The sequence below is a fragment of the Metopolophium dirhodum genome, chromosome 1 (assembly GCF_019925205.1).
Source record: "Metopolophium dirhodum isolate CAU chromosome 1, ASM1992520v1, whole genome shotgun sequence".
In the NCBI taxonomy this organism is placed as follows: domain Eukaryota; kingdom Metazoa; phylum Arthropoda; class Insecta; order Hemiptera; family Aphididae; genus Metopolophium; species Metopolophium dirhodum.
In genome coordinates, this window is record NC_083560.1 from 86,963,060 (window position 1) to 87,084,441 (window position 121,382).

The 121,382-nt window shown below is 30.7% G+C and overlaps 16 protein-coding genes and 2 pseudogenes across 16 annotated transcripts; 13 read left to right on the forward strand and 5 right to left on the reverse strand.

Moving 5' to 3' along the window:
- The first annotated feature begins 4,336 nt into the window (after positions 1-4,336).
- On the forward strand, positions 4,337-4,762 carry LOC132943471 (uncharacterized). The gene has a single exon (XM_061012487.1). It carries the CDS (start codon positions 4,337-4,339, stop codon positions 4,760-4,762), a length of 426 nt encoding a protein of 141 aa, XP_060868470.1.
- Positions 4,763-14,564: 9,802 nt separating this feature from the next.
- Positions 14,565-16,682, forward strand: LOC132943488 (uncharacterized). The gene has a single exon (XM_061012506.1). The coding sequence runs from the start codon at positions 14,565-14,567 to the stop codon at positions 16,680-16,682; it is 2,118 nt and encodes a 705-aa protein (XP_060868489.1).
- Positions 16,683-28,538: 11,856 nt separating this feature from the next.
- Positions 28,539-29,012, reverse strand: LOC132943497 (uncharacterized). The gene has a single exon (XM_061012519.1). The coding sequence runs from the start codon at positions 29,010-29,012 to the stop codon at positions 28,539-28,541; it is 474 nt and encodes a 157-aa protein (XP_060868502.1).
- Positions 29,013-29,745: 733 nt separating this feature from the next.
- LOC132943503 (zinc finger MYM-type protein 1-like) lies at positions 29,746-31,779 on the reverse strand. Its single transcript, XM_061012531.1, has one exon. The coding sequence runs from the start codon at positions 31,777-31,779 to the stop codon at positions 29,746-29,748; it is 2,034 nt and encodes a 677-aa protein (XP_060868514.1).
- Positions 31,780-38,641: 6,862 nt separating this feature from the next.
- On the forward strand, positions 38,642-40,564 carry LOC132943512 (uncharacterized). Its single transcript, XM_061012543.1, has 2 exons — positions 38,642-38,669; positions 40,217-40,564. The coding sequence occupies exon 2, from the start codon at positions 40,250-40,252 to the stop codon at positions 40,562-40,564; it is 315 nt and encodes a 104-aa protein (XP_060868526.1). The 5' UTR covers positions 38,642-38,669; positions 40,217-40,249.
- Positions 40,565-42,236: 1,672 nt separating this feature from the next.
- On the forward strand, positions 42,237-42,776 carry LOC132943521 (SCAN domain-containing protein 3-like). Its single transcript, XM_061012556.1, has one exon. It carries the CDS (start codon positions 42,237-42,239, stop codon positions 42,774-42,776), a length of 540 nt encoding a protein of 179 aa, XP_060868539.1.
- A 5,679-nt stretch (positions 42,777-48,455) lies between these two features.
- Positions 48,456-50,511, forward strand: LOC132943527 (uncharacterized). The gene is made up of 2 exons (XM_061012568.1): positions 48,456-48,958; positions 49,818-50,511. The coding sequence occupies exons 1-2, from the start codon at positions 48,456-48,458 to the stop codon at positions 50,509-50,511; spliced, it is 1,197 nt and encodes a 398-aa protein (XP_060868551.1).
- Positions 50,512-55,958: 5,447 nt separating this feature from the next.
- LOC132943536 (uncharacterized) lies at positions 55,959-57,003 on the forward strand. Its single transcript, XM_061012580.1, has 2 exons — positions 55,959-55,993; positions 56,244-57,003. The coding sequence occupies exons 1-2, from the start codon at positions 55,959-55,961 to the stop codon at positions 57,001-57,003; spliced, it is 795 nt and encodes a 264-aa protein (XP_060868563.1).
- A 1,711-nt stretch (positions 57,004-58,714) lies between these two features.
- Positions 58,715-60,192, forward strand: LOC132943545 (uncharacterized). Its single transcript, XM_061012588.1, has 4 exons — positions 58,715-58,759; positions 58,823-59,023; positions 59,115-59,276; positions 60,124-60,192. The coding sequence occupies exons 1-4, from the start codon at positions 58,715-58,717 to the stop codon at positions 60,190-60,192; spliced, it is 477 nt and encodes a 158-aa protein (XP_060868571.1).
- Positions 60,193-60,276: 84 nt separating this feature from the next.
- On the forward strand, positions 60,277-65,039 carry LOC132943553 (zinc finger MYM-type protein 1-like). Its single transcript, XM_061012593.1, has 7 exons — positions 60,277-60,323; positions 60,391-60,567; positions 61,730-61,971; positions 62,138-62,236; positions 62,738-63,427; positions 63,512-63,958; positions 64,513-65,039. The coding sequence occupies exons 1-7, from the start codon at positions 60,277-60,279 to the stop codon at positions 65,037-65,039; spliced, it is 2,229 nt and encodes a 742-aa protein (XP_060868576.1).
- A 375-nt stretch (positions 65,040-65,414) lies between these two features.
- Positions 65,415-67,162, reverse strand: LOC132943564 (uncharacterized; annotated as a pseudogene).
- Positions 66,247-66,861, forward strand: LOC132936206 (uncharacterized). The gene has a single exon (XM_061002900.1). The coding sequence runs from the start codon at positions 66,247-66,249 to the stop codon at positions 66,859-66,861; it is 615 nt and encodes a 204-aa protein (XP_060858883.1).
- A 417-nt stretch (positions 67,163-67,579) lies between the features above and the next one.
- On the forward strand, positions 67,580-75,215 carry LOC132934468 (uncharacterized; annotated as a pseudogene).
- LOC132934104 (uncharacterized) lies at positions 73,181-74,150 on the reverse strand. The gene is made up of 2 exons (XM_061000379.1): positions 74,072-74,150; positions 73,181-73,905 (listed from the first exon to the last, which is right to left on the reverse strand). Exons 1-2 carry the CDS (start codon positions 74,148-74,150, stop codon positions 73,181-73,183), a joined length of 804 nt encoding a protein of 267 aa, XP_060856362.1.
- An 8,067-nt stretch (positions 75,216-83,282) lies between the features above and the next one.
- On the forward strand, positions 83,283-86,403 carry LOC132943573 (uncharacterized). Its single transcript, XM_061012611.1, has 3 exons — positions 83,283-83,439; positions 83,508-83,693; positions 84,227-86,403. Exons 1-3 carry the CDS (start codon positions 83,283-83,285, stop codon positions 86,401-86,403), a joined length of 2,520 nt encoding a protein of 839 aa, XP_060868594.1.
- A 120-nt stretch (positions 86,404-86,523) lies between these two features.
- LOC132943582 (uncharacterized) lies at positions 86,524-88,230 on the forward strand. Its single transcript, XM_061012620.1, has 3 exons — positions 86,524-86,650; positions 86,888-87,607; positions 87,713-88,230. Exons 1-3 carry the CDS (start codon positions 86,632-86,634, stop codon positions 88,228-88,230), a joined length of 1,257 nt encoding a protein of 418 aa, XP_060868603.1. The 5' UTR covers positions 86,524-86,631.
- A 1,389-nt stretch (positions 88,231-89,619) lies between these two features.
- LOC132943592 (uncharacterized) lies at positions 89,620-91,252 on the forward strand. The gene is made up of 7 exons (XM_061012627.1): positions 89,620-89,907; positions 89,970-90,102; positions 90,157-90,333; positions 90,381-90,483; positions 90,546-90,772; positions 90,803-91,070; positions 91,132-91,252. Exons 1-7 carry the CDS (start codon positions 89,620-89,622, stop codon positions 91,250-91,252), a joined length of 1,317 nt encoding a protein of 438 aa, XP_060868610.1.
- Positions 91,253-92,939: 1,687 nt separating this feature from the next.
- On the reverse strand, positions 92,940-93,842 carry LOC132943601 (uncharacterized). The gene is made up of 2 exons (XM_061012634.1): positions 93,203-93,842; positions 92,940-93,121 (listed from the first exon to the last, which is right to left on the reverse strand). Exons 1-2 carry the CDS (start codon positions 93,840-93,842, stop codon positions 92,940-92,942), a joined length of 822 nt encoding a protein of 273 aa, XP_060868617.1.
- Between the last annotated feature and the right edge of the window lie 27,540 nt (positions 93,843-121,382).

Genomic DNA, 121,382 nt, shown 5'->3' on the forward strand with positions numbered 1-121,382 from the left:
AATTTATTTTTAAAATATTATAAATTATATTTATTACTTGATTTATTTTGACTTTGTATTTATTAAAAATAATTATTTAAGGTTTTACAACTTCTTAACCTAAATAACAACAAATTATAAATAATATTAATTATTAATCAATATTGATGAATAGTATAAATATTAATCATCACAGTATACAATATTTATAAATATAAAATAAATGTTATAAAATATAATAAGTTTTATAAAATAAAATTGAGTATCCGTTTTAATAATTAAGTAACTGTTTAAGTTCAACATTTAGATAGGAACTAATTCTTGGTATAGAAGACAATATAAAATAAAAGTAAATAACCTTGATAAATAATAACAATATTATACAAATTAATAATATCAGAAACTAAAAATAATGAACAAATAAAACATTTTTTCCTCTTTAAATAAAATGTCTAAGTGAAATTATAACAAATTATAAATCATAAATCAATATCAATTGTTGTGCAAAATATCTTTTAATTTTTGGTATAGGAGATATAAAATAAAAGTAAATAACCTTGATAAATAATAACAATATTATACAAATTAATTAATATTAGAAACTAAAAATAATAAACAAATAAAACATTTTTTCCTCTTTAAATAAAATGACGTCTAAGTAAAATTATAACAAATTAAAAATTATAAATCATTATCAATTGTTGTGCAAAATAGCTTTACTCTTTAGGTAAATTATCAAAAAACGCATGATAGTCTTTTTCCATAGTTAATTTTAGTTGTTGAAGATGCTCAAATTTTTCTTTTTTTATCTTGAGTCTATCATTGTGTTTAACCTTTATTTAAACAGAATGATGTTGTAAACTGATAATATGGAGATACGCTGGTTTCTATAGAAATTATATTATTTGTTTATCGGAGTTACGACTAATGCGTATAAATTATCACCGGTTTCATGGAAAAAAACACACTTAAATATTATGATTATGATACCATTCGACGCGCATTTTTTTTTTCTATTGAATGATATGAAAAAATGAAATTTGAATTTTTTGGAGTTACACCGTTTGCTAAATAGGCTGACGATATAGTATATATAATCAATGGCTATTACAAATTAACTATTTATATTTTATAAGCTACATTTGGTCGTGCCATCGACAGTCTAATCTTGGTCACCTTATGACAGGATACGCTGTGCCGCTGTGGGATTACTACATACTTGTATACGTCTTGACTATGACTACATATTACAGTGGCGTGTTGACCGTGATTTTGAAGGGCAGATGCCCGATCATTTTTAACCCGGCGTTAGTCACACTATGGTCAAAATGACCGCACTTTTTTTACATGCTTAATAAAACATTTATATTTTATATTTCAACCATTGATACTCAGTATACCTTTCAATAATGTTATTAAAAATAATATAATAATATTCTAAGTACATTTAATTCCATATATATAAAATAAACTAAGATAAAAGTGAGATATCATAAATTGCGGTCATTTCGACCAAATCGCGACTAATGATGTTATTATCTTTATTATTACAACTAACATTGCCAGTCTGGTTATGAAGGTAGAAATAATTTCCGGGTTTTTATTTATCTTATCAAAAGTATCAGTTTTAGTTCATACACAGACATAGGGTTTATATTTTTCTTTTATGAGTTGGACGTGACACACGATACATGTGATTTTCTAGTGCGTATTACATATTTTTTTACATACTCAAAATATTTGTAATTTTTTATTGATTGTAATATGGATCAATAATTTATAATTGATGCTTTAGACGAGGAAATATTATCAGATGATGATTTTAGTAACAGTGACTTAGATTCTGATATTGTCGTGGAAAGTGAACATGATACATGTACCGAGGAGTCTGGATTATCGTGTGATGAAAATGAATCTAGTGATCAGAATTATTTAGTAAAGGATGGGACTAAGTGGAAAGCACAAATGCCGCCTTCAAATAGTAGAACTAGGTCACATAATTTGGTAACTCATTTACCAGGTGTCAAAGGTGTTGCAAAAAATTCAAAAACTATAATTGATTCTTGGCAGTTATTTTTTCCCGATGAGGAAATATCAGAAATAGTCAATTTTACAAACATAAAAATTCAAAAAATAAAAGAACATTATTCACGAGTTAGAGATGCTAAAGATACCGATATTATAGAGATGAAAGCAATAATAGGTTTACTATATTTATCTGGTTCTTTACGATCGTCCCATCAAAATTTATGTGATTTGTGGAGGACTGATGGATTAGGTGTCGATTATTTCCACGCGACTATGAATATAAGAAGATTTCGGTTTATATTACAATGTTTGAGATTTGATGACGTCAATTCTAGAAATACTCGGATAAAAACCGATAGATTAGCTCCTGTAAGAAACATTTTTGATGGCTTTGTTGATCGTTGTTAAAAATATTATACAGTTGGTGAATATGTAACAGTTGATGAAATGCTCGAGTCGTTCAGAGGAAAATGTAGGTTTCGTCAATATATTGCAAATAAACCAGCGAAATATGGTATAAAAATATTCTCGTTAGTTGATAGTCGTACTTTTTATACCCTAAATATGGAAATTTATTGTGGACAGCAGGAAGAAGGACCATATAAAGTTGTAAATAGTGGGAAAGAAATTGTATTGCGACTCATAAAACCAATTTCAAAAACAGGGAGAAATGTCACATGTGATAATTGGTTTACTTCAGTACCACTAGCTACTGAATTACTGAAAAAACACAGAATAACCATGGTAGGGACTATAAGAAAAAACAAAAGGGAAATACCTCCAAATTTTTGTAATACACGTGGTAAAATTATACAGTCGAATATGTTTGGATTTACTAAAGGCATGACACTAGTTTCCCACGTGCCCAAAAAAAGTAAAATTGTGTTATTGCTGTCTACGATGCACCATGATAATGCCATAGATTCCAATTTAAATAAACCGGAAATTATTACATTTTATAACATGAAAAAAGGTGGTGTAGATGTAGTTGATGAGCTAAAAGGAAACTATTCAGTTGCGAGAATAAGCCGTCGTTGGCCTCCTACAATTTTTTACAGTCTTTTGAATATCGCAGGAATTAATAGCCAACTTATATACAAAGCGAACAATAATTGTAATATAAATAGACGTGAGTTCTTACAAACACTTGGTAAGCAACTTACAATGGGCTACTTACAACAACGTACAAATATCAAGACATTACCAATAGAGGTAAAACGAAAAATTGCTTCAATTTTGGGTGAAAAATACATAGAACAACCTAACGCTGGACCAACTCGTGAAGGAAGATGTTACTACTGTGATCGAAAAAAAAAATAGAAAAACAAAAACGCAATGTAAAAACTGTGAAAATTATATTTGTAAGGAACATACCGTAACGTATTGCCAGAAATGTTGCGAAGATGCACAACATTCATCAGATAATTCGGAATATTAATACAATTATTATATTTTTCATTTATTTATGTTATTATTATTTATTTTATTTATTCATTTAAATAACTCATACATACATAGTATATAGTATATAAATTTAAATACAATTTGTACATTACTTTTTTAAAATTAGGTACCTAATTTATGTACAAGGAAATAACTTTCAGTTTCGATTTTTTTTTTATAAATAAAACCATAAGTTATTAAAGTTATATGAAAATTGATTTGTTTCAATAAAATTACTAAACATATACCTATGAAACAACGTTTTTTTATAATTATTTACTTGAAAATTATAACGCGGTCGAAAAGACCGCGGTGCGATTAACTACGCAATATACACTAGTGCGACTAACGCCGGGTTAAGGGGGTGGGTGCTGGGTTGGTGGGTACTAGATTTAGTAAGAAATATTATTATACAAGACTACCTGACTACATCATCTGAATTAATTTGTTATTTAATAAGAATAATAACTTCAATAGTTATAATTATGCTAAGAAAAGCTATCTAATAGTATACCTACATATTATTAATTACACATTATACTACAGTGTACATTCTACGAATAAACAATAAATTAAAATAAGAAATTATAGTATTATGCTAGTGACTATGAGGGCATCCAGCATAAGCATTTTGAGAATATTATATTATTGCGATATAATCTATTTTTCGAATCATAAACTCGGAAATATTCAGGTTTCAGCTGTTCGTTACCAATGAACGATGATATAGATTGTATTGTACTATTGTCGTCATTATCGACCGTCGTAGTCTCGTAGACGATTATCAATAGAGGCGCACGAACTTTGATCGGATATATCGGGAATGTCATTAAAGCCTTATCTGCATAATTGTTGTGAATTGTTCAGTACCGTATGGCAAATCACCATGAACGGTTATAGTGTAGAACAACGTGTGCGTATAATTAAATTTTATTACCAAAACCAGTGCTCCGTTAGAGAAACTTTCCGCGCATTACGCGATTTTTATCCTCGACACAACCATCCTGCTGAGTTGACTATTCGACGTTTGGTTGCCAAATTCGAGTCAACTGGTTCAATAAATTATCAGCCAACACCCATACGTCAACGAAATGCAAGATCCATTGAAAACATCGCTGCTGTGCGTGATAGTGTACGGGATAACCCAAGACAGTCAATTCCTCGTCGTTCACAAGAACTTGGTCTTTCTGCGACTTCAACTTGGCGAATTTTGCGTCGAGACTTGGGTCTGCACCCGTATAAAATCCAACTAACACAAGCACTTAAGGTAAACGACCATCACAACGCCGTGTATTCGCTGATTGGGTTCTAGGGCAGTTATCAGTTGATCCAAACTTCGCTAAAAAAATCATCTTTAGTGACGAGGCCTATTTTTGGATGAATGGATACGTCAACAAACAAAATTGTTATGGGATGATACCAATCCACACAAGATACACCAAAACAAAATGCAAAAGTCACTGTTTGGTGCGAGTTTTGGTCTGGCGGAATCATTGGTCCGTACTTCTTCCAAAACGAAACAGGCATTACCATAACTGTCAACGGTGAGCGCTACAGATCAATGATCAACAACTTCTTTTTACCAAAACTCGATGATATGGATACTGAGGACATGTGGTTCCAGCAAGATGGTGCTACGTGTCACACAGCGCGTGCAACGATGGACATTCTGCTTGAACGATTTGAGGGCATGGTGATATCACGCAATGGTGACATAAACTGGCCTCCGAGATCGTGCGATTTAACGCCTTTAGACTTTTTTCTCTGGGGCTATCTTAAATCGCATGTCTATGCAAATAAACTACAAACGATTGATGCCCTCAAAGCCAACATAACCAACGCCATCCAGCAAATGCAACCAGATTTATGCGACAAAGTGGTAGAAAATTGGACTTCCCGAATACGTGCCACCAAGAAAAGCCGAGGTAGACATTTGAACGTTGTTATATTCCATAAGTAATTGCCATATAACGTTCTTTAAAATAAAATAAAAATTAAGTAGATATCTCACACACAACTTGTTTTTTTCACTATGAAACATCGAGCGTCCTTATTGAAAAACCCTATATTTTACCTACTAAATTTTTGTTGTAAACATAGTGTCATAGTCTTAAATTATAGCAGTGAAAACTAAATAGTAAATAGTACATAACTAAAATTTTTTTTTCATAATAACTGTCGATTATATTTATTAAGTATGTCTGAAAGAGGTGTATGTCACTGTGGTAAAAATATTTTATTAATGAACAAACATAATCGTGATTTACATTTGCGTTCATGCAAGAAGAGAAAGAATTGTGTATCAAATGTTTCTATTCAAAAATTTTTTATCGTTAGTGGATCTAAGGATAATTTGACAAAAAAACCAGCACTGACCGAAAAATCTTTCATCAGTATTAATAACAGTAAGTATTTATTTTTGTATTTAATGTTTTATGGTTGTATCTTGTATAATATGTTTATATATTTTATTACATTGTTACAACTTACAATATAATAATAGTAATAACATTTTATAATAATATATTAATATGTATCAAATATCAATTATGTTTACCTACCTATTAATTTTTATATACTCAACTACATTATCCAAACATATTTATTTAAAATCTAAATATTTGTATGATTATTTATTAAAATATATTAATTATTTCTTCATATTCAATTTCAATAAATCAGGCAAGGATACCATAGAATTGGATACTATTAAAGCCTTACAGAATGTGGTAGATGACATACCTCCTTGCTCTTTTTCTACTGAAAGTGTTTTACCAGGTAATTATTTAAAATCTAAATATTTGTATGATGATTTATTAAAAATATATTTGGTAATTATTTCTTCATTTTCAATTTCAATAAATCAGGCATGGATACCATAGCATTAAATATTATGATAAGTTATAAGTTAATAACGCCTGCTATAATATAAAAATAAATGGTTCAGCATAAGCTGTAATAATATGCAAGTGTAAACTGTAAAATGTGTATCTGCATTGTCATATTGTCCTTAATAATTGTTTTTAATGGTCTTATTAATTATTATCTAGTATTTTATATTTATATTATTATTGAGATTACGATGAATTGAATTTGACCACTAAATAGTTTAAACTAATTTAAAGGTTTTTAATTTACTTCTTAGTAACAAACTACTCTATTACTATTATAATAACTTATCTATATTAGTAAATTATTAAATTATATAAATTAATTAATTTGAAAATCACATATTGATTTAAATGTGGCATGTGCAAAAAATGCAACAATTTTTGACTTTAAGGTGTATTTTATCAAGTTTGAATTAAATTTAAAATAATAAAAATAATTATAATACTTACTTAGTTTACTTTTATAACATTATATTTCAATTGATTATTTATCATTAGGTATTTTGTTTTTAAATTATTTTATTAAATTGTAGTTAGAAAAGATAGTTGTTAATCAATCTTATTATTATTCACTGAATTTTATTTATATAGGTGATTCTAATGGCTCATCAATAATAAACATACACAATGAAGTTACGGCTAATTTTGAAAGATACCCAAATGATCCAGCTTTGGTTAACAGTTCTGAAATAACCAGTGAATATTTATCATACATGATTTCTATTGGTCCATGCCAACCTTTAGCTTCAAATATTCCCGGTAAATCATTCCCTAAAAGGAAGCAAAACAATATTTTTCGATCATTTCATGATACTTATTATTACAAAATGTTACCTGATAAATCAACTGTTAAAAGAACTTGGGTCTCCTATTCACCTTCAATCGATAGAGTTTATTGTATTGTCTGTAAACTATTTGGAACAACTAAAGGAAAACTAATTCTTTATCAAGAGAAGGGACAAATGATTGGCAACATATTTCTACTAGACTTAATGAACATGAATCGTCTATAGATACCGCATGGGGTACCTTAATTGGTAACGGGCGTGACAAACCCGCGGATCCCAGTCATTGGCGTAGGGAAAGTTGCGCTCCCATCGCCCAATACACTGCAAAGTATATTGCAATAGCACCACGCTGACTTTAAGTAGTCGGCGCGGAACGGCCCTCCAATCTTGGGGGTTGAGCTTCGGGCCAACAACCCGTTCTCGCAAAAAACACTCAGTTAAGAAACCATCAAAAAAGCCTCGGAACTGGATTGAAAATGGCAAACAACTGGAATCGGAAAATGGGCTACGTATAGGAACTTGGAACGTCAGAACACTAAACAAACCTGGAGCATTGCAATATGTACTTGACGCTTATAATAACTATACAATTGACATATTAGCAGTACAAGAGATAAGGTGGCCAAATAGTGGAAACCTAAAGAAAGACAATATAACATTATTTTACAGTGGCACTACTAATGGAAGACATGAAAATGGAGTAGGTTTTATATTACACGACAAGATACTACCAAATGTTAAGACCTTCTCAGCCTTTAATGATAGAATTTGCTATATACGTATAGCGGGAAGGATATTTGACTTAATTATCATAAACTGCTATGCCCCAACAGAGGAAAAAGATGAAGACATAAAGGACAAATTCTATGAAGAACTAGAAAGGGTATATGACACTTTACCGTTGCACTGTATAAAGATAGTAGTAGGTGATATGAACGCGAAGGTTGGAAGGGAACATATATATAGACCGGTCATAAGACCTAACAGCTTACATGAAATTAGTAACGGAAATGGAACCAGACTGATAAATTTTGCACATTCAAAAAATTGTATAATAAGCAGTACATATTTCCCCAGAAAAAATATACACAAAGTCACTTGGAAATCCCCTGATGGAAGAACATTTAATCAAATTGACCACATACTTATCGACAGGAGATTTAGGGGATGCATAAGGAATGTAAGAACGTATAGAGGAGCTGACGCAGACTCAGATCACTACCTAGTGTATGCGAAATTTAACCTGAGACTGGCAACAAAATGGAACTTGGAAAAAAGGAAACCTACAATAAAGTACAACATTCAAAAATTAAATGATATTGAAATAAATCATAATTATATTGAGAGAATTGCACATGAATTACAAAATAATAATATAAATCAAATAAGCCATAGTACAGAAATTGATACGATTTGGAACAGAACAAAGGGAGCGGTGGTTAATAGTGCAACGGAGATTCTAGGAATGAAACCAAAAGAAAAGAATAAAAACTGGTTCAACGATCTGTGTAAGAATGCAGTTATCAGAAGAAACGAATTGAGGAAAAAAGCACTACAAAATACATCAGACGAGTGCATAAGAGAATATGAAGAACAAAGAAAGTTGACAAATAAAGCGTTAAGGAGAGAGAAACGTCTAAACGAAAAGAAGAAAATAGAAGAAATAGAAACCAATAGATACAACGCAAAAAAGTTTTTCAAAATGACCGGGGAAGTAAAAGTTGGCTTTAAACCACAAACAAGGATCTTAGTGGACGGTACGGGAACTATGATCACAGAAGAAAGACAAGTAATTAACCAATTCAAGGAACATTTTGAAGACCTCCTGAACCGACCCTCAATAGGGCAGGGTTTAAATCCAAGCGAGGACTGCCTAACAGCAGAAATAGATATAGACGCTCCCAAATACGAAGAAATTGATAATCTGATTAAGAGTTTTAAAAATAACAAAGCCCCAGGATAAAACAGCATAGTAGCGGAATTACTTAAAAAAGGTGGTACGATGTTGGTGAGCAAAATTACAGAAGTTATTAAAACAATATGGAAAACTGAGACAATTCCGGAAGAATGGAAAACTGCAATTATATGCCCAATATTTAAAAAAGGTAACCCTACTAAAACTGAGAACTATAGAGGAATTTCGCTACTGGACACATGCTATAAAATTCTGACAACACTGATATTAGAAAGGTTAAACCCGTATGTTGAAGAAATAGTTGGGAATTACCAATGTGGGTTTAGGAGAGGAAAATCCACAACAGACCATGTTTTCGCGCTAAGACAATTAATGTCAAAATACTATGAATTTGGGAAGGACCTGCATCTAGTCTTTGTGGATTACAAGCAGGCGTATGATAGTGTAGACAGAGAAGAGCTTTGGAAAGCATTGGTAATTTTAGGAATACCCAAAAAGTATGTGAACCTAATAAAAGCATGTTACGAAAAAACACTATGCAGAGTGTGTTATATGCAAGGCATCTCAGATCCTTTTGAAGTCAAATCTGGCCTTAAACAAGGGGACGCGTTGTCACCTGCTCTATTTAACCTAGCCCTCGAAAAAATAATTAGAGACACAAACGATGACAGAAGGATGGAGATAAGCAATGAACAAGTTAGGTTAGCCTATGCAGATGACATTGTGCTGATGGGTGAAACCAAAGAGGAAATCATCAACTCAACATCTAAACTCATAAATGCAAGTAAAGGAATAGGATTACATGTAAACGAGGGGAAAACTAAGTATATGGTCGTATCGAGAAGACCACCAAATATAGATTCTATAGTAGTGGATAATTATAAATTTGAAAAAGTTGATAATTTTAAGTATTTAGGCGTAAACATCAACTACAAAAATGATATGCATATAGAAATAAGTGAACGGATCACTAGTGGAAATAGATGTTACTTCAGTATTATCAAACTCCTGAGGTCTAAGCTGTTATCGAGAGGATCAAAGATACTACTATATCATAGCTACCTTAGACCTGTGATAACATACGCCTGTTAAACCTGGTCGTCAACTAAAGGTGATAGCAGAAGACTTATCACGTTCGAAAGGAAAGTGTTACGAACCATTTATGGACCAATCTTCAACCCAGAAACACAGACATACGAAAGAAGAAGCAACGAAAATATAAATTCTCTTTATAATAAGCCAGACATACTCTACTTTATTAGGAAAAAACGACTAGAATGGTTCGGACATGTATGGAGGGCAGATGGACAATTAATTAAAAATGTACTTATCAATAAAATAAATAAAACGAGACCCCTAGGACGACCCAAAACCCGATGGATTGACGTAGTTGCCAAAGATATAGAAATGATAGACCAGGACGCAACTTTAGAGACAGCATATCAGAGAGAGAGGTGGAGAGAAATTTTGATGGCAGCGATGGTCCTAAATGGACCGCTAAGCTGAAGAAGAAGAAAGAAAGAAGAATCGTCTATAGATCATTTAAACTCGTTAATAAGGTATTCCATGTATGTTAAGAATAATCGAGTAGATGTAAATTATCTTAGACTAACTTCAAACACAAAAGTAGCCGAAAATAGAGAAACAGTAAAAGTTATAATTGAAATAATTATTTATCTTGCAAGACAAAATATTCCATTCAGAGGACATGATGAAAGTGTTAATTCGTTGAACCGAGGAAACTTTTTGCAACTCGTTAAGTTATTATCCCAACAAAAGACCGTTGAGAATGAAAACATTTTCTACCACTCGCTGGACTTCACATCATCGGTCGCTGTTTGTAATAATTGAAAAGTTCAAGGCTATTGTTGCAACTCTCGAAGATTTCTCAGAATCAATTGATCGACTGTGTAGTTCAACTGCTAATAATTTACTAAAGAACATCACTTCTTTTAGTTTTGTTACCGTTATGTTTTAAATGAATAAAATATTTGATATTACTACTCCACTATCGACATATTTACAAACCACATCAAATGATTACATTCAAGCATTAACAATGGTCGATATTGCTGATCAAAGATTATCAAAATTGAGGACACAAGAGTCAGTTGATACTATTTTACAAGAATCAAAAGAGTTTTCAGTTAAAAATGAACTTGATGAAATTGAATTTCCTAAAATTAGGCAAAGGAAACGAAAAAGAATGGACGATGAGAATAATTCTGATGAAATCACAAATAGTCCAGTGGACTACTTTAGAACAAATTTTATTTTTTATGTATCGACAAAATTAAAGTTTCTTTAACAGTACAGTTTAAAGATGCTAGAAATATTATGAAAGATTTATCATTTTTATCATACGAGAGATTAATGAAAGTAAGCAATGGAGATGTAGTGCCAAAAGATACCTTTGATTCCCTTAAAACCTGAATTCCTGAAATAGATAAAGATTCAATTGGAATGGAATATAGAAATTTTGCTATGAGTTTTCAGAAATTACAATCAGGTATATGTCCAGAACAGTTACATGATGAATATGTCTTTGTCGCGTATCGGTTGAACTGTTATCGAGTAGGTAATAATCGGAATGATAATATTGTTATCGGCTAGTGCGGCCGACGGGTTTGCCCTCGATCAATTTGTATTGTACATAATAATTGAGTCGTCGTCGAAAAAGAGTAAACGTGACATGTCGGCTCCGCATTATAGTGAAAATAAAATAAAAGTATTTAATATTCTATTTTCTCAATTTCGTATAAATTATTAATTAAAATAATAGTCTAATCAACCTGAATATCCGAAGTAACCAGCAACGGAAACTTACAGTCCACTCCGCAACATTTGGTCCTTCGGGCCGGATGTTCAGTGTTGATTAGCAAAGCGTAGGGCGTATCGAGGTGTTAATCGAGTATAGTGCAAAAGTTAAAGTTACAAAGTAACTGCGGATTAAATAAAATTGTGCGTAGTAAAATTGTTACGTGGCTTTTGCGAGCAAAATAAATCGGATATTCGTATGTTTCGAAAATCGAGAAAACAATATACAATACATCCATAGTGCAGGCAGCTGGCAAGTACAGTACTACAGCTTAGATGGTGTATTGTGTATGACGAAAAAGGGGCAAATCAATAACCTCAGCGACGATCAAGTTTCCCAAGCAATAGCGGGGCCTCTCGAGAAAAATTGTCATTCAACGTCTGGCATAAAGGTAAGAGTCCCTGATTAAAAATAATTCCTGTGTAAAATTTCCTTAGGTTTCCCCCTAGTGAGTAAAAAAAAAAAGGTGTACATAGTATGTGAAGCAGGTCGAATGAACACAGATAACAGCCAACAGGTTTAACGTAATAAGCGAGGTATATAATATATTATATTAAGCCGAAATAGTAACGCGAGAATTGATATGACATGACGGCTGACGAGAGAAATCTCACGATAAGACGCGCCAATTAAAAGGCACGGTTACCGATAAAAGAGAGAATAAATAAAGTAACTGAATTAAAATTAAGTAAGATTTGTTTACGTCAGCACGAAAATAAAAAGTGCTTTGTGAAGTATTGCTTCAAGTGTTCGAAACCGCATAATACATTGTTGCATTTAGCGCAAATTAAAAATGCAAAACAAGGTAACAAAAATTCAACTGAAAATGCAGAAGAGAGCATGTCGGCGGCATCATCATCAATAAGTGCGCATACGCTGGTACAAAATGACGAACAGGTATTATTATCAACAGCGGTGGTGCATAAACACAATGCTAGCGGTGAAAACGTCGAATGCCGTATATTGTTGGATTCCGGCTCACAGTGTAATTTAATTACCGAAAATATGGTTCAAAATATAAGATTAAAAAGGTATCAAGTGCAGCACACAGTAAAGGGTATCGGTGGGATAACACAACCGGTTACGCGAGCTGTAAATGTTTCAATTACATCGCGATATAATAGTTTCAATTTAATATTGACCTGCCCTGTAGTACAAAAGATCACACATTGTATGCCTAATAATGAGGTGGAAAATTTCGTCGCTCCCAGTGATATAAATCTCGCGGACCCGTTATTTAGGCGTCCGCAAAAAATAGATTTGTTATTAGGGAACAAACATTTCTTCGAAATAATATATGCTGGCCAAATTAAACAGCACATTGCCGGACCGATATTTCAGGAAACACGTTTCGGCTGGGTGGTAGCTGGACCGGTCATAAGAAAGAGCTGTAAGGATATCAAGGACGTAAGTAGCGTAACACACACAGCGTGTGTGAACAATGACACGCATTTTGAAAATTTGATATCAAAATTTTTGGCGTATAGAAAAATTGGAGACGGACCCACCTTTAACATTAGAAGAAAAAATGTGTAGGAGTCATTTTGACAAAACAGTCCAACGAGACACAAACGGACGTTTTATTATCCGTTTGCCGTTTAAAAATACAAATAACGCGTCCGCATTAGGAAAATTTCGTATAAATTATTAATTAAAATAATAGTCTAATCAACCTGAATATCCGAAGTAACCAGCAACGGAAACTTACAGTCCACTCCGCAACAGTCTTAATTAGTGAGAACACAAGTAACGAAGATGATTCTATAATAAATAGCGAAGTGGATGACGAAGACATAGTACATAACAGTTAAAAAAAAATGGTATCTCCCACACAAATATTTGAACTTTTGAACTCATTTAAGTTAGCCTCAGCATTTCCTAACTTATATATTGCTTACAAATCACTATGCACAATACCAGCTACTTCAGTTTCCAGTGAACGTTCCTTTTCAAAAGTTAAACTCATTAAGACCCGTTTACGTTCAACTATTGGTCAAGGTAGATTGGAAGGTTTACTGCTTCTATCTTGTGAAAAAAGATCTTTCCGACAAAATTAATATTCAAGAAGTTATCGATACGTTAGAAAACAAATCAACTATATTAAAAAAAGCTTTGATGTTTAAATAATATTTGTTATATCTAATAATAAAAATAAGCAATTTTATATAAATACTATTCATAATTCATGTAAACATTTTCATCTTTTTATAATGTTATTTTTGTATAACTATTACAGTTAGAAACTAATATATTAAGTTTACAAAGTTGTTTATGATAAGTATTAAATTTATTTTTTAGTTACTTCTACATGAACTTAATATTAATTACTAAGTGTACGGTGGACTACATAGTAATTAATACTTCAATTATAGCATTCAAAATAAAGTGATAGGTACTTGTTTGTTGTATATAGTATGGCACATGGGTCATGGGTAGTGGGTACTGCGTAAGATTTAAGGGGTGGTAGGTTATTCAAAAAATTAATTGCCCGATAAAATATTTCACTTCGCCACGCCACTGACATATTACAATACTTCTCTAAGTTATACCTAATTGTAATTAATCAAGAAATTTGGATCAGAGGTATATACCCTGATCAATGGCACAATTCGATTATAATACCGATCCCTAAACCCAATAAAAACAAATTTGATATTATCAATTATAGACCTATTTCACTTATTAATACAATAACAAAAACCATGGAAAAAATGGTCAATAAACGACTAATTTGGCACTTAGAAACATCTAACCTAATAATTAAGGAACAATGCGGCTTTCGCAAAAACCACACTACCATTGACATACTCGCCACCCTCCACACGGATATCTGCAATGCTAAAAATAAAAAACATCACCTCATACTAATATCTTTAGATTTAGAAAAAGCATATGACATGGTATGGAGGAATAGAGTCCTCAAAATCATACAAAACAGTGGCATAAACGGCAAAATGTTTCTATTCTTACAAAATTTCCTAAAAAATCGCAAAATCCAAGTCAGAGCCCTATCAGAACTATCAAAAATCCACCAAACAGAAAATGGACTACCCCAAGGGTCTGTTATTAGCGTTACAATGTTTTTATTGGCCATCAATGACATTTTCAAAAACATACCGAAACCCACAAAACATCTACTATTCGCCGATGATTGTCACATCTACTGCAGCGGACAAAACACCAAAACAACTGTGGATATATTACAAGACGCACTAAATATACTCCAAGATTGGTCTCACAAAACTGGTTTCAAATTCTCTGCTGGTAAAAGCCAATGTATTACCTTCCATACTAACCCTAGAGCAAACATACAATTCCACCTTAAAAACTCCCCAATACCCATTTGTGAAAATCTCCGCGTACTTGGAATGATATTCGACAATAAACTAAGATGGGGCTCACACATAAAAAAGCTCAAAAGTACATGCAAAGTCCGAATGAACATCATAAAAACACTTTCCCACCATACATGGGGCGCCAAAACGAAATCACTTATAACAGTCTATAAATCCCTTATATTATCACAAATACAGTATGGTGCCCAAATTTATATTACAGCCAAAGAAAAGCTATTAAAAACATTGGATCCAATCCACAATGAGGGTATTCGTCTATCAATAGGAGCATTCAGAACCAGCCCCATTGACAGCATTCTATGCTATGCTGGAGAACTTCCCCTCAACCTACTTAGAGAAAAAGATCTCCTAAATTATGGAATAAAAAGAAAAAGCACTCCAAACCACATGGGATACAATAACTTTTTTAACGACAAAACCACAAATTTAATTTTTCCAATAAAAAACCCCGTATTATCTATACATGATATCTTCTTCCAACTAATCAATAAACACACCATACACACATCTGTCAAAAACAAAATCACATACCCAAACCATCCCACTTGGTTTTGGAAAATCAAAGTCAATACTGAGCTTCTACAACTTAACAAACACGACACAAATCCCAATATTATCACCTCGCAATTTTATGAAATTATCCAAGACAAATATTCACACTTCGAAAAAATATACACTGATGCTTCTAAATCCACTCAAGGTGTTGGATTTTCAATAATCCAAAAAAATATCACACTCCTTCACAAGCTCCCACCGGAAACTTGTATATTCTCGGCTGAATCTCAAGCCATTAATGAAGCTATCATATTAGCCAATACTATCAACTCAAACCACATTCTAATTTTAAGTGATTCACTCAGTGCTTTACTTGCCCTTCAAAACCCACTACCCTCAAACGAAACTACCCAAAATATCCAAATAATATTTAAATCGACCACCAAAAACATCGAATTTATGTGGGTTCCATCACACATTGGTATTACTGGCAATGAAATGGCTGACAAGGCAGCTGACCTTGCAACCAAAATTATCCTCCACCCAACAATTTCCGACCTACCGACTAATGACATTAAATCATCCATCAAACGCAAAATACATGCTAGATGGCAAAATCATTGGGATGCTATTCCGCCTACCAACAAGCTGAAATCAGTCAAGAAAGACACAAAAAAGTGGAACCCACCGTACTTCCTCAACAGACGCCAAGAAGTTGCCATCACAAGATGCAGAATCGGACATTCCTTCACAACCCACGCTTTTCTCATCAACAAAAACCCACCTCCCACCTGCGACGAATGCCATGCCGACCTCTCAATACAACATATCATCCAGGATTGCTCAAAGTACAGGGACGCAAGAAACAATCTAGCTATACCACCGAATATGGATGAAGCACTAAACGAAAATAATATTTTTAAAATTATCTCTTTTCTTACTCAAATCCACCTAATAAACAAACTTTAACAATGTAAAAACCCTTTCCGTAGTCATTAAGCTATACAATTTTTTTTTTTTGTCTTGTACTCTTAATTCAAGCTAGGCTAATGACCTGTGATGTCGAAGCCTTATTTTCCTAATAAAAAAAAAAAAAAAAAAATTAATCAAGATCAGAGTGGCCTTTTTACTTTATACATTGTACCTATTTAATTTGTACCTATTGTACCTATCTCTTTAGATTCTAAATGTTAAACTAGTTGTCAATTGTCAATGTACAATGTAGGTATAACGTTTAACGATTACAATATAACATTCGATAAGGCTTAACGGCCCTTCTATAAGGTCCGATACGGTATCGAATATTTTCGATAATAATTTGACATTTAACGATTAATTTCGTTATCAATTATTTAGAGAATCGCTCATTTCTGCTATTGTCGATAACGCTCACTATCGATGGCTTAACGAACCGAAATTATTCGATAAGGCCTCTTATCGAGTTACAGAATCGAGCTATTGAGTCATTGAAATATTATCGCGTCAACGAAGTAGTATAACTAATGCATTGTCCTATGTGCGTTTAGTTGTGTTTGTGATGCCAACGTTTATTGTAGTGCGAATTTATTATACGTATTGTTTATACGAACTTTATTGCGCTATAGCTAGCAAAAGAAAACGATTAACTTTCAAAGAAAAAATAGACATTCTGGAATTTCGAACATCAAATACAATGGGCGTTCGTGCATTAGCAGACAAATTTAGTGTTAATAAAACACAAATTGCTGATATTATAGCAAATAAAGACGCTCTTTACAAAATTTGGGCTGAAAATGGAGAAGAGAAACGGAAATATGTAAAAATAAAATAAAATTAAGGTAACTGTTTTTTTTTTCATAAATGTTAGTTTTATCGTGTATTCAATTAATGTAAAAATAATATAAAATAAAATTATTGAATTTATTTATTTGTTAAAAAAAATGTTTTCTTCTAAATAGCGGACAAAATTTCGGCGACCGAGAGTGTCCGCTATTTAGAGGTTTCACTGTATATAGAAAAGTCATTGCCAAAATTCAAAAACTTTGGAACAAACAAAATCAATCATGTGGCTGAAAAAATACATGAAAAATTTGGTGTTTACCTTAAGTCACCAAGTTAAACTCGTTGGAATGGACCATATGACGGAATTTCACAAATTAATAATTTGTTGAAAGTCCCTCTAGGATTAAATAAATTTCATAACGTTTTTGATTTTTGTTCAATACCTCGGTTTGGACTAGAAGAAATTGATTTCATTCAAGAATATGTTGATGTTATGAAACCACTAGCTAATTCTTTAGATTTTCTTCAAGGAGAAAAAAGTGTCTATATGGGTTTTTTGCTTCCAACTTTATATGCATTACAAAATAAGTATAATAAGCTTAAAGTCAAAAACTTTACGATATGTGGTTCTCTTGTAGAAATAATAGTTACAGGAATTGATAAAAGGTAATTTATTTAAATAATTAAATTTAATAATTACTATAGTAATATCAATATGATAAATAATAATGAATTTTTATAATAAATTCCAGGTTTAGTCCAATATGTGTGAAAAAATTTAATAATAGCTGCATGTCTTATACCGCAATTCAAATTGAAATGGTTAAATGCTACTGATATGTATAACACAGCCGAAGAATGGCTAAAAACTAAGTTTAATAAACTTAACCAAGAAGTACTAAATGACTCAAGTAGCAGTGATGAGAATGTTAGTGAGTCAGAAGACTTTTTCTGCATGTTAAAAGTAAACCTAATAACATCAAACCAGACCAACAACTTAGTGATTATTTAAAAAGTACTAATACCGAACTTACATCTTTATTGAAATATCCAAAGGTCGTAAAAACATTTATATATTTTAATGTAGGATTACCTTCTAGTGCTTCGGTCGAAAGACTGTTTAGTGCTGCTGGAGAAATTTTAGTGCCACAGAGGCAACGTTTATCTAATAGTTTATTTGAAAAACTATTATTATTAAAATGTAATACCTAAAGATACATTGAGATACATTTATCTTTATTATTTTAATATTAATGTGATTGGATACCATTTATAATCTCCCGGAAAATGATCATTAGGTGATTATTTCCTATCGATATGTTGGTAACGAAATTTGTAAGCGCAAACTACCGATAGAGTCATTTACAGAATCACTTAGTCGATAACTAAATTCGATACATTTTAGAATATGTCGATAGTGATCGTTATCTAATAAATTCGTTAACACAATATCGACTTACAGAATCGATCTACTGAACGGATAAGATAAGATTTTCATATACAGTATAATAATGTACACATAAGATAACTTAATAATTCAGGTTTTTATTCAGGTATTCCAAAATAATTCTAAATAACTAATATCAACGTCATAAAAATGTCCGTTATTTAGAGTGTCCTGTATTTAGAGGTTTTCCTAAACATAAATAGTGAAAATGTTCCCGTTTCCGAAAAAAACGTCCGCTATTTAGAGGTGTCCGTTAAGGGAGGTTTCACTGTACTTTCTTAAAGTGTAGTAATTTTTTTTCTCTTTCATTATAAATACATTTGTTATCAATATTACTTAAAGCTTTTTCTATATCATTTGTAGCAATGAGATTAATAGAATAATATGCACATCTTCTATGTAATGGTAAATTAATATTATCTAAATCATCTTTTTCTTCAGTGCCCTCATTGAGGATATCAAATAGGTCGATAAAACAAATTTGATTATCATCTTCATCGTCGTCCAATGGTAGTTCTTTACTAAATTCTTTGAAGTCAGTCAGCCATTTTATTTGAGGTACAGTAGGAAGTTAGTAATATTTTATTCCATCATGAAACGGTAGTAATATTCTTTATAAGCTACCGCGCATTTTCAAATGTTACTAAGAGTAGTATTATTTTTCAAGGTATTAGGTGCAATTAGAGTTTGAGATTTGGGGGGCTTATACTATATATATAAGTCTTATACTATGGCATGACCATAGGTTCAACCTCCCCCCCCCACCACCCATCATTACCAAAAAAATATAAATTGTGTTTTTGTAAATATATTACATATTTGTAATATATTATACATTAAAGGTGGGATAAAATACCTAATTTTCGGTTTTTTCTTGTTGTCGATAACATAGTTATATTTAAGTTTTTAATGGTATGAAATATTCTTAAACGGATATATAGTTTTTTGAGAAATTCAATATCAAAATTTGGACAAGGATGATTTAAAGGCACATTGTCTAGTAAATTTTTAAGTTTTTTCCCAACATTGTCTTCTACTGCTAATAAAGGAAAATTGTTAATAAATATATCATCCAAATTATTTATATAATTAAGAAACTGATCGGTTGGTACATTTAATTTTCCAAAAGTGGAATCAGTGGAATTAACTTCACTATTTGTATATGCTTTAAAATATATAAATAAAAGTGATTGGTCTTATTGGTTTTGATTTGCAATATAATTTAAACACATCTCACAACTATGTCTTTCACTACACTTTTTAATAAAATAGCCACAAACATAAGCAAGTGCATTTCTCTCTGGAAAGCATAACTCACGGTAGTCAACAGTACCAACTTTTAAATTTGAAAAGTTAAAAGGAGTTTTTTCTGGAAATAGTGCACGGCCATTATTTAAGGGGGGTGAAATATCTCCAATATTAGTCAATATGTTGTTCAAGTCATCCAAACAATTAGATCCACTTGAATGTTTAAAATAGTTCATAAAAAATATTTTTTTAAAACTGAAGAAAAATTGAATGGGGGTTGGGTTTACACAATTTCCATTCTGGTTGCGGAAAGTTCCAAAAAGATTCTCCAAGCAATCTTGATTTAAACGACCTGTATATAAAATATAGGGCTTACCTAATTCTTTGGTAATGTCATCCCATAATTGTAGAACAGAACTAATAGTTATCTTCCAGCCATTTAAAAATTTTACCCGTGATGTAACATCTACTTCAACCATTTTTCCATTTACAATTTGTTTTTGAATAATCTTCATGTTTGTAAATTCTTCTAACATGAATTGTAAATGTTTTCTCTGGTTATCAGCATTTCTGAATGGTTCATTAAATTCTTTATTCCCACAGTAAGGTTTTGAATTTAGTAGATCGAATAATTTGTCCATATTATTAATAAATTGAACAGTACCATTAGCTATACGAGGTAAAGTACCGCCTTCAATACAGGTTTTCATACCAGCTGCTACAGTAGCACTTAATGTATGGCTAGCATATCTAACTTTCATTTTCTGGAAGGCACCAGGATTAATGTGAATATCTGTTAATTTAGGGGCTAATCGATTTAAACCTTGGTCTGATTTGTAGAATTGAGTAAGGTATTTTTTTTTCTGTTGTGCTGTTTGAAAATGTTAAATTGTATTTGAAGAAATTATTTCGGGTAGACTTTAATAAATGGGGGACATCAAATATATAAAATATTTTTTTTCCGTTGACAAAAAAAAAAGGTCGTTTACTTGACACATTCATAGTATTTGCAAAACTGGTAAAATTGGATCCCTGGTCGGTTGTCACAGCCTTAATATTTATTGATATACTAGTAAGTTTTGTAATTACATCAAAGATATTTTGAAGATTAATTCCTGAACAACTATTGTTTATAAAATAGTAAGCGACAGGTTGTTTCCACTCATGATTCAAACTTCTCAACATAAAAAACAATACGTGTTTTGCTAGTTCGTAAGTCTTTGAGTTATTTGAGTTATTGAATCCTATTATATAATCCTGAGATAATTTATAAAATAAATGGGATTTAATAGACATTTCGTCAATACACAAAATGCAATCCTACGCATCATCCTTCATATTTTTAAATTTTAAGTCCATCGCTTCAAATAAAATATCATTTAATCCTGGCCTTAGGTCTATTTGTTCTGTAATTCTACGCAATGTTCTGGTACTAGGTAACTGTAAAAAAGTTTTTAACACCTTCGAGACGGTCCGTCATAATCTAAAAGTTACGTTTGAGACGAGTCACGTATCTGGCGCGTTACGATATTTTACTTATAAAAGACGAATCACGCGTCTCGCACGTTGTGTCTACTATCGAATTTTAAAAATCGATATAAAATCATATACTCACACCATTGTTTTCATATGACAATCTATCGATAGGTAATATCGTAAAGATTATTTATATAAAAAGAGTACATTATTTGCTCCACGTGGAGCGTCACTGGAATTTGATTCGAAGCGCCTATTGGCTGTTAATAATAGTTGTTTCAATTAATAATTTTATCAAAATAATTTTTCATTTTCTTGGACTGTCGTGTGTCGGCTTGACGAAGTTTGCTGACAGAGTTCGTTCCTAAATGGTAATACTATTTTATTTATATCATTTTATTTATATAGACACGCATATTACGTATTATACGTCATAATGTTGTCTTGTTATCGATATATTTCTAAAATAAAATAGACGCTTTATACATTTTATTTTTATACACAGCGTGATAAGTAAACGATTTACGTTTAATATTTTATTATTTTTAAAGGGAAAAATGTCTAAAAAAATTAACGACAAAGACATAAGTCGTATGTTAGATGAATTTATGGATGATAGTGGATCTGATAGAGAAGATGATGATGTTGATAATAATAGTTCTGACGAGGACACGTGTGAAGCTGTTTATACGAATTTGTTACCGGTTGCATTTGAAAATGAATGTGCAAATCTTTTTGAAAATCTTGTTGAGATGGTTGACAATATTGATAATGATTTAACTGTTCCAATTACTGATAATAGAAGGCAAAATATGAATGAAGTACCAATAAAAAATGTTGAAAGTAATTATAAAAATATAGCTGAGGAATGGGGTTTTGATGACACCATAGACGAAATTCAACATGGAAATTTTATACAAAATCGTGATAATAATGAACCTTTTTTGACAAATAGAGAAGTAGAAAGACGTTCAATTGAAAGTATAGCACCTGTTATATTTGAATGGGAAAGAGTAAATCCTGAACCCCAACCTTACGTATTTACGTCAATGTCAGGTGTCTCAGATGAAGTACTTGGTAAATCAGCTGAAATAGAGTTTTTTAGTATTTTTTTTCCAGATAGTTTAATTAAATTAATTAAAAAAGAAACTAATAGGTATGCATATTCAATTATTCGATCTCTTCGACGGTTAGGTCTAAAACTGGTGAACTTCTAAAGTTTAAACCTAATGCTATTATTGACTACAATATAAACAAAACAGGTGTTCATCACGGAGATCAAATGGTTTCATATTATCCATTTCATTGAAAAATTTTAAAATGGTGGAAAAAAATGTTCTTTCATTTATTTATGGTAACAGTCGTGAATAGTTACATATTGAAGACCAGAGTAAACCAACACAAAAAAATGACATTAAGGACATTTATAATTAATTTGGGCTTACAAATGGCAGAAAAAAGTGGTTATAATCAAGACAACTATAATGATACTGTTACAAATCGGCTGTCAGGACGACATTTTATTACACGTATACCATCAACAGCATCAAAACAAAACCCCAGAAGAGTCTGTAAAGTTTGTGCAGATAAAATAAAATATATAAGTGGCAAAAGAGGAAGAAAAGAAACTTCGTTTTATTGCAAACAGTGTGATACACCGTTATGTATTGAGGACTATTTTGAAAAATATCACACTATAAATAATTATTGGTTGTAAATTAAAAATCATTATTAGTATTAAGACATTTTATATAAGCATTTCCAGTAATTTTTTTTAACTTGTTTTATAATATACTACCCATGTAGCCTGAACTAGTATGAGTATTCAGATTATTTTTTATAAATTTGTTTTTATATTTAAGTTTTTTGGTAATAACTAAATTATGTTGTTTATTTTGAATTTGTAAATAAAGAAAAATGTTATTTTTGAAGTTTTATATTAAAAAAAAAATTGGTCGACTTTTTTTTTGTCATTTTTGATCATGTTTTGACCGATAAGAAAAATATGAAGTATTTAAGTTATGGAAATTATTATTTTTTTTTTTTAAACTACAACATTTCTACTATAATATTCTGAAAAAATCGTAAAAGTTGATTAAAATGCAAAAGCAAAATAATTATACGAAAAGTGGTAAAAACCGCTCGTTTCCAGGGGAAAAAAGGAGGGAAAATGTTCCGTCTCCATTGTACATAGTTGTATCACGCGCCTCGCGCGTGATTCGTCTCGAATGTGTTAAAAATCTTGCGATGTTCTATGGAAAGTGTTACAACCTTTGGAAATGACAGAACCAACAACAAATGACTGGCTGAATATATCAAAAGATTTTTACGAGAAAACGAACTTTCCAAATACTGTTGGAGCGGTATGTTTATTTATTTGTATATCCACCTACTTATTTCATTGATTTAACAAATAATTATAATATAATAATAGAGCACGGATTTTCATGCATAAAAAAAGTGTCAAAATATACCATATACCTACCTAATATGCAGTCAAGATCGTGAAAATATGCAACATATATGCAAGAAAAAAACTTTAAATTGTGTAATATGATAAAAAATTCACAATTTAATAGATTATACATTTATGACTCAAAAATAATTTAAAACAAATTAAATAACTTAAAATTATTGGTATCTACTTAATATAATGAACAAAAAATTTATAATTTAATATTATTAAAATAAATAATCACTTAGTGCTTACAAAATGTAGGTATTATAACATTTTATGCATGACAAAATATTATTAATTTAATATGCAATATTGCAATACCTAGTATGCAAAAAAAACTACTTCACCATCTTTTTTGGTAAAAAAGTGAATAAATAATTTCCAAAAGCCAAAAAAATGTACTTAATGTTTTCTACAATTTGTACGTAAATGTACGCAGTGAACAATTTTTCCTAGTTAATTTCACATTATCACTTCTCATATAATAAACTGTATAATATAATTATAGGTGGATGGAAAACACATAAGGCTCGAGTGTCCCAAGAATAGTGGCTCAATGTATTATAACTACAAAAACTTTTTTCTCTAATTCTTATGGCCATTTGTGATTCGAATTATTGTTCTATGGGAAAGAAAGCGACTGTAACGTGTTCAAAACTTCAACATTCGGTAAAAAGTTTTACTCGGGTAGTGTAAATTTTCCACCGGATCAATGTTTACCAGGTGATGATAATGGTGTGCCACAGCCGTTTATTTTAGTTGCTGACGAAGCTTTTGCACTTCACAAAAATTTGCTACGACCGTTTCCAGGCAGAACATTAAACAACAATAGGAGGACTTTCAACTATCGTTTATTGAGGGCCCGTCAATACATAGAATGTTCGTTTGGAATTTTGTCTAAAAAATGGAGAGTATTTCAAACAAGCATGTTAGTTTACCCAAATGTTGCAGTTAAAATAACAAAAGCCTGCTGCGTCTTACATAACTTTGTACGACGCCGAGACGGAGAAGACGGTGAAGGTATTTTTGAAGACAGTCAAAGCAATCCTATAGAAAGTATAACGGAGAGAAGAGGTGTTGGAAATTCACAGACCAACGCAAAAGATATTAGAGAATACTTCGTGACATATGTAAATGATCCAAATAACGCACTTAGCTGGCAGAATAAAATTATTGGTGAATAATATTGGGGATCTTAACATTATAAGTTAATATATAGCCTATAGGTGATCTTTTTTTTTATTATTAATATAAAACCGTATATTTTATTTGTTAAACTAAAACTAATATGTTAAATAATAAATATATTAATCTAAATTTTACTTTTTTCCGATTTTTGTTTATTATCCAGTTCATTAAAGTTATGAACGCAAGCATCCCACTAGTCAACACACTAGTCCATCCCACATGAATCGCCTGACTATCATGATGACTTCTTTCCTCTAAATACATTATAATACATAATTTTTATAATATAATAACTTCTATTCTAATATTAATTAAAAAACATTTCTTTCTAAAGTTGTCGTTAGTTATAACTTACATGTTGAAATATTATATAAATTAATAAATAAAATATAAATATTCAATGAAATACTTACGTTTGTTCCAGATACAATCGTTTTGTTGAATTTCAATTATAAATTGTTCAGTAGGTATCGATCATTTTAAAACTCAATTCTGAATAGATACGACTGTAAATTAAAAAAACTACTGTGACCTATGAATATCGGTAGTACACTGTCCCAAGACATTGCAAGAGTTTCCGTTGTCCGGTCGCAATAGTATTAATTTAGGACTTGCTTCAACGTGTCTACTACTCGCCTCGACTTGTTGACACTCGGCACTCGTTCGGTCCCACCATGTCTCCGTCTACACACATGAGTACACGACAACTGGTCGTTATCTTGTGGGCCACAATACATATAGTACTATATTATTACACTCGATCAATATCGAATAATTTCTAATTATTAATAAAATTTCCACTTGTAAATAAAAATGTAGGATTGAAACAATGAATTTACCAAGTTCACACTTCAATCATGATTTTTTAAATGTTTTTAAAAGACCACCGCTAGCGAACCACGGCGGTCAAACCGCTCCGTGTGTAACGCGGCGGCCAACGTGAGCGAATTCAACGCGAAGCGACGCGAAAATTTCAAACAATTGCCTTCGTCGAAAGTGGCCTACATGGTTAAACGCACTTTATTGCGAAGCGATGTGTTGCGGCGCGATACGAACGCGATCAAATAGTTTGATATTTTCGCGCGTATAGTCGGGTCTGAACGTGTTTGAACGAGTTAGTGACATATAATGACCTGATGTTATTTTATGTGACAACTTATTTCATTACATTATTATTATTTTATGGACCATCACGTACACTGGACATTTTCCACTTTCCATTGCTATTGAACATTACATTGCCTGAACATTTGATCAGTGCTGTCCAAGAACGCCCTGCATTGTGGGACAAGAGGTGTAAGAATTATCATAATAGATTATTAGCACACCGTGAATGGGAGGAAGTTGCCAAAATAATTAATAACACATGTAAGTACATAATACATATTTTATTCAATTATAATTAGGTACTTACAATCTTTGTATGCGATGTTGTTCAAAATACAATTTAAAATGTTCCCTCACTTGCATAGCTGCTCGTGATGAAGCATTAAGTCTCCTTTGTAAATCATACTGTAGAGTTCTTGGTGTATTTCGGTATGAATCCTGGAATACAGAGCCGAATTTAACGGGGGGCAAGGGGGGGCAATTGCCCCGGGGCGGCAATTTTAAGGTGATTTGAGGGGCGGCAGATTTTTAAAAAATATATCATATTATAATATTATACGTTCTCCGTTACGAATTTTGTATTAAATTTTTAAAATAATTATTATTATATTAAAAATATTAATACCAATAATAATTTTATCTATCAACGATTCAATAATAACTAAATGCATCACAGTTGTGTGTCTGTGTTATTTATAGCTTTTAATTTTCGGCGAGTGACTCAATCACATCGAAGAGCTGTCGCCTGTTTGCTGTTGCGGGCAATGCGAGCTGTATGATCTAATAATAATCGCGAAAAAACGTATTTGACGATCATTTTAGTAATCTTATCATCGACTGTCGTCTGTTGACGACCACAGTATCGACGCAATTTCGGTAGACAACAGTGTTGTGTTTGTTAAATGTATGTTATTGAATACTATACTATGTCTGGTAAGCGAATTAAATTAAGTGGTGCAGCTTACCAAAAAGCAGCAAAAGAAAAAAGGTGGATAAGTGGAAGTCGCTCTGCTGTACAGTAGGTTACAAATGGGTCACTGTAATGGATGGTGTTAAATTTGAATTCAATGATATAATATCATTGTATAAGAAAAACGATTCTGAGCGAAAACGGTCAGTCAGCCTATGATATTATCAAGTATATTTGATGATATTATTGTGAATAAAGTAATTTATATATAACCTATTTACGTGAAGCCTTGTTTTAAATTTTCAATCCTTAGCCATAAAAGTTAAACATTTTATACATTTTTAACTACAAAATAGTTAATAAATTATAAATTTGATAAATGTTGTCAAAATTTGAACTTTAAATGCTTATAAAAAAAATGTTGCCTATGTATTTTTAATATTTTTCAACTGCTATTATATATCAGGAGCTTTATATTAAATATTCACACTTTTTTACCCAACAAATAAAATTTTATTGATATTTATAGAAAAAAAAACTAAAAAAATTGAAAACTGACAATGTCCGTAAACAGCTCAAAAAGAGTCAAAATATTTTTAAAATTTTATGGTGTATAGAAAATGCTAATATAAACATTTAATGAATTTTTCAAGTATCTACAGTCATTCGTTTTTTAATTACAATAAAATAAGAAAATTGTTACATGAGAAATCGAGAAAATATCAAATGTTGTAAAAATATAAATTTCAGACGCTCATAAAAATTTAATTTAAGTTTCTTGTAGACATTTTTTTTTTGATAAAGGTAGACAAACTTATGAGTAATCTTATATTACATTTTCAAATCTTAGATTTAAAAAGAAAAATTTTTATGAATTCTCAACTCAAAATAATTTGCTTATTTTCGTGATTTTTCCGTATTTTGTCAAAATTTGAACTTTATATGCTTATAAATAAAAACTGTGACTAAAGATTTTTAATTTTTTTCTTCTGCCTTTGAAACAATAACCTAGGAGCCTTCTATTAAATTTTCAAGATTTTTTACTCAACAGATAAAATTGTATTGATATTTATAGAAAAAAAAACTAAAAATTATTTAAATATTTTTCACTTATAGTAGACTCGACTCCTGATGTAACAACACGAGATCAACTCACAGTGTTTATGATAGCGAAAAAAGAGAGGTGAAAATCATATGATATTTTTTTTAAATATATATAGGCGGCAAATTTTATATTGCCCCGGGGCGGCAATTTGGCTTAATGCGGCACTGCTGGAATATTACAACTTCAGTCTCATTTATTGATTCCAAATCACGTATGATGTTGTGTAATAATGTTATGGCTTTCACAATATGGACTGCGTTTTCTACATTGGTTTCGATAGATTTTTGCAGAATTCTGAATTTAGAGCTTATAGAACCAAATGAACATTCTACCACCATTCTTGCTCGAGATAACCGATAGTTGAAATTATCTTTAGCATCGCCTTTAGTTGTTGTTTTTTCCGGAAATGGTCTCATTAAATAATTCTTAAGAGGAAATGTTGCATCTCCTATGAGAAGATAAGGTGTCTTGATACTGGAGCCCGGCAATAATTCTTCCTTAGGTACTTTTAGTTTTCCCGTTTCTATAGCTTCCCTAAAGGGGCATTCATCAAAAACGCCTGCGTCATTTTCTTTACCATAAGAGCCCACGCTCACCATTACAAACTTATAATTTGCATCGGTTACAGCCAGGGCCGTCTTAAGCTTTGCAGGGGCCCATGGGCACTTGGAGCTAAAGGGGCCCTTTTAGTAGGCCTACAAAAGTTGAATAAAAATATCAAAAGTTTATTTTAATATGATTTATTTAATATTAATTAAAAACTATGTACATTTCACTGAATAAAAAAAACAATGAAACTTATATTTTATTTTTATGTGTTTATTATTATTATTTATGTTTATATGTTTATTGTTTATGTGTATCGTTAAGTAAGCAACGGCTTTTTTCGAGATTTCTGATGTGCAAAATCTTCAATTATATCTTCGAAGTCTAGTTTTTGAAGGAGATCACTTTCTATGCACATTATTGACAAATTGGTTAACCGTTCTTGAACATAGTTGTTCGTAATTCGTTTTTTATTCTTTTTAGTTGTGAAAATGAGCGCTCCCCACTGCAATTGGTGATCATGAGGCAAAGGAAAATCCTTGTGGCAACTTCCACGTTTGGGAATGTTTCTGCTAATTTGTCTGCTTTTATTAAAGAATGTATGTCTAAGATACTTAAGTCCATGGATTCATTTTTGAAGGTTTTCAAGTATTCCCTTAAATGAAAACATTCTGAATTTAACTCATTAGTGTTTATGTCTTCACAATAGAAATCTGCCAATTCTTTGCATTTTTTTTTCAAATGATTAGGTTCAATTGTTCGTAACTGAGTAAAAAAACTAAAACGTTAATTAATTTCTTTGTACGATTCCGATCGTTGCATTAAATGTGTATTTAGCGTGTCGATTATGGGAAGGAACGTTTCTACATAAAATTTTTCTTTACCACTCAACTGCACAGTCTCTGATGGATTTTCCAAAAAAGTAATACGTGTGCTTCGAATTCTTATTCTTTGAAATTTATCTTTATAGTCAGAATTTGGATTAATTTCTTTGGCGGCCGATTCATACTGATCAAAATTATTGCGTGCATTACTAATATACTCGCTAAGTGATGCAAACAGTTTTGTTGCAACGTCCATTGTTATAGTATTATTCTGTAAACTTAAGCTTGTTTTATTTATAGCTCCCAGAAGGTCATTCCATGTCTCAGTAAGGATAACGGTCTCCAATTTTTCCATTTTTTTGCCAAGACTTTGTGCCTCGTTTTTCGTTTCTGCTGATTGATCGGTGTTTTTAGCAATTAATAATAAAGCTTCAAAAATATGATTATAACCATTGTGCAAAGCATTAATAGCATCAGCTCGTGCCGACCATCTGGTTTCAGATAAGTTTTTCAGAACTTTTTGTCCGCCTAAACATCCTTTTAATATCGTCCATCGATTGGTTGAACTTGAAAAAAAATTGAACAATTTCTGGACTAATTGAAAGTATGATACTGCTTCTGAAACACATCCAACCGCTTGGACCCCTACCAGGTTCAATGAATGTGCTGCACACGGGACGAAAATTACAAATTTACATTGCTCTTTAATTCTTGCCTGTAGCCCAGAATACTTTCCTGCCATATTTGCTGCGTTGTCGTAACTCTGCCCACGACAATTTTTTATTGGAATTTTATGGTCTTCCAAAAAGTTTAAAACCGTATCTGCTATATATTGCGCTTTATGCTCTTCGATAGGCAAAAATTGCAAAAATCTCTCAATAGGCTTTCCGTCTTTAACAAACCGTAAAATAAAAGTGAGTTGGTCCACATGAGATAGATCTGGAGTGGAATTGACGCTTATTGAATAGTATTTTGATGCTTTTATTTCACTAATAATTGTTGTTAACACTTTTTCCCCCATTATATTAATAAATTCGTTGCAAATATTTGCAGACAAATATGATGTACTTCCTTTTCCACGACTTCCGTAGTTTTGTATATGATCAGCTAGAAAAGGGTCAAATTCGCTTATTAATTCTAAGCATCCCAAATAATTACCGTTATTTTGAGATCCCAACATTTCATTATCACCACGAAATCCAAGTCCCCTTGAAGCCAAAAACTTTACCACAGCAACAATCCTTTTGAGTACATTCTTCCAATAATTGATTTCAGCATTGTATTGAGAAATCAATCCATTATCCACTCGAGCAATAGTTTTGCTTCTTGAGACATACTTCATCATTGATTGCTTGTGTAGTGAACTATTCTCATGCTCCATTAAAAAGTTACTAATATGTTTCCAATCTTTGTATCCATTAGAAGAACTCAAACTGTTGCTTATAGTAATAGTATAATTAAAAATACGACAGCAATAACAATATACAGATTTCTTCAACGGCGAATATATGAGCCAACTTCTTTCTACACACTCTCCATTCGTCAATTTGCGGGTGAAAACATTTCTAGTCAAGCTTCTAGTTTTTGTTTTACCACTTACATCTGAAAAACTTGTAAAAGTTTCGGAGAAGTCACTATTTTTATTCTGGAAAAACTCTGGTCCTTTGAGTATCCAAATATCGCGTTTTTCTTCAGTTAAAATATCATCACAGTAAGTACCAGGGTCGTGAGATATATTTTCTATAATATGTGTATTTGTAGTAAAATTTGGAGTTGATGAACTCAAAACAATAGTTGTATCATTAAAAGTGGGTCCAATTTCTGGACTTTCAAATTTAGAGGTACCTTGATATAACGAGGTCGAAAACTCATTATGCCTGTTAGTTTCCTCGAGTGTAAAAAATGAAGTAAGCTTAGGCAATTTGTTAATTTTTTCTTTTTGGATCGCAAGTCTTTTTCTTTTGTCTGAACCACTCAAATATGTCCTTTTTGACATAATTAAATGAGACTTCAGACTACAACTCTATTACAGACACTAATAAAATGTTATATTTTATATTTTTATTATAGTTAAATAAACTAAACGAAACGGACAAACGGCGCACTTATACTGACAGTCAGTTTTATTGTGTAATGTGTATTTACTGAAAACGTTCAAAATAAAATTCCTATTCAATTCACTGCTTTGACATAATAAAGATAAGATAAATAATCTAGTACATAAACATAATGCGGGCAGGTGGAAACTGATATAGATTATTGGCACTGCAGTAATTGATTTATATATTATATAAAACTTGTTGTAGTTTCTTGCATTTGTGTGGGTAACCCCTCCCGCTCCCGATCGAAACATACTCCGCGAGTCGTTGCCGATAACCGTCGTAATCGTATAGGATCGGTAACGGCGAAAACATTACAATTTAAAATTGTAATTTCGATTTGGCCGGGGGCCCCATTTGGATGGGGGCCCTGGGCACGTGCCCCACGTGCCCATAGGGTAAAGACGGAACTGGTTACAGCTATTAACCCAATTGAAAAGAAAGATTTATAGCAATAATACATGGAACCAGAGTTGCTTGGTTTTTTTATACGAATGTGTTTTCCGTCGATACTTCCTAAACAGTTAGGGAATTGCCATCTGTCCCAGAAACCTTGTGCTATTTTTTTAAAATCATCTTCTGTTGGCTCAGGCATGTGTTCCGATACTAATGTTGTCCATATAGCTTTACATACTTGTGATACGATTGTGGAAATCGCCGTTTTTGAAATTCTGAAAGAGAAAGCGAGTTGCCGGAATTGTATGCCCGTGGCTAAGTATCTGAAATAATAATAAGTATACATTTTTGAAATAATTATTTATTATATTAATGATAAATATATTTGGTCAAATTTTGTCAATATTTAAACACAGTTGTTACTTTTTATATACATTTTAAGTTTAAATTTGGACGAAATTACATAAAATGACACATTCAAATGTATTTTTTTTTAGCAAAAATGAAGTTAACTTACTGTAGTACCAATATTCTTATATATGTACGATTTACTTGATTATAAGTGTGTATTGTCAAGTATCGCCGTGTTTCGATAAAGTGTGATAAACGGTTGTAATAACCAATAAGTTATATAATATTATACGATACCATTAGTTATGTTATGAACATAATATCAATGATTTTATAATTTTATAATTTATAAGCACAAACCAAAACTATTTACTTTCAATTTTTTTTATATACAGGGTGTAACAGAAAGACCTGACAAAAAAAAAAAAAAAATAAAAAATTATGCGAATTAAACGTATGACAAAAATTGTTAATATTATATGATAAGCAAATAATTTAAGAAATATACTCATGTCAGCAAATTCTCAAAAATCATGTTTTTAAAAAAATTCTAAAAAATAAGCAACTAAAATTAGATTCATTTTTTTACCATCATAATTGTTCTAATAATTATATTTGAAAATAGGCTATTTTGAATTTACTTAAAAATTTTTTTATTAAATTTAAATTTTTTTATTTTCAGTACTAAAAAATTAAAATAAAAAAGTCCTTATTGTACGTGTAGTACAAACGTCTATAAATTATATGAAAAAAAAAAATGAAAACATATTGATTAGAATAGTATACAAGTTATTTCATTTGTCATAACTTTCTGTTACACCCTGTATTTTAATGATGATCTATTATAAGAATAATATTTTTTATTTAATTTATATTTTTTTTGACGTCCAAATTACTATACGTCTCTCTTCGATAATGATCTTATATAATTGATTTCAAATTTAACATTCTCCATTACAGTCACCCACTTGTAATCTACTGTACTGCAGACCGACATCCACTTACTTTGAAGCCCTGTTTAATAAATACATTCAACCATTTCAACCCTTGTTGTAATCTGATGTTTCGATACTTTTTTATTTCAGCTGATGGGGCAAAAAAAAAAATGGAAAAATTTAAGGGATACTTATGCGAAAGAATTAAAAAAAATTCCCAAGCCTCGTTCGGGAGCTGACGCTGACCATGAACCGGAGTATACAGGAACTTGGCCATATTTTGAGTCCTTGTCATTTTTAAAAGTTATTTTAAAACCCCGAAAACAAGATGGTGTTTGTAGTTTGTACGCGAGTGCCGACTTTCATGGACCGACTCACAGTGGTCTGAAATGTAATTTTAGCTTGCCGAAATCGAATTTTTGATGACAACAATTATAATTGGAGCATATATATATACATTGGGGACAACCTATAGAAGACGATAAGTAAACTGTTTGTAGATAAAAATGGTCATTAATATAATTAACGTCTGATATTGAGTGAATAGTGCATAAAATATAATCTGAAATTTGTGACCACGCGCGTTATGTGTTACTCAGCTTTTGACGATCATTGTGAACACAACTGTGCAGTTTCAAGAGTTTATTTTTTTCAATATATACAATGGATCATTTGAATGAAGGTAAGTAGTTAAAATTAGCTAATATGTAGACTCAAAACTTTTAAATTTTAACAATAAATTTCAAAATTGTTGACGATACTAGTTTTATTTTAAACAATAGAAGATAACTAAAAATTGACAAATTTTGACAAATTATCATTACATGATACTTATAGTAGACATACTTGGCTTAAATAATACATAATTTCCATTTGCCCCAATTTGCCCCAATTCATAACGTGATTTTTTTTTTGTAGCTGGATGTAGTCGAGATAGTACGCAAAAAGTAACTTATCGTGATCTTTTTGACATTTTACGAAAAAAGGGACTCCTTAAACCGTCAAACGTTGAATCAAGACAATTTTTACTGCATAAAATATTAGATGTATATAATACGCCGGAATGGGATGATACATATAATGAAAAAATGAACGCAAAGGTTTTAAATTTTACAACTGTGCTTGAAAAAAAATGGTCAGAAAGTAAAAGAACCTATGACAGATTTATTGAAAAAAATAGTGAATGGTTAAAAAAAAATTTCATATTACCTACAGACAATGAAAGTAGTTCGAAAAGTGTGGGTCGACCAAAAATTAATTTTAACGAGTGTGCCGAAAGAACCAAAATAAATAAAGTGAAACATTTAGTAAAATCGTATACTTCTCCGGAACTCAGCTTTGCAGCCTCAGCTAAGTATCAACTATCTGGGAAGAGGTTTTAAGGAAAGTGTAAAAAGTCCGAATCGTGCAAAAAAAATTATGAATTCATATACTTGTGATGAAGATAAAAAACCTATTCCATATAGTATTGATGAAGCTTTAGCACTGTTAATGGATAATAAACTAACCAAACAACAGTATGTTAATATAAAAAATTAGCTCAAAAAAACGAAATTGTGACATATATCCTCCATACGATGATATAATAACTGGAAAAAAAAAAGGTTATCCGAATAACGTAGAAATCACAGAATCAGGATGCAAAATTCCATTGAAAGATCTCTTGGACCACACAACTAATCGAATCATACAAATCCCACAACATATTAGACCAATTGAATCACATATGAATAATTAAGAAATGTTATACAAGTGGGGGTGTGATGGTAGCAGTGGTCAGTCTCAATATAGAATAAATTTTAATCAACCACATTCACTATCATCTACTGATCATGATATTTTTATGTTCTCAATCGTACCACTTCAATTACGCGTAGTAGAAGATAATATTAATTATACTATTTGGGAAAATCCTCGACCATCATCCACTAGATTTTGCCGGCCAATAAAGTTCCTATTTAAAAAAGAAACTAAGGAAAGTACTAAAGAAGAAGTAGAGGATATAGAAATGCAAATTAACAAATTAGTAGCAACAAATATTACACATAATGGCATAAATCTAAATATTCAGCATAAACTCATATTTTCAATGGTCGATGGAAAGGTAAAAACAAGTTTTGTTTCGGATTCTATTCTAATTTTAATTTTTTTTTTGACATTTTTCTAAATTGATGTATATTTCAGGTATGTAATTCATAGCCAAGTACATCAAGTCAGTCTTGTTATATTTGCGGATGTACGCCAAAAAATGTAAACGATATAGATAAACTAAGCAAAATTAAAATTAACTCCGATAATTTTAGGTTCGGGTTATCAACACTACATGCTTGGATACGTTTTTTTGAATGTTTGCTGCACGTATCCTATCGTTTACCTTTTAAAAGTTGGCAAGTCAGGTTAGTTTGTTTAATCGTGTTTTCATATTGAATAAATGTATTAGGATAATTTTTTCTTAACATAATTTTAGATCGGAAGAACACAAGAAAATATTTTCGGAAAGAAAAAAAAGATTCAAGATGAGTTTAGATCTGAAATGGGTCTTTTAGTCGATATAGTTTTGCAAGGTATAAACAAAAACAACTGAAAGTATATTTAAACAATATTTAGATAATAAATAATATTTTGTTACAGGGCATGGTACGACAAACAATGGTAATACAGCTAGAAAATTTTTTAAAAATTTTGAAAAGTCTGCCAAAATTACCAATATAGATGAAGAACTTATTAAAAAATTTGGAAATATACTGATGGTTTTAGCTAGTGGTTACGAAATAGATACAGAATCATTTAAGAACTATTGTTTGGATACAGCAAAATATTATATTACTCTATAATATCCATGGTATAACATGCCCGCGAGTGTACATACAATATTAATACACGGTGCTGATGTTATTCAACACGCACTACTTCCAATTGGTAATTTCTCAAAATATTTATATTACATTCGTACAAGCTTATTATTTTATATATTAACTATTAGGTCAATTATCCGAGGAAGCTCAGGAATGCAGAAATAAGGATTTTAAGATATTTAGACAACATCATTCAAGAAAAAATTCTAGGATCAATAATAATGAAGATCTTGTATATATGTTATGTGTATCATCGGATACAGTTATATCAAGTTTACGTAACGTATTAAAAAAAAATATACTCAAGCTTTCCGATGAAGCACAAAACCTTGTAAATATCTAATAAACAAAGTAAAAATGTATATAAAAAACAGTTTATTATTCCATTGTGCACTAAATCCATTAAATAATAAAGCATCCTTTCTAACTATGATGTGTATGTAATGTAAAATCCATTTTTTTTTCTGAATAAATCTTACAAAATTAAAAATTTGAACGAAAATAAATTATTGTAAAAAAAAAAATTATAATTTTTAAAATATCAAAAATGTTAATAATAATAGGTTGAATTAAAAAAATATTGTCAAATTTGAATTTGTTGCCTTCGAATACATGTGTTTTGATGTATTAAATAGTAATATCTAATAAATTAAAGATGATATTAATTTCGGCAAGCTAAAATTACTTGTCAGACCACTGTGCGACTGATCGACCGCGAGTCGCCGCGAAAGATCGGCGGTGCATATAGGACAATGTTGCCGCATCGCGTCGCGCCACGTTGGATCGCTTGAATTTTCGCGCGAAATGCACCGCACCGCGTTCGCGTTGAATTCGCTCACGTAGGCCGCCGCGTAACGTGTTTTCTCTCTCTGGCCCACGCGTGACATATACAAAATACATTTACGCAGAATCTATTTTTCTATAGATTTAAGTAATCTTAGAGTAAAATCACCGATTATAAAAATATAGAGAATAATATTTTTGAGGGAATGACACCAATTTGTCTAAATATTGTCTCAAAAAAATTTAAACATAATTTAAATTTACAACATTTTTTTGTTTATTTTGAAAGTCGAATACAAAGTCAAATAACAATAAAATATAAAATCGATAAATCATTCCCTCAAAAATATTATTCTCTATCTTTTTTGTAATGGGTGATTTTACTCTAAGATTACTTAAAAATATAGAAAAAATGATTCTGCGTAAATGCGTTTTGTCTGTGTTGCGCGTGGGCCAGGGAGAGAAAAGAAATAATACGTTGCATCCACTTAAAGTTAAAAATGTAGAAAAGTTGAATTGCCATTGCTAAGTATTGAAATTTAAAACAAGTTTTCTCACTAGTATATTGTACATAAGTACTCGGTTTTTTTATAGATATTTTTAGTTGTAATTTAAAAATATTATTTTGAAGTATATTATTATATTTTAACACACAATGATATTGTATTTTAATTTATAGCAATATATAATAAATATATAAATACCTTCAATGACCAATTCCTTTCTACTTATTGGTTTTGAAGGATCGTTGTAACCTCCGTGGTTTCGAATGGTCTGTTTTAAGTGTTCTTCTTTTAGCAATTATACTATAAAGGTACCTGTACACTGTAGATTTTTTCTCGTAGAGTTACTCTAGCTAGAGCTCTCTAGATTTAATCTAGAAGTGTACACAACATATAGAGCGCTCTAGCGGTTGCCTCTCTAGGATCTAGGTAGACTAACTACTAACTAGAGTAGACGAAAATCTACAATGTACACGGAGATAGACACTATAGCTAGATCAGTCTAGATCTATTTGTTCAGTTGAATAGATTAAATAGAGCACGTGGAAATATTTGAACAGTTTTTTCGATAATTATACATTTTTATATATTTTCTTTTGAATTTATTTGTACAATGGCCGATGTTGTGTGGGACAAGCAAAAAACCTATAAGCTAATTGAGCTTCTTGAATCGTCTCCTGAACTGTGGAATTGTACAGTGAAGGAATACAGAGACAGGCAGCTAAAGGAAAAATGCATGAAAACAATTGCTCAAAAATTGGCAATGAGTTCTGCGGAAGTTGGTAGAAAATTACACAATCTTCGGTGCCAAATGAATGGTGAACTACGAAAGATAAAAAATAAGAAGAGTGGAGCAGGTGCAGATGAGACCGTGAAAAGTTCTTGGGAGTTTTTCGATTTACTGAAATTCATGACTGGCATTTCTGAATGTGTGAAGACTGTCGGCACAGTACCAAATGCATTGGTAAATTACTTATTTTATTATTAAAATAGGTTTATAACTTGGTAATGTACTGAATCGCTATCATAATTATTTTAAAATTAAAAACAAATAATGGAAAAACTAATAAAAGATTTGTATATAATATTATTATAATATTATCGGCCGGTAATTGGCCGCGATATCAATATTAACATTTAAATTTATATATAAGTACATAAATGATAACTTGTTGAAGTCAACACTTTTAATAGATTGTATATATACAATTACAATATACGATGTTACATACCTATATACAATTTAGTATTTTTAGTTAGCATTTTATAATACTTAAAATTAAAATAATAAATAGGTACTATTAAATTTTTTGAATATCTCATTGTCTATATTATACAATAAGTTCAGTTCTTCACTGCCAGATTCATGTTAACCAAATATTAAACTTAGAACTATTTAAAAAAAAAAGACTTAAAAATCTAAACTTTAAAAAATTATTTAAATACTACTTAAATATATTGATATTGCCATGTCAGTTCTCCTTCTGTGGACATAAAGTAAGTTTTGAACTTTTCACGTACTTCCTTAGCAGTAGAACTTGCATTTCTTTGTACATTAATTTGTTGCATTGAGTGTAATGAGTTTTGTGGAGTTCCTTCTTCTCTCCAACTACCAGGAATCAAACCACTTTGCTCTTCTCTATCAAATGTTCCGGGGGGTGCGTAACTATAGGCTTTCCGAGATAGTAAATAATTGTGTAAACAACAAGTGGCAAGCACAATCTTTGTGGTTTTTTCTGGATCCAACTCTATAGGTTTCCTTAGTTCACGAAAGCGAACAGAAAGCAAACCAAACGCGTTTTCCACAACTCTGCGAGCACGAGAAAGTCTAAAATTAAAAATTCGATTTGGCCCGGGTTGATTTCGAAAAGGAGACGGTTTCATTAAGTATGTTTTTAAAGGAAAAGCATCGTCAGCAACGATAACAAATGGTACTGAATTTGACTGTCCACGTAATGGTTTTGGTTGAGGTATATTCAAAGTATTATTTTCAAGAGCTTTTGACAATGAACAATTTGCAAATACGCCACCATCTGAAATACGGCCGTTACATCCCACATCAACATACAAAAATTTATAATCGGCACCAACAAGAGCCATTAATACAATACTGTGTGTCCCTTTGTAATTAAAGTAAAGGCTTCCACTATTCATTGGTGCTTTCATCACTACGTGTTTACCATCGAGTGCCCCGATACAGTTAGGGAAATTCCAATTTTCATAAAAACGTTGTGTTTCCTTTTTCCACTCATCAGATGTAGACGGAAGCTGCAATTAGTATAAGTGATTTTTGAGTTAAATGTTGGTAACTTGTATCTTGTAATTAGATTTTTAATTATGCATAATATAATAACACCGAGCGAGACAAAAAGTATATAATATTATAATAAATAAAAACAAACTATACATGTAGCGCTAAGGTCTATAAATTATAAATACAAAAGTTATACCAAAAGTTTGTTCTATCTGTTAGTTGTTACACTCAGTAAATACTCGTATAAACATTTTTAGGTTAGTGATAATGAGGAAGCTAGTGAAGTCGTTATGTCTCAAGCTGAAGGAGAATCATCACACGAGACATTTACAGCTTCGATTACTGCTGACAATTTTTCAAAGAAAAGTAAGAAAAAAAAACTAAATAAGGGAAATGAACCAAAATCTATAAACGAAGATGACGAAGAGTTATTTAAAGAAGCTATGTCCGTGTTAAGAGCTCCGAGTGATGAATTTGATGTTTTTGGAAATTACGTTGCTGTGGAGTTACAACAACTCCGTTCTGAAGAAAGAAGAAGACGATTGAAGCGCATAATACAGAGAGCTATCATTGATATGGGAGAAGAGGATTTTATTTTATTTTAATATTTATTTTTATCTTATTTATAAGATAAAATGTATTTAAAGTTATAATATATTGTTATAATATGTTATTTTATTAATTTATGATGTTAAAATAATTATTCTATAATAAAAAGATACAAAAATAAGCAAAATAAAATATATACATACATTTTTTTATTTATCAAACCGCTTACCTGTAGCAAGAAACCTCAACGTCAATGTTAGTCATTCTGAAGGTGAAATCGCTTTTCGGAGGTGAGTATCTTTTTTTATAATTTTCGGTGTAATTATTTCTAAAAGATTCTGGTAATCATTTTTGGACATTCGTATGAAATTTTCATACGAAGTGGTATCTTCTACACTCATTTCTTTCAGTAACTTTGCGTGCACTCCTTCGTCATCTCTTTTTGATATCCAATTTCTCACCCACAACCTATTCGTTTTTTTCGATTTTATTTCCTGTTTTTTTTTAATCAAACTACACACTATAATTGCAGCTGCAACGCGTTTGCGATCCGACATTTTTCGTCCAAAGAAAACGAACTAACGAACTAACGAACAGCCAAAATGCTCTCTCAATAAAAGAACTATCTAAACTATATCAAGTTTGACTAATGTACATGGGCCGTAGACTGATCTAGGTAGATTTGATCTATGAGCTCTCTATGACTGCTCTAATTAGAGCACATTTCACTCTAGTGTAAACACACTTCTAGTGCAGTCTAGCTAGAGCGATCTAAATCTAGCTGTATTTATCTCTACAGTGTACAGGTACCTTAATGCGTTTCATTAGAACTGCTACTCGACGCTAACGCGCCCCGTGGTGTTTTTTCATTAGGGTTTCTAAAACTAGTGAGCACGATTAAAGATAATATACAGGTTGCACATCACTCTATATTCAATATTGCAGCGGTCGCCAACCGGTGGTCCGTGGACCACTGGTGGTCCGCGGTGAAAATTTAGGTGGTCCGCGGAAAAATTTGAACTTAACTTGCAATATTATTTAATATATATAAATAATATTAATATTAATAATCACTATGTGAAAAAGTATAATTGTATCATGTTGTTGTGTAGGGTCCGTATTAAAATAATAATAAAATCATCATTATCGTGTGTTATCGTTTGTTATAACAGTTATAAAACTATAAAATGTTACGAGACCTTATACTCAGCGACTAATGACTATACATATATATTATATATATTATTGCCGAATCGCAGAACGGATAAGATTATCTGTACATGCGTCGTTACATACGGGCTTAGTAAAATGACTATTTTATCTTTTTATTTTTATTGAAATATTTAGTTGACGTTTGGTCGCGTTGTCGTAATATTGTATTGTATTCAACGTGCGTGTGGTTTTTTTTAAAATTGTATTTTGTTTTATTATTTACATAAATTGTATAATGAGTGAAAAAAAACAAAGTAATATTTATAATTTCTTTATAAATAAAAAAGATAATTGCAACAATAGTAATAACTATGAAGGAACTTTAGAGCCCCCACAATCTTCGTCAGGTGTCATTAGAAAAAACATTCAAACCGATGGAGGAGAGAAAAAAAAATTAAAATAGTAAGAAAATATAATTCAAACTACTTGAAATTTGGATTTATTCAAGAACCTAATAGTGATCTACATCCACTGCCACTTTGTGTTGTGTGTTCTGACATATTATCCAATGATGCTATGAAACCTTCGAAACTTGAAAGACACTTCCAATCAAAACATAAGAATTTAGCAAATAAACCAATTGAATATTTTGAAAGAATGCGTGATGACATGCGAAAGCAAGTAATTACTATGAAAAAAATGACAATCGAAGATAAATCCTTGTTAAAGGCTTCTTATTTGGTAGTACTTCAGATCGCAAAAAATAAAAAACCGTATACGATTGGAGAAGACCCAATTAAGCCTTGCATGTTACAAGCTGGTGAAGTAGTATTGGGAAAGCAGGCTGTCAAGAAACTCAAAGAGATTCCTATGTCTGCTAACACTATCAAACGCAGAATTGAAGAAATGGCTGATGATATTGAAAATCAAGTTATAACAATGATGAAAAATTCACCATTTTATTCAATTCAACTTCACGAATCGACGGACGTAAGTAATAAAGTACTTCTCCTTTGTTTTGTGAGAGTTGAGTATGGAGGAGGGCTACAGGAAGAACTTCTTTGTTCGCTCAAGATTTTAATATGTTGCATATTAATTTTAATATGGAAGCATTGAAGCCAAATATTTTGACTGTAAGCATATTAGACTTATTTTATTAAACCAATGTTATTAAGTCCTAGTATGTATGTGTTGATGAAAAATTAAATTGTTTAAAAATGTTATAGTAAGTAAGATTCTCATAATGTTAAAACAGTCTAATATATACACATCACTCTGTATTTAAAAAGTATTACATAATAATGTAATTTATAATTTACTTACTTCAATTCCAGCATCAGACGTTACACGAGGTTTGTTTTTATCCTTTAAAAACATCAAAGAATTGAAAGCGAACCATTTTGACTCCATAACTTCGTCAGTTCCAGCACCTGACTTCGTCTTTTTGCATTCGCGATAAAATTGGCCAATAACATTTTTCATTTTTTTTTCAATGTCTGCTTTGTCAATGTTCATTATTTTTGAAATTTCACACCACGCGTCATTTTTTTTAAACTTATTTTTATAATCTGACAGCGTTTGGTCCCATAGTACTGGTCTTTCATAGTACAAATCAATTAACTGACTCACTTTTTCTCTAGATAACTCCATGGTAGGTATTAACGAATAATAGCAAATACGTATATTACAATATTTAAAGTGATCAGTAGTGACTAAATCGACCAACTGAACTTACTAAACACAAAATAGTACAATTTCATAAAAATATCAAAATGTTTCTGTGACAACGACGACAGGTCTGAACATGCCGATACATTGTCGATGACAATGTTTGTAAACATCCTTTGAAGTTTACCGCTACTCGGCCGATAACAAAAATTTGTCGTCGACAGAGTCCGTGACAATGTCGTCGACAAAATTTTAAAAACATACTCAAAAGTTTGTCGACGACAATGTCGAAAACATGTGTTTCCGACAAAATGTTTCTTGGTCTGGACACGGCGTAATGGCGGTAAAATCTTTCGTCCAATCAGAGCAACACTCCGTATGGTCACACTCTCTTTATCAAGGCACTTTAGTGGACGGCAAGGTGTATTGATAAGGTGTCGTCACTTGTTTGAAAACTTGATTGAAAATTTTACCACAGACAGTCGTCACCACCGGGAGCGCTGTATGTCCTAAAGAGGCCGAAAAACGAACGCTTTTGTACACCAAAGCCATAGAAAATTGAAAATATATTATGATTTAAGGAATAAAATTAAAAATTTTTCATTGTATAATTACTTTTTTGATCTAAATTATTTGTATGCATGTATTTAAATAATTTCTTTTTATCAAATACAGTCATTAATATTATTAAATATTGTCATTTTTAAATTTCCTACCTATTCCAAAAAAATATATGAAAAATGTATGAGTTACCTATTGGTAATTCACTAAATTATCATACATAACTATTTCAGAGTGTTATAATTAACAAATAATAATTTATAATTACATGGACATGAAAAGGGAGGGCCGGAGGGGGCTTAGACAACTCTGAGCAATCTTAAGGCCTCTCTAAGATAATATGTACATTAACAGAGATCCTGGGGATACCAAAATATATGCTAAATGCTTGATAGATTTATAAGGTCATCATATATCAGTGCTTCTCAAGCTGGAGGCATGGCTATTTTATTTAAACTATTTTCCTTAGGCTTTAAGAAAAAAGTATACTAAAAACATTAATTTACTATAATTTTAATAATTTATCTGTGTGAAATAGTAGGTACATGTAATTTTTGTATATAATCAAGAAAAAATAATTTGATTTGATTAAGGGGCCTTGACAGTTTTACATTAAATTTAGGGGATCACACGACAAAAAAAAAATGAGAAGCACTGTCCTAGATTAAACTGTAGTATATCTAAATATATATAATATGTATTATATACATATTCAAAAATTAAAGTCAAACATGTACAAGCATGTACAAGCATGTACAAGCATGTACAAGCATGCTTAAACTCTATACAACTCGGAATCTTATGCCTATTTAGCTGTCAAAACAATAATTTTACCCTAAACCTTATTCATTCAACCTTCGCATTGCATTCACAAAGCTGAAAATACATCTGTCTTCTAGTATTTTTATTTTTATTTTAAAATGCCTAACAAATGCTTTGTGCCTGGTTGCAGGACTGGTTACGCTTCTAAAAAAAATGAAACTGAGAAGATAAAATTAATTTCATTATTTAAGCCTTCAGAGGTAATACTTTTTAGTTGTTTTTATAGACAGTTTAATATATATTCTATTACATTTATTTATGCAGATTAAATTATTTTCAACATCAAATATAATATATATACAAACAATACAAATTAAATTAAAAAACTTCACACACATTTTATACTCTTTATTTTTTAAACATATTTTGTAGTTATGGAAGAAATAAATAAACAAAACATTTTGACAAAGGTTGGTTGCCCAATACATAGCCAAATACTAACAAAATATATTATTACATATTATGTCAAAACAAGGATGATATTTGCTTGTAAAAAGAAAAATAAGCAAGTTGCTGAAAAAAAGAAAACACAAAAAAAACTTAAAAAAATTTCAAAATTAGTTTGAGTTACCTAGATATAATAAAATGTGAAAAAAATTATAATTTATATTATTAGAATTTTGTATGTGCACTAGAAAATAATAATACTCAACTCTACCAGACTACTTTTAAAATTAGGGCTAGAATTATATACATGAACATTAAAGTAGAAAAATTTGATAAGTATCTATTAGGAATAGTTACGTACCGACTCGTATCGAAGTCTGAGTCCGATATGGGTCCAGTATGTATTGCTTGTATCTTGCACATGTAACTTCTTGAATGCTCTTGAAAGTTGAACTCATTCTTTCTTCCTTGAAAATCTTTAATTTAAAGATTTCAATTAGGTTGCAAATATCCCAAGAAGTGACTAAATTATACATCATAATATTTTATAATTGATGTCTACTTGATAAAAAATATTTAAAACAAAAATACAAATGTAAATTAAAATTATTAGATGCTAACTCCAAAAAAAATAACATTTGAATTCATAGTTTTAAGGCATTTTGCATTTAACAGTATGAAAAATTAGGCCTTCATAGGACAGGAAGCGCGCTCTGGTGTCTATAGGAACTGTGGTAAAAATTTCAATCAAGAGTTTATACGGATAGGGGTTCAGAGTGACGACACCTTATCAATACACCTTGGTGGACGGGTACAGATTTCCCGATTTTGTTAACAATTGATAACAGCGAACTTGATAAGAAAAAAAAAAATGCTTATGCCAACCTACAAAAGTTAGAAAAAATCCCAATTCCCGCGGCGTTCACCAGCGAATTAATCAAAAATAAAAAATCTGTTTCCTTGAAAAAATATATAGCGAGAAATTTTGCCTTCTATAAAATAAAACCCTGTTTAGTTAGCTTTTAATCGGTGAAGTTAGGTTTTTATCATTTAATGATCATAAATCATAATATAATATTCATATTTAAAATTTTAATTTTAATACTTTTAACTTTATACTTTATACCAATACTTTAATATCTATTCTATGCTTTATACTTTATTATTTAAAATTTTGGAGTTAAGTGCAGCTTTAATATTAGTGAAAGTATACTTACCTGTGCTATAAGAAATAAATTTATTATATAATAATATGTTAAATGTGCCAAACAGACCTAACCTAACCTATTCTCAGAATTAAATACTACTTTGGATATTATTGTAGTCAATTTTTAGTAGATATTCATAAAATTAATTTAATTTGATTATTTTTAACTTTACAATTCCACAATTCATATTGGCACAAGAAACTAATCTATTTATTTATATAATATTTAGAAACAAAAATAAAAACTCATATTTGTTGTTACTTATTAGTTATTACTTATATGTATATAATTTTTTAAATACTTTGTAAACAATTATTTTTTGAGACAAGTATTTCAGTAGGTAATAGGTATATTCAATGATTATTACTAACACTTCTGTTTTTATTGAAGATAAACTAAACTTGTAATAGGTATTATGTAACTAAATGGCAGATTGTTACCTGCAATAGGCAGTTTCTTCACATTTTTATTAAATCTTCATTCTAATTATATTTATGTACATATTCTTATTGTATTAAATAGCATACATATGACATATCATACTTTTTCTAGTTAATCGTACAGTATTTACAAAATTATTTTTATATTGTTTTATTAAATATATGATTAAACATATAAGGCCACTGAATCAATGTAATTAATGAGATTTGCAATAATTAGTTGTTATAACAAAAAGAAAGATAAGTGTATAAAATATTTAACCCTATAATTTCGATACCTTTATTGGATTTAAACATGTACTCCAGATTATACTATTTGAACACACTTCCATGTTTGGTGACTATCAACAGACCATACAGACTACTTTATTCACTCAAATAAATACACAATTAATAGAAAGTACTACATAGGGATTTTCCAGTACATAATAAAATGGGTATTCTTTTCTCCTTATAAAGATAATGCTGTATTAGGTATATACAATATAGTCCATATTAAGGGACAATGTATATAAGTACCTATATTATGTGAGCAAACATAAATTTACTGCTACTTTTTCAGTAATATTTATGTATGTAAGAAATATGGACAATGGCTGTCCCCTGTTAATACATTTTTTGCTGTTAACTTCATTCCAACACCATGATGAGTAAATATATATTTATATAATTATGATATTTTGACAAGTTACAATTATATACTACGACATATTTATTATTTATTGAACTTAATATATTTTTATTTATATTAAAAAATATTGACTTTTTTGCTACCCTTCAATGTTATTCCTGTAGCCCAATGCATGTCTACATGCTCCTTTTGCATCATCTTTGATGTACCTGTTCTAAGCATAGACCTATAAACTGACTTAGTGTATAGGCCTATAGTTTTAAGTATAGATGAATTTAAATTGCAAAGCAATAATGAATTAATATTTGTTCAAAATGTTAAGTAAGTCTCTAGGTAGCACAATTATTTTTGGAGTTGCAACTAAATAGTAAATAATTAAAACCAATTTCAAACAAATTAAACATATTATTTACTATTTTTTGGCTGTTTATCCCAAATTTTGGAGAAACTTAAGAATTTCGGAAAATTACCTCTAGAGGAACTAGCCAACCTCAAGTAAGTTTAAATTATTCAATCGAAGATCCAGTATTTATAAATGCACTGCCTTAGTAGCCATTAGGTACTTTGAAAGTTGAAATAGTCAATAGATTATGTATTTACTATTTAATAATTCCCGCCTTTTTTGAATTCTATTGCTGTGTTTTGTAACGGTTTTTACGAGCGTTATTTCCAGTTTCCCACCCCACCGTCACGATTCACGAAGTACAAGCAAGTACCAATGACCAACAAGTGACGACTCGCTTAACCGCTCTTGAACACCGTCGTACTCAACACGGTACTCTGGCACTCTACACATCTTTTTCAAATATTTCGATCTTGTATCTTTAATATTGTTTGCTCGTCTTAACCGTACGCCGTTTATTGATCGTGCTATCGCACGTCGTTCTTTAAAACGTTGACCATAGGTCATACCCCCGAATGTATTCGTGCTGTCGCTCGTTTTTGTTATAGTGTATTGTGTATTACTGTATTAGTGTGTGTCTCCGCTCAACCTTAAACTTGTTATTTTTTGTTACTTTGGTTACTTTGATCATCGACTCCAAGACACAACCTGTATTGTTAGTCATAGTGCAGAAACATGGTGAACACCGAGGAAGAAATCGGTCTCCCCGCTCATTTGTTAGACCATGATTATTTCCGGCCAGTTGTTTACGAGAATAACCCGATTGAAGAACTCACGGATGAAGATGAAGAAGAACGAGTACTCGAGGATGAAGAAGAAGATCCTGTAGAAAACGTTGTACCAGTAACCTACAGACTGATTCCAGGGATTCATCATGGTTCAAGAGTTTGTGTGAATAATTTAGGTTTTAAGTACTACAAGCGCGAAGCCACAGCCAACCGCATATACTTGGTATGTGAGCGGCAAAAAAGTGGGCTTTATGAGTATTGTCCTTGTACAGCATCAGTGAGTACAGAAGTTATTGACAATATAATAAGAGTTCGGAATCGTCACAACCATAGACCTGCAGATATAAATTTACATGTACCTTTCTTAAGAGAAGCAATTGGTGCAAAGGGCATTGATCCTGAAAACATGTCTGTTTCAGTTAGGACTGTTTACAACAATGCAATTGTTCAGTAAGTTCTTGGATCAATATTTTATTTTACTAACTTATTTTTAAACATTATTTGCTTACCTGTATGTTTGTACTCACAGTTAGATAGGTAACTAATAAATTTGCAAGGACCTTTAATACAACTAGGTAGTTTTCTAATTTTATATGAAATAATGATTATTAGGTAGGTAGTTGGTTTTATCAAAGGTTTTTGTATTTCCCCGAACTAGATTTATAGACAATAGTTTTATTGGGGATTTCTACAGACGACAGTCTGGCCATTATTTATTATTCTGTAAGATTTTAGTTTATTTATTATAATGATGTGTGAGCACATCATTACAATAGCAAGTGCATATACCTACCTATTACAAAAATAGTGAAAGTAGATTTATTTTACTATGGTGAGTGGACGGGTGGTTACTGGTCATTGTCATACCTGGCTGTATATTTTATACCTAGACACTAGGTACTATGAAAATAAAAATAATAATAATTCGGTATATGTCTACCAAAAGAATTAATGATATAAAAAATGACATACCTACCTACTTTTAAATAATTTGTATCATTAAAAATAAGGTTGAACTGTTAAGCAAAATAAATAATTTGTAAGAACAAATTTAAAAAAAAATTATCTAGGTAAAGTAACCTTATACCTAACTCAATAACCTATACCTATACCAATATGAAAGTTATTTAGTTATTTAGTTATTAAGTTTTTTAGTTATAAACTTTTAACTGTGATGGATATTCAATATGTTTATCTAGTTATTAATTATTTATATTTATAATACTTAATTATAATTTTTTTGGCTTAGACAATTACGACATGTAAACCTAAGAATATCCACTCACCCGTCTAATTTTTATTTTGTTAGGTATCCAGAAGCTGCTAACAATTACACATTTATGCAAGGACAGAGAAGATGGAAGAGGATGCGTAGGTCTCGTCAACCAAATGGCGGACGCATACCCGAGAACATCCATGAGCTCACTGAAGCATTGACCCGACCAGAGAATGCTGTGTACAGTCACACGCTTCAAACACCACCGTCAACATTCTTCCAACAAGAACTAGTGATCAACGGAACAAGCAAAGGAGTTATTTTTGCAAACTTGGATGCAATTAGAAGATTTAGAGAAGAGTTGGCCACAGTAACAACTGTTGGCATTGATGGAGCATTCAAGACTGTTCCAGCTGCTCCAGCAGACTTGAAAAGTTTCCTGACTTTTCAAGTGGTATTTAAGAGTGTGTCGTTCCCAATGGTGTATGTCCTTCTAAGAAGTCGGACAGAAGAAACATACGTCACATTATTTAACATTGTACGGCAAATTTTACCTCTTAACTATAATTTAACTCGGTTTGTTACAGATTTTGAAAGAGGACTCATGAATGCAGTTCAACAAGCATTTCCAGAAAGCAGATTGGGATGTTGCTGGTTTCATTATACCCAAACGATTGTACGTTATTGTCATCGTAAATCGAATGGTGTTTTGGATCTAGTCAAGAGAAGTCCTGAAGCAGCTCGTGTTTTCAGAATGGTTCTTGCACTGCCTCATCTTTTCAGTTGAGTTTAATCAAGTACGGAATAATCTCAGGGTAAATGGTTATTAAACTTATTTTAATATTGATTTAAAATATAATGTAAATAATTAATTTTATTAGGTTAGAGATGGCATATCAAGATCACAACGAGTTTTAGCAATTCATCTAATTGCACAAAATGTCCTTAATGCTCCTTAATGAAGAACAGGACCTCTTGATGTTTTTGCGAAGCACCGGTCACCAAAATGATGGACGCAGCCATAAAGAACGGCATCTACTATAATTTTATCAATCTTAATGTAATATATATATCGTCGCCCTCGTGCCAAAAGTGACCAAGTGTTTTTTTTATAGTTTTGAATAATGCCACTTTTAAAGTTGAGCACTTATTTAAAAATCGAGAATTTAACCAATGTTTATGAACTTGATACCAATAAAACCGCAATATTATACTTAACACTGTAATATACTAGTTTTACTCAATAATTATTACTATGATTACTTAATTATAAATTACTTAACTTAATTTTATAGTAAAAAGTGACCAAGTGAAAAAGGGTTTACTTGGTCATTTAAAACGTGACCAAGTCACAAGTATAATACACTTGGTCATTAGTTTTTTATTATGTTTTAAATCAGAATAAATGCATTAATGTTAAAATAATTGTATACATAAACATAATTCAAACAACAAACTTTTATTTTTACTTAATTGTTCCAATATTATAAAATAAAATAACAATCTTTTTATTAAATAATCAAAAAACAATAAATGAAAATTATCTTTCAAATAACTAGAAATAAACAAAATAATAATATAATAATGTTATATCACTTTTAAAACAAAATATTAGGTAATTAATTATTGAAAATAAAGATTAAAATTTATTAAATGATGACTAAAAAAAAAATCTTTATGAAAAACCAATTCGTTTATTATAAATTAAGGTAATTACTTAATAAACTTAACAGCACCTATTTATAATATCCAGTCATTAATTAGAATCATTTTCAGATTCAGATAGTATCAGTTTCTTTCTTTTTGGAACATGAGGGTATACTTTTATACCATTCGTGGAATTCTTCTGGTATAGCTTGAGTTTTACATAGTTTCATTAAATCATTTTTTTTAAGTGCTGATATTGGTAGGGGTTTGTCATAGTTTTTCAAATTATCAGGAAACGTTGTTGGTCTACCCCTTCCACTAATACGTATAATATTAAACTCCTTATCAGAATAATTATACTTGAACTGAATAACACCACTCATATATATAAACTTTTTATTTATATATAAACTATTTACGTGGAGCCTTGTTTTCAATTTTCAATCCTTAGCTATAAAAGTTGAACATTTTATAAATTTTGTCAAAATTTGAACTTTAAATGGTTATAAAAAAAAATTGTGCCCATGTATTTTTAATATTTTTTAAGTGCTATTAGAACGATATATCAGGAGCCTTATATTAAATTTTCACGCTTTTTTACCCAACAAATAAAATTTTATGATATTTATAGAAAAAAAACTAAAATAATTGAAAACTGGCAATGTCCGTAAACAGCTCAAAATAAGTCAAAATATTTGGAAAATGTTATGGTGTATAGAAAATGCTAATATAAACATACAGTCAAAATTTCATGCACCTACGGTCATTTGTTTTAGAGTAAAAAACAATTTTGCGTAAAAATTCCTGTTTTTCCTTAATTTTTCTTTTGTTTTTCACGTCACGTTTTAAAACAACTGATATATTTTTCTTTTGACCCCCCCAAAGTACCAACTAGATTCACTTTCCTATCAGAAAAGTTACTGTTGAAGAAAATCCAAGCACTTTTACTGTACCTAAAAGGTGATGACAGACACAAAAAAAAAATTAAAAAAAACACACATTATTGTAAAATCAATACATTCATCGCTTCGCTCATAATCTAAAATATACTCTATTCAGAATAACCTTGCCCACTTTCGCGCACGCAACTGAGCCGCCGGCAGTCGTCAGACCCCCCGGCGAGAGTCAGGTGCACTGTGATTGGTCGTTAGTTGTCGACCGCTACCGTCATGCGTCGCTATCGATAGCCGCCACCGTGTATACAGATGTTCATAATAACACGATCGTAATAATTAATAATTATTACCTATATCATGTTATAATGTATAGTTTTTTTTCCTTTACCGTGTTTTTTGTACTTTTACCTTATTTTTCTGTACCAAACACAATGCGTACGTAGTACACAATTATTATTAAAACCAAGTACCAATGTAATTAATACCTATTACCTATGTAATTTGAGAAGGAAATTAAAACTAATAAATAAATACAACTTCATATTTACAAAAATTACTCATATTTCTAAAAAAGTCATTTTTCTCTAAACAGTAATTAACAAAAATCAAATTCATGTTTACAAAAATTATCGTTATATACACAAAAATTATAGTTATATTTACAAAAATTACTCATATTTCTAAAGAAGTCATTTTTTTCTAAACAGTAATTAACAAAAATCAAATTCATGTTTACAAAAATTATCGTTATATACACAAAAATTAAGGTCAACATTATTCAGTATCGGAATCCGTTTCAGAAGATGTGTCTCCCGTAATAGTCATCAAAAAATCATCTTTCTCCGCGGACAACATCTCATCTATTATGTTATCGACCTCATAAAATTTTATCTCTTCTTTTTTCGTGTGGCTTATAAAATTTTTCCACATTTGTGAGTCAACTCGATCTATGCCCTCTACTAGTAATTTTTTTACATCTTGAAGTTTATAAGTTGTGTTGTTCATTCGAACATGGTTCTTCACTGATGACCAAGCAAGCTCAATGGGGTTAAGCTCACAGTGGTATGGGGGGAGTCGTAATACTGTATAACCACTGTTTGTTGCTAGTTCATCAATAACATACCTATTATGTTGTGGTTTTAAACGTTTCACTATGAGCAAAAGTTGAGGGATAACCATAGTTCAGTCTACCACTTCTCCTTTATCCTCCGACCACTTAATTATATCCGCCTTTCGTGTATTCGATGCGGTAAAGCACGATTGAGCATAGACCTTTTTAGCAACACGATTGAGCATAGTATATTTTATGCGATGTTGCCACATTCACGTTGCCAACATTTTGTAATTTATTATTTTCTCGTATTATTACACCAATTATTATGATATCTGACGCGAGCCGTGAGCTTTATCGACTTAATCAATTTTATCGACAATGTTATCGATTAATAAATTAGTTCCGGAGCAAAACAACGTTTTAAACATTTAGCATTGGGGGAAAATATAAGATAATTAAGATACAAATCCAAAATTATTATAGAAATAATATCAGTGTTCGATCACCTGTATAGTGTATAGTGCGTGTATACTTAGTGCGTTTTTCTATTTTTTTTAAAATATGGATATAACAATTATTTTATCGGAAAGAGGCAAAGAATTGGCCCTAGATAATTTATACAAGTATAAATTAATTGGAGAGCGAAAAAAAGACAATCTTTTGAGATGGAGGTGTACTAATAATAAATGCTCGGCAATAATGTTCTCGGGCTTAGATAAACGTAAAGTGATTGAAACTGCTGGACAACATAACCACGATAAAAATTCTATTGAGAAAATAGAAACACAAGTTTTAAGAGAAAATTGCAAAAGAAAAGCTGAAGAATCAATTTCCACACGGCCACTTAAAATTATTCGCACCGAACTTTTAAATTCTTCTTCAACATCAAATTTAAACAATCAAAATGTAAGAAATGTACGGAAAGCAATGTATGATAAACGGAAGCAGACCTATCCTAAATTACCAACTTCTTTGGATGAAACAATTCATCAATTAAGTGACTTAAAAAATGAAGAATGTTTTAAATATAAGGGTCAACAATTCATTTACATGCCGACTGATGATAATTTTGTATGTTTAACTACAGAACAAAATCTACAATTTATGACAAATAATTGTACTGAGTATTTTGGCGATGGCACATTTAATTATGCTCCAAAATATTTTATTCAATTGTACACAATACATGGATTTAAAAATGGATACTACTTACCACTTGTTTACTTTTTTTTACAAAATAAAACTAGGTCTACTTATATTAAAATGTGGCAATTTTTAAATAATTTATGTTTGAAATTATGCGAAAAAAGTTTGCAAATTAACACATTTCATGTTGATTTTGAAATTGGAGCTCATCAGGCAATTACAGACGTGTTTGGAAATATTAAAATAATTGGATGTAGATTTCATTTAGGACAATCATGGTGGAAAAAAGTAAGAAACAATTATATAATATAGTACTTTTTACTAAAATATAATAATTTGTTGGTAGATTGTTGGCGAACCTTCTCTCAGAATAGCATACATGAACAACAGTAATGAACTAGGAAAATGGTTGAAAATGTTTTTTGGTTTGGCGTTTATTTCCCCAGAAGAAGTAGTTGATGCATTTCACGAGTTAATATCAATTTGTCCAAATGATGACGGTTTCATATTTTCTGATTACATTCTACACAACTATATTGAAGATCACTGCCAGTTTCCTCCAAATATTTGGGCGGAAATTCCTTCGCTAAACCCAAGGTTTTTACAATATTTTTTAAAACTTATTATAAAAACTTTTTTACTAATTTGTATTTTTTTATTTAATTTTTTTTAGAACGACCAATGCAGCTGAAAGCTTTCATCGCACGTACAATTCACAGTTTTATTCACCTCACCCCCATGTTCATGCAGTCGTTAGGGTATTGATCGAAACACAAGCGGAAACATCGACTAAGATCAATTCAATTCGACACAAGCCTGGAAAATTACAACCCGCAAAAGAAATTAAAAAAATTGAATTGAATATTCAAGCCTACAGCCAGTTTTTAAATCGTAAGAATACAGAATCTTTATTAATATATTTAAGTCAACTTGGAAACAGATACCAAGGTGTATCAATTTAATTTATTATTATCAAAAAGATCTAGCTAGGTATATTATACTGTATTATAATACGACTGTGACAACTATTTATAAATATTTTGATTTTATTATTTTCATAAGTCATAACTCATAAGTCATAACTATTATTATTATTTTATTATTAACAAAAAGATTTATATACTGTGACAACTATTTATATATTAAATATTGACTATGAAAACATGATATTTTTTTGTCATGTTATATTTTGAATTATTATAATTATTTAAATAAATGTTTTTATACGATACAGTTCAAAATTGAAAATGGCAACGTTGCAGAGTTTTTTATGCTCAATCGTGTTGGTTTTCTTTTGTATTTAAATTTCCTTTGATACGCCGACAATTTATGCTCAATCGTGTCGCAAAAAAGGTGTTTTATGCTCAATCGTGTCGCAGCCATTCGATGTTGGGGCTTTGTCTATTTTCACGGAATGGTAGAACGCATTGTCCATAACAATTACGGAGTTCGGTTTTAGGCGATGTAGAGTGCCCTCCATCCATTCACGAAATGTATCCCCATTCATCTCGTCGTGGTAGTCACTCGTATTTTTTTTCGATTCAAAACACAACAAACCACCGGGGACAAAACCATCTTCAGAGCCGATATGGAGAACAATAAGTCGTTTCCCTTTGCCAGAGGGATTAACAGCACCTGTCGATAGACCTTTTAAGAATGCATCAAATCATCATTAGAGTTTGAAAGTTTAGGCATTTGCATTATTTGTTTGGTTATAAAAGTACATTTTGTCGAATTTATTTATTTAAGTTTTTAAAATAATTGTTTTTTTCATAGATTTTTGGCAACTGGAGATTCTTTTCAAACCATCTCTTTTAGTTACCGTTTGGGACATTCAACTGTCCAATCAATTGTTTTAGAAGTTTGTACTGCTATTATATCTAACTTAAAAGAAGAATGCATGCCAATGCCGAAAGAAGATGATTGGAAAACCATATCTAATGAGTTTTGGGAAATATGGAACTTCCCCAATTGCATTGGTGCATTGGATGGTAAACATGTTGTCATTGAAGCTCCACCAAATAGTGGTTCACTTTATTTTAATTACAAGAAAACATTTTCGATCATTTTAATGGCTTTGGTTGATGCGAAATATAAATTTATTGCGGTGGATATTGGGGCTTATGGGAAAAGTAATGATGGTGGAATTTTTTCCAGTTCAAAAATGGGTAAAGCGTTTGAAAAAAATAAATTTAATGTACCTGATGGCCGAGCTCTGTCAGGAACAAATGAAGTTTTACCATACGCAATGATAGGAGATGAGGCTTTTCCTTTAAAAAGTTATATTTTAAGACCATACCCCGGCATACAAATTCACCGAGATGAAACCAAAAAAATATTCAACGAGCGACTATCACGTGCGAGAAAAGTTGTAGAGGATGCATTTGGTCAGCTGTCACAAAAATTTCGTGTATATCAAAGACGCTTAAAATCATTACCGGAAAATGCGGATAAGATAATTTTCACTACCTGTATTTTACATAACTTTATAAAAAGTGATAATGATAATCAATTTGCATCATCAGTGTCCGAATAACTACCTAGACATATTACAAATATTTCAAATCAAGGAGGAAGCGCACCACAAGTAACATTCGAAGTGAGAGAAAAATTCAAACAATTTTTTAATTCACCTGCTGGTCAAATCCATTGGAACTAATCAATTAAATAAGTGTATGTTATTTTTAAATACTTTTTAATAACTTAATATTATTAATTGTTTATAATGTGTTTATACAAATTAATTAAATTAATAAAATCATTTATCATTTATTATATTATATGTACGATGTTTTTTTTATATTTCTTGAAAATATAATCACCAATTATATACAAAATACATAGACACATCATAGTATAATATAATATATCAAATATTGTTATTACATTTTTTAACAATGTGTAAATAACTTGTATTAAATTGTCAAGCTTTTCGACCCAACGAATACAATTTAATTGATATTTAAAAAAAAAAAGTCCAGCTCAAAACGTGTCATCGAAATATTTTGAAAATTTTGTTAGGTATAACTGGTGTAACTCTAAAAAAAAATACCGTTGATAGGTACATGTAATTTTCACTGAATGTTTATATAAGCATTTAATAATAGTTTTCAGCTGTTTACGGGCATTTTAAGTTTCCAATTTTAATTTTTAATTTATATATTTTAGCTAATATTACCAGGTATGCCTAAAGAAGTTGAAATGTTTTTCCAGCAGGATTCTTTGTACACATGGTCACTATATTTTTTGTGTGACAATGCATAGAGGCATTATTGGTCTCTGACGAGTTCAATTAATAACTCTAGGTTCATCACGTATGAAAAATATAAACAAGCGAAAACACTGAGAACAATAAAAAGTTTTAAGTATAAGTACAATAAGTATGTACTTCAAAGTTAAAAACTTAGTGAATGTGAATAATCTTCCAGTGAATGACAGCCGACGGATAGAATATGTCTGTTGTTCATTCACACTTATCATACAGACCCGTTCAGACCAGATCAGACACGACCCCTCCCGACAAAACATTCTCGCGCGGAATGTCTGACGGACCTTGTCGGTTCGATACGTGTATGAACGGAACGGAATCGTTAAAATGTGAATTGTTTATATTTAAACAAATATTAAAATATTTTTCGGAACGGTACGGTACGGTGTCTGTCGGAACGTGTCTGACTATTGTGAATCATCCTTAATAAAAAAATAATATTTTTGTTTATTTGTTGCTACATATATTAGACCCATGTCGTTTAGAACTACACAAAATATTTTGTTGTTTACATTTGCATCTTCTCGTAGTACACTTAGTGTTTTGCAAAAACAAAAAAATAAATTCTTGTCCTCCAGTTAATGAATTTTGAATACTAGCAGTCCTCAATGGTATTTCGATATTCGGTACATGGTCGCTAGTAATTAATTGTTCCTTGCACTGAAATATTTGGTTTCTGACATTCGTTGGAAGCAAACTTGTATCCGTGGTCTACTGCTGAATCGCTAATGCGGGTAGCTCGTAGATCATCGATGCCTCCTTTACCAGACAATTTACTGCAACTGGCAATCGTTTTTGAAAATGGACAGTTACCAAGGATTAACTGCTGTGATGAAAATCAATATTCAGGAGTTGTCTGCAAGATATAGATGGGAAAAATAATATGATATTTGCATGCCCAGTATTAACCCAAAATATTGTTGATACGGATATAAAAGAACTCCATGTTGATGGTACATTTAAGGTCGTTCCAGCTAGAATGGGATACCAAATGTTATCTATTCATGTTATGGTACAAAATTATGTTGTTTTTTTTTCTTAAAATAAAATATACCAAATTGTTTACATGTAAAAACTTTATTTACAGTCTTTACCAATAATATTTGTATTAATGGAAGCAAAAACCAGAAACGCATACGACACCGTTTTCCATTATATTGAAAATAAACTTTTACCAAATATATCACCATCTACAATTGTTACCGATTATGAAACAGCATTGAGAGATGTGCTCCAGTCATATTTTCCAGGAGTACGAACCTCAGGTTGTTGGTTCCACCATAATCAGGTTGGTTATAATACAATAGAAGTTTTTATTATAATTATTATATAATAAGATACAATTTTTCATTAGATGCATCATTTTTTTGTTCATGCAGGCTGTTTTCAAAAATATTAAGAGTAGTGGATATTATAGGCTTATAAAAACTAATGAAAACGCATTAAAAAGTCTAAAACTTTTATTCGGATTACCATTTCTACCAGCTCAAGATATCGAGAGAGGTTTTAGATTAATAAAAATGTTTGCGATTAACCACGGTGTATGATTTATTCAACTATTATGAAAGGTAATGTTATTAAACAAATATATTTGGTTTAGGTCAACAAATAGTCAACAGTTAATTTTTTTATTAATCTAAATCATATAAGAATTTATTTGTTATTATTTTATCCGATTGTTGAATGATGACGATTTGTTGTTAAAAACTTAGGACTTTTTCTTAAAAGTATATTATTAAATGTTTTTTAAACACTTTATAAATTGTTATATTTGTATCATAATATATTAGTTTATTTAAGGTTCATGAATTCTAAATCATACACCTTCTAATTGCCAGTATGTTCTACTGCGTTGATTGAAGTATTTTTTTTTTAATGGGGCTGGCTGCCCTTTTTCTAAAATAGTCTTCAGGTTAGGTAGGTACTGTTAAATTGCAAATTTGTAATTACTTGTTTCCATAGGTATCTACTGGATCAATATCACAGTTTCACCATGTCTATACTTAAAACTAATTTTTAAATTTATTTATGTGGTGCTGGAACTGACTTGATAATCTTCCCAAAAATTTACATCTTTTAAACTTAATATTATTTGAATAGGGTTGATACAAAAATACAAAGTATTCATAATAGCTATTAATTATTATTATTTTGATACTTGTTAAAAAATATTTTACCCTAATTAAGGAAGTTAAATTGGTTGGTATTCAACCCCAGTCGTAGTCGCAGTCGTCCTACATAATATAAAATACATCTCTAATTGGGTTTTTTTATTCAGTGTTAAAAGTTTTGCAATGTACAGTAGGTACCTACCATTTTACCGTTATGGGTATTGGGTGTATAATAACTTATACTCTATTTAAACATTTTACTCCTTTTTTGTTTTAGTTAAGCTCTAAGGCCGTGTTCTCACCAAAAGCAACTGATGACGGCAACGCGATAGAGATTCAAGTCTAGTTTTAGTTGAGTTGCCTAGATGTTCTCTTATACGAAACTAATATGAAACTTCAACGCAACTTCAATGCATATTCAGTTATCAAAATGTCTTCATCCGATGAGGATATGGTTGTAGCATTTATGTATTTGAGGTATCAAAATCAAAAAAAAAAAAAAAAATTGGGTTCATCCATACTATTTACTCACCGTCAACCACAGTTCATTTATATTTACGAGAGAATTAGACCAAGACCCAGCTAAATTTCATGGTTTCTATAGAATGAGTATTGAATGTTTTCAAGAACTAGTAGAACTAATGAAGACTTCAATTCAAAAAAAAGATACCAACTATAGAAAAGCAGTGTCTGTTGAGGAAAGACTTTTAATTACAATAAGGTAATAATTAAATTAAATATAACTAAACCTTATTATATTTTATATTTTTAGAATAATCAAGAAAAATAATATAATAATCTTTTATTAAATTAAAAAAAAAAAATTAGAAATATTTGAATATAAATTACCGAGAAAACTCTCACAATACATAACAGTTTTTATACAAATTAAGCGAAAAAAATATTTTTTATTATATATTAAAATATTTAAAACCACTCTGTTCTGGATCATATTGTTGATATTCATTACCTACCTGTATTATCAGTTCTTGCCTCTGGTACTGTCGATAATGTAGAATAACTAGAAGAACTTGAATGACTAGGAGGATTTAATGAACCTTGATCCTCTAAAATGCAACCGATGACATCCAAAACTTTCCTTTTGAATTGTATGGGGCTCATTTGTTGTATATCCGGTAGTAAGCTCAACAAAAATGTTTGATCTGCACATTTTGGTGTTGTTGACATTTTTTTCTTTTTCGTTGCAAAGTATTCCATAAAACCAGTGGCGTGGCGTGTATATAAGCAGTGTAAGCGTTGCTTACACTTTTTATTGTTAAACGTTTTTGGGTGTATTATTTTTAAATGACCAAATTAAATTCAATTTTAGCCATGATCAATGTGAAATAATATTATTGTTTATTATAATATTTTTTCATTGATTTTATAATTTTATATTTATAAATTGTTATTTGTTGTTAGTCTAAAAATAACATCGTTATTCGTTGTTTTTGAACGTTTCGGTCGTCGCGTCGGTTCATTACAAGCCAAGAATACTCGGTAAAATGTCCCCCGAACTTCCGCAGTCCGCGCACGCACGTTCGGCTCATCTATGCATTTTCTATAAACATGAGAAATGCGATGTGTGTGTAAGCGATTTCAATTCCCTTTCCTATTTTATAAATTAGACTATTACAGTTTATAGTATAAATTGTTTGTGTTGAAATTATCATGCGGAATAGTATACGCGGTGGTGGTACTGACATATAAGCGATTTTCAAATATGATACACGACGAATCAGCAATCATCGTGATTTTAATCGACATTTCACTTTATTTTATTTTTACCAATTGCGTTGGTATAATGGTATGACAAACAGTGCCGCACTGCCACTATTGTCTGTTATGACTATTTGACTTTATTTAATAGTTACGACTTACAGAATAGTACAGTTAATTTATTTTTTAACTTCAATTAATGTTAGGTTATTGTATGATATTTATATTTTTAATTATTTTATGATGAGTGATCATGTTCAAGATGTTAATTTTATTACTTGTGAGTGTGGCAAACAAGAAAATAATATGAGCAGTTATAATTGGCTATTGCATATAGCTTCTTGTGTAGTGCGAAAGTCAAAACTTACAAATAAAAATATAAGCAACTATTTCTCAAAAACGCCAAGTAAGTAATAACTTCATATGTTTTAAATGTCTTCTAGTTGTTAATGACTGTAAAAGTTAATATGTACTATGTAGGTATATTGAAATGACTTAAACATCAAACATATTACATATTATATGATAATAATTATTTAACCGCTAATATTAAGTGTTTGTCATCATTGCAGCAATCAATAAAAATGTTGGGTCAAACGAAATTAGTGTTGCTGTTGCACCAATTTCAGAATCCACAACTTCATCACAAAATACTGATATTGGATCAAAAAGTATGTCAATAATAAAATAAGTTATAAAGTAATTTTATTATCAATTACCTACTAATACAATCTAACAACATCTATAGTTTAAGTATTTCTGTAGTACACATGAGACATGAGTACGGGAGCTCAAATTAAAAAAAGTGTATACAATGTGTCTAAATCCGGTGCTTTTATTAAAATATTTCTATTATAAATTAAACTAGACTAGTGTATGTTATATTTTTTTATTCATAAAATATTACTTTTTTTTACCCATGAGATGAATTATTTCTTCAGAAATGTATTTATATAAAAATATATTGATCCAAATCTAATACAATGTATTAGAACAATTATTTTATTATTACTAGAAATAATATATAGTTATTTTTTTTAATCAATTATTTCAAATGATATAAATAAAGTTAAATACTACATAACAGTTTATTAGTTAAATAAAATTTCTAATGTTTCAAAACATAATTTGTATAAATGTATTACCTATATATTTCCTAATTTACGTTTTAGGAGGAAATTTAGTTTCAATAAATCAAGGACTTCCATTGTTTTTTAACACACCAAAAACATTTACTAGCTATCAACCAAATGATACAAAATTATCATCAGTTTCAAACAATGAATCACCACCAACAACTCAATTTTCACCTCAACAAGACAATTTGTCCAACTTCCACTGTGATATAGATAGGTTACTGGTAAAATCATTTGGCGCGCATACTTATGAAGACAAAATGGATATTGTTTTGAGAGGGAGGCCTACTCCTAAATTACCTAATTTGAAATCTAAAACTAAAAATTGTTACCGATATTTTAATGAATGTTTTTATAAAACATGTGACTGGCTTTGTGGTTGTTCGGATAAATTGTACTGTTGGCCCTGTTTGCTCTTTTCACATAGTGAATCGAATATTTGGTCAAAATATGGGTTTACTGATATGTCTAATTTTCATGGGTTAAAAACTAGACACGAATCAAGTCAGCTACACATTCAAGCCTTGGTAAATTTAAAAACTTTTGGGAATAATAGGATAGATATTTGTTTAAGTGAAAATTTAAAAAAAAACATAAATAAACATAATGAAAAAGTAGATAATAATAGGTATGTTATAAGTAAATTAATTGATATCACTTGTTTCCTTGCCAAACAAGAATTAGCTTTTAGAGGTCATGATGAAAAATCAAGTTCTTTAAATAGAGGTAATTTTGTTGAAACATTTAATTTACTCTCTTCTGTTGATGATAAACTAAAATTCCATATTTCAAATTCTACTGTTTTTACAGGCCTTTCAAATGACATACAAAATGATTTAATTAATTCTATAAAAAATGTTATAATTACAAAAATTAAAAATGAAATTAAAGATGCTGACTTCTTAGCAGTAATCACGGATGAAACAACTGATATTACAAAAAGATCACAACTCACAACAGTATTTAGATATGTTAATGACAAAGGTGTTCAAGAGAGATTTATTGGGTTTTCTGATGTTAGTGCTGATAGGTCAGCTAAATCTTTGGCTGATCATTTTTTTTCAATACTTCCAGAGTATATATGTGATGAGAACAAATTAGTTGCTCAGACATATGATGGAGCTGCTGTTATGTCTGGTTCTCATAATGGTTTGCAGACTTTGATAAAACAGAAATATAAAAATGCAATGTATATTCATTGCTATGCACATAAACTTGATTTAGTTCTTAAGCAGTCAGTGTCTCATATTAAGGAATGTAAAATATTTTTTACAAATCTAAACGGGTTTGCGGTTTTTTCTCTAATAGTACAAAAAGAATAAATGAGTTAGATTTAATTGTTAAAAAACGGTTTCCAACTATTGCACCAACAAGGTGGAATTATAATAGTAGATTAATTAATATTATGGTTGAACATAAAAAAGAAATTAATCAATTAATGCAGTCTATTGTAGAAAACGCTGACAAATGGGATGGCGAATCAATTATATGTGCTAGAGGCTTTTGTTTGACATTAGAAGATTTTGATTTTAATTTTAATTTAATCATTTTTGGAAAAATACTTCCTTTAGCTAGGTACCTTTTTGATGTATTACAAAAAAAAGTGTTTGATATTTCATATTGTACTCAAAAAATAAATGAATTTAAGAAACAATTAAATGAGTATAGGCAGAAATTTAATTTAGTTTGGAATGAAGTAAATGACTTAGAAAAAAATAAAATAATCCCATCCAGAAATAAAAGGTGTCGAATGGTTCAAGTATCAGAAGATAGAAAAATTAACTATAAACGTTTATTTTATGAAATAATAGATACTATTTTAGTTAAAACTGATGAACGATTTTCTGAAGTATATAACTTAAAATTTATGGGGTTACTTGATTTTGAAAAATTTTCCCATTACAAAGATAATTTTCCTCAGGATAAATTTAGTTCACTTAAACAAACATATGGTCAGTATTTTGAATTTCCAAAGCTAAAGAGTGAATTGTCAATTATATATTCATCTGATCAGTTTCATCAAACACATATTTATAAACTTTTAGAATATTTGAGGGAAACAGATTTAACAACTGTTCTACCTCAAGTTACTAAATTATGTGCATTAATTTTAACCATTCCTGCAACAAGTGCTTCTGCTGAAAGATCTTTTTCCGCTTTAAAAAGGATAAAAACTTATTTAAGAAATAATCAAACTCAAAATAGACTTTCAAATTTATCTTTACTTTCCATAGAAAAAGAAGTTTTAATGACTACAAAGTGTGAACCTAATTTTCATAATGATGTAATTAAAGACTTTATAAAACAAAATAGAAGGATAGAGTTGTCTTATAAGTGAACTTGTAAACTAATAGAATTTGGAACTAAAAATTAGATTTAAGAAAAAAAACAGGACTGTTATTATTATTATTTTTATTATTTATTAACACTATTATCCCTACATTAGAATGTATAACTTAAAAAAATTGTTTCGTTTGTTATTAAAATATATTTAAAAATAAATAGCTAATGTATTAAAAATATATATGTTTTTGTTAATTTTGTTATATTATAACCAAAAGTTGTTGAGACACATTTTTAGAGGTAAAATTTGTAAGTATGCAACTATTTAATTATAGCAAGGTAAAATCAGTATTTTAAACTGAAGCTGCTTTTGAGTGGTGGTAAAAAAAAAAAAATTAAGGTATAGGTGGGTATAATTTTTGGTGATTGCTTACACCACTGTTGACTCCACGCCACGCCACTGCATAAAACAATTATCGACATCACTTATTTTACTATTTACTTTTAATTTTTTTGCGCTATGTGCTATTTTATCGTGATCTTCTGCTATATATTGATAACTACTCAATAATTCAGATGATCCTGGCACTTGAACAGATTCTATTATTTCATAATTTGATTCGTCTTCAATACCTTCCATGTTAGTGTCCTTTTCCAATTCCGATGATATCGATATATTTCCTTGTTGTTTCTTGCCACTTTTAACAAATGGAATTATAAATTGCATGTTATCTTCTAAATAATATTTTTTTTATGGCCGCCCGATGATCCACTTGGTACTTTTTGTCTCAAATGACGTAGGAATACTGTTCTTATATTTTTCCATCGTTCTTTACATGTTTGGACTAAAATCAAATTGGATATTTGTAAGTAAAACCGTAATTGATTATCAAAAACTTAAATCACGGCTCAATAAATTAAGTTTAAATAAAAATAAATATTAAATAATATATTAAACTTTTTTTAGGTTTATGGCAACAGGTGAAAGTTATAGAGCTATGACATATCATTTTATGAGAGGACTTACAACAATTAGTACTATTATTTCAAACACAACTGAAAATATTTGGACTGTTCTACAACCAAAGTATTTGGATTCGCCATCACAAGAACAATGGTTACAAATATCTGACAGATTTTTTGAGGTATGGAATATCCCGAATTGTGTGGTCGCGATTGACGGTAAACATTTTCGAATAAAATGTTTACCGAACACAGGATCGACCTATTTCAATTATAAAGGGTATTTTTCTATTGTGCTCATGGCTTGTGTTAATGCCGATGGATTATTTACGACGATAGATGTTGGTGAAGTAGGAAGAAATAGTGATGGTGCTGTATTTCGAACTTCAAATCTTGGACGTGCTTTAAATTTAGACATATTACAATTACCTCTTCCTAGACCTTTACCTTCAAGTAATAATGATAATAATTATCGATTTTATTTTGTCGCAGATGAAGCTTTCCCCCTCACTAAATATTTAATGAGGCCTTATCCAAAACGAAGTTTGAAAAATAAAAAAAGGGTGTTCAATTATAGACTTTCTAGAGGCCGCAAAAGCGTCGAGTGTGCTTTTGGTATGTTAGTATCCAAGTTTCGTTTATTTGAAGGGCCAATTTGTTGTAAGGAAGAAACTATAAATAACATTATAAAAGCTGCTTGTGTCCTACATAATTATATTCGTATCAAACAAGGAATATTTTCTCATCCTAAAATATTTGACACACAACAAAAAAATCGACAAGTTCAGGCACAACAAAATCACGAGAGACAAGTAAGGTCGTTATCAGAGGCACAACAAAACAGAGAAAGATTATGTGAATATTTTATGACACCAGCCGGTTCTATTCCATATCAATGGAATACTATAATTTAATTTAATATATATGTCTTTATGATTAATATTACTTTTAATTTTACTTATTTAATAAATCATATGATAAATCTATTTAATATTGTATCTGTATGTACATTGTTTATATAAGATTAATTAGTAATTACGTTTTTGATTTTTTGACATATTACTTACTAGAATTGTTCGTTTTTTTTGAAATGTCATTCCATGCTTTTTCTTTTATGTCTTGTCGAGTATAATTAGATGATGTTATATCATAGAGATATGGGTGACTTTCTATGAGTTGTATGAAAGCTATATTTTCTGCTTGTTCATTTGCCATTTTAAATAAATTATGTACAAAATATTAAATTGATTGTACCTTATTATAAACCAGAGTAATAATCAAATAATTGAAATATTCACAAAATCGCAACTATTCACACTAGCAACTAGACAGAGAGACTGACGCGTCGAGTAGCTCAAAAATTGTTTTCAAACAGTTGAGTTGTTTTCTAGTCCGGTTGCGACCTGTGAGAACACGTCAATTTAGGCAGCTCTCCCATTAGCACGACGCGATTGACGCGACGCAACTGACGAAACTGGCGATTCTTATCGCGTCCATGTTTCCAATGTTTATAAATAGTACTTTTCTCATACACGCAACGCGACTATTGTTGCAGCGACTGCGACGTAAAAAATCGCGCGCGACTGAACATGTTCAGTTTCATTGCAACGGTCGTCTGCGATTTTGGTAAATATGGCCAAAAAAGACGATCCCGTTTACAACATTAAACTTGTGGAAGAAATTGAAAAACACCCTTGTCTGTACAATTATAAGTTATCCGACTATTCAAAACGAGATGTAACAGATTTGGCATAAGAAAGTGTGGCAAAATCGTTAAAGGACAAAGGTACGTTTGTTATCAGTGTCGGACTGGCATACCAAAGGCCCATGGATCAGTTTTTTTAAGGGGCCCCCAAAAAATGTACACTGTATTTCGTTGAAACAACATATTAAGATACTTCTTTAAATATAGGTACTTTACATTTTTACTAATATGGATTATAATATATAATATTAATATATTATATCATAATCATGATTCACGAGTTAACTTAAATATAAAAACAATTTTACATCTAATTATTTTTGAAATAGGTTAGCTACCTATACCTAGTAAGAATATTTTAAATAATAAAACACAATTTTTAAATAAGTAATTTTTTTAATTCATTAGATGAATATGCTATCGTCTCTATCAATTTTTGAGTGTCAATAGCTATATTTTTTTCTATAGCCATCAACATTAATGGAGTAAGGTGATTTTGATGTAACGTTGAGCGAAGTTTCGTTTTGATACATTTAAGCTTTGAAAATACCCTTTCGCAAGTTGTTTGTGTTGATGGCAATAACAAAGCAAACTTATATATAACAAATAAATTTGAAAATAAATTTGACTGGCATGATAATTCTCGTACAATTAAAAATGCACAGTGGATACATTTGTTACACTTATTGCAATTTACTGATTTTGATATTTCATCATTATCTTCATCACTCACATCTTCATTTCTTAAAAGTAACTTATCTTCTGAATCACAATCGGTAGTATATTTAGGTATTTGTGGTATAAAATTTTCATATTGACTGGAAAATTGTTTCAATTCTGTTAAGATTACTTGATGATTCAGTCCAGATATTTTACATATAGTACTCAAAGCTGATACAGGCAATAATTCAGTGTTGTTAAATACTGCAAAACTTCTAGGGTCCAACCAGTTCAAGTCTTTTAATAAATTTTCATTTTTCATGAATCGTGTCTCAATACTATTTTGAATAGTGTCTATAATTAAAAAAGTATCATATTTAAATTTATTATATGGAGATAATATTATAATTCTTGATTCATCATTACACTTTTCCCCAGAAAGTTTTTTTTTTTTTGAAATACGTTTTATTGGAAAATCTTCTTCAATATTAATTAAATCTTCTTCACAAAAGTGATTATTTATTTTTTTACAAAAATGTTGACATTTTTTATATAAATTTAATACATACTCATCATTTCTTTTTTTCTCAATTTCTTTTTTTAAAGCAGCTATCATATTCCATGCTTGTAAATAATTTATAGTTTTAGTTTGTAGATAAATTGACACCGGAGTTGTAGCTGAATAAATATCAAGCAATAAATTAGATATACATATAATTTCAAATCTTGACCAATTACTAATCAATGATTTAGCAATGAACTTAGATTGTGTATTGAAATTGCCATGACAAACTGCGGTTAAAAATGTAAATAAAGTGGTAAATTTGGCGTTATCGACTTCTTTATCAATTTCAACTACGTTCAGTTGTAAATCCATAACTGAAGATAAAGCTTTATCTTTACTCCACCACCTAGTTGCACCAATTTTTTGGAGTCTATAAAGTTTATCATGACCAGTACGTTTTACACTAGTAATAGATGTCCAAGTTTCCATTCGTTTGTGGGAATCTGATAAAAAAACAGCCGTCTGCTCTACTAATCCAAATAAGTCTTCAGCCAAATTAATGTCAGTACTACATTCACTCATTACCAAATTTAATACATGCCCCATACAGTGTGTGTACACAATGTTTGGATTTACACTTTTTAAATGGGCCTGTAAACCATTATAAATACCTTTCATGTTGGCGGCACCATCAAATGAACATGCAACAATGTCATTTAACATTAATCCTAGTTTTTTTAATTCTTCTTTTAATAAGTTAAAAAGGCCAATACCACTAGAGTTATGGCAAACAACCAAATTTAATAATCGTTCTTGCACAACACCATTGAAAACATACCGGACACATATTGCTAATTGATCCATAACACTTACATCCTGAGTGCTATCAATCATTATACTAAACTTAATACACTCTTTAATTTTTTTAACAATTGTACCTTGAATTGCTGCTCCAATTGGTATAATTATGTTATTATTTATAAAAGTTTTGGACATGAATGTAATTAAAGATCCACGACCTTTTTAAGACTTAGCTTTTTCACTAAGAGTTATTGACATTTTAACATGTTGATTTAAAATAGTATCATATTTAGAAATTAACATGACTAGTTCTAAAAAATTACCATGGTTTACTTCAATATTTTTTAAAGAATTTGCTGCTTCATGTTTACCTCGATATGGGATGCCTTGACGACCAATAAAAATAACAATATCTATTAGTCGTTCAAGCACTTGTCTTCGATTTTGTACTTCTTGAGACCTTTTTGCCATGACATCACGATTTATAATACACTCAATATCTTTATTTAATTGAAAACGGACTGCAGTACATGATGAATTCTGATGGAATAGTGAATTTTCATGTCTCACTATATCACGATAAAGGCATTTTTGTAATTTAATATCAGATTTATACCCACTTATGAACTTTGATTCTTTTTCTCCAAAATTAACTGGCTTTCCATAAGCCATACAATTAGAACAATATAAACAATTTGTTTCTATACAGTAGGATATCCATTTTCTTTGAACCACTTCGCCATTTGGCAACTCTTTATAATAAATTCTTTTAAAATTAAGTTTACCTTTAGTAGTCATTATAGGTTGTATAGGATGCTTAGAGAAGAAATTATTTTTAATAGCAATGGAATCATTTCTTGAAGGGCGAATAAAATTTATAATATTAGAATTTTCATCCGTGTTAACTGCATTGTTTTCATTAAAATTATAGTTATCCATACTAGTGTCTTCAAGCATTTCATCAGGTTTAGTATCTATTAACAAAATTATTTATTACAATTTTAGATTTCAAATTTTAAGTAAATTGTTTTAATAGGTACCTACCATTGTTATCCATACTAGAATGTTCAGGCATTTCATCAGTTTTAGTATCTATTAACAAAATTATTTATTACAATTTTAAATTTCAAATTTTAAGTAAATTGTTTTAATAGGTACTTACCATTGTTATCCATACTAGAATGTTCAGGCATTTCATCAGTTTTAGTATCTATTAACAAAATTATTTATTACAATTTAAGATTTCAAATTTTAAGTAAATTGTTTTAATAGGTACTTACCATTTTTATCCATACTAGTATGTTCAGGCATTTCATCAGGTTTAGTATCTATTAACAACATTATTTATTACAATTTTAGATTTCAAATTTTAAGTAAATTGTTTTAATAGGTACTTACCATTGTTATCCATACTAGAATGTTCAGGCATTTCATCAGATTTAGTATCTATTAACAAAATTATTTATTACAGTTTTAGTTTTCAATTTTCAATATTAATTTGCTTAGGCATCTGTCCACAGACTTCTGTTTTTTAGTGTCTGGCTAATGGCTATTATTTTATGTTACCAGTTACCACCCATAACTCCCCACAATATTCACCTAGGTCCAAGTTAGATAGGTATTAGGTATCATGACAAACCAAATTATACAAACTTGGCAAGTAATTTATAGTGCAGATTTTATATATAGTGCAGATTAAGATTGAGTATAATTTTAAGTTTACATTGTTTTATTATCCCATAAATGTTAATGGTGAAATATATTTAAATTTGAGTTTTTTTTATTTTCTAACTTCATCAACTTTGATTTGTTATTGGTAATACTGTTTTTAACACTTAAAATAACTTTAGAATATCTACATAATATTTATTTAGAAGTTATGTTAAAGTTCTTTTCTGTATACCTACTAAAGACTGCAATTACCTACCGAATACATTAACTTTGATTTTAAATTTTTTATATTTAAATTTGTTATAATTTTGCAAGATTGCAATAAACATATTTTAATTGTTTCAAATTTGTATATTATAATTTTTTTAAACTGTGCAAATATTAATTACACTAAATCATCCTTTACATGAATATACGTCTTAAAGACTGAGTTTGCAAAATTCTATTGTTATTATTAAAATGACAGTGTATATTTTAGTCTAAAAAAACAAGAAATTCTTATTCACTGCATACACAATATCCAAAATAAAACCCAAAAAGTCTTAATCAACATATTTAAAACTTACTTTTCGTACTATTCTCAGCAACACGCTGCACTTGTTCCAGTGTAGGAAAACTTAATTTTTTTTGATGTGGGGATGATTGGATCGCTAATAATGCTTTTTTATTTCTTTCTGCCTTTTTTGCGGCCCCAGATTTATATATACGTTTCATGTTCTGATGTTCATAAATTAATTGCACAAATTCACGGTAAATAAATTAACAATAGACAATAGTTTAACATCAAATATATCGCATAACAATTAACAATAATCGACAGCATGCGAGTACACGACTAGAGCAGTGAGCAGTCTGATTAATAAATTAACAAATCAATAATCATAGCTGTGTACGTATTATACTATTATCAGTATTATCCTAGTTATATTAGTCGACAATATTTTTATAAATAACTATAGTCGATAGTCGATACTCGATGGGATGCCCGATGCGAGAAAAACATTATATAATATTTATAAATAATAGCATTATAATACAATATTAACGCAAAGCCGACGCGATGGAAATCATTCGTTTAAAAATAAACTATGAAACATTTGAAGCTACAAAACAATAAATAATAATTATTAATTACACAGAAATTAAATTACGAAAACTAAAATTATATTTCTGTTATAAAATTTCAATTTAGGAGACATCCGTAAGCTATATAAGAATTATATTATTTAAGTCGCTTTCAAAAGTAAATGTCATACCTTCATCATTATTATATATTTATATATTATACATTTATACAGATATTATAGACGTATAGTATTGTAAATTAATACATAATACATTTTTTTTCTATGCAATATTTGCATGATTGCTGAATCCAACAGCGGGGCACTGGGGCCCCTGCAAGGTCGGACAAGCGGGGTCCTCGTGGTCTCGTCTAAGTCCTATAAAACCTAACTTAACTTGCAGTAGTGCAATTAATCCAAAAAAACCTGCTCTAACTTATAACTAGACAATTTCATTTTACTATTATTCATCATCATATTATAGGCCATAGGGAATGCTGGACAAAATTACAAAATTGACGACACTAAAAAAAAAAAAAAAAGTAAGGGGCCCAGCGGCTATGGCCAGTCCGACACTGTTTGTTATTAATCATTGAATAAAATAATCTACAATAGTAATTTAATAATAATTAATAAGTATTAAGTAAATATAGTATGAAGTAGTATATATTAATATATAAATAATTTTTTATATTAATAAGTATTAAGTAAAAATAATCTACAATAGTAATTTAATATTAATTAATAACTAATAAGTAATATAAACTGACCTAACATAATATTTATTATATAAAAAAAAAATATTATATAAGATAAATATTATTATTTTACGATGTACAATAATTCCATTGCCAAGGTAATGCAGATTGTGGTTGTATGAAGTAGTTAGACAGATAATCTCTAAGTCCGGATGCCGAATTTCTGGTTGGTAAATTGTTGTTTTCATTTTCTAATTCCAAATTCATTCCAATATTCATATTCATTTCAGTTTCCTTATGGTACTGCGGTTTATAAGCTCTACCTTCTCTAATCCGAATAAAATTATGTAATACACACATACATCGTATAATACTGCTTATTGTTTCTTCATTTACGCATAAAATTGGTGTACTTAGTACCTTAAATTTACTAGCCATCATCCCAAAAGCACATTCGATTGTTTTTCTTCCTCTACTTAATCTATAATTAAAAATTCTCTTTTTGTTATCAAGTACTCTTCTTGGATAAGGCCTCATCAAATAGGACTTAAGAGGAAATGCTTCATCCACGATAAAATAGTATGGAAACATTTGTATATCCCCTTGGTCGTGAGGTAATTTGATGCCTGTTGGTATATCAAGACCATTTATATCTAACCATCGGCCTAAACGACAAGCTCTAAAAACTCCACCGTCACTATTTCTCCCTGCCTGACCAACATCAATTGTTGTAAATATACCATCTGCATCACAACTCGCCATAAGTACCAGAGAGTGGTACGATTTATAATTAAAATTAGATGATTCAGATTTCGGAATCTTTTTTATTCTAATGTGTTTCCCATCTATAGCACCTATAGATAATTAAACAAAAATGTTATTTTTAGTCTTAATATACTTTTAGATGCTTATTTGACATTTGTATACATATTTAAATGGTCTGTGGTCCATATTATAGTACATCATAATAAAGCCATTTTTTTTTTATCATATTATATTATATTAAAATTGTTTATGCACCTATACAGTTTGAGAGATTCCACAGATCATGAAATCTGTCAGCTATTGTTTTCCATTTTTCAGCAGTTGGTACTGGCATGTATAAATCTTTTAAACATTCCCATATATTTCTTGTTGTGTCAGTAACGATTTTACTGACAGTGTTATTACCTCTCGCAAAATAAAATGCCAAGGCACTAAAATTGCAACCTGTAGCCAAATATCTGAAAATAATTTTTTTTAATATTATGATTTGCATAAATACTATTACTATTCATTATAAAATTAATATCATGACATTTTAGAGCTCTAATTATGATATAAATATTAATTACCATATAAATTCCTTATAGCGGAAAACTGCAAAGAAAAATGGAGGAACCTTCGTACAGTGTTTGTAAGGAGACAAAAACCACCAAGTGGTTCCGGAAGAAAAGATTTTAAAGTATATTATATGACTGAACATATGCAATTTATTTTACCGTATATTAAAGGAGTCAGAAGTGTAGATAGTGCGGGAAATCTTCCTTCCCCTCCGAATGTGATGGACGATGAAGTTAATGAAACTGATGAAGTTGAAAACACCGAAGAAAATGAATTCGAATCGACTGCAGAAAGTTTCAACATGACTGAATCAAGTAACGAACAAGTATTTACTCCAAAACTTAAGAAAAAAAAGACAAACACTTCAGATGCTGCAGATCAATGTTTTATTGATTATATAAATACTAAAAAACAAAACTCCAAAAAAGAAGATGATCCAAGAAAACAGTTTCTGTTAAGTATGTTACCTGAAATACATCAAATGACCGACATCCAAATGAGGAAATTCAAACGTAAAATGTTAGATACAATAGATGATATTTTGGGAGAATCAAGTACCGGGGTAACTGACCATTTCCAACCTATTCGACCTATTTCAAACCATTCAACTCATTCGCAAAACTATTCTGACTATTCACCAAGTGTATCATCATACGGTTCTGAATCTAGTTCAGTTTTAACTTCACCCATGTACATACAAAATTCAAATAACTTTCAACATACACAAAAATTACAAGAGTACCATAGTGTGCTAAATTTGAGTAACATTGAACAAGTGCAGATCAATCCAAATACGTCTTGTATACCACTCGATATGCAAGAATATCTTACAAAAAAATAGTATATATTATATGTATCGCATTTCTGTTTTTTTTTTTAAATAAGACGTATATTTATACATTTTCTATAACATTTAAAATCTAAGTTTTCTTGAAGTATTAAAAATTAAAAATTTTATCTTACTTATTTTGTTTATTATTTTTAGATGACATAGTCCATTTATACCTGCTATATGATTTTCTAACAGGTTTATGCACAATATTTGATGCTTACAATATTTATTTATTACAACGTACAGTGTAAGTTTTTATTATTTCATAACAATCATATAACGCGTGAATATACGAGTATACAATACATACCTTATTATTATTAGAAGTCTTCAACTCTCCTCTTTCTTCAACTCCGACACATTTTCTAAAATGAGTATCTTTTCGGCTGATGGCCGGTTCAAGCAAGTTGCAAAGTTCTGAAAAACTTTCTTTACTCATTCTGTAGAATGACTGAAAACGTTCTGGATGTAATAATAGTTCTCTCGAAGCAACATACGCATTTCTGTTGATATTATTTGCTAAGTAGGGATGAATCCAAAATTTACGTTTTTTCTTTTTTACTTTTTAAATAAGACCACATCACTATCACACTATCATCTGAACTATCCGATTCTATTTTCAATAGGTACAAAGATGATGCTGGTGACAAACTGTTATATACTGTTTAAATATACGAACTGAAAAATAATACAGTAGCACAATATTGTTGATGCGACTTCGATCGCGTGAATGAGCGATTCTACGCAAAACTCGTCGCGTACGACAGTTTCATGGTTTTTTCTTAAGTTACGTCGCGTCAATCTCGTCGTGCTAATGGGAGAGCTGCCTTAATAATACATGTTGCGTTGCGTCGCGATTGCGTTGCCGTCATCAGTTGCTTTTGGTGAGAACACGGCCTAATAACTAATAAAATGGGTTTTGTACAAAAATAAATAAAAATAATAGAAAATGTTTTTTTTTTAATAAGTATTTATTACGATTTACAAGGTTAAGCGCCAATTCAAAAAATTGAGTTTTTAATATAGCTACGTAGGGTATATTGACCCGTCGATGTGACTTGTAAATAGCGCCACGTAGGGTCTCCAAAACCTTCATTTTACACGTTTTCTTATGGAATTCAAATAGAGAGTAGGACAAGTTTTTAAAATGGTTCATTGAAATACTCTGGTGTTTTAATTATATGAACAAATGTATAAAAAGAAAATAATTGGAAAATTTCTATTGTTATCGATTTGTAATCGCACGATTATTTTGTCAGTTTTAATAATAATAATAATCTTTATTACAGTGATATAATCAGGGCTTGAAACCGATTGAAATAATTTCGGTTTCGATTTCGATTTTGAATACCGGTTTTGAAAATATTCGATTTCGGTTTCAATTTTCAATACCGGTATTAAGGAATTTCGGTTTCGGTTTCGATTTTGTATACCAGTTTGGAGAAATTTTCGATTTCGGTTTCGATTTTATATGCCGGTATTGAGAAATTTCGGTTTCGATTTTAATTTTTTTTTTATTTAAATTTTGAGTCAATTTTCAATCAGTTTTAATTTATTGAAATGTTGATATTGATTTCGGTATTGAAATCAATTTCACACTCTACTTTTTGACTAAAATTTGTTAAACAATAAAAGCTTCTTGACTAAATACTATAGTCATTAGTCATTACTAATAAGTAATAATAATATTAAGTACGTACTTAATAATGACTATGGTTAGGTTAGGTTACTATGCCATCTATGGACTAGAGTATCTAAATATTAGTACAGAATATTATCTTAATTCTTAATCTTTAATTATTAATGGTTGCATCATACAGCCAAATAATAGTTTTTTATTAAATTCAGTATTAAATTTTTTTAGGAAATATGTAAGTTTTAACAAATTATTATAATTATACACTATTGTCTATTATCATATAATTATTAAATTATATCAGTATCTACCTATTAAGTTTATTTTATGAGTTTTTAGTGAGAATTTAAATAATAATAATTAATTAAAATGTTACTTAAAACAATTCAAAAAGATATGAATGTATACATATTAGATTTTAAACTTATAATTTTTTGAAATTGATTTCTTATTAACGAATAGCAGATGCATATGACATATGTTATACTAAATAGTCTAAATTAGCCTTTGACAAATTTGTTTTACCATCTAGAAGTTATCGATCATATATATCCAATTCCTAGAAATTCCAATATCAGAGTAATTTATTTTGGCAACTTGTACAACATTTTATATTAGTTACTATTGGATAAAATTGTGTAGGGCCACACAAAATAATTGTTTTCTTTATAAATTTATTAAAATAAAACCGTAAACATAAATAACAATACAATTTAATCATTTAATGACATAATTTAAATTTTTCATTGCTTCTAACCAGCATGATTGCTTCTAAAAGTTCTGGATCTAATGATGTTCTCAAATCAGAAACAACAAATTTCAATCCAGAAAAGCTCCTTTCTACACTGACCTGAAAATGTAATTGTACAACTTGTAGAAGTTCAAATATAAAATACAAAATAAATATTATCATAAGGTAAAACATAAATAATCATGTAAACCTGAGTCGCTGGAACTGCTAAGACTACACTTGCTAATTGATAAAGTTCTGGATCTGTTAATTGTCGTGTTTTCCAATATTGCAAAATATCGGCAGTATAAGAAATGCGCTCAACATTTTTAAAACCATTCAATATATTTAATATACTTTCAGAACTCTCAGAAGTTACTGTTAAGGACGAGGCAAATGAATTTGATGTAAGAGAAGCTTGTGATGATAAAAAATCTTCAAATGGATCTGTAGAGTCTTGGCTACTTTCAATAGTACTCTCAATGACGTCCGTGAAGTTGGCCCTTACACTTTTTCAAAAAAAGTTTTGCACAGTGCCAATATTTTGCAAGTAATTAGCAAGAATTTGCAAGTCCACTCCCGAAATTTGCAAGTCAAAAATAAAGGAGTTATAAGGGGTGGCACCGAGGAAGGGCTAACTTCACGTAGCCCTTACTTTTTCTCCAAAACTTATGAAACCAGTGTCAAAACACTCGTTATAATTAGCAAGAATTTGCAAATCCACTCCCGAAATTTGCAAGTCAAAAATCTCACCCCTACGATTTTTCAAAGTATTCCACCCCAGCCCTGACTTGTTGTCAGAAACTTTCAAAACTGGTGTCAAAACACTCGTTATAAATAGCAAGAATTTGCAAGTCCACTCCCGAAATTTGCAAGTCGAAAATCTCACCCCTACGATTTTTCAAAGTTTTCCACCCCAGCCCTGACTTGTTGTCAGAAACTTTCAAAACTGGTGTCAAAACACTCGTTATAATTAGCAAGAATTTGCAAGTCCATTCTCGAAATTTGCAAGTTAAAATTCCTACCCCTACGATTTTTCAAAGTTTTTCACCCCAGCCCTGACTTGTTGTTAGAAACTTTCAAAACTGGTGTCAAAACACTCATTATAATTAGCAAGAATTTGCAAGTCCACTCCCGAAATTTGCAAGTCAAAAATCTCACCCCTACGATTTTTCAAAGTTTTTCACCCCAGCCCTGACTTGTTGTTGGAAACTTTCAAAACTGGTGTCAAAACACTCATTATAATTAGCAAGAATTTGCAAGTCCACTCCCGAAATTTGCAAGTCAAAATTATACTTTAACATATTATATTACATAATTATGGCATTTAGTAAGCTATAGTACTTATGCTAAAATAATTAAATGTAAAAAATAATTTAAAATGAAATAATTTAAATTACAATGTAAATCATTTAAGAATTTATTATAGGTTGTTTAAGATAAATATTATTAGATATAATTAGCAAGAATTTGCAAGTCCACTCCCGAAATTTGCAAGTCAAAAATCTCACCCCTACGATTTTTCAAAGTATTCCACCCCAGCCCTGACTTGTTGTCAGACACTTTCAAAACTAGCCCACCACAAATAATTACTTAGAATCATTAGGTTTGTAAAAAATTAACATTGGTATTAACATAGTTATGAGTTTCAGTTTGATAGCTATTTAATTAATATGTACAGTAATTTATTTTGATAATAAGAAAAAAAAATTAAATGCTTATAAAGATATCAATGTATTCATTTTTAATATGTCAAATGTAATATTATAAATTATAATGTTTATTTAACACTTGTTTTTCTAGAGATTTAAGAGAAAAGTAATACATGAAAATATGAATTATTGAAACCATACCAGTTTATTTAGCTCCAAAGCGATTTTTATGAATTTTGTTTTTTAAAATGTTTGTTTTTATAAGTATAATAATGGCACTTTTAAAAAAAGTCGGTTAAATTTTCTTTGGAAATTATGGTTAAAAAAATCTTCAAAATCTTATTATTAAGTTTGAAATTCTGTTTTTTTAGGGTTCCGTAGCAAAAAACGGAACCCTTATAGATTCGTCATGTCTGTCTGTCTGTCCGTCATGGTGTCACTGCCACTTTTCTTCGAAACTATGAGAGCTATACTGTTAAAAGTTAAAACTTGGTAAGTAGATGTATTCTATGAACCGCATTAAGATTTTCACACAAAAATAGAAAAAAAATACATTTTAGGGGTTGCCCATACTGAAACTTAATAATTTGTTTTCATCCAACCCATACGAGGGGGGTATCTATGGATAGGTCTTCAAAAATGATATTGAGGTTTTTAATATCTTTTTTTTTAAACTGAATAGTTTGCGTGATAGTCACTTCCAAAGTGGTAAAATTTGTGTCTTCCCCCCCCCCCCCCAATAACTTCTAAAATAAGAGAATGATAATACTAAGAAAAATATATGATGTACAAATTTCGGAAGTGGACTTGCAAATTCTTGCTAATTATAACGAGTGTTTTGACACCAGTTTTGAAAGTTTCTGACAACAAGTCAGGGCTGGGGTGGAAAACTTTGAAAAATCGTAGGGGTAGGAATTTTGACTTGCAAATTTCAGGAGTGGACTTGCAAATTCTTGCTAATTATAACGAGTGTTTTGACACCAGTTTTGAAAGTTTCTGACAACAAGTCAGGGCTGGGGTGGAAAACTTTGAAAAATCGTAGGGGTGAGATTTTCGACTTCCAAATTTCGGGAGTGGACTTGCAAATTCTTGCTATTTATAACGAGTGTTTTGACACCAGTTTTGAAAGTTTCTGACAACATTTCAGGGCTGGGAAAAATACTTTGAAAAATCGTAGGGATAGGAATTTTGACTTGCAAATTTCGGGAATGGACTTGCAAATTCTTGCTAATTATAACGAGTGTTTTGACACCAGTTTAAAAAGTTTCTGACAACAAGTCAGGGCTGCGTGAAGTTAGCCCTTCCTCGGTTCCACCCCTTATAACTCCTTTATTTTTGACTTGCAAATTCTGGGATTGGACTTGCAAATTCTTGCTAATTACTTGCAAAATATTGGCACTGTGCAAAACTTTTTTTGAAAAAGTGAAAGGGCCAACTTCATGGCGGTCTCTCAATGGTTGATTTATCATTAGCTAAAAATAAAGTTTAATACAGAATTAACTCAACTACTTTACTTAACAAATAACTGTATTATATAAAATTTTACAGATTATTCTAGAAATCAGCATATTTTTTTTTTAAGTAAAAATTTATTTATTCTTATTTAAATGTCCAATAAAATAAAATATCAACATGATTTATTCAGAATTTCCATTATTTTATATTTAGTTTATATGAGAATAATATTCATATCACCTGCAGTGATGTATTTACAACAAAATTGTTGATAATTTATCCAGGAAGTAATTTAATGTATTAGTCCGTTAGAATTCTTAAATATTTAAAACATTTAACAACTAAACAATTTTAACATTTTTATTGAGTAAATAATTAATATGCATTCATTTTTTACCGGTAATTTCTGGAAACTCGTCAATAGGAGAGTCTCTTTTCTTTAAGAGAAGTAATGTCTCCCATGTTTCAACAAGACGAGTTATAGCTATTTGTTGTTGTTCAGGAGTTAATAAACACTGGTATCGAGGATTAACAAAAATCGCTAAAACAATATATGAATCTATTGTTATTATGTATGTTTAATTATTAATTATTAATTTGATGTATTAGGTACCTGCTAAAAATATGCTGTTTGATAAATAATTTTCTTGAATTCTCTTATCCATCAAAGATTTTATTTTTTTGGCTAATATGGAGCCATTTGCGTTCAGGATTTTAACCAGATGGCATAAAAATCACCAATTGTTAAGTTTTGTTTTTGCAATGCAAGTGTTGCAGTTTTCACTGGATGTAAAGCATTTACCTGAATAACATTTTTAAAAATTAACAAGTGCAAGTAATTACAGAATACATTTATAAACAAAAAAAAATATATATATATATTATAAAAAGATTAATTTGGCACCCAAAATAAGTATATTTATGATTAAAAGAAGATAATTAATATTTTAGAAATTAATATAATTATTTAATTAACTAACAACAATTTGTATAGACTCCCATTCACAGTTTTTTAGATGTAGGTCTGGGTTAGTTTCCTCATGTGACAAACAGAATTCTTTGAGTTCTAATAACCTATAGAGCATGTTATAGATTGAGTTCAGTAGTATTAAAAAGAGAGTTCAGAAGGCTCGCCCCCTGATCCTCTGATCCTTGCTGATCCTTGCTCGTCATTGCTCGCCCCCTGATCCCCTGATGCTAGCTGATCCTTGCTGATCCTTGCTCGTCATTGCTCGTCCTCGTCATCACCGCCGCCCGATCGCGCACGTGCGCGACGTATATTTTACCCCACCCCGTCCATACTCATCCACGGCCATTGCTCGTCCTCGTCATGCCGCCGCCGCCGCCTGATCCGTCACGTGACGGACGTAATGTACAGCGCATGCGTACAACACATAGTCTCTTATCTAACAGTCGTATGAATTATTGTACACACCATATTATTGTGTATATTATCATGCATATAATTGTAAACTTTTATTCATTAAATAAATATTGAAAAAAAGATTGGCGAGATTCGAACCCTCGACCTCCTAGCTATAGAACTGAAGCTTTAACCCACTAGGCCACAGACCTGATGTACTAATCCTTTGATTCTTAACGTATATAGCTGTATGAATATTATTATTATTATCCCCGTCACTGATCACATATTTCCGCGCATGCGCATATATTATATACATTTTTCAAAAAAAATAAATATTGAAAAAAGGCCCTGGAGAGATTCGAACTCTCGATCTCCGTCTTACATTCTGGCGCTTTAACCAACTAAGCTACAGAGCCGGTTTACTTTTAGTATGATTCTTAACACATTCGTGGACAGCTACTGCTATAGCAGTAATTTCAAAAGTTGATGTACATATATCACTACTGTTATAGCAGTAGAATATAAACCATTCAAATTAACACAGTACTGGTATAGCAGTAATAATTTCAATAGTCTCATATGAAAGAGCATGTTTTACTGTCCCACTGCAATACTTCAGAGCATTGGGCACTGTATTATATATGTGTTATTTTTAGCTTTATTTATCTTTTTTTTTTTTTTTGGTATTTCCATGAACCCTATATTCGATATCATTATTATTATTTATAATTTAAAACATTATAACATTCTTCAACAAGGGTCGAGACTACAACCCTTTGTATATTTTATACAGGCAACGACGTGTGTGTCCCGACATACCCTAACTATTGTATCATTCTTCAACAAGGGTCGAGACTACACCCCTTTGTATATTTTTAACCTTAAATTTCTGTCGCCATAACGTTCTATAGCGAGACATGTGTTTAAAATAATTGGTAATAACTAGTGATGTACACATTTATCATAGTAAATACCCGATTAATATTTTGGTAACCCGCGGCTTGAAATGCTACCCTCACCAAAAATGCCGAGATTTCTGGACACTCGCTCCGTTGTCCGCCAAGACAAGTCAGTCTGTTCCAGACACCCATACCTTTACGTTTACTTTGCCTTTGCTGTCTCCGTGTTTTCACAGTCCTTACTCAACAGTTTTTACAATTTTTTCAAGTGTTTAATTTTTTCAGTGTTTAAACACTATATTATTTTTCATCTCGTTTTTATTTCAAACATTTTAAACATGTTTAAATGCGAACAGTGTCCGTCGGTTTTCACCACAAAACGTAATTTAGTCGCACATCAAAATAGGCATGCAGGTGTACGTTTTCCGTGCACTGCTTGCCCATTAACATTCACATACAAAACCGGGCTCAACAAACATACGAAGAATATTCATGGTATGTATTAATAATATAAAGTTTTATTTCTATCTTATACAATATTAATTTATATTATTTTTCCTAAGGTATGGTAAACGTTCCGGCTCATTTGAGACCAATGCCCGCTGCGCCGATCACCGCTCAACCAACTCCAGCTCAACAGGTCCAGATTGCGCCGCAAATATTTGTACCTGATGTCCCGGCCGGTGGCTCCAACATGTTAACCGAAGACGAAATATGTATGAACGCAATGGATGAATTTGAGGATACAGGTTAGTTTTATTTATAAGAATTAGATTTTTAAAAGACCCGCTGATTTTAACGGATCATTTTTAAAAAGATATACCGACAAGTATTATTGCTCGACCAATTAGATTTTTAAAAATAATTGTCGTTAAATAGATTTTTAAAATTCAACAAATTATCGTACAACACTTAATCAATTACTTAGATTTATAATAAATTTTAAATATAAATTCTATTTTTTTTTATTTTAAACTTATCAAAAGGTCTGTGAAACGATCAATGGTATAATAGTTAGAGTATTCCGGCATTATATCGATCAATTCACACGTCGCATCCTATGGGGTAATAGTTGGAGTATTCCGGCATTGCACCGGTTGTCAGATCGTTTGGTAGATTTAATTTTTTCATCGCGTGATTTTATTATATGTCAACATTTGTTATAACTTCGTAGTTATATCAGTAGATTTTTTAAGATTCGTGAGGATAATTAGATTTTTAATAGATTAGTCAATTTATTATTTTCATTAGATATTAATATTAGGTTTTTTTTATTTTAAAGATTCTTACACCGTTACCGTCAACGGGAAACGCGTTTCTACGGCCAACACGGTGTCGGCTGCTAACGCTAAAAAGACTAGGTTGAATCTCGTTAAGGCTCCCGGGTTCGTAGAAATTTTGTCGTCTGCGAGCCGTAAAATCGTGTGGTACTATGCAAAAAATATCGGGAATACAACGATTTATTCAGACTTTCTTCGACCCCTCATGCCTGAACTAATAAATTTATTAAAGACCTCCGTACAAAAACACTCAATAAAATTTAACCTTAAACTCGAGACGACATACAACCGGCCCAACGTCCCCAATTCGTCGGAGAACCGGGCCTTTAAAACAGTGGCGACAGAAATTTACCCTGACAGCGATTTTAGAACTATTGTAGAGAGGGCGTACATGAAGTTGGTTCAGGAGAAAGACGATTACATCGGGAGGGGTAGTGGATTCGTCCTAGAGTCGATAGACGGACTATTAGTAGGGGTGTATAAATATATGCCGATGGGTGGATCGTCATATATTCAGCTGCCGGAATATATAGATAGAAAACGGGGAACCATCAACCCCAAAAACTCGGACCAACAGTGTTTCAAGTGGGCAATTTTAGCGAGACATGTTACGGGGCCGTCGGCATTTCGTGTGGAGGGAGATAAATATAGTCAGCATGAGGGCAAGTACAATTTTGATGGTATAGCGTTCCCGACACCACTATCGGACATCACCAAATTTGAAAAAAATAATAATAATAACGTCTCGATAAATGTATACGGCCTCAACAAAAAGTTCCAGGCGCCCCGTAAGTACCCAACGTACGAAGTGTATCCGCTGCGTGTAGCCGACGAAGAAAAAAAGGAACACTTCGACCTGTTGTTGGTAACGGACGGCGACAACTCGCACTATGTGTACATTTCAAATTTTTCCCGGCTCATACGTGCGCAGAAAACGAGACACAATGGGAGTGTCATTTTTTGTAAAAGGTGCTTCACCAGCTTTGACAAGCAAAATTTCAAATACAAGTTGAGCGGACAGGAGGCCCTGGACCAACATAAATTGATTTGTGGGGCGCATAAACCCATTTTACCCGAGATGCCGAAGGAGGGTGATTGTGTTGAGTTCAGGGCGTGGAAAAAAACGGTCAGGCACCCGTTTGTTATATACGCAGATTTTGAGTCATTGCTGGTGAAGACGGAAGAGAAGAGGGGGGAGAGTACCACAGTTATACAGAAACACGAAGCTATGAGCTACGGGTTTTTGGTGAAGGCGAGCGATGACGTACCGGCGGAATTATTGGCGGAGTACGAGATACCGGCGGGGCCGGTAATCTACAGAGGCAGCGAAGACAGGACGGACGTGGCGAAACATTTTGTGGAGACGATAGTTGAGGTGGCCCTGAAAATCGAAAATCTGATGAAGACGAATACCCCCATAATCATAAGCGAGGACGAAGAAAAAACACATCAAGAGTGTATAGAGTGTAACTTATGCAAATGCATATTAGTCGGGGGCGATAAGGTTAGGGATCATGATCATTTAACGGGCAAATTTATGCAGACCTTGTGCTCTAGGTGTAACTTAGAGTTGCAACAGCCTAAATTTGTCCCTGTCTTTTTTCATAATCTCACAAACTACGACTCGCACTTCATAATCACCGAACTTGGGTATGATACTCAAACTATCAACGTTATACCGAACAGTGAAGAGAAATTTATATCTTTCTCGAAATATATAAGTAGTACCTTCACTGTTCGGTTTATCGACCCGTTCAGGTTTATGGCGTCGAGTCTGTCGTCCCTGGCTGAAAATTTAGTTACACCCGAACATGAGAACTTCCGTGAGACAGCCAAACATTTTGTCACCGGAGATATGCCGCTCGTGACTCGTAAGGGGGTGTACCCGTACGAGTACACGGATAGTTGGGAGCGGCTGGAGGAGACGAGGTTACCGAGGAAGAGAGAATTTTATAGTACATTGACAGAGACCGGGATTAAGGAGAAGGAGTTTGAACACGCGAAGGAGGTCTGGAACCACTTCAGCTGTACGACGTTGGGGAAGTGCAGCGATCTATATCTTAAAATCGACGTGTTGTTGTTGGCGGACGTTTTTGAAAACTTCCGCGACGCACAGTGGGAGGATTTGACGTTTTACCGCGACAAAAATAAAAAAAAAAATATATCAAAATATAGATAAAAACTACTTACATAACATTTGTGATTATCTACTGGTTTTAAAATAGATCCTTATCTAAAGTTATATAAGTTTATATCAATACTATTAGTAACCAGAGCGACGCCGCGACGGAATAATCATCATTACCTAGCTATTTTCTACATAGTACACACGGTTAATGTTAATGCTTGTTTTCAGTTTTACGAAATCTTAAATTATTAAGTTTATTGAGTTTATTTATTTTATACCATGGAAGCTACTGGACAAGGTATGTAATAGTTAATAATAATTTATTTATCCCTTCAATTAAAAATTAAATATTAAAACTTCAATTACGAAATATCAAAATAAATAATTTATTTTATAATTAAATTGATCTTAAAAAAAAATAGCGTAAATTAGCTCTCTAATTTTTATCATATAGTATAAGTAAACTTACTAATAAGTCAATTTTAAAATATGATCTGCCCAAAGTTTCCCATTTGATGTGTAGTTATTTTTATAGGTATTACATACCGCGATTTATTCAATGCGCTGAGATGTCCACAACGTCCGCGACAGTTAAATCCGTGTTCCGTCGACAGTCGTTCGTTCTTATTCGATTACATTAAAAACAATATTAAATATTCTATTGATGAACAATATGAAGCCGCATTGAATGCAAAAATTTTGGCATATACTACTACATTAAATCGTAAATGGTCAGCGGTCAATCGTACTGCAAGTACATTTATTTCAAAATACGAGGGATGGTTAGATACTAAATTTGATTTGCCAAAAAAAGAAAAAAAAGCTGTTGATCTTCGTGGTCGTCCATCAAAGCCATTTTCAGACTTATCTGAAAGAGCTAAAATTCGTAAAGTTAAACCATTAGTGGAGACAATATCACCAGATAGATTACTTCGTGCAACAAGAGTATCACTTTTTAAAAAAGGTAAACATGCAGCAGCCGATTTATTGAAACAGTCAACTGAATACTCTCCAAGTCGTCCTGCAAAAATTAGGAAAACTTTTCGTGAATCCTTAGGAAAAAATAATATTATAGTACCATATACCGTAGATGAAGCGCTGGCTCATATGGTTAACTGTCGTATGACAAAAAATGTGTATCACCAGACTCGATTAGGTTTAAAAGAACATGGGGTAAATGTGTATCCTTCATATGATCGAATACGTGAAGCAAAAAAATTGTGTTATCCTGAGGATATAGAAATATATGAATTTGGTGTGTCTATACCTCTCCAAAGTTTATTGGACCATACGGTTAGACGAGTCTTCCAAACTTTCGATTTACCTGAGGATTTTAATTTTTTTGAAAAATATGTAAAAGCTGAGTTTATTTTTAAATGGGGGTGTGATGGAAGTTCTGGTCAAACCGAATATCACCAAGCATTTACCCAGAATAAAAATTTAACCCTAAATGATCCACATTCAAATAGTGATGGAGATAACGACACTGATGACAGTGAACAAAATTATGAACAAGATGTAGAATATACCGATGCAAATATGTTTTTATTTTCGCTTGTTCCTTTGCGATTAACTTTTGGTATGACTGATGACACAAATGATATTTTATGGAAAAATTTAACACCATCTTCCACACGTTACTGTAGACCCATCAAATTTTTGTATAAAAAAGAAACAAAATATAATACTTGCAAAGAAGTTGAGGCAATTGAAAATGAAATAAAAGCATTAGTCCCAATTGAAATTGTTTTAAATAATATTTCTGTTCCTGTTCACTGTAAATTAGTTATGACAATGGTAGATGGAAAAGTTATAAATAATTTAACTGATACGTCAAGTCAAAGATGTTTTATTTGTAACTGTGGACCCAAAATATGAACGATTTAAAAAATATACAACAATTTAAAATTAATGAAGATAATTTGAAATACGGGCTTTCTACATTGCATGCGTGGATCAATTTTTTGAAATGCATTTTAAATATTTCATATAAATTAAATATCCACGAATCAACCAGTCGCATGTCTAAAGAAGAGAAAGGGAAAGTTTTACAACAAAAAAAAAATATTCAACAAACATTTTGGAATGATATGGGGATAAAAGTTGATAAAATAGTACAAGGTCAAGGTACATCTAATACTGGGAATGTGGCAAGGAGATTTTTTAAAAATGCAGAAATGTCGGCAAAAATAACAGGTGTTGATTTAAATTTGATTAAAAAATTAGGTGATATATTAATTGCAATATCTAGTGGATATGAAATTCATTTTGAGTCATTCGATGAATATTGTAAAGAAACAGCCGAATTATACATTGGGTTGTATAATTGGTATCGCATGCCTCCCAGTATGCATAAAATTTTGTTACATGGTTCTATTGTTATAAAAAATGCACTTGTACCAATAGGATTATTATCTGAAGAAGCGCAAGAAGCATGTAATAAAAATTATAAAAATTTTAGGGAAAATCATACGCGCAAAACATCAAGAATGAGTACCAATACTGATTTAATGGATGCTCTATTAATAAGTTCAGACCCAGTGATATCTTCTAAGCGAAAAATTTTGAAAACACCATTTACAGAATTACCATCCTCAGTAAAACAATTAATAATTATAGATAATGATGAAGAAACAGAAGATTCAGACATATGTTCTGATTCAGAATAACATTTTTTATAAAATAAATATTGTACCTATTTACCTATTGTGTTTTCACACAACTAATAGAACTTAGCTATTTTATTAATTTTCTTTTGTAAATATAAACCTATAAATTATAACATATTTAAAACATATTTAAAACTATAATTAAATAAATATAATTTGATTTTATTATGAAATATATTTTTGTCGTGGTAAAACCTCAATTCCTCCCACTGTGCGACGTGTGCATGAGGGCGTATAACCTGGACGCCGCCCATTATTTCACCGCCCCAGGCTTAAGTTCACGGGGCAAAAGCTCCAGTTATTGCATGATTACGACATGTTGCTGATGTTCGAAAATGGTCAGTATATTATTTTTTAAAAATTAATATATAATAATCTTATATTATATTTGTTAAAGGTATACGTGGAGGATTGGTGCAGGCGAGCAAGCGATATGCGAAGGCGAACAATGTAAAGACCCCGGGGTATGACGAAACGAAGGAGAAATCGTGGATAATATATCAGGACTGTGAGTATATTTTTTTCAAAACTTGTTAATTTTTTTCTTACTTAATAATATTTTTTAAATTTTATAGGTAACAACTTGTACGGATGGGCAATGTCCCAGTACATGCCGTACGGTGGGTTCAACTGGGTTGAACCTACGTTAAACGGATTGGATGATTTGGATGACACCTCCCCCATAGGACGAGTGTATGAGGTGGACGTTTCGTACCCAAGACACTTGCATAACGGACATAACGACCTGCCTTTCCTACCACAAAACAGCGTGCCTCGAGGCTCGAAGGTTAGGAAGTTGATGGAGACATTTGAGAAAAAGGAGAATTACATCATACATTATAGGAACCTACAGCAGGCCATTAAGAATGGTTTGATAGTTGAAAAAGTAAATATTTGTATTTTATATGGTTTTAAACAGATTTTTAACATTTCTCTTATTTTTAATAGGTGCACAGAGTTATTCAGTTTAACCAGTCAGATTGGCTGGCTAAATATATTAAGTTAAACACAGAGATGAGGAAGAAGGCTAAGAACGATTTTGAGAAAGACTTTTTTAAGCCGATGAACAATGCTGTATTTGGTATGTTACTTTATACTATTTATTATACTATTTACCAACATTTTAATTTTCTAGGGAAGACTATGCAATCGAAGAGGAAAGAGATGAAGATGGAGTTGGTGTCATGCGAAAAGAGGTTACAGAAGTTGATAAATAAGAGCACATTCAAGTATTGTACTAATTACAATGAGGACCTGAACGCGGTCGCACTGGAGAACAAAATTATTAAATTTGATAAACCTATATTTATTGGTAAATATACTTTTTTAAATTACATTTTTATCATTTATTATTTACAGGATTCGCTGTGCTGGACATATCCAAGACGAAAATGTATGAGTACCATTATGATGTCATGCAGAGGCACTATGGAGACAAAATTAAATTAATGTACACTGACACAGTTAAATATACTAAAACTATACTCATGTATATAATATATATTTATTTAACATTATTTTTCTAGATTCGTTGATATATTATATTGAAACCCAAGATTTTTATGTAGACTTAGCTGCTAATTCTAATCTACTGGACCGGATGGACACTGCTAACTTGCCCACTGACCATCCGTGTTATGTGGCAAGCAGAAAGAAGGATCCGGGACTCTTTTCCGATGAGGTGGATGCTAATATTATTACAGAGTTTGTTGCGTTGAGGGCCAAGTCATACGCGTTTAATGTATATGCTGGTTCAGAGGATGAGGTGGCAAATGACATAGTAGGAGGAGGAGGAGGAGGAGAAAAAATTAAGGCGAAGGGTATCAGACCTCATGTGGTTAAAAACCACATGACTCTTGAGGACCATAAAAAGTGTTTGTTTGGGGAAGAAGGATTAGAGGCGTACAAGGAGAATGTTTCGATCAGGTCGTTTAACCACCAACTGGTTACGTTAAAAACAAAGAAGTTAACGTACAACAATTATGACGATAAGAGAGTGGTGTTAGATGACAAAATACACACACTAGCCCATGGGCATTATAGTATAGAGTAAGTTATTACAAAATATATATTTAAATTATCGTAATGATTTTACTTTTATATTTTATAGGGAAGATGAACCCGAGGATGAATGGTCTGAACTCGACTATGAGGTAGATGACAGAGGGCGACGATGGAGTAAACTGGATAAAGAGTTTATGAGGGAGCTTCTTTGTTACACAACTAAATAGTTTTACTTATTTTTTTTTTTTTTGTTATATAGTTTTATTGTTTTGTTATATATTGATTATTGTAAATAACTTGTAAATATTATCCTATTAATTGTTACATAATGTAAATACTTGATAATAGATTATTGTGTAATTTGTAAATATTTTTATAAAATATTAGATTAGTGTATAAATTTGTAGTATTAACACCTTTATAATGTATACTTTTTATGTAAATGTATAATTTTTATTTTTATATTGTATAATTTGTAAATACTATGTAAATATACCGTATCAGTATGCTTTTGTTAGATATATAAGTTAGTTTAAAATGTTTTTTCTTGTAATATTTTTTTTATTTTACCACCTTTATAATGTATACTTTGTAAATATCCATGTAAATGTATAATTTTTATTTTGTATAATTTGTAAATACTCTATACCGTATCAGTATGCTTTTGCTAGATATGTACGATAGTTTACAATGTTTTCTAATATTTTTTTCTTGTATAAATGTTTATAACCATGTTTTTTCTGTTTCAGGTAGATGGAAGCCAATATATTTAATTAGCCTTGTAAATGTTAACATATATATAAATGTATGTATATATGTTAGTGTATAAATTAAAAAAACAATGTTAAAATATAATTATGTTTATTAAATAAAATGTATACATTCACAATTTTTTAAGAATTATTTATAAACCATTTCCTTATAGCAAATACTTTATAGAATGTACATTGTTTTGGATTAAATTCCATATGAAAAATACAACAAGGTAGAGTTTCATCGTCACATAATTGGTCCAAACGTGGGCATCCAAGGTCTTCGATGTTGATTAGTGCGACTTGAGGTATAAATTCTGTAATTCTGTTTTTTCTGCTCACCTTTGACGTAAATGCATGAGAACTTTAAAAAGTTTAATATTCTACTTAGTTCTTCATACTCAACATCACCATATTCTATAGTAAGTTTATGATAGTTATGTTCCAACCACTTATTAGTTTTTCGACTCTTGTTGTCCTGCTTAGATTTAGAATTTTTAAAAATCCAGTGTTGGTTCGCCCATGTTTCAATGTCGACTATAGATAATTCTTTAATAAAATATTTATTGCCTGCTCCAAGAACGCATTGCATGTCTGCGATGGCTGACGACATAATTTCAGGTTTATATATCTGGCAAAAGACTACCAAACACGATGGTGTATACAGCTCGACTGAAATTATTTTTCAATACCGCATGACTCTAACCAACTATTTTATTTTGTGTAAAATCAAGTTTTCGTAATATTTTTGCCTTCCAGGATTAACAAACGTGAATTTAATTCTGAAATATATGTTCCGTGATTCGGCAATGAATTTTCATCAAATATTCCGGTTATACGATTTATTTCAGCTTTTGATTGGGCCACGTCTTGCTCCCGGATAGCGATCGCTGTACTGTTGTCAGCACAGTCATTAAATAGCTGCGACATACGATTTTCACAATTTAATAAAGACTTATTACTTGATTGTATATTATTTTCAAGCAATTGTATCTTATCACGTAGATTAACAATATTATTTTTCAAAGTTTCAATTTCTTTCTGTTGGAGTTTCACGTCATTTAGTATCGTTTTGTTACTTGACTGAATATCTGATATAATTCTTTTAGCATCGCTCGCCTGAGAACTACCGAACACGTTCATAGTTATAAAACGACTGACACTATTTTTTAACATCACGTGTATTTATCCAACTATTGTGTGTATTATCGAATCCTAACCACTTGACGTACATTTGATTATGTTTTTTACGTATAATTTTTTCAATTAAATATTCGTTTGGGAAATTGGTCTTGTATATTTCTTCAGAGTAAAAACAACCAGCTATAGGTTTACCCATATAATCTTGTAGTTGATAAGTAACAGGTAATGTTTTATTTATTTTGATAATCTCGAATATTTCCGTAGACCAGTTTGGTAAATAACCTTTTGTGAACACGCCCTTTTGTGTACTGATACGAACGTTATCGCCAACTTTAAACTTATTTTTTACAGTATTAATTTCACGATGTTTTATTACCACCGAAGCGGGGTTGGAATCTGCTTGTATTGGAGTCATTCCTATAGTTCTATGGTATGAATTATTGTATTCGTCAAGTAACTTTGGTAAAATTGAAACCCATTCATGAGAGCCACGGGCAGTGAACTCCTTATACATTTTTCCCTTCAAAGTACGATTGAATCTCTCTGCTATGCTGGCCTTTAGAATACTGAAAGTTGAATATTTGTGTATGCCATACTTCAAAGCGTCGAAAGTAGTGTTGTAAAATTCTTTTCCCTTATCGAGTTGTAAAAGTTTCGGTGAACGATCAAGTAATATTGTAGACATTGCACTAGTAACTTCTTTACCTGTCTTAGACTTTAACGGTTTTGTCCAAGAAAATTTTGTAAAACAATCAATCACAACCAGGATGTATTTGTAACCACCATTTACTTTTGAATATGGTATCATTTCAACCAAGTCAGCTTGCCATAAATCATTTTTTCCATAGACGTTAACTCGACGCCTAGTGAAATTTTTCCTTGCTGGTTTGTGAAGTTCGTTAGCGATTTCCCGTTTAGACATCGGGAATTCGCTTTATTAGTCCGGCCTCGTGTAATTCGTCGAAAATCGATATTATTTCGTTTGAAACGCTTGTATTGCCAGCTGCTTTTGACGCGAGAAGCAGACGTAATCGGTCGACCAACTCGTTTGGATTATCTCAATACACTAAGTTATTTTTCTGTATTTTCATAGACAGCTCGCCACCCGATGGGAATAATTTACTAATAATTGTTGAATATTTAGTACCACCCTTTTTTATTTTATTTCCAACTGTAGATAAATGTACCGATGTTTGAGTTAATATAGATTTATATACCTCTAAATCACCATCAGTAAAAATAAGTGGATTTTTTAAAAATAATAACTGATTAAGACCCGACGTAGATGGGTAAACAGTACCGTCAATAAGTATAGTGTTTTCTATAAATTTTACTTCTTTTTTACCCAAGATAATATTTCCGTTTGGAAGTTTTTTCGGACCATAGATCTTATCCAAGTCTGTAGACTGAAACCAATTTTCAATTTCTTGTTGATTGTAGTCGAAAATCGAGGATTTATTGTCAATATTTTCTTTGTTCAATCGAGGTTTATTCGATATTTTAGTTAAAGGATCGATAATTGGTTTTAATGTCTGTGTCATTAATTGTTGAACATTATCTGATCCGGTTTTTAATGCGATATATTTACGTTTAATACTTTCCTTAGCTTAAACTAGCTCATCTAACACAGTAGTTGCTTACGTCATGACTACGTTTTAAATGATAATATTTATTAGTTGCTTCATCTTATATAACTACAAAAGTATCAAACCCAAAACGATAACGTCCGTTATCACGCTCACTATCTTTACAAATAACAACAAATGTAAACCTCTCACGGTTCCAACATGTTACACAGAAATGTTTAAATTGTGTATATGACATGTCCCCAGAACAGTGCTCTTGATATACATGTTTCAAATTGGTCTCATCTTGTTTGAACAATACTATTAAATTCGCGTTGTCACGTATCAACTGTTTTGGTACTTTTGAATAACTCTGGGCCAGGATAAAAAATATCTATTTTATTGTGGCGACCTCGAGAAAAATAATCTCTTATTACGTTTTGGTGTTCACCAATAACATCGTCCAAGATAAAAATTGAATTTGGTAAAACTTTCTCTGGTGGAATTACTTTATCATTCTCGAAAAAGGTAAAAATGTTCATACCGTCTATTCCATCAATAATACGTTTTAATAATTTATATTTAGGTTGTTCCAGCGTCTTGGAGTATATGTAAACGTTTTCAAATCGTAACCCGTTTTCATCGACTAGTAGAAAATATATCAGATTGGTCTTACCACACCCCGAGCTGCCAAGTACCAACGACCTTATCGTATTTGGGAAAAGCTCTCCATGTCTCTGTTGAATTGTCTCGGGAGAATCAATATTATAAATTCGAAGTTTTTTCTCTTGTTCGATAAAGCGCATTTTTTTTAAAATTGTTCACTATAAATATAGGTGCTATGTTAGCGATAGCGTCACACGATGTCTCACGTTCGTAAGCGAAACAACAATAAAGGCTCCGGTCTTATTAACTCTGTTATAAATCATTTACCCGTGGAATTACATTTACCTGGTTATAGGTAAGTCGCTACAATATATTATGACTAATAAATCCGTTTTAAATTTTATGAATAATTGTTTTTAGATTTGCCGGTCCCGGAACCAAATTGAAACAAAGATTAGCACGAGGAGAACGTGGTATAAACAGACTTGACGAGTTGGACAGAGCGCACGATATCGCATACGAAGAAAGTAATTTGCTAACTGATCGACATAGAGCAGACGAAGTATTAGAAAATCAGGCTTGGGAAGTGTTTAAATCTAAAAACACAGGTATCAAAGAAAAAGCGGCGTCTTGGCTAGTCACTACAGCCATGAAAGTCAAACGTAAACTTGGAGCTGGTTGCGGATTTAAACAAATGGTTTGGCTGCTAAAAATTCCATCAAAAATAAAATGAACGAAAATAATATAACAAAATTAGTAAGAACATGTCTGTCAGCTGCGAAAAAAATTAAAAAGAATAAAAATAAGAAAACTAAAACACCAAGAATTATACCAATACCGAAAAAAAGTGGTGTTCTACCTTTAATTCCTATTTTTGCTGGTTTATCAGCATTAGGCGCGCTTACCGGTGGAGTAGGTAATATAGTAAAAGTCGTGAAAGAATTAAATTCTGGAAAAAGCACTCTTATTCATTTAGGCAAAGGATTATATCTTACTCCTCACAAGGGTAGTTCTTATAAAATCGTAAAAGGTAAAGGTTTATACCTAGCACCACACAAGGGCGGCTCGGTTAAAAAATCAAGGTCAAAAAACTAATTTCTACGTTACCCGATAGAGCGTTGTACGATTATGAGATTATAAAATACGCTGACATGTTGAAAATTCCTCATTTCATCGGTGTATTTGCTAGAGACAAGTTACCTCGACGAGCAAAACATCAAGAGTCAGCTGTAGTTAATTTAGACATCGAAAACGGTACAGGTACTCATTGGGTAGCGTATAAGAAAATCGGAAAAAAAGTTAAATATTATGATAGTTATGGAAATTTAACGCCACCGCTAGAATTACAGAAATATTTCAACGGTTGCAATATCGAATATAACTACGAGAGACATCAGAAATATAACACAACAAACTGTGGTCATCTGTGCTTAAAATTTTTATCATGTACACTATAACGTTAACCGGTAACTCTAGCGAATTGTCATGTGACTTTTTTCTACCGATAGAAGTCAGTAAAAATGCAAAAATCTGTCTGTTAGGTTTTCAAACGAATAATTATATTCCTAACGTAAACGAAAAGTGTAATAAAATATGCTTCACATACAGTAGGGGAGACCGGGGCTAGTTGTCCCATGGGTTGGTTGTCACAATCTATATTATTCCGAAACTAGATGGCGCTTCTATTCAAAAATGATATAGCACATTATCACTATAATTCTAATCATTTTAGTCTTGTCACGAAGTCGTTAGCAGCTGTATAACCTTGTGTGTATCAAAAAAACTATATTTCACGTCGGTAGGTAAATATTTTTCATGAATTCAATTCAAATTTTCTACCTATATGTTACTACTATTCTTATTATTATCAACTTTACATTTAAGTAATGTCCTAAGGTAGTTTTTTTGTGTATCGTTTTCGATCGTACATGGAAGTGATAAGCAATAATCAAGGTGTTTATCTAAAGTAGTGAACTGGGGTTTCTTGTCACATATCACGTGGGGCCAGTTGTCACATGTGACAATCAGCCCCAGAAAAATCTATTAAGTTAATAAGTATTACCTAAGCTAATTAATAGGTAAATTACTTTTTTAAATTTTTAGGAAAAATGGTTCGTAATTTTAAAAAAAAGACTGATAACGGAGAAACACCTCCCGATGTAATGTTAAGGGCTGTAAGAAATGTCAATATAAATAATGTGTCTATTCGAAAAACTGCATTGGAGTTTAAAATAAACTATCGCACACTTGCTAGGTACTGTAAAAAAATACCCGAAAAAGAACAGCTTGATGATAAAATTGTTACTCCTACAATCAATGTTGATTACATTAAAAATAGAATGGTTTTTAATGAAACAATAGAGAGTCAACTAGAGTCCTACATTTTAAGAGCTTCTGATATTTATTTTGGTTTATCCCCTAAAGAAATTCGAACTTTAGCTTACCAGTTAGCCATTGAAAATTCTTTGAATATTCCTCAATCATGGACTAAAAATAAATTGGCTGGTTCAGATTGGTTTACAGCATTTTTAAAACGACATCCTACGTTGTCTATTAGAACACCAGAACCAACAAGTTTAGCTCGAGTTTCTAGCTTTAATCGTACAAACGTCATTTTTTGACAATTTGTCTACGGTCATGTCAAGACACTTTTTCCAAGCTCATGAAATATGGAATATGGACGAAACTGGCGTGACAACAGTTCAATCTCCTAATAGAGTAGTGGCTCGACGTGGATACAAACAAGTAGGAAGCATAGTTTCAGCAGAGCGAGGTACTTTAGTGACTATGGCATGTGCAATTTTAGCTATCGGTAACAATTTACCACCATTTTTTGTTTTCCATCGTGTCCATTATAAAGATCATTTTGTAGCAAACGGTCCACCCGGTTCCAATGGTTCAGCTAATCCTTCTGGTTGGATGCAAGAAAAAGACTTTATATTGTTTCTTAAACACTTCCATAACCACGTAAAAAGTACAACCGAACGACCTGTGTTATTATTGTTGGACAACCATGGATCACATTTGAGTATTGAGGGGCTTAATTTTGCAAAAAATAATGGCATAATTATGCTATCTTTTCCTCCGCATTGCTCACATAAATTGCAATCTCTCGACAGAACAGTGTTTGGACCGTTCAAAAAATATTTAAATTCTGCTGGTGATTCTTGGATAATAAATAATCCAGGCAAAACAATGACCATCTATGATATACCAACCACTGTTTCTCAAGCTTATCCTCTTTCTATGACACCTACAAATATTCAATCTGGCTTCAGGTGCACTGGTATATATCCATTCAATCGAAATATTTTTTCAGACATCGATTTTGCACCAAGTTATGTAACAGATAGAGCAGATCCAACAACTCAAAACACAAACGTAGAATCTAATAGTTCATTTAATGGAAATGTTGAATCTGAAACCGATATAGTTATTTCAAATTCACCAAATATACCGGTTGTAGAACAAAGTTATTCCGATATGTCAATTTCTAATCCCGAAGCTGTCCAAAGTCATTCAAAACAAACTTTTACAACATCGCCCAATTCTAAAAAAAAACAAACCGTTGTGTCTCCGATTGATATTCGACCGTTTCCAAAAGCATCTGCTAGAAAAACAACCAAAAATAATCGACGAAAACGTCAAACTGCTATTCTTACTGATAGTCCAATTAAAAACCAATTGGAACAAGAAAAATGTATGAGGAAAATCAAACCAACAAAAACAAAAAAACAAAATAGTGACACCACCAAAAAAGCACCTGTCCCCAAAGTTCCTAAAAAAAGAAAATTATCAACAGACCACCTAGAAGAGGAGGAATGTTTTTGTTTGGTATGTTTAGAACCTTTTTCAAACTCACGTCCCAGAGAAAAATGGATCCAATGCATGGAGTGTAAAGAATGGTCTCATAAGGAGTGTACCGCTGGCAACATACATTATGTGTGCCACAATTGTGATAGCCCTATTGTAAGTGATGCAAGTTCTGCTTAACGTATCATTCTACTCAAGTTATTATATTTTAATTAAGTTGTATTACAAAATATTTTTACCTATTTATTTTGTTATTTATTCTAGTACAAAGTTTAAACTAGTTACTATCTCAGTATGATATTATATTTTAATTAAGTTGTATTACAAAATATTGTTTACTTATTTCTTTTGTTATTTATTCTAGTACTAAGTTTAAACTAGTCATTATCTAAACATGATTGAACATGATTGTTAAAGTTGTTTTTTGTTCTATACAAATTATATAATAACAAATAAGAGTTGAAATTGTTTGTTATTTGTCATTTCAATTACCTGGGACAAGTAACCCCAAGCCTTGTGACAACCAACCTTTAAAAGGGGCTGGTGGTCACATTTTTTTTTTTTTAAAAAAAAAATTTTAAAATGCGTTTAACTTGAATACTAGTGTTCGCTATTTTTACAAGGAGTGCCTATGATAATATATTTCATTGTGAACTTACCAAGGTTAAAAAAAAACAAAAGATTTTTTTAAAAAAAATCGAAATGTAAAAAATTGTGACAACCATACCCGGTCTCCCCTAATGATAACAATATAAATAGCGACAGCTATGTAATACCTACCGGCTCTTATGAGTTGAATGAAATTGAAGCAGCTATAAAACGTGTATTGCATAATACAGATACTTTATTCGAGTTGAGAGCAGATAATAATACACTAAAATGTACAATGTTTTGTAGTGAAACTGTAGATTTTCGTATGACTAATAGTATAGGACAGTTATTGGGGTTCAAAAATCGTAAATATGCTGCTAATGTCAAACACGAATCAGATACGTTGGTCAATATTACCAAAACAAACTGTATATATATCGATTCAAATCTAGTTATGGGTTCATTCGTCAACGGTAAGCAGTGCCATACAATCCACGAGTTCTATCCGAATGTTCCTCCAGGCTATAAAATAATACAGGTACCAACACATTTGGTTTTTTACTCCATTAATTCTACATCTATAACACACGCAAGTATAATTTTAAAAAATCAGGACGACGAGTTGATCGATCTACGGGGCGAACCGGTATCAATACGATTATTAATTCAAGACTCGTGATGGGGCTTCAATTTTCCAATATATATAGGGCTGTATATGAAAAACCCGTTAGTCGTGTTAAAAACACTAACAAGGTAACAACTCTGAAGAAGAAAAAATATTCGAGACGAAAACAGACTAAACATAGTCTAACACCTGATAATTTGGCTTTTCTACGCTCGATTAACGTCATTTAATATGGACGACACATATTTAGACGTCACGGCTGGTTACATCGACGATTGTATAATAACACAAATTGATTATCATTCTTTTTTACCGTATTCAACATCAGCTCTTTCTAATAATGATGAGGTGCGTATTGCTTTACATAACACAGTCTTATACTTTACCGTGCGAGAGTTATATTTACATCGAGGGAACAATAACCAAACCTGCAGAAATAACTGACGAGATTAGATTTATAAACAACGGACTGGCATTTCTTTTCTCCGAAATGAAATATGAAATAAACGGAAATCAAATTCAGAAACTCGTCAATCCGGGTATATCGACCACATTAAAAGGATATTGTTCGTACAATAAAACAAATATTTCCTCACACCAAAACGCTGCCTGGGATAGTGATTTTAAAAATGTTAATAAAGATTTTATTGATAGTGGTAATTTTAACGGATGTATTAATCTTAATATTTGTTTGGTTTTTGTGAAGATTATAAACGCATTTTAATAAACTGTAGCCAGCAACTCATATTAAATAGAGCTTCGATTGATATGAATGCCATCAAACAGTATAAAAATAATGAAGCTGTCGTAGACGCTCCTAAACTAAAAGACGCTAAAATAAACATAACAAAAATATTGTTGCGGATGCCAGACTTGAGTAAAATACTTTTTAAAAGTATTTCAAATACATATTCCGAATACTTTTAAAAAAAGTATTCAGAATATGTATTCGAATACTTTATGATAATAATATTCTTAAGTATTTGGAATACTTTTTGTGAAGTATTCCAAATATTTTTCGAATACTTATTTTCAGTGGCCTTAGATTTCAATAGCAAAAATATTTTTTTTTCAATTCTGTATTTATAAATGAACATTATTATAATCTCGATAATACACACCTATATAAGATCTCATATCACCAACTATTGTACCTAAATAATTATAATACAATAATATCAATCAATATAATACTTTTAAGCCGTTTATTATTCAATATATTTATTATTTTATTAACTGAAAAAAATAATAATCAACATTATAGTATTATACTAACATAACTATTAATTACACAACATTACAGCCACTTCGTTCAACTACTTTAAGCCAATGGTCAAATTTATGCTTATTAAATAATAATAGTAAATAGTAATAATAAAAAGAATTGCTTTGATAAAACACAATAAAAAAAAAACCCAAACAATTAGGTAATTAATATTTAATTATAATAATATTATAGTTAATATCATTATAAAAAATAATAAAATAGTCAACTAATACTAAACCAATAGCCAAGTTGTCGTGGCTTAAGTAATAATAATAATAATAATAATAATAATAATAATAATAATAATAAAAAAAATTACATCGTTGACAACATAACAATATTAGATAAATATATTTTATAATATTTAAGAGTTAATACTGTATATTTTATATTAATGATTTATTACACTTTAACATTAATACATTTTCAAAATTTTTATCGTTCATCCTACCTCTTTTTTTTGATAAAATAGTACCACCAATACTAAATATGCGTTCTACAGCAGCACTGCTAGGAAGTGGTGTGTTAAATTTTAAAAATACTTTTTTAACTGTGGGCATTTCATTCAATATATTTAGATTTTTTGTAGGACTTTTTGACAAATACCTAGTTATTTCTTGCTCTAATGAAAGATCCACTTTTGATTTATTTTCAGACCAGTTAAAGTAATTATTTGCTTCATCACTCATATTGCTATTCTTTTAGATCAATTATTTTAAAAATATTGTCATATTTTGACCAAGGAAGGCGATAGTTTTTACCAGTGCCATCAGTGATCGAAGATTGACCTTCGTCAATTTCGTTCAAATCTGCCATTATAATGTTTTTCGAATCAAACTTATTACTTAAGAACAACGGAAAAGACGTATAAAGAATAAAATCAGCGTCGCAACAGAAAAACAATGTCGACTAATGGCGGACTGCGCGGAAAGTTGCACACAACACACACACACGCAATAATTTTAGTATCGCATATGGCATATCGCATATACTATTAGCCATTAGTTATTACTTATTATAGGGAAATCCCGAAATCATAATAATATCTTATCGCCTTCGCTGGCTCGTCGCTATGAAATTAGAAAATACGTAATAACATTACTGGCCAACTAAAAATAGTAGAAAATAAAATAATATACATATACATAAACATATTACTATAAAATATTTTGTGTAGAAATATACATACCTATACAAGCACAAAAGCAATTTCTATGACGGAAAATTAATGAAATTATTTTTAAAATTTAATTGGAATAAAATTATTCCGAATACTGTACTCAGAATACTTATAAAAAGTATTCAAAATACCATGTTGAATACTTTCAAAAAAAAGTATTTAAAAAATATTCGGAATACTTTAAAAATATTCGGAATACTTTAAAAGTATTCCGAATACAGTATTCCCCAAGTCTGGCGGATGCCTATAGTGAGAGTTAGCGATAGAGAAAAAATTCGACTGTTGAAAGTAGTCAACAGTCAAAAACCCCTGACATGTACGTTCAGATCGTGGGAACTGTGTGAATACCCATTTTTACCTCAAAACACTTCACATTCGTGGAAAGTAAAGACATCCAACAAGTTGGAAAAACCTCGATATGTTATAATCGGATTTCAAACTGATAGGAAAAATAGCACAAGTAAAGCAATGTCATACTTCGGTCATTGTAAAATTAAAAACTTGAAAGTCTATTTAAACTCCGAAGTATTTCCATATGAAGATTTTCAAAGTGACTTTAACAAGAATAAGATGGCGTAACCGTAATGGATAATGGTAACATTATACCGCGCGTATGCAGAGTTCCAAAAATCTTACTACGGTCACGACGATGTAACACCTCTATTGAACCGATCAGAATTCAAAAATCACTCTCCAATCATAGTTGTTGACATGAGCCGACAGAACGACAACGTGAAAATGTCAACTGTTGACCTCAGAATTGAACTAGAAGCTGATGAGGCGTTTCCAGCTTCCACTTCCGCATATTGTTTAATATTACATGACCAAATTATTACTTATAATCCATTTAACAGAGAAGTAAGAACATTGTAAATATTTATTGTAAATACTTTTTGTAAACCTTAATATTTTATTGTAAACCTTAATATTATTAAATAAAAAAACTTTTTCCTTATATATCACGTCTTTTTTTTTATTTTACATAAATTATTAGAAAAGTCTACGTTTTACTTTACGCAACGGTGTTTGGGGATCAGCACTAGTTGATCGAGATGTCCGTGGTGTCTTGAATTGAGACGATGCATGGTTTAGATTGAAAAAATCAGGCCCATCATTTTCGTCGAACGACAGTTGTTGGCTACAGTTATCATCGGGTGACGTTGGACCATCAAAATGATCTATCGGCTGGAAAAATAAATATAAAATCATTAAATTGTTTTTACTAAAAATTATTTAATAATTTACCTTAGATAAATCATAATCCTCATCCGTCAGATTAAATCCATTACTTCTAATGGAGTCTTCGTACGATTTGTAGTTACCAGCGTTGACAGGTGAATAGCTTGGTATCATAATAATATTATTATACTCTAAGATATTATGACTTTTTATATGTATAATTATATAAGATACTGTAATGATTTTACTAGTTATTATTAGATCATGTAGGTATAACCATGTTTAAATAATATTGTCTGTTTGCGTTATCGCCGTGCGTCGGGCCGACCATGACGGCAACTTTACTAATTAGTAATTACTTATAATTTTTCATTTATTACATTATATTTATAGTTTTCTTGTATCGTTATCGGCGTGCCTCTATCATGACGACGTATAACCAGTGGCGTAAATACCGGGTGGGCAAGGTGGGCAAACGCCACGGGCCTCGGGACCGAAGGGGGCCCCAGCCCAACATACAATACCTACACTATTGCCCATTGGTTATTTCTATATTCGTCATTTGATTCAAAATTTCACAAAAATATGTATATTATTTTGATTTCTGAAAAAAATACTAGGAAATACGGACCTTATATTGGTACTATATGTAGGTATATGGTTTATACGCTAATAAATAATAATATATTATTGGAGGCCCGATTTGGGAAAAAAATATTATCTAAAACGTATCTCATATCTGGAACTAATGGCTTAATAACTCAATGGCTAAAAATAAAATGGGAAAACAAACTGATAAAGCCAACAACAACAATACTGTTATATCATAGCTTCAGCTCTGTTGCTCTATGTGCTACAAATTACAATGACAGTATTACACTGATCAGTATAGTGTACACACTTACCAATATTAAAATTTCCTTGAAGCTTTGAAAGTGTTTTGTTTTTTATGTTTAACTGTTTAAGTTATAACATGGTTCGTATTTTTTTTACTATTAAGTACTAAATGTATTATTATTTTCTTTTTAATACATGTAGTAGTGACAATTTATAATAAACGTGCTATACTGCTATTAAAAACAATACTAAAACATCAAAAATAATTCGCAATATAATGTCTGATAAAAAAAAATGTTTGAGTGGATACCAAAAACGAAAAAAGAAGAAGGATATTCAAGAGAAAATGTCAAAAATACCGAAAATCAACGCATTTTTTTCTACAACTCCTGCTGTTGTTCCTAGAATAGGTAAGTAAAAAATGGTTAGTCTAGGGTGAAACAATGCTAACGCAGTTTCCAAGGCGAAACGCAGCGGAAGCGAATCGACCTTAGTTTTTTATTATTATTAATTATTATTTTTTTACCAGCCTTGGTCTGTTTTTAAACAAGAAAAACCCTGGAAAGTTAATAGTTATAATTTTTAACATAGCACTTTTTGACGGCGCACCAAAAATATTATTATTATTATTAATATTATTACAATATAATCTATTAAATATACATAGGTACTTTTGTATTTTATAGCTGATGAACCTCAAGCTTCAGAATTAAATGAATTATACCAGTCACCAGAAATTCAAATCAATGAAAAAACTGTTGATAATTTGAATACAGGTAAATTAATCAATTTCATACTGTTAATATCAATATTGTAGTCATAATCAATTTAAATATTTCTAGTAGGAGTATTAAATGTCTAGTTAGGTATATAGAGTATAGAGTTAAAAGTAAAATAGAATTATCATATTTATTAGGGTGACTTATGCACAATTTTTTCTAAATTAATAAATTAAAATAATATTTTTTGTACTGTAATATATTAATTTAACTCAAATTGTTTAGTCATACTTAAATCCTTAATAACATAGAAAATTGTAAAGTACCTATTATTAAGTTATATGCTGATTGCTGAACAATATTTACCTGTCATATATTATTATTATTATTATTATTATTATTATTATATATTTAGTGCACGTTCAAAAGGAGTTAAACCAGATTTTTACCTATAGGAAAAGCAATTTTTTCTAAATTAAACCTTTCAAACAGATTTTTTAACTTAATATAAATTTGAATAAAATATATTAGTGATTATTTTTATTTATTAATTATCATAACTAATTTTTATTTTTAAGGAAAAATTGATTTAAAGTCAAACTCAATATTGTGCACCAATACCAATGATTCAAGTATACCTGAAAATGATAGTAATTATAAAGAAGAAAATGGTAATTAACAAACACTAAATACTAACTATATTTTTTTTAAATAATATTAAATATGAAATTTTGGTGAATTAATCAACTAACAAATAATGATTTGATTTTTGCAGAACAAAATGTATTAAATCTTACTTTGACTAATCCAACTGATCGTGCACACTTTGATGAAGAAGTAGAGAACAGTGACATTAAAAGAAGCATTATATCATTTGGTCCATGTAAGCCAGTTATTGAATTTCCAAAAAATAATGAGGGCAGAAAATTTTCTTCTAATTTCTATTTTGTTTCTGCACGGTCTGGTTCAAAAATACCTCGTTCTTGGTTATGCTATTCTACAGTTTTAGATAAAGATTATTGTGAATCATGCTGGTTGTTTGCTAATAGAAAAAGTACTTCTTTTAAGTCTGAATGGATAAATGGAATCGATGATTGGAAACATTTATCACAAAGCATTAAACGTCATGAAATATCAATTCAACACTTAGAGTCAACAAATATGAGGATCATATGGGTGAAAAATAGAACGATAGATAAGGAAATAGAAATATAATATAGTAAAGAGGCTACATTTTGGAGAAATATTTTGCTACGTTTGATTAAAATAATATTATCATTAACAGCCAGAAATACTGCCTTAAGAGAGCTCAGAGGAAAAATTGGATCATTAGAAAAGTGTTCAGAAGGAAATTTTTTACGTACAGTTAATTTATTGGCGGAATTTGATCCAATTTTAAATAATCTAGTGAGTAATCCTAAACAAAAATCAAGTACTTAAGTCCATTAATTCAAAATGAGTTAATTGAAATATTGGCTAATAAAGTTCGTGAAATTATTTGTGATGACATAAAAAAATCTTGTGGTTTTTCAATAATACTGGATTCTACTCAAGATATTAAAAAAGTTGATCAAGTGAGTATTATCATACGTTATGTATTAGTTAACTATGAAAACAAGAAAATTGAAATCAAAGAATCGTTTTTGGGATTTTTTGTACTTGATAAACATAATGCTGTTGACTATGCAAACCTTTTACGTCAAACATTATTGACATTTGGTCTTAGTATTAATAAGTGTTTCGGGCAAGGGTATGATGGTGCTGCAGTTATGAGCGGAAAGCACTCAGGTGTTCAAACTTTAATTCGATCTGATTTTCCCAATGCTGTATATGTACATTGTTGTGCTCATAACCTCAATTTAGTGATCTCAGATGCGGCAAAAAGCTCTAGTAAAGTTCAGACATTTTTTAATACAGTTCAAGACGTTTACAACTTTTTTAGTGTAAGTGCACCTAGATGGGCTTTACTAGCTTTAGGGAAAGAAGTTGAATCAAAAATACAAAAGAAAACCTTAAAGAGAGTTTTCCCAACACAATGGGAAGCACGCCACGACTCTGTATTCGCATTAAAGGAACGTTATTTGGACATAATCAAAGCACTTACTCATATTCTACTTACGTCTAATAAATCTGATGAAACAAATTTAGGTGGTTCCTTGAAAAAGAAGCTCGAATCAGCTGAGTTTGTATTAATTTTATGTTTTTGGGAATGAATATTACGATCATTAAATGTAGTGTCTAAAACTCTCCAGTTAATGAATTTCAACATAGAATTTGCTGTTGTTCAACTTGATAGTGCCATTAAAGATTTAACTGATTTACGAGCTAATTATAATAATATAGTAGAAGATGCCAAAAATCTTTGTGTTTCATGGAAAATACCTTTCAACTTCAATTGTAAACGTGAAAGATTTGCTGTTAGGTATCACGAAGAAGTTGATTGTGACCGAAGACTTTCTATAACTGAAGACAATTTTAAAGTTAAAGTATTTTATCCCGCACTGGACACGGCATTGTTTGAACTTAAAGAAAGGTTTAAAGGTCTTAAAACAATAAGTGATGAGTTTTCTTTTTTAAAACCAATAAATCTTACTACAATAGAGGAACAAATTATAATTAAAGCGTCCTACGATTTACACATAAAGTATAAGAATGAGTTAAGTTCAGATATTACAAATCAACTTTTGTGTTTAAGAAATTTTCTTTGTGTTAATAACTCAACATCTGTGTTGCATAATATTAAAGACCTAACAGTTTATTTAATCGAACATGACTTGGCATCGTCTTTTCATGACGTTTTTACGCTGTGTTTAATTTTTCTGACTATTCCAGTTACAGTCGCTTCTGCTGAACGTTCTTTTTCTAAGCTTAAGCTCATAAAAAATTATCTTAGAAACTCAATTTCACAAGACAGACTTACGAACATTGCAATTCTCAATATTGAAAGAGAAAAAACCTCAGAACTTGAAATTGACAAAATTATAAACGACTTCGCAAATTTAAAGACAAGAAAAAAAAATTTTCTAAAGTAGTTTCAATGTTTTTATTAATTGCAATGTTCGTAAGTCGGTCTTGTGAAATTGAGTTTGTATTGTTTCTAAGATAATTTTTTATGAGCAAAAGTATTTCAAATAAAATAAAATAAAATAATGTTAGTTATATAATATTATGCATTATTAAATATTTGTATATTACCTAGTACCTAATTAAAAAGTGTTTCTAGTGATAAATGTAAAATGATTTTATTTTGTGGTGATCATTACAACATGAGTAATATATTTTGTTTTTTTAATTTAATGTTATTCTTTAAACGTATCATAATTTTATAGTATTTAAATGATAAAATGTACCTACATTTATAAAATTTATATATATATTTATATACCTACATTTTAAAAATACCTACCTAAAAACCGGTATTGTATTTTTGAGGTTTCGATTTCGATTTTGGTCTTTTAAACGGTTTTAACCGGTATTCAAAACCGATTTCAAAACCGATTTCAAGCCCTGGATATAATAAGTGGTAATAATATTACGATATAACATAGTATAGATAATTTTATCGTTATAATTTTTTCTTATAATCTCCTGGAAGTACACTACCTATACACGTTTTATTCCATAAGATATTATATTAGTCTAAACAATAAAACGGACAGCCGTAATCGGCCTTTGGTGACCTGGTCAGGATTGATGTCACTAATATAGTAATATTGTTACAAACAAACTTTAACTTTACTCATTTGTTAGAATCGGTGACTTTTTATGTGTTACATTTATCATCTCGACCGTTTTTTTCCTCGACATGGACATTGAAAGCACCAATGATGTTATCATGGTAGAAGATGCGACACGATCAAATCCTGAATGCACGAAAGCCAGTGGCGGCCTGGCCAGGTCGGCGAGACGGTGATTGCCGACTGGGCCCCCTTGCCCCCTTCTAATAAGGCCCTTTGAAAAGAGCCGTAATTTTTTTTGAGGAATGGCCGATTTAGAGAAAAAAACTATTTTTATATAACATAATAACCCGTACCATGTACAACATGTCAATTATTATTTTCTGTTATCTTAAAATTATATTGAATTGAATTGAATAATGAACTTATATATATTGTACATTGTTCTATTTGTACAGACAGTGAACGTAGTTCCTTGATTTGAAATTTATATCGATCGATAAAAATTAAAAATAGTATTTCTCAGTAAAATCAATTGGGACGATCACACGAACACAATAATATTTTATTATTAGAATATTAGACACTAGTTATTACTCTTGGCTTACGCAGTCAAAATATTTTACAAGAAAAAAATGGAAGTAAAAAACTTAGAAAATTAAAAAAAATTGGGGAAACTAGATGGAATAGCAAAGATATTGCTTTGCAAGCAATATTTCATTCAGTTACGGAGGAAAATATTAAGAGGGACAGATATTTATGTTTGTTAGAACTACTTCACACTATTGGATTTGATGGAATTGCAGATGGTGGAACAGCCGCTGAAGCAAGAAATTTGTTAGAAAAATGGACAAGTTTTGAAATCATACTTACAGCTTTTACATACATTCACATTTTTAGTAAAGCTACTCCTGTTTCCAAATACTTACAAACTAAATGCTTGGACTATCTAGCTGCATGGAACCAAATTGTTTCATTTGGAAATGAAATAAAAAATATGAGTAATGAATTTGACAAAATGTATAAACAAGCTAAAAATTTCACTGAAATAATGGAAATAAAAACGGAAAAATTTGCAAATATTTTCATTGAAACATCGTTATCTGAGAAAAGAAAATGTTTGATGAGCTATCAAACGATGAAATAGCTGGAAATGATTCTTTAAAATTATTTAGAGTACAGGTGTTTCGTGTTATATTCAACTTATTATCCATGACGATTGAAAACAGATTTTTGAAAAATTAAAACATTATGCAAGCGTTAACATTTTTTGATCCTAATAGATTTATAGATATAAAAAATAAGATTTTGACATTTGATGGAAATAATGAAAAAGTTTTCAACAATTTTTATGAAATTATTCGACTACAAACAGATTTAATTAAAGAAGAATTAATTAATTTTTCAGCTTCTTATGATATGGTATCAAAATCACTTGAAGGTGAAATCAAATTTGACGATTCAGAAGAATCTGAAGTGATTGATGAAGATGACAATTTATATAAAAATCAAACAATGACTGATATTCCTAAATATTCACCGAAACCAAATAAATATAAAAATTCAACTTGTAGTAAATGTATATGGCATGCGTCATGAAATTATTATACAAGTATAACTTCCATACAGCTGCATTTACTAATCTGTACTTGGCATATAAATTTATATTAACTCTTTCATGCACACAAGTACATTGTGAAAGATCATTTTCAAAATTAAAAATAATCAAAACAAGATTACGATCATCAATAAGTCAAGAACTATTAGAACCTCTATTACTTATTAGCATTGAAAGTGATAAAGTTCCTAATTTAGAAGAAATAATGAGTTTTTATGCACATTCATCGACAGAATTAAAAAAATTGCTTGTATATTAATCATCCATATTCATAATTTGTTTATTATTATTTATTATTTATTATTAATTAATTTTCGAGTGTTAAAATTGTATAAATGTATTTTAATTATTTACTTTGTTAGTATAGCCAAGTAGGCAATCTTTATAATAAATGTATTAAAAAAATATGTTATGTCTTTCTAATTGTACCTAAATGGAGGGCCCTTTTTTTATTTAGCCGACCAAGTAATGTGTACCCACTGGCGAAAGCAGAGTGCACTAGCAAAGTATAATGCAAGCGACACAAAATTAGATCCTGTTTCTAAGTACCTACCTGCAAACAATTTATTACATTTTAATTCTTATCATACAGCGATACGGTCGCGGTAGTGTCGCAAGCTAAGGAAAAAAAAGGAGTCGTAGCGCACGACACAATTTTATTTGACTTTCTGAAAGAGATTTTTTTTTTGATAAAATTAGACAAAGAAAATTTTTTATGAAATTCTAACACAACAAAATTTGCACATTTTCGTGAGTTTTACGTATTTTTTTCAAAATTTAAACATTAAATGCTTATAAAAAAAATGTAACTGTATTTTTAATATTTTTCAACAATTATTGTAACAATGTATTAAGAGCTTCGTATTAAATTTTCAAAACTTTTTTACCCAACAAATAAAATTTAATTGATATTTATAGAAAAAAAAAAACTAAAAAAATTTAAATTTGAAATTGTAAGTAAATAGCTCAAAACAAGTCAAAATATTTTAAAAATGTTATGGTGTATACTGTATAGAAAACGCTAATATAAACATTCGGTCGAAACATTTCATATATCTACGGTCATTACTCATATGTTCAGATATTCTAGAAAAACACCAAAAAACAAAATCGATTTTGTCAAAAACCGATTATGCGTAAAAATTCAACTTTTTAGTTTTTTACATGGAGTGTTTTTGTTGGGATATATGTTAACAGACATTTTTTATTAAATGAATAATTAAAACTCAACGTCAATTATTTTAGACTGTATTATTTAAATATTAATTATTATTGATATTTTATAATTATTTATATTTTCTATACATTCATATTAGTATCTGTGTAATGAACAGCAAGACAAATAACTTCTTTTAATTGAAGGTAAGTTTCTTTTCTCATTCTGTAGAATGCAAGAAATCGGGAGTCACTTTCTTGTAACTCCTTAGCAGCAACAAATAGTCTGCAGTTAACATTTTTTTAATACAAAGATTGATCGAATATTTTCATCTACGTTTTTTTAAGTGGTGTTTATAGTAATGATGAAGAATAATGTCTTCATCGCTACTCGAATCACTACTATACATTATACAAAATTTATTTATTTTAATTTATTTACTGTTTAAATATCAATGTACAAGTAATACGAAAAACTGAACTGTACGGTCGAAATCGTAGGTGACACTAATTTAAGAAACTATAGATACAACAATTTAGTATAATGTGTGTGAAGATAACCGGCTACTGTAGTTGCCTAGTCACCCAGTCTCCTAGTACCCTAGGCGATTGCAGTTTCTTTTGAGTATCCCCGTGTGAGGAGGGCCTTACTACAACTGCCACCGCCGCTGACGATAAATATTAATAATACGATCGGCGGACTGTGATCGTGTAAATGCAGTGACGTCAAACGAGTGTTTAATAGCAACGCTGTACGCGATGTATATAACACTGTCGTCGACTTTTACTATTTGAACTAACACGACATACCTTCCTCATTTTCGGGAGATGGTCAACGCGTAAATGTGGTAACGAATAAATTTAGCGTTAACTAACAAATAGGTATGAATTTAATACTAACGATTCTATTCGCAACAAAACATAATATCATATGAAATTGCGTACAATTATTATAATAATTTATTTCACAATATTGTATATTAACCATGAAGAATAAAGATAAGGAGCTCGCTATACCGTTGACGCGCGTAAATAAAACAGACCCGTTTTCGTCCGCACGAAATAAGGTTAACGATATCGCCACTAGGTCGCACTGTCGCAGGTCGTTCGATGGTTATACTACATAATATTATTTATAGTCAGAACTACAATAGCATAACAAATTAATTTAATTTGTCATGTACAATAGTGTATTAGTGTAGTACATGATAAACGTGATATTATTGCAAATATGGTTGATGATTATAGGCCATAATATCGAAAAAATAAAAGCGAAATGAAAAATGGCGAAACTAAAAACCTGATATCACTGGATTTAATTGTGATGAAGCGATTATTTGTTGAGGGTTATCTTGTGACGATAGTGCTTGGGATTTCATTCTCTCGACTTCTTTTTTTACTTCTAATTTGCATATATCTGGAACGTGGTTATGCTCTGAAGGCTCTTTTTTAATTATATTATCACTTGTAGTTGTTAATCGACCCTTACATTTCATATCTATACATTTCCAATACTTCGATTCCTTGTACATTTTTTCCTCTCTATATGTATAACTATTATAAACTAGTAAAAGCTTATTTTTATTAGATTTAATGAATTCCATAACTTAAAAAATCAAATTTAAAAAATACAGTTCATATAAGAAATATAATAATAAGCACAACACTTTGCAAACGATTGTCACGTTGTCGAACGTCGTACAAAACTATTTGATGTCCATATAGTATAGGTTACATTATGTACACTATTCACGACAAAACGACAAAAGCGATAACGGATATTACCTTGAATTGTACTCACAATAATAATGACAGACTAATAAAGATTACATTATTCCCTAATCTCTGTTTAATATTTACTATAAAAACAAGAGTTTTCCCCTAAACATTCGATATATTATTTTTCGCTATAATTAAGTTTCGTTATTTTTATTTTCGATATTTTTAATTCGCTATTCTTCTATTCGCTATTTTTTTTTCGCTATTTTGGCCGGTTACCATGGTTGATACCTTAAAAAATCTCTATGTATTTTTTTCTGCAATTAGTAAGAGGTATGGTTTACTTAATATTTATTTATTTATTTATTTATTTATAATATATAAACGCCAAACGGCAATTTTAAATTAACAGATTAAGTTTAAATTTAATAGATATAACAATAATATAATAATACAAATACACACAAAATTAGAACATATGGAAAAACACAACATAATTTAAACTAAATGGTAATACCTTAATTTAGCTATATAAATCTATGATATAACATATTTATAACAATGATATTATTTAATTACTTATTAAAATCAAAATTAAGATTGTTAAGATTACGAAGCATTCTGTGCAAGGGGTGATTATATCCGTATAATGTATTGTGAGTTGGAACTTGGAAGAGTGCGTGATTTCTGGAGAAGAAGGAAGGGATACGAAAACATATTTTAGAGAGGAGATCGGGTGCATCTATGGTGCCACCTAGGAGCGAGGTTATAAAGCGCCTAATATAAAATTATCTGAAATTGAAAATGCCTTACAGCTAAGAAATTTATCAAAAACACGGTGGACAGCAAGAGCAGAAAGTGTTAAAATCAGAAACCGGTTATATTGGAAAATTGATGATCGAAAACAAAAACAAAACCACAATTAATTATTTTATAAAACAAAAACGAAATGTTTAACCAGAATTATTTTTCGTTCTCGAACAAAAAAAAAAATAATTTTTAAGTTAGGAATTGAAAAATAAATAATAATAATCATAAACAATAATTGTTTATACTTTATATGTTAATCACTCTGTTTCTAATATGATAAATATTGGTGGTTTGCCGCCTTTAATGCGATAATTTGATAATCTAAGACCGGGCATGAGAGGTTTTAGGACATCTCGGCGAAAGAGATTACGGCGAATGGGTATATTGGAGAATGGATGCATCGGCGAACGGGTACATCGGCGAATGGATGTATCGACAAACGAATATATCGGCGAGATTACATTAAACACAAATATTTAAATATACGTAACACAGAGTTTGTTTGTAATTTAATACGTCAATAAATTCTTAACCAACAACTATTCTCCATCACTTTTCCTATTTGCTTATTGTACATATTTGCTACACAACTTTGTACATTTTCTATTTTAAAAATAAAAAAAGTTATCGGTGGGGATTGCATGGTCACGGGTTTAATCTTTAATTTTATATTCGATTATAATGTTGTTATTTGTCCGATAATGTCATAACGATAACTATCGTCTATCAGTCAAACTGTAATAACCGATTGTAATGTGTTTTTAAAGTTACAATGTGTTGGTGATGTAACGAACCCAATACACATGATATATTATTGTGGTCGTTTCGCTTTCGGCTACATTTGGCAACATAAAGATTAGATAAATATCAGCACGTAGAAATTCGGCTAAATAAATCAAAGTCATATATCCAATTAGAAAACCTATGGGAACATAACGAGAGGGCAATGCGATCTTGCATTTTAATAAGTCTTACAACCTCGCTTTAATCATAAATGTATGAATATAATATTTAGAAATTGCTTACGAAATATACATATATAATATATAATGCACAGTATCTAAATATTGTCGAATGGCGTATACTATATATGGCAAAACACGATAACACGATAACACGGACACGACTCTTCGATTAACCATGCGTGGGAATGTAAACAACATCCTGCGAAGTCCACGGAGATATCGATAGACTAGGGGGAAGTAGGAGAGCAGGAGGCCCTATAAAACCAGACCCGAAACGGCCTGTAGATTAGACGGATGACACCACAGTACAAACGAGCACCTTCGCGAAAGACTACATATCAACTTAATCAAATTAGACTTAGAATATTTTATGCAACAGAATTCAATAAACAACTTCAACTTTCAACCAGTCTAATTATTTCGTCAACTCCACCTAAGAAATCCTCTACCAACACTCAACAGTCTTGCTACCTGCAAATTATAAACTAAGTAGTTGTCTCAACAGTGATCAAGTTGAAAACAAACGGTCCACGTTCCATATTTAAATACTATGTTATTTTGTTATTTGATTACTGTGTTATTTTTTATTAACTATGAGTACATTAACGATTAGGTCGAAACCAAAATTTGGTGGACGAAAGTAATTTTTGCTACATGATCGATAAGTCACATAACGGAAAAGTAAGTTAAAATTATATTATGTTATTGATAAATATAAAGTATACTACGTTTTTTTTTTTTGTAAATTAAATATAGATATACTGGAGATGTGAACGAAAAGATGAGTGTCCTGCACGGGTTCACACAAACATAGGTTCAAAAAAAACCCACAGTCATGCTCCAAATGTAGCAAAAGTTATTGCACTGGAAGCTACAACGGAAATGGTAAAAAATGCAACTCTCGGAGTAAATTCCGCTCAACAAATTGTTGGTGAAGCTACACAAAATTTAAATGATGATTAGCTCAACTACCGAAATTAAACACATTAAAACGAAAGTTAAGGTGAGTCATTGAAATTTAAATCAAAATTTAAAATCAAAAGCTCAAAAAAAATTAGTTTGAGCATTATTTTTGTAGATCCACGCTAAGCATTTTTTTTTTAAATTTCCATTAACCACAACTTACATAATATTTAATGTTATTAGACGAGTAAAAGACCGTGCTACATGGCATCCACCTTGTCCAACCAGTATAAGAGATTTAATAATACCAGACCAGTATAAATGTCTATCTGATGGATCACAATTTCTACTTCATGATTCTGGTGTACATGATGACGAAAGATTTATAATTGTAGGATCGATGACTGGACTTCGTGCACTATCTATGACAACGCGATGGCATGCAGATGGTACTTTTAAAATAACACCACTTATATTGCCCAAACTTTCAATAATGAAAATGGTAAATTAATAATTAATGTAGTAATGGTTTTACCTTTTATTTATTTTATTTATTTAATTATAATGCAAGTAGAATCTAATAACTATTGATAAACGATGTTTAAATTGTAAATAATAAGTTGTTGATTATTATGAATGTTATGATAGATGAATTCGTTAAACTACAGACTGCTGTCGATCCAACAATTGTTGATGAGGAAGTAACTGAAACAATTCGTAATTGTTCTAATTCAGATAATGAGCAGAGTGAGCCTACTAAAGAAAAAGATGATGGTAATTTAAGACATTTAATTAAATATTTTATTTTTAATTTATTCATAGTAAATAAACTTTTACTAACCTAACCTATATAATATTTCTAGCAGTCACAAGAAAACGAAAAGGTTTTGCAGATCCAAGTGAATGGGCAAAGAATAAACGCAAACAGAATAGAGCAGCTGGAAAAACGTATGTTGATCGAAAAGGTAAGGTTAGACCTGAGAAAGAGGTCAAGTCCATCGATTGTAAGTGCCGATATTCATGCAAAAACGTTAGTGCTGCACAGCAGAAAATCTTGTTGAATGAATATTGGAGTAAAAGTGATACTGGCCGACAAAAAGAGTACATCGGCCACTTATTCAACGAAATGCCCATCGTTAGAAAGAGAAAAAGAAATGAAAATTCAGGAGTTGAAAAAAAATATAGCAGAGTATATAGCTTACCAGATGGACAAGGGAACAATGTTCGAGTATGCCTCCCATTTTTTTGCGCTACATTTTCAATTTATAAAATAGTCATCAACGACGCTCTATTTAACAGAAGTTCAAATGGATTCTACAATGGAAGGGATAAAAGAAAAGGGAAACCCGCCCATAATGCAACACCGGCAAACAAAGTTAACAAAGTCCGTAATTTCCTCAACGAAATTCCTAAAGTGCCTTCCCACTATTGTAGGAAACGGAGCTCACGGTTATATCTGCCACCTGATTTATCTATTGCAAACCTTTATGAAATGTACAGCAAAAAAGAAAACTCTGAAGCAGTGAATATGAACGTTTTTCGCAAAAATTTCAAAGAATTCGAGACACCGTTGGCTATCTTCCTGCCCAGGAAAGATTCAGTTTGGTATTATCTATCAGAAAAATATAAATGTATAGAGTTTTGTTGAGAAATACAGTTTTTCTACTCAGTGGCGCCATTTGAGTTTTTTAATAGGGGTGCCAAAATTTAAGCAGGCCAATTTTTTTTTTCATGGGGCCACTTTTTCTTTATATTATTGAATACATACCTACTATATCTTTTGCGAGACACCGATTCGTAGCTAAAAACTATTTTTATTATACCTACCAACGAAAAAAAGTCATCATGCATACCAATAATACGCATCTACAAATAATAATATGCTTTACCTAATTTACCTCCATACACAATAATAATTTATTATATATTTATATTTTATATGTATTAAAGTATTCATAACAAATAATATATTTTAATTTTTAGGCACAGGCCATCACCTATAGGCGTAATTGTAAATTTTAAACCAGGCCAATTAGAGACAGAAAAAAAATAGGGGTGCCAAGGTACACCCAGCACCCCCCCCCCCCCCCCCCCCCAATGGCGCCCCTGTTTCTACTACATTTGGTGCGCAGAGTTAAGAAATAACGTATTCACAGCTACACGTAAGCAGCATGGACTTGAACAAAAATCTATGAAAACCTATTTTCTTTAATATTGCACATATCGACTTGATTTTTTTTTTAAATGTTCAGAATGGATTGACAACATATTGATATTTTTAAATGCGGTGGCAGGAATTAGTTTATTGTTGTTCCGCGCTTATTAAACGGTCGAATCGATCTTAAACTGTCACAAAATACTACTAAATCTTAAACAAAATAGTCTAGTCAAAACAATGTGTTTAATTTCTGTGAAACCCGCATATTTAGTAATAAACTACTAGGAATTTAAATTTAAATTTAATAGTTTATATTCTAGGTATGTAACTATTTACTTTTACACATACAGGTATACACATATTAAATAATATTTCAAAACATTTTCTATTTCTATTTATTGATTTATTATAATAATTAGGCTGGTTAATACAATCTCTGGGTGGGTTTGGAGGTGATCTGGATAATATTATGTTCATTCATAGTTCAACCGTGAACACGAACACAAAAATGAACGATTCTAATATAGACGTTTTAAAAGTGCTATCTAATATGCGCTGCATAGATGAAGGAGTAAAAGCGGAATATAGTATTGAGATGCCCGGAAAACTATTGTGCATTACCAAACATTGGATTGAGCACGAACACCATGTAATGGTCAATGTTGTAGGTATGTAACCATCTTAATGTTAGACATATAGGTAGACAACATTTTGGGGATTCTTCAATCTTGTATTTAGTTTTGAAAACTTAGATTTAAAAAGAAAAAAAATTATGAATTTTTAACTTAAAATAATTTGCAAAGTTTTGTCATTTTTAAGTACTTTGTCGATATTTTAACTTGAAATGCTTATAAAAAAAAATTGTGACTATAGATTTTTAATATTTTTCATCTACCTTTGAAACAATATATAAGGAGCCTTCTATTAAATTTTCAAGCTTTGTAGCAAACAAATAAAATTTTATTTATATTAAAAGAAAAAAAACTAAAAAAATTGGAAACTGAAAATGTCCGTAAACAGCTCAAAACAAGTCAAAATATTTTGAAAATTTGACCGTGTATTTGGTATGTCATAAGTGTGTAAAACGAATACAACAAATGCATGGGTCCTCTTAAGAGTTGAGTATTTATTTTATTTTATTTAATTTTATTTTAGCCGAATGCACACTCACCACCAAGATTAAAATCACGGGCAAAAATCGGGACATTAAAGAGGTTGTATTTAAATTGTTAAAATATAAGCAATAAATAAAGGAAATTTTTATTATCTATGTGTTATACCCGATACCGTGTTTATCTCGTTTTATTGACATTCGTAGACAGCTTCGAACATAACATTAGCATACAGTGTTGGTTCCGGTCTAACCCATGATATACCATATAAATCATTTTATATTAATGCATTATTTTTATTGTAAATAATAATTTTAAAATTTTATTTGTAAATATAAGTAATAATACTTACTAAGTAATATTTTATACTTGTAATAATAATTGCTTATGCTGGCTATAAATATTATTATTAATATTAATATTATAATAGACAGCTGGTCAATATATTATTTAGTTTTTACGACAATAATTGTGCCTATATACATTTTGTAAATGTTTGAAAGTGAATTGTTTTAATAAGTTTTTAACTTTTTTACCTTTGGTTTTTTATAGTGTGTAGTAAAGTAATGTCATGTTTTCAATTATTAATTTAATTATTTTTCCAAGACTTAAAATAGCTGCTAACACAGAAGGAACTTAGATATCATAAGTCAAAACAGAAGTACAGACTATATAAGTTCAAAAAATGTGATATATTTTACAATATTAGCGTACATATTTTGGGTTTTTAAAAAAATTGGACACTTCGACCAAATCCAAAAAACGGAAAATCCCAAATTTTGTCGCCAAAAAAAAGGGTTGAAAACGGCATTTCATAATCTTCTGTTTTGATCACTTTATTATTTTCTGTTTTGATTATTATCAGAGACGAAATAATTTCCACTCACTTTAAACTAAAAAAAATAAAATACTTAAAACACATACTTATCATCAATTAATTGTATTCATAAATTAACTACACGAGTCCTTACAGTAATAGTTAAAAGGCCAAATTTATTAATGCCTCTTTTTATTGTATCAGCAGACAAAACAATTTCAACAGATTAGTTCTTTTTCTTTATTATTTGAGTTGTTTAGCCCACTTAAACATATTATCACTGATGTCTGATGTGGATACAAGTACCTACTTCACAATCATTGCTATTGGTCGGTATTTCTATAGCTATAATTAGACGTAAATATCGAACTCTGTGCGCTGTAAATACAAAATCGCAGGTCGCCTCCGTAAATGTACAACGACTGTAATTATCGCACAGTAATAGTATATTAGTATATAGTATTGTCTCGCCGCGCTGCCGCGACCCGCGGACCGCAGTCCCCGTTGTTGATTTCTACAAATCGTGCTCATAGATACAATAGAGTACAGGTCGCCGCCGGAAATGTGCTACGAAAATTACCGCACCAAAATAATACTATATAGTCCCGCCGCTGCCGTGTGCCGCCGCCGTTGCGAGTTGCGACACATCTCAATATAATCATAATTTGATAATATAACCCGTATAACACACATATTTTGTGTGCTCCTCGGGCCGCACCATACTGTATCTACACAGTATACACGAAAATACGATGTTACACCAGAGGCGGCTTGAACGTAATTACAAGAGGTGCACTGCACTCCTAAAAATATGGGGTGGGTGTATTTTTGTAAATTTTTGGGAAACTGTTATGGTTAATACTTAATACAACTACCATGTTTATGCCACTTTATGGACTATGATGATATTAATATATTATACTTATAGAATCAGATTGCTATAGCTGATTATATTTAATTATTACAGTCTATAGATGGTATTATAATATATATAATAATATATTAAGAAGACGTGTCAGTCGTCATTGAAAAAAATTACTCGAAAATAAACACGCGAGACTTGTATTAACTATTAACTTATATAAATAAAATGTTGTTATCATTATTCATTCTATTAACAGCTATAGTGATCGGCAGCAATGGGAA

What these genes read in the sequence shown, in the direction of transcription:
- LOC132943488 (XM_061012506.1), top strand. Translation starts at nt 14,565, where the DNA reads ATGGAAAAAATGGTCAATAAACGACTAATTTGGCACTTAGAAACATCT.
- LOC132943573 (XM_061012611.1), top strand. Translation starts at nt 83,283, where the DNA reads ATGTTTAAATGCGAACAGTGTCCGTCGGTTTTCACCACAAAACGTAAT. An exon ending in ACATACGAAGAATATTCATG is followed by an intron (nt 83,440 to 83,507) that starts GTATGTATTAAT and finishes ATTTTTCCTAAG; the next exon opens with GTATGGTAAACGTTCCGGCT. An exon ending in GGATGAATTTGAGGATACAG is followed by an intron (nt 83,694 to 84,226) that starts GTTAGTTTTATT and finishes TTTATTTTAAAG; the next exon opens with ATTCTTACACCGTTACCGTC.
- LOC132943527 (XM_061012568.1), top strand. Translation starts at nt 48,456, where the DNA reads ATGGTGAACACCGAGGAAGAAATCGGTCTCCCCGCTCATTTGTTAGAC. An exon ending in TACAACAATGCAATTGTTCA is followed by an intron (nt 48,959 to 49,817) that starts GTAAGTTCTTGG and finishes TTATTTTGTTAG; the next exon opens with GTATCCAGAAGCTGCTAACA.
- LOC132943471 (XM_061012487.1), top strand. Translation starts at nt 4,337, where the DNA reads ATGAACGGTTATAGTGTAGAACAACGTGTGCGTATAATTAAATTTTAT.
- LOC132943601 (XM_061012634.1), bottom strand. Translation starts at nt 93,842, where the DNA reads ATGTCTAAACGGGAAATCGCTAACGAACTTCACAAACCAGCAAGGAAA. An exon ending in AAAGGGCGTGTTCACAAAAG is followed by an intron (nt 93,122 to 93,202) that starts GTTATTTACCAA and finishes ATCAACTACAAG; the next exon opens with ATTATATGGGTAAACCTATA.
- LOC132943521 (XM_061012556.1), top strand. Translation starts at nt 42,237, where the DNA reads ATGAAACCTTCGAAACTTGAAAGACACTTCCAATCAAAACATAAGAAT.
- LOC132936206 (XM_061002900.1), top strand. Translation starts at nt 66,247, where the DNA reads ATGGCTTGTGTTAATGCCGATGGATTATTTACGACGATAGATGTTGGT.
- LOC132943512 (XM_061012543.1), top strand. Translation starts at nt 40,250, where the DNA reads ATGTCTCAAGCTGAAGGAGAATCATCACACGAGACATTTACAGCTTCG.
- LOC132943536 (XM_061012580.1), top strand. Translation starts at nt 55,959, where the DNA reads ATGTATCCCCATTCATCTCGTCGTGGTAGTCACTC. An exon ending in TCTCGTCGTGGTAGTCACTC is followed by an intron (nt 55,994 to 56,243) that starts GTATTTTTTTTC and finishes TTTTTTTCATAG; the next exon opens with ATTTTTGGCAACTGGAGATT.
- LOC132943592 (XM_061012627.1), top strand. Translation starts at nt 89,620, where the DNA reads ATGTCCCAGTACATGCCGTACGGTGGGTTCAACTGGGTTGAACCTACG. An exon ending in TGATAAACCTATATTTATTG is followed by an intron (nt 90,334 to 90,380) that starts GTAAATATACTT and finishes TATTATTTACAG; the next exon opens with GATTCGCTGTGCTGGACATA. An exon ending in CGCGTTTAATGTATATGCTG is followed by an intron (nt 90,773 to 90,802) that starts GTTCAGAGGATG and finishes CAAATGACATAG; the next exon opens with TAGGAGGAGGAGGAGGAGGA.
- LOC132943545 (XM_061012588.1), top strand. Translation starts at nt 58,715, where the DNA reads ATGGGATACCAAATGTTATCTATTCATGTTATGGTACAAAATTAT. An exon ending in GTTGGTTCCACCATAATCAG is followed by an intron (nt 59,024 to 59,114) that starts GTTGGTTATAAT and finishes TTGTTCATGCAG; the next exon opens with GCTGTTTTCAAAAATATTAA. An exon ending in TGTTTGCGATTAACCACGGT is followed by an intron (nt 59,277 to 60,123) that starts GTATGATTTATT and finishes TTTTTGTTTTAG; the next exon opens with TTAAGCTCTAAGGCCGTGTT.
- LOC132943582 (XM_061012620.1), top strand. An exon ending in TATAGAAATATATGAATTTG is followed by an intron (nt 87,608 to 87,712) that starts GTGTGTCTATAC and finishes AATATGTAAAAG; the next exon opens with CTGAGTTTATTTTTAAATGG.
- LOC132934104 (XM_061000379.1), bottom strand. Translation starts at nt 74,150, where the DNA reads ATGCCAGTACCAACTGCTGAAAAATGGAAAACAATAGCTGACAGATTT. An exon ending in GAATCTCTCAAACTGTATAG is followed by an intron (nt 73,906 to 74,071) that starts GTGCATAAACAA and finishes AATTATCTATAG; the next exon opens with GTGCTATAGATGGGAAACAC.
- LOC132943553 (XM_061012593.1), top strand. Translation starts at nt 60,277, where the DNA reads ATGTCTTCATCCGATGAGGATATGGTTGTAGCATTTATGTATTTGAG. An exon ending in ATCAAGTTCTTTAAATAGAG is followed by an intron (nt 63,428 to 63,511) that starts GTAATTTTGTTG and finishes CTGTTTTTACAG; the next exon opens with GCCTTTCAAATGACATACAA. An exon ending in AGTGTCTCATATTAAGGAAT is followed by an intron (nt 63,959 to 64,512) that starts GTAAAATATTTT and finishes ATGAAATAATAG; the next exon opens with ATACTATTTTAGTTAAAACT.
- LOC132943497 (XM_061012519.1), bottom strand. Translation starts at nt 29,012, where the DNA reads ATGGTGAGCGTGGGCTCTTATGGTAAAGAAAATGACGCAGGCGTTTTT.
- LOC132943503 (XM_061012531.1), bottom strand. Translation starts at nt 31,779, where the DNA reads ATGTCAAAAAGGACATATTTGAGTGGTTCAGACAAAAGAAAAAGACTT.